Source organism: Nerophis lumbriciformis, linkage group LG08, assembly GCF_033978685.3.
Source record: "Nerophis lumbriciformis linkage group LG08, RoL_Nlum_v2.1, whole genome shotgun sequence".
In the NCBI taxonomy this organism is placed as follows: domain Eukaryota; kingdom Metazoa; phylum Chordata; class Actinopteri; order Syngnathiformes; family Syngnathidae; genus Nerophis; species Nerophis lumbriciformis.
Genome location: NC_084555.2, coordinates 32802643 through 32912377, shown reverse-complemented (window position 1 = coordinate 32912377; position 109735 = coordinate 32802643). Strand labels below are relative to the sequence as shown.

The following is a 109735-nucleotide window of genomic DNA, read 5'->3' as shown; positions in this document are numbered from 1 at the left end:
CATTTTCATTTTAATTTTGCTTTTATTTTCTTTCATTTCACTTTGTTGTCCCACATGTTGTGCTATGAAGCACTTTGAGTCTGCCTTGTATATGAAAAGTGCTCTACAAATAAAGTTGCCTTGCCTTGCCTTTTTTTAAGAATTATGAACTTGGTGGCCTCCCTTCGGTTAGTCCGGTTTCCTCCCACCTCCAAAGACATGCACCTGGGGATAGGTTGATTGGCAACACTAAATTGGCCCTAGTGTGTGAATGTGAGTGTGAATGTGGTCTGTCTATCTGCGTTGACCCTGAGATGAGGTGGCGCCTTGTCCAGGGTGTTTACCGCCTTCCGCCTAATGCAGCTGAGATGGGCTCAAGCACCCCCAGCAACCCCAAAAGGGACAAGCGGTAGAAAAAGGATGGCTGGAACTTGATTACACTTTACACACACACAATAGCCTGTGGCTCTGACTCGTTTTCATTGAGGGCCACATCTCAGTTAAGGTTGCCCTCAGAGGACTGCTTGTAACAATTAATAATACATCAATATATATGTGTATGTGTATACATATACAGTAGATATATACCTGTATATATATATATATATATATATATATATATATATATATATATATATATATATATATATATATATATATATATATATATATATATATATATATATATATATATGTATATATATATCTCTGTATATAAATATGTATATAAAACCCAAAACCAGGGAAGTTGGCATGTTGTGTAAATGGTAAATAAAAACAGAATACAATGATTTGCAAATCATTTTCAACTTATATTCAATTGAATAGACTGCAAAGACAAGATACTTAACATTGGAACTGGTAAACTTTGTTTTTTTTGCAAATATTAGCTCATTTGTAATTTGATGCCTGCAACATGTTTTTTTTTTTAAAAGCTGGCACAAGTGGCAAAAAAGACTGAGAAAGTTGAGGAATGCTCATCAGACACTTATTTGGAACATTTTACAGGTGAACAGGCTAATTGGGAACAGGTGGGTGCCATGATTGGGTATACAAGCAGCTTCCATGAAATGCTCAGTCATTCACAAACAAGGATGGGGCGAGGGTCACCACTTTGTGAACAAATGCATGAGCAAATTGTAGAACAGTTTAAGAACAACATTTCTCAACGAGCTAAGGAATTTAGGGATTTCACCATCTACGGTCTGTAATATCGTTCAGAGAATCTGGATAAGTAGTAGGGGTGCACAAAAAAAATAAATTCACATCTAAATCATGACTCTAAATACCCCGATTCTAAATCATTTCATAATTTATATTTATAATTTCTTTGTTTTTTATTTATATATGTATTGATTTAAAAAAATAAATTTTTAGACCATCTCCATGCAACCAGAAGGAGCTTTTTTAAACTGTAACCAGTTTTAAAAAATGTCAATTATAATTATTATACCAAATAATACAATGTAAAAATTAGTTTGAATCCAGAACTGATTCTGAATTGACCCATAACCCCAGGAATCAGAAATGGATCAAATTGTTAGGTACCCCTTAGATTCACACCCATGCATTTGATTATTACATATTTTTTACATATGCTGTAAAAAAGAAAAATCTTTAGATTTTACTGTGTAAAAAAAAAGGCAGCTCAGTTGCCAGAATTTTGCCGTAAAATTTGTAATGGTTTACTGCATAATACTACATGGAACGGAAAAATAGCTCCACTGTTTTTTTTACAGTAAAATTCACTCAACAGCATGTGCTGCCATTTTTTTACTGTAAAATCTAGTTGTTTTTATATTGTTTTACTGTAAATGTAAAAATGACACCAAAGTTGTGTTTACTGTTAAAAAAAACTGGCAGCTCAGTTGCCATAATTTTACTGTAAAGTCGATTGTAATTTTTACAGTGTACAATTTGATGGATCTCACATAGATCAAGCAGATATTTAGGTATTTATTTAAATGTTATTGTTTTGGAAATTTTGATAATGTTTTGTTACATTATTAGATAATGTTTAAGTTTAAAATATATGCAATTGCATGCATGGAATGTATGTTTTAATGTAAAAATGTAAAGGACATATAAATTTACCAGGAATAGATAGAGTAATGTATTTTATTAACATATATTATTCTCAGGCAATCGCCGCCCACTTAAAATGATGTGAGAGGGCCACGTAAAATGAGGTGGCAGGCCTTAAGTTTGACACCGGTTATATAAAGAATCCAAATGTTTATTTTATTTTACAGCTGTTTTAGTTGTTATTGCCAAAATAAATTGAAAAAAAAAATTATTGCAACATATCCAGCAAGCAGAAATGATCGGAATCAGCAAACATGTCATGACTGAGTTGCTGTTTGGCTAACAAATGGTCACATGGAAGAATGAAGTAGAATGTCTCTTTTTGGGTGTTGGCCTATTACTTTATGCACCTTGTGACATCATTTGTTATAACCTATCTTTACATGCTGTTTTCAGCACATGCATAACTATCATATGAGACGCACCTTTATTACCAGGATTAGAGTAATTTGGCTGGGATCATTGTTGTTGACCTAAGCTTCTCTGATGTGCATTTAGCTGTTCATCTTGCGGACTTTAATGCTTTAAGTACAGCCCTGAATGTACATAAGGCGGAACATTTGTGTCAGCTAAAGACTATTAAACTATTAATATTTGCAGATGTAAAACAATGAATGCACAGGCCTAAATTGCAGATATTCGGTGCTTTATGTGTGCTGTTATCTCATGGTGATAACAAATGGTCCTTGCAGGGGGCCTAGATATGGCCACAAAATATTATTTTACACAAAAGTATTTTTGCATTCTAAATTTGTATATTTAATACATTGAATTCATTAACAGGTTGTCCAATACCATACACTTCTAAAATTACATTTACACACATAATTGGACTTAATACTCCATCCCAGCGTGCTTATCTTTCCTGCTCTGAGGAAAAATGCATTCTGGGACATGTCGGTTATTTTGGTGGAGATGAGATCAGTCCAGACAAATACTGACTTGTCTCTCAGTTGGTCTTGTCATAACATTTCCAGGGGTGCATGTCCAAACTTTTTGCAGCAGGAAAAGTTGATACAGAAAAATGTAAAGCTTGGGTCCAGTTTGATACATTTTGTACATTCGAGATGCTGAAACATTCAATAATATCGCTCAATATATGCTAAGCCAGTGATTCTCAAACTGTAGTATGCACACCTCTATTGCCAACAAATCACTTGATTAAAGTAGTGTTTTATTTTCCTATAATCAAACACAGTGTTACTGTTCAAACTTTGTCTAATGTTACAGTGGCCAAAAATATTAAATATACTTGTTAAATAAAAACATTTGCCGTTTTTAATGAATATTTAGGGCTACTGGGCTACTGTATTTTAATTGTTTGACTTAGACTACTTTTTATTGTCATTCAAATTTGAATTTACAGTACAGACAAGAACGAAATGTCGTTGCATTAGCTTGTTGTAGTGCAGGATAAAAGACCAATAAGGTGCAGATATAAATAAATAGATTACTGTACAGATAAATATATTGCATTTTTGCATATGCATCCACGTTTATGTATGTATGTTATATTGTCTTTTTATCCAGCGAGTTAATCTGTTTTTGGGGGGGGATTATGATGCGTTCAAGAGTCTTATGGCCTGAGGGAAGAAGCTGTTACAGAACCTGAAGGTTCTGCTACAGAGGCTGCGGAACCTCTTTCTAGAGTCCAGCAGTGAAAACAGTACTTGGTGGGGGTGGGAGGAGTCTCTGCAGATTTTCTGAGCCCTGGTCAGGCAGCTGCTTTTTGCGATTTCCTGGATAGGAGGAAGAGGATTCCCGATGATCTTTTCCGCTGTCCTTACTACTCTCTGCAGAGACTTACAGTCTGAGGCCCTGCAGGCACCAGTCCAGACCGAGATGCAGTTGGTCAGTCGGCATAGTGCCTCTGTAGAATGTGGTGAGAATGAGGGGAAGGAGCTGTGCTCTTTTCATCCGACACAAAAAGTGCATGCGCTGCTGAGTTTTCTTTACAAGAGCTCCAGTGTGTAGGTACTTGGTGAAAAAATTTGAGAAACACTGTGCTAAGAAGCTATCTGACCAACACATTTGCATCTTACAGGTGACAACACATGTTAGAAATATCAAAAAAAAAAAGAAATAAAAAAAAAGGTTCTATTAATATTGAATCATATTTTCACTATTCGCAGAGGACCAAAAATACAGAGCTGCGGGCCAAAAAAGGCACCCGTGCTACATTTTGGACACCATTAATTCACACAGTTTCTAGGACAGCACAATGCTGATTGAAATGTATATTTTTATGCAATTTGACAAAACTACCGAGGATATGTAAACTATGAACAGGCTGTAAGACTTTGAGCTTGTGGGATGCAGACCAGGGAGGACAGCCCAAGCAACCACTGGCGGCGCCCAGCTTCAGAAACCGCAGGAAAATTTACGGCAGCAGGCGGGTTAGAGCAGGAAACTGTGAGAGTCCCTTCAGAATAAAATATAGTGAATTAAACAATTCAGTTCAATTTAAGAATAAAACGCTTAAGTAGTTAAACTGTTGCAGTTCTCTTATTGCTGACGAAGCTTTATCACGGCTACGTGCTAACTTAGCAACAACACATACTTGGCATTAGCAAAGCTAAGGACTGTATTTTCTTGTTGGTGCCATTTCACCCGACTTATCTTCGTCAAATTAATACCATGCTTTATGGCGTTTTTTTGAACTTTAATGACGAGAGACCAGTTCTTCCGTCGTCACTCGCGTTGCCGTTTTATTGTGGAGATCATGAGCGGATATTGTCGCAACGTGGTACCGCCACTTTGACGTTTTGCTTTGAAACAAGTGAGTGGAGCGCCTGTGGCGGTGACGATTTAATAGGCACACAAATACACACCCACTGGGCTCGACTTGCCTCGCAAATGCTTTAATTTTCAGGAGGTCCATGCATCATTTTAGGCGACGTCAGAGGCAGGCAGGATGCCATCCGGTGCCTCTCCCATCTGAAACACACACAAGGACGCGATTCTTCCAAGTGGACAGATAGAACAAAAGCAGGTAAGACATCTTCATCATCATCTATGGATGATATGCAACAGTGCATGCAGAATTGACATGCATCAACTGTATTATTCATTATGGACATATGTCATCGGTTGTATGCGAAGACGTATTTTTATAGTGAGGATTTGTGTTGCCTTGTTTGTGCTTTAAAAAAAAAAGAAGCTCGGTGATGCAGTGCGTAAGATTGACGAAGTGTTCTGTTTTGGTCTCCTCGGTGCCCATTCAGGGTGTTACACTCTTGAAACGGTCCCTCCTACTAGAGGAGAAAGGCTGCAAGGGGAAAAATGTGCCCAGTTGCCAAAATCCACTTTGGAGAGTTTTATTTAGATCATAGTTGTTGTTATATGTGTGCAGAGGTTATATCGGTTTGGACTTTGGTGAAGCCATCACTTAAAGTTAAAGTTAAAGTAAAGTACCACTGATAGTCACACACACACTAAGTGTGGTGAAATTAACCTCTGCATTTGACCCATCCCCTTGTTCCACCTGGGAGGTGAGGGGAGCAGTGAGCAGCAGTGGTTCCCGCGCTCAGGAATACTTTTTTGGTGATTTAACCCCCAATTCCAACCTTTGATGCTGAGTGCCAAGCAGGGAGGAAATGGGCCCCATTTTTATAGTCTTTGGTATGACTCAGCCGGGGTTCGATCTCACGACCTACCGATTAAGTTAAATATAGCACTCCAGTAAACTAAATTTGCCTATATTGCCCCCTAAATAGGCAGCACGGTGGAACAGGGGTTAGTGCATGTGCCTCACAGTACGAAGGTCCTGAGTTTAATCCCGGAGCTCGGGATCTTTCTGTGTGGAGTTTGCATGTTCTCCCCGTGACTGCGTGGGTTCCCTCCAGGTACTCCGACTTCCTCCCACCTCCAAAGACATGCACCTGGGGATAGGTTGATTGGCAACACTAAATTGGCCCTAGTGTGTGAATGTGAGTGCGAATGTTGTCTGTCTATCTGTGTTGGCCCTGTGATGAGGTGGCGACTTGTCCAGGGTGTACCCTGCATGCCTTCCGCCCGAATACAGCTGAGATAGGCTCCAGCCCCCCCCCCCCAGCGACCCCGAAAGGGACAAGCGGTAGATAATGGATGGATAGATGTCCCTAAATACGTGGGGATGAAGGAGGGTTAGTATCTTTTTAATGAACTCCAGATGTTTTAACCCAGCTGCAGACACTATGTGAGCTTCTGAAGATTTAAAAAGTGCTCCATTGTTGTTTATGTACATGTTTATTCTTGCTGAGATACACAAGATATGCAGTCTTATAGTCTTTGCATATGTTTGAGAAGAAGTAAATGAGTGGGTGAATGGCTGAGTGTTAATGTACAGTGGACGTGTGCTGTTGTGTGGGAGGCTCAAGCAAGAGGACACATGAGTGGGTTTGTCCTGTGGGCTGTGAATCAGCTGCTATTAGAGGTACATGTGGGAGCTTCTGGAAGCAGAAATGAAAATGGATTTGAATGAGTGACTGAAGTGGATGCATATGTGTTCAAACTTTTTGGATATGTGATGATTCATTTCAGTCTTTGTCCAGTCATGGTCTCAAATGGGAAATCATGTGAAAAAATGGGAACATAAGCCACAGCACCAGCATGTTTATCTGGTTTCCTGTGCAGGAAAGTCCATTTCCTTCCTTTTGAGAATTTCACAAATTCTTCATCCCACAATACACACACTTATTGTCTTCTCTGGAATTAAAAAAAAAGTTTGTTTCTTCACTTTTCTCTGATTACAATCGTTGAAATCTTTGCACCCTAAGGGTCAGGGTCCTATTCTCCCATGTCCTTAATTGGAAAAAGTTGCACAATTGCGCAGATTTCGACCACACAGCATTCTCCCACTTGACTTAAGCATGTCACTGTGGGCTTTTATCCAAGATGCACACTCTGGGTAGAGCAACCCTAAATGTGGACGACACCTGTCAAATCTGGTCTTGCGCATATTCTCTAATCGACTTAATATGCGTAACTTGCAGCACATTAAAAAAAAATAGCATCAAATTGATGCCAACTGGACTGTTCAGTTTGTCTTGGGAGACATTTTGCCTCTCATCCGAGCAGGCTTCATCAGTTCATGCTCCAAGACTATAGATATAACAGCTAGTCTGAGGGGATGGTGTAGGATCCAAGTATTTCCAGGTAAAGGAACCACACCCCAACCGTGAAGGGTTTTGTTTTTGCGATACAAAATGAAGATACAGTGGAGTGATCCCTTTGACGGTCAACAGCAGTCAGAATTATATTTAGTAACGACTGTCTTACTCCACTGTTTCTTACCCACTTTCATTTTGCATTCCAAAAGAAACAATTCTTAGTTAGAGGTTCGATATTTGCATCCAGCACCGTCCCCTCAGAGCTGTCCTAGCTAGTCTTTGAGCCTGAACTGATGAAGCCTGGATGAGAGGCAAAACATCTTCCGACAACATAAACAATCTAGTTCTGATCGATTCAATGCACAGAGAACACAATGACCTAAACCACAAGTGTCAAACTCAAGGTAGCCCGCCACATCATTTAATGTCTCACCATTTTATAAGGTCCGCCACGCCATTTTCTGTTCTGCCACATTATTTTTTGTGGACTGTCAAAATATTTTATGGCCTGTCACATCATTTTAGTGGCCTGTCACATCATTTAAATGCAGTGGCGGGCCGTGCGTTTCCCACCTAGGTCTTCAGTGATGTCCGACTTGAATGATTGAATGAGCGGGGTGGACCGCTCGCTTGTGCATCGGCTGGGAACATCTCTGCGCTGCTGACCCGTCTTCGCTCGGGATGGTGTCCTGCTGGCCCCACTATGGACTGGACTCTTACTATTATGTCGGATCCACTATGGACTGGACTCTCACAATATTATGTCAGACCCACTCGACATCCATTGCATTCGGTCTCCCCTAGAGGGGGGGGGGGGTTACCCACATATGCGGTCCTCTCCAAGGTTTCTCATAGTCATTCACATCGACGTCCCACTGGGGTGAGTTTTTCCTTGCCCTTGTGTGGGCTTTGTACCGAGGATGTCGTTGTGGCTTGTGCAGCCCTTTGAGACACTTGTGATTTAGGGCTATATAAATAAACATTGATTGACATTGATTGATTAGCTCTCAAAATACAATCATTGATGTCACCACATGACCATTGCTGGAGAAATACTATACAGAAACACATTTACAATACTGCGCATTGTACAAAACGGGTTATTTTCTGGCGCATTTAAAAATCAATAAACCCGCATCAGCAATTAAAACATATCTTATGTAGTACTGTCAAAATTAAAATTGCAAAAAACATTTTAAACATGAAAAAATAAAGAAATAAAATATCTGAACTCTCATTTCATCAACAGCTGAGCTCGCTTCCGGGGTTGGCCGACATGGTCTCACAACATGTAGTTTCTCTTAATATCCTTCTTGAAAATGTCCTTGCAAATATATGTGTTGTCTTGTCTAATCATAAAAGATGCAGACGAGGCGTGTTGGCTGACTTCTTAAAGTTTACTCCACACCGGCATGTCTACATTAAAAACCTAAGCGGGGCTACTGCGCATGTTCTCCAGTACTGTGGCATGCTGGGTAATGGAGTTCTTATGTTACCTGGCTCATACATCACTATTAGAGATGCGCGGATAGGCAATTATTTCATCCGCAACCGCATCAGAAAGTCGTCAACCATCCGCCATCCACCCGATGTAACATTTGATCAGAACTGCACCCGCCCGCCATCCGCCCGCACCCGCCCGTTGTTATATATCTAATATAGACGATGCAAGGCATTAGTGAGGCATACCTGCCAACTACTCCGGTTTTCCCGTAATTCGTACGGTTTTCATCAACCTATTCCGGGTTACGGTTGCAGTGATAAAAATACGGTTTTTCATTAATTTAAAAAAAAAAAGGGTGAAAACTACGCGAATTGCACCTTGTGCAGACAAGATTTTTCGATCGGACACGGAGGAATTAGCGATGTAAAAGACCATGTTGGGACAAAAAAACACAAGTCTAATGCCGTTGCTAGCGATACAAGTGGAAAACTTTCAACGTTTTTCGTCGCCCAAACAGATTCTTTGGATGTGATGAATGCCGAAGTTTTATTTACGGAGGCAATAATTGAGCATGGACTTCCAATCGCACTGGCTGATCACATGGGACAGTTAAATGTTTGTAATGCAACCTTTAAAAATCATTACGCGGTGATCGCGGTCCCAAAAATAAACTTTTCTTGCATGATAATGTCCAGAAAAACTCGCTTTATATCACTATAGAGTCCTTTTAACGAATGAGTTTGATGGTTTATCACAAACCTTAAATGAAAGAAGTCCTTTGTTTTCCTGCACCATGCATGCGCTTTGGCCTTGCTTCGTGTTTGGTGCGCAATCCTGTCGGCTGTATTTCACAGCACGTCTTTGACAACTTGAAGTGGCATAAAACATTTAAAACAAAGGGGTTATAGGAACAATCACTTTCAGTGTTTTATGCCACTTCAAGTTGTCAAAGACGGTATGCTGGTGCCCGACTGCCACAAGTGGAACAAACATTTGAAACAAAGGGGTTATAGGAACAATCACTTTCAGTGTTTTATGCCACTTCAAGTAAACTTATCATAAAGTTACCATATCATTTTTGCAGTATGATCAATCTGATAGAATAAATTTGGATTTTAGCCACAAAAAGGTAATGACACCAATGTTATCTATTGGAATTGTTTAGTACTGTTATACTGTTGAAAGTGTTTATACTATTTATGCTTTCAAGTCCAAGTTGAAGAAATCTTGTTAAATGTTGACAGCATAACTACCAAAATACAGAAGTATGTCCTTAATATTTTTGCAGTGCTATTTCTGTTGAAAAGTTAAAATGATTACATTAGAGATGTGATGTGCCACTTTTCAAGTGTCTGATGGCTTAAATTAATTTTCATTAATTTTTCATATTTTGAATTCTTTTGAAAGGCTTACAAAAAAACTACATTTGAATTGTAATTCCATGCTATTGACAGGACTATTAATTTTAATGAAGTTAGCTTACCATGTTTACAGTATGATAATTGTGATAGAAATGTGAATTTTAGGCACAGAATATTTTTTACAATTGAACAAGGCAGTAGATTATACAAGCCTGGACAGAAAGTTAATAATGACACCAATTTTTTTTTTAATGGAATTGTTTAGTACTGTTTTACCATTTGTTTACTGTAAAAAGTGTTTATACTGTTTATACTTTCAATTAACAAATTGAAGTCTTGTGAAAGGTTGACAGGATAACTGGCATTAACTGTCAAAATAATTTCAAACTATTGAAGTTAGCTTACAGAATAAACATGTCAATCAACCCATATGATTTTTGCTGTAATATTTTTGTTTTGAAAAGTCACTGTGACTGATAGAAAAGTGATGGTTTTAGCAACATTTTAACCTGTCTGAATGCTAATACCGTAATCATTTTGCGTCGGGGGGCGAAGCCCTGAACCCTCCACCAGGACTTTGTCCTGGACCTACCGGGGCCTGCGGCCCTTGGACCCTGGCTACCAGGTTTTTCTGATTTCAAAAGTTGGCAGGTATGGTGAGGTTATAAAGCTTTTGCCTGTTAAAGAAAGGAGACTGATCCAATGCAGCTCAAACATTCGCGTGCCACGCTGTCACGACCCAGACGCACACCAGTGCGCAATCATATGGGAGCCGCGCTGAGCGCACCTCCAAGCGCGTCTCGCTGCCGGCGACGGCCGGGTATGGGCCCGACGCTCCAGCGCCATCCATTTTCAGGGCTAGTTGATTCGGCAGGTGGGTTGTTACACACTCCTTAGCGGGTTCCGACTTCCATGGCCACAGTCCTGCTCTCTATATCAACCAGGGTGAGCCCCACCCCCTTCGTGAGCGCACTGCGCGCGGAGTGACCCCTGTTACGCGCCCCCGGCAACAGGGGTGGCGGGCAGGTAAGCTGCGCGGGCGGAGCGCGCAGAGCGACCCCTGTTACGAGCCCCCGGCCACGGGGTGGCGGGCAGGTAAGCTGCGCGGGCGGAGCGCGCGGAGTGACCCCTGTTACGAGCCCCCGGCCACGGGGGTGGCGGGCAGGTAAGCTGCTTACCTGCTGCGCGTGACGCCGGCCGCGGCGAAGGCGGACGAGGCGGGGTGTCGGTGCGGTGGGCGCGGTGGTGACCCTGGACGTGCGTCGGGCCCCTCTCGCGGATCGCCTCAGCTACGGCTCCCGGTGGGGCCCTCTCGGGGGAAGGGGCCTCGGTCCCGGACCCCGGCGAGGCGTCCATTCTCCGCTCCGTAAAAGTGTCCATCTCTTTTCTTTTTTTTTCTTCTGTTGTGGCATATGCAGCAGGTGCCTGCTCGTTTTTCGTATGTGGGTAACAACATTTAACTATGTATATATATTTCCGAATTGGTTTAACTGCCACCCGCCTGAATCTATTTAAAATCTAATTTTGTTTTATTTCAACTGCCCGACCAGATCCGACCCGACCCGCGGATAAAATCTAATTTTTTTTAATTTCATCCGCCCGATCCGCGGATAATCCGCGGACTCCGCGGTTGTGCCCGCAAACCGCGCATCTCTAATCACTATACATCTGCCTTAGGTCATCTAGAAGGCCTTACTGACCACAACTCGTGATCTAAATGGCTATCGCAACTGTCTGTCAAATGTTTGTGTCCGTTCGTTTACAGTGCACGGACGCCCGCGATGCTGAATCTGAAGGCTCGAGGCAGATTTGGTACAGCATGGCAACATAAGCTAGCTGAATTCTGATTGGATAAAAACTCTATAACCTAAAAACAACAGCGCTGGAAGGAGCATAATATGACATGAAGAGAATATGAATACTTATATTTAGGGAAAGTAAATAAAAAAATACTTTTATCTTTAGTTATGATCATGATTTCTGGTTATTTTTGGCAAGCAGAGAAGGCCTTGCTGGCCCTGACGGCACACCACTGTTTAAATGTGGCATGCACATTGTTTAATGTGTCCTGCGAAACGCTGAAATAATAAAGCACTTTATGGTTAAATGTATTTGTTCTTTCAATTTTGACAGAAAAACAGACTGCATGCACCTGCATGTGTACTACACTTATCTGATCATGCAACAAGATGTTCCAAGTTTTTTTGTTGTTGTTGTTGGTTATCAAATATAAATACTTAAAAATCTGTTTGCCACCTTCATCAAAGCAATTCATCTACACTAATAATCTGTAAAAAAAAATATCATTCAAAAACAGTTGCCTGTGCAAACTGTGTAACGAGGCAATTATACGTTTATATCAGTGGTTCTTAACCTTGTTGGAGGTACCGAAACCCACCAGTTTCATATGCGCATTCACCGAACCCTTCTTTAGTGAAAAATACAATGTTGTTTTTTTTCAAATTCAAGACAAAGTTATGTTTTTGGTAACACTTTAGTATGGAGAACATATTCTAAGTAACAAAGACTTAATTTAGAGTTGTTTGGACACTAGGGGAACATAATCTAAGGAACAAAGATTTAATTTAGAGCAGTGGTTCTTAACCTTGTTGGAGGTCCCGAACCCCACCAGTTTCCTATGCGCATTCACCGAACCCTTCTTTAGTGAAATTCAAGACAAAGTTATATGTTTTTGATAACACTTTGGTATGGGGAACATATTCTAAATAACAAAGACTTAATTTTGAGTTATTTGGTTAGGGTTCGGGTCAGGGTTAGAGGGTTAGGGTTATAATAAGGCCATGCCGAATAAGGCATTAATAAGTACTTAATAATGACTAGTTAAGAGCCAATATGTTACTAATTTGCATGTTAATAAGCAACTAATTAATGGTGAATATGTTCCCCATACTAAAGTTTTTATACTGGTGCACAAAATGAACCGTGCATGAACATCACCTTGTTCAAACAACAAAACCAACACAGTGCATAAACACAACAAATTACACACCTGCAAATCAGTCAAATGTTGCCGTTTCCGTAATACGCCATAGGGATCCGTTTGTATTTACACAATGAGTCGGGTGTGTTTTGACCTCCGCTGAACGCCTGAGGCCGACTCACCGAACCCCTAGGGTTCGATCGAACCCAGGTTAAGAACCACTGGTTTATATTCTTATATTATATACTGCCACAAGCAGTCCTCTTAAGGCAGCCATCATTTGCGATGTGGGCCTCAATAAACATGAGATTGACACCCCTGACCTAGATAAATGAAATTATTGAGATAAACTTTTTTTGCCTAGTTTATTACCATAACATTAGGTACACCTACGAATTAGACACCCCTGACCTAGATGAATGAAATTATTGAGAAACTTTTTTTGCCTAGTTTATTACCATAACATTAGGTACACCTACGAATTACTGCAAGATGGTAAGCTTAAATTCTGCCTGAGATTGACAACTAATAAGAGATAGGTAGACACTGGAGAAAGGAAGAATGGGAGAATTCCGCCCCAATTGTAAAAAAAACATTGTGTGTGTGTGCTGGCTGCCACGGTAACAGAACCCATCAGGATTCCTTTGCAAGACAATGTGACAAAAGCCAAGAGTCACTTTACCTTGACCCTGCAGACTGATTGGAATTTTTTTCTGCAGTGCATCTTATGGATACAGATGAAAAAGGCCGAGTCGATTAGCAAAGCACATACTGTACCAGTGTTCAAGTTAAATTTGTCAGGCAGGCAATAACAAGTAGAATCGTCCAATAGATAAGCGCTCAATCCTACCAAGCTTGCCAAAGTAGCAAAGTGTGAGTCAGTGCTAGTCATTGTTTGTACGTGCTTGCCACTCAGCCATGCCAAGTCTGAAATCCACAATAGACAAGAGACACAAGAATCTCTCACAAGGTTTTGTTTCTAGCTTCTTTTTTGACATACCAAACCAGAAAACATCCAATACAGAGAGGTATTTCCCCTATTTTGGACATAATGTGTATCTTATGGGAACATTTACGTAACTCTGCAGAGAGTCAGGTTTGTGAAAAGGGGAACTGTGCCATAAAAAGAATCATGTGTGGATTCATACTTTTGGGAAATGTTAACTCTGTAGCTGCCATGTGATAGTCTCTGCAAAACACATCCTTTGGATTGTAAACAGTGACATGTTCTGTCCTGGCAGTGACCAGTTGGTGTTTGCACAGAGTTTTAATTGTCTGACAGCGTTTTTCACGCAGGATTAAGTCAGAATGTTTGGCGTTGCTGCTGTTGACTGCACTGCTGACATTATCGTTTACACACCCACAGAGTGCAGCGCTGTCATTTCCTATTCTCTTTTCCTTTCTGATTAGGCTGCCAGCCTCTTTTCTGCTTAGCAATGCTCACAGTGTCCATCCATCCATCCATTTTCTACCGCTTATTCCCTTTTGGGGTCGCGGGGGGCGCTGGAGCCTATCTCAGCTACAATCGGGCGGAAGGCGGGGTACACCCTGGACAAGTCGCCACCTCATCGCAGTGCTCACAGTGTATTGTGGACAATATTTTTGAATTGCAAATAAGACACCATGTGTTTGATTTTTACCCCTTTCAAAGTCATGTTTTCATTGATGTCCACAGTTTTTATCCATCAAATTTAGTAATATACGGTTGGTTGGAATTCTTTCATTCACTTTTGATGGGAAACCACAAAAAGATGACATAAAACGGCATTCTACTAATTTGTTATGTACAGAAAAATATTAAGGAACATTTGATATGATATGTTTCACTTTTTTGTTTTAGTTACATTGTAAATTAAATTAAATATGCCATATGTCAAAATAAGCTGCGTAGATACATATTAAGGCTGCCATGATTAAATAGATTAATTCAATAAGAAAAAGCTTGCTGTTTAAGGAATGTTAATTGAGTCAATCTAAACCGAATGAACCTGGAAGTTTACATATGCAGACGTTCCCCACAGCCGCTGCAATAGAGCGCACATAAGAGTGTCTGGCAGCGAACAGCAGATACTAAAAAAAACACACCTTTTAAAAATGCTATTTCAATATAGATAAATTGCATTTGTTAGAAAAAAATAATCACCTAAAATATGCATTGGAGATATAAAGTGTCTGCGATGAGGTGGCGACTTGTCCAGGGTGTACCCCGCCTTCTGCCCTAATGCAGCTGAGATATGCTCCAGCGACCCCAAAAGGGACAAGCGGTAGAAAATGGATGGATGGGTGGATATAAAGTGTGTTTTATCCAATTTCTTGATTAATCGAACCAAATATTCGACGATTACAAAAATAATCAATAGCTGCAGCCCTATTAAACATATTCACGGATTAGGGCTGTCAAAATAATAAGTTAACTTACATGATTAATCACAAAAAATATTGCATTATTCATGTATATACACAGATTAATCACACTATTTATTTTGCTTGTACATACTCCTTTACCTTAACCATGGATGGTTACCTGAAAGATGGAGCGTGTTTTGCAGTGATCAGCTCTATGAGCAAATATGAGTGAGGATATTCAAACCGGTGTGCTCACTAGCAAACTTCACTTCAAAATAAACCCAGATGGTAATTAAGATAAAACTGTTACCGAGTTACTGTTTTACTTGAATACACATCATTTATTTGAGCAAATAAATGATGTGTATTCAAGTAAAACAGTAAAAAAAAAGTCCTGTACGACATTCTCACAATAACATGGGGGCGGCCGTGCCAACAACTTGAGGGTTCCAGCAGGGGCGCCGAAAAGGGGGGGTAACTCTAGGGGCCCATGATGGAGGGGGGCCCAGAGAGGCCCCTAATGATGATGAAATTATAATACAGAAAAAATAATGACACTGTGTTGGGGGCCCTGTAAAGACTCCGTTCATGGGGCCCAAAATCCCTAGCGGCGCCCCTGGGTTCCAGGTCCGATCCCAGCCTTCGCCATCCTAGTCACGTTCGTTGTGTCTTTGGGCAAGACACTTCACCCTTGCTCCTGATGGGTCGTGGTTACCGCCTTGCATGGCAGTTCCCGCCATCAGTGTGTGAATGTGTGTGTGAATGGGTGAATGTGGAAATAGTGTCAAAGTGCTTTGAGTACTTGAAGGTAGAAAAGCGCAATAAAAGTATAATCCATTTACCAACATTGCATTTGTGTCCAAATTTTGCTTGTATTTAAATAATGTAAGCGAGAAAAATAACCTGATTAAACATGAATAATCCAAATTCAAAAGTGTGCTTAATCTGATGACTTTTTGTGTTATCTATCAGATTAATAATTTGCCAGCAATTATAAGGATAAAAACAGCCTTCAACTCAGCCTTGTGAGCATGTATGAGGGTGTATTTGATAATGTATTTAAAATATACCAATAAAGAAATAGCCAAATACCCACTCTATGCCAAACTTTAGACACATCTGTCATAAAATATTGATATAAAAAATATATAGTTTTAATGGGCAAATATTTACAAAAAATATCTCAGTCAAATTGTATCAAATTAAGATGAAATTTGAAAAACATTGGATCTAGTTGACATAAAAATATGATAAATATATTGTAAATCACTGTTTTGTTTTTTTGGAGTTAATCTAGTTTGCGTTTATGGTGGAAATTATAATTTATATTGAGAAAAATGTATGTGAAATATTTATTTTGTTTAGTGTTTAATCAAGAAAATATAATTACGTGTAACTCAATGACATACTAATACAGTAATCCCTCCTTAATCGCTGTTAATTGGTTCCGGACATGACCGCGATAAATTAATTTCCACGAAGTGGGAATCATTCATTATAAATCAAATATTTTCCTAGCTAGAGCATAGAAACCCCGTTAACGACCTTTTAAATGTTTTTCAACATTTTGAGAGCTCTTTAGACCAGTGGTTCTCAAACGTTTTTCAGCAAGTACCACCTCAGAAAAAAAATCACTCTCCAAGTACCAACATAGACCAACTTTAAAATACAGTAACGTGGTAGCTCTGAGTATATTCATTAAAAACAAGGCCGAGGTTTTATCTAACAAATATTTGTAATATTTTGGCCACTGCAACAGTACACACAGTTTGAACAGTAACACTATTTAAATATGGTAAAATAAAACACTGTACTTTAATCAAGTGATTCTTTGGCATACCACTCGATGGAGTCTGCGTACCACTAGTGGTGCAAGTACCACAGTTTGAGATTCTCAAACTGTGGTATTTGCACCACTAGTGCTTTAGACATTAAATAACACCCTTTTGTCACTTTTACACTCTTTTAAACGAATATACGATACTAAAGAGCACGCTCTGGTTTGGTCTCCTGCAGTGGCCAGTACCACTGTGGTACAGGTATTGGTATTTTTAGTTTAAGTAGACATTTTTATGCTTGGAAATGCTTGATTTGGGACCAAAAACATTGTAGAATATGCTTGAAATGTTCTTTTAAATATCCTAAAATAAACCATAATGCGGTGAGGCCGCAATATTTGAAGCGTGATGTGGCGAGGGACGACTAATATCCAATTAAGTGAACATGTTGAGTGACTGAATCACAGTCAAAGCTTGCTTTTATATAGCTCCATAGTACTATATTATATTGTCTAGATCAGTGGTCCCCAAACTACGGCCCGTGGGCCAGATACGGCCCGCGAGCGTCCAAAATCCAGCCCGTGGGTAGTCCCGGGTAAAAAAATAAAAAATAAATGAAAAGAATATATATATTATTATTATTATTATTATTATTATTTTTAATCTGTCCTTTTTAGCCCATCCATCAATCTATTTTCTACCGCTTGTTACTCTCGGGGTCTCCTAGCCGCTCAGGCAAATCATTGTCAAAAAATGCATTTTCCCATCGATAACACAAACCGGCAAATGCGCGCTCTTTCAGTCAAATAGTGCAAGAGGTAAACAAATGGCGAAATCATTGGAGAAAAGTAAAATATGCTCTGAGTGAAGAGTTTTTAAACATCAGTGGACATATGACTTCTTTTTTTTATCAGTGTAAGGAAAAGGCAGTTTGTCTAATCTGCAATGAGACAGATTATATATATATATATATATATATATTTGTATAGCTTATCGAGAGAATGCCAAGAGTGTGCAAAGCAGTAATCAGAGCAAAGGGTGGCTATTTTGAAAAAACTAGAATACAAAACATGTTTTCAGTTATTTCACCTTTACATAACTCCACATGTGCTCATTCATAGTTTCGATGCCTTCAGTGAAAATCTACAATGTAAATAGTCATGTAAATAAAGAAAACGCATTGTATGAGAAGCTGTGTCCAAACTTTTGGCCTGTACTGATATATATATATATATATATATATATATATATATATATATATATATATATATATATATATATATATATATATATATATAATATATATGTCTTCAGTAATGCGGACGCTGTATCGATCCGTTGTGGTGAAGAAGGAGCTGAGCCGGAAGGCAAAGCTCTCAATTTACCGGTTGATCTACGTTCCCATCCTCACCTATGGTCATGAGCTTTGGGTTATGACCGAAAGGACAAGATCACGGGTACAAGCGGCCAAAATGAGTTTCCTCCGCCGGTTGGCGGGGCTCTCCCTTAGAGATAAGGTGAGAAGCTCTGCCATCCGGGTGGAGCTCAAAGTAAAGCCGCTGCTCCTCCACATCGAGAGGAGCCAGATGAGGTGGTTCGGGCATCTGGTCAGGTCCCTAGGGAGGTGTTTAGGGCACGTCCGACCGGTAGAAGGCCACGGGGAAGACCCAGGACACGTTGGGAAGACTATGTCTCCCGGCTGGCCTGGGAACGCCTCGGGATCCCCTTGGACGAAGTGGCTGGGGAGAGGGAAGTCTGGACTTCCCTGCTTAGGCTGCTGCCCCCGCGACCCAACCTCGGATAAGCGGAAGAAGATGGATGGATGGATGGATGGATGGATATATATATATATATGACTTATTTGTAACACTTTAATGACTGAGACCCTTTTGGGTCCCCGGTACCTTTAACGGTCACCAAAATTAAGGGGATCCCTAAAGGTTACAATAATTATTGTATTGTTTTGAAAATGAAAACTATCAAAATGGCCCCCGCATGCTTTGATTTTTCAGTGTGAGGCCCTCAGTGGAAAAAGTTTGGACACCCCTGGTGTAGATAAACTGGGAGGAGCTATAAATTCTCCAAATGCATCAGTGTATACACCATCCATGCATTTTCTACCGCTTATTCTTATTTTGTAAATGTTCAATGCTAAGTCCCACACTTTTTTTAAGTGGTCTCCAAATCAGCCAGACTGCATCTTTCCTCTTTCGCAGGTGCAGTAACAATGTTTACAGGGCTCTCAGACGTGAAGAAGAAGTGGGCAGCAGTTCGGGGTCGCCTGGGCTCCTCTCAGGACTCGGACTCCCAGCAGGAAGCCAACCTAGAGAGTGCAGATCCGGAGCTCTGCATCCGACTGCTCCAGGTCCCCACGGTGGTCAACTATTCCGGCCTGAAGCGTCGCCTGGACAGCAGCGACCAGTCATGGATGGTCCAGTTCCTGGAGCTCAGTGGCTTGGATCTTCTCCTGGAGGCCCTGGACAGGCTGTCTGGGAGGGGTTGCTCCCGCATCGCAGACGCCCTCCTGCAGCTCACCTGCGTCAACTGCGTCCGTGCAGTCATGAACTCATCAGCCGGGATTCACTTCATCATAGAGAATGAGGGATACATCCGGAAGCTCTCCCAAGGTCAGTCATTATGATACACATCTTGTATAATGTAGTGCACGCTCAAATCACATGCGACTGTAAATATGACTCATTTAGAAAGCTTACTCCGAAGTAAAGCTGCACGATTAATCAATTTTAAATCGTAATAGGATTATTTAAGAATGACAATGTTAAAAAAAAGTTAAATCATTTTCCTTTTTTAGGGTTGCGCAATATAGACGGAATATCATATAAATGATATACCTTTGACCGATTATAGAGTTTTTGATACCATCGTTATATCGTGAGAATGCTTGTTGATGACGAGCTGTGTCCTGCCAATTTGACAGCGACAAGCAAGCGAACGCGACCCAAACACACTGTAGTAGTATTTGTCAAGACGTGGACTTTGGCGTGGTTTGTTTTCCCATGGTGCAAAGGATTCGGACCAGACATGGCGTGAAGTTAAATACATGATTTAATAATAGATTATAAAAAGTATAAACAAAAGGTGCGCACAAGGCGGGGAACAAATTTGGCTAATAAAACAGAACTCGCACAAAGGCAGAACTATGGAAAAAAGGAACAAACAAAAGGCGCTCACAGTGGAGGTACAAAACAGTGGCTTGAATAAACAAAAAACTTACGTGGCAAGAAAAGAGCAGCATGAACTACGACCTGGACAGAGTAAGCAGCGTGTCAAGAGTGCAAACACCAAACAGAACATAGCCAAACTAAACATGATCTCCAAGACATGACAGTATTCCAGTTAGCGGATAATATTCCTCCACAGTGCAAAGCCACTTCGAAGTCAGCGATGCTTACTCTGTTTTTTACAAGTACCATTATCACTGGAGGATGAGAGCTAAACATGCTACACTACACATTGTAGGAGGGTATGCTAACCGCAAGCTGGATAGATCTCTTGAATGTAAAAAAAGGTGGGAAGATCAATGCAAATATCTACAGTAACAATACCAATAATAATATCAGTATATGGTCAATACTGCAGTGGTTAGATGGATATTTTTATGACATAAGTTGACATTATTCTTATTGTATACAAACGCAGGAAAAAATCCCTGTACACAGGAGGACTTTAAGGGCAAAAACCAAAGGATTTAAATCAGTCAATAGTAGAGATGTCCGATAATATCGGCCTGCCGATATTATCGGCCGATAAATGCGTTAAAATGTAATATTGGAAATTATTGGTATCGGTTTTTTTATTATCGGAATCCGGGTTTTTTTTTTAAAAATTTTTTTAATTAAATCAACATAAAAAACACAAGATACACTTACAATTAGTGCACCAACCCAAAAAACCTCCCTCCCCCATTTACACTCATTCACACTCATTCACACAAAAGGGTTGTTTCTTTCTGTTATTAATATTCTGGTTCCTACATTATATATCAATATATATCAATACAGTCTGCAAGGGATACATTCTGTAAGCACACATGATTGGTCCACTAATAGTACTAACCTTTAACAGTTAATTTTACAAATTTTCATTAATTACTAGTTTCAATGTAACTGTTTTTACATTGTTTTAATTTCTTTTTTATTCAAGAAAATGTTTTTAATTTATTTATCTTATTTTATTTTATGATTTTTTTTTAAAAGTACCTTATCTTCACCATACCTGGCTGTCCAAATTAGGCATAATAATGTGTTAATTCCACGACTGTATCGGTAACGGTTGATATCGGTATCGGTAATTAAAGAGTTGGACAATATCGGAATATCGGATATCGGCAAAAAGCCATTATCGGACATCCCTTGTCAATAGTAAGAAAATATGTAAATATTTAATGAATATTTCCACCCGGCCCTCCTGTGTTTTTGACTTGATGATAATTGTTATAAAAAATTGAATCATTCATTGATCTTGAAAAGTCAAAGTATTCCTATCAGCGTTGATGTGGCCGATACTGTCCCAAATTTGTAAAATAGACCAAAACTAATGTAAAGTATCCAAACAACAGAACAATGTGCTCATTACATTTCAACAGAAGTGTAGATGGAACCATGTCACAACAGAAAGTAACCAGATAGCAATGTATTAAGTTATAAGTCAATACAGTCATATTAAATTACAAAGTAGATCAAAAATAGTTTTGAGAAAATAATACAAACGCAAATATGTTACTGCAAATGTAAGCAGCAAAATTAGGAGCCTCTGTATCCTGTTTTGAAATGGTTCAATTATAATTTATATTTAAAGTAATTTACCGTGATATATATCATTATTGCAGGAGGCTTCCATACATTCTATCATGTCTGAGAATGCTCTTCATAGACATGTGGCGGCGTGGCTCTGTTGGTAGAGCGGCCGTGCCAGCAACTTGAGGGTTCCAGATTCGATTCCTGCTTCCGCCATCCTAGTCACTGCCGTTGTGTCTTTGGACAAGATACTTTACCTGCTCCCAGTGCCACCCACACTGGTTTAAATGTAACTTAGATCATTTCACTATGTAAAGCATGGATGTCAAACTCTGGCCCGCGTTCAGTCCAATGAGTGCTGGCTCAGTTACATAGTATGTGCGGCTTTGGCACGCACACAAAAGTGAATGCAACGCATACTTGATCTTCAGCGATACAGGTTACACTGAGGGTGGCCGTATAAACAACCTTAAACACTGTTACAAATATACGCCACACTGTGAATCCACACCAAACAAGAATAACAAACACATTTCGGGAGAACATCCGCACAGTAACACAACATAAACACAACAGAACAAATACCCAGAACCCTTTGCAGCACTAAATCTTCCGGGACGCTACAAGGTGTGTGTATGTGTGTGTGTGGTGGGGGTGGGGGGTGGGGTTGGAGGTAGCGGGGGGTGTATATTGTAGCGTCCCAGAAGAGTTAGTGCTGCAAAGGGTTCTGGGTATTTGTTCTGTTGTGTTTATGTTGTGTTACTGTGCGAATGTTCTCCCAAAATGTGTTTGTCATTCTCGTTTGGTGTGGATTCACAGTGTGGCGTATATTTCTAACAATGTTAAAGTTACTTATACGGTCACTCTCAGTGTAAACTGTATCGCTGTTGATGAAGTATGCTTTGCATTTCTTGCGTGTGCGTACAGGAGCTGCTCATATCTTGTGACTGGGCGGGCACATTGTTAGAAGGGATGAAAAGTGAACGTGACGTCAGCTCGTAGAGGACGTTAAAGGCAGTGCCTGTAAGGCACGCCCCCAAGACTGTGGAATACCTTCGTTCGATAATGAAGGTTGCCTCAGCTCAAAGCCTGAGCCCCGACATTAATAATGAACTAGCATCCAAGAAAAGATGGCAGGTATCTGGCTTGGGCACATCATATTAGATCAGTGTGTTGCAAACTGAGCAGAGTAAAGTCCTGAATGGTTGGTTTATGCATTATTTTATTTTCAAATTTATTAGCCTGTGGAAAAAGTTAATGTTGATATTTACCTCAGAAGGCTGCAAATAGAAAAGAGGCATTACATTTTTATTTAAATTGTATTTGATATGCCATTGATATTTTTTAATTATTATTATTATTTGAAACTCGATTTTGCATGTCACTCTAAAGTTATATAAGCTTTGCTTGTTCAATATTTAATGCAAAACTTGTTAGGGTCCCTATCAAAAAGGTTAATTTGTTCAACCTTGGCCCGCGGCTTTGTTCAGTTTTAAAATGTGGCCCACTCTGTATTTGAGTTTGACACCCCTGATGTAAAGCGATTTGAGTCACTAGAGAAAAGCGCTATATAAATATAATTCCCTTCACACGCCAATATTTCCCATATATGTATATTTTTGTGGCAACAAATGAAATTTGCCTCGTCACAAATGCAGATTTGGCTATTCCGGTTTGCCCCTGCTCAAAAACACATATTAGTACTGTGGCGTTACGTATTGTAACTCTGGTTGGCAACATACCTCAGACATACCTGCTATGCCTGAGAATATGATGTCACAGAAGAGGTTTGTGTTGCCAATTTTATGATATTGTCGCTACAAGTAGATAAAAGAGAAGAGTAAGTCTATTAAATTATTAAATACAAGCGGTCAAAAAAGGCAAAGTTTTCGGTACATAAGCAAAGATCCGCCTCCACAAGCCCAGAAAGTGTGCTTTCCTCTTTTGTCTATTTTAGCTTTCACCAAAAAATTTAATTGAAAATCGAGAAAAATATGGATTTTAGTTTTGGCCCAAATCGTATAGCTCTACTTCAGAGCATTGGGATTTTTGGATTAGCAACACAAACATGTTTATCTGCTGCCTCATCCTTAGAGGACAAAGTTCAGGTTGCACTGTCTAGAAAACACATGAGGCATGTTAGAGTCTACTGTTGGTTTGTGTTTCATCTGTATTGTCATGATGCCCCACAGCCTTGGACACCTCCAACACCATGGTGAAGATGCAGGTGTTTGAGCTACTTGCAGCTCTCAGCATGTTCTCTACAGATGGTCATCGCCTTGCTCTGGATGCACTAGACCACTACAAGGCAAGAGTGTTGATTGTTTGAGGAATTGTAAAAAAAAAAAACTGTTAACAATGCCCTCTGGTGGCTGTTGTTGTGCATTGAATGCACAAGCAATACATTAAATTAAAGAGGGTGACTAATTCCACTGTGATTTGTCCTCCAGGGAGTGAAGACACAGCAGTATCGCTTGAGCGTGATCCTGAACGAGCTACAGGAAACAGACAACGTTCCTTACATGGTCACGCTCCTCAGTGTCATCAACGCACTCATCTTTGGCTCCGATGACCTCATGCAGAGAGATAAGATGAGAAAGGAGTTTATCGGTAGGTCCAGGCTGCTACTGAACAATCAATCAGCACATAGCGAGTGACGCCACTTTGGCTATGAACGGTTTCAGGGCCATTCTACCAAATTGGTGCCATTTACTTGTTGTAACGCTCTCCAAAATAACATTTATTTTTGTCTTTTTTCAATTGTAAATCTGATAATACACATATTGAACTAAGCAAAATGTAATTTGGCCAATTTAATTGAATTTTTATACATGTTCTCTCAGCCAAATAAGCTTAATTTGAGTTAACAGGATTTAAAAGTAACAGTTTTGTAACATTTGCAAACGCTAATAACATTCTTCAGTGATTCAACAACAACTGTTTGAAAAATAAATAACATCAAACAATTACATAACAGGACTGAGCTGAGATTTTAACCTCCCAAGTTATAGTTAAAATATCATCCTGTGGACTATGTGATTTGTGGAATATTCCACATTTTACAGAAGGGGTACTGTGTTAGGGTAACAGGACTGAGTGAATACTCAGGTAGTTGTCTCTTGTTTATCACTGTTAATTGGTTCCGGTTATGACCTCGATAAATTAATGAGGAATCATTAATTATACTCTAAATCAAATAGTTTAACAGTTAGAGCATAAAACACTTTTTATGACCTACTTAATACGGTTTTCAACATCATTGGGGCACCTATAGACCGGAAATAACACTTGAGTCACCCTTACATGCTTTTAATTCAATATAGTAAGGCTGATGAAGCTGAGCCAATCAGTAGCCATGATACTGAACAGCACGCTCTGATTGGTTTGGTCTCCCCTTGTGGCCAATACTACCATAGTATTGATATTTTTACGTTTATTTTGCAATTTTATGCTTGAAAATGCTTAATTTCGGACCGACAAAATTGGTGAAGCCACAATATTGAAAGTGCGATGTGGCAAGGGATGACTACACAATCTTAGTGTGTGTTTTAATTATAATTTTTTTCTCTAAGAAAATAAGTATTCGGGATAAAGTGTAACACAACTATCTAAAAAGTAAAATACAATACTGAAGGACTTAATTTTTTATGCTTCATAGTAAAGTTTTAAAAAACAAAATGTTTCAATTCAAGGTAGTTTCAATTGATCTTTTAAATAGTATTAATTGATAAATATGCAATCAGATCAATGTGCAGGAGTACACTGCTTAGTGAAAACATTTTATAATTAATTTTAACTTAGAATTGTATATTTTCTTTTCTGGCGACACAAATAGCACTAATTTGATGGAACGGCCCTCCAGCATTTTTACCTTATCTTTTGTGGACCTTTTGTATCTGCACTGTAACCACATGATTTCCATATTGTGGGACGAATAAAGTTTATCCTATCCTATCCTATCTAATCATATCCTGTTTCCCTGTGCTAAGAGTAAATATAAAGCATAATACAGGAGCATCTTTGGAGCTGTAGTGCACTAAGAATAATTTGGATGTCCTCCTATCTTCTGACAAAATGCCCCAATGTACAACATTTTGAGGCATATTTGTGTATGTCATATCATAACAGCAACTTTAGTAACAATATGACCTTATTTGATTTAACTTGCTCTTGAAAACAAAGTCAAGAAAACTCACAATCTGTGCTGATATTTTTTTATATCAGTGAAGCTTCTTGGTGCACAAACATCTCATAAGGGGGGATTTTTTGAACCCTTCTATTTCTATTGATTGGCTCCTTGGACCAATCAACAGTTTGAATGGCCACGCCTCCCTTGTAATTGCTCACCTGCGACGTCTAGCTGCTATCCTAACTACTGTTGTTCTAGCATGTGTTTCCCCTCTGGTGATGTACAAAATTTAAGAAGAGAGTTGTGTCACCTGATGAATATTTTATTCTTCTGCAGGGCTTCAGCTTCTTGACATTCTGCCAAAATTAAGGTGAGCATGCATGCGCTCTATTGTTCACCTTTAATTAGGCAGCCTCTTCATTGTTTTGAGATGAAATGGCATTTAAATGTGAAGTGTGGTGCACCCGTACCTATTACATGTATGTGTGTGTGCGACATGCAGAGAACAGGAGGATGAAGACTTGATTATTCAATGTGAAGCGTTTGTAGAGGCAATGGCTGAAGATGAGGAGGAGCTGCTGCGAATGAACGGTGGCATCGACATGAGCAATCACCTGGAGGTCTTCACCACTCTCTTCAACAAGGTGACACTCCATGCTCCATGGATATAACACCATTTACTCGTGATTTTGTACAGGGGCATATCACCAAATGTTGGGGGGGGCCCCATACACCAGACACAAAGGGCACACTATCCCACCCTAAACACAATTTCCCCACCCCATACACACATACACACTTTGTATGTTTACATGCACTAAAAACTGATGAATGAATGAACCATGAATTTGGTTGAAACCAGCATTTTAGGTCTCATGTTAAAAAAACTTAAGTATTTGACTTTAAAAGATGAGTTTAACATATCAAGACTGGAAAATCTCTAGATAACTCGCCAAAAATCATTTTGTTTTGCTTTTTTTTTTTTTTTTAAGAAAATGTGCCAAAAAATTAAATATAAAGTGGCCAGATTATGAATATAAATAATATTCATAAATATGATTTTAAATCAAGTTCTTCCCTCCATAGTATAGATTATCTGATTCACGTATTATCATTAGATAATAAAAATCATAATACTGTACATCGTCTATTATTATTAGTGTTATCTCCTGAGGTTTAAGCCTCCCCTGTCTTTAAAACCTAGTGACGTGGCTGTTTCTAACTTTAAGCGAGGGTCATTGAATGCACCACAGTGAGTGCAGTGAGATGTGAACGTAAAACATTTTGTTTTGCTTTTTTTTTTTTAACAAAAAGTGCCAACAAATTCAATACAAAGTGGCCAGATTATGAATATAAATAAATAATATTCTTAAATATGATTTTAAATCAAGTTTTTCCCTCCATAGTGTAGATTATCTGATTCATGTATTATCATTAGATAATATGAATCATAATACTGTACATCGTCTATTATTATTATTATTATTATTATTAATGTTATCTCCTGAGGTTTAAGCCTCCCCTGTCTTTAAAACCTAGTGACGTGGCTGTTTATAACTTTAAGCGAGGGTCCTTGAACACACCACAGTTAGTGCAGTGAGATGTGAAAGTAAAACGTCTACATAACTTTCCCCTATGCTGCCACATATTTATTATATTTTTACCTTGTATCACGTCATCCTTGTAGCAAACTGCTGGTGCTGAGTGAACGCCTAAAGGTGAGCTTTTACGACGTTATTGAGTGAAGTGTTCCAAGTTATGTTTGCCGCACCAGGTGGAACGAAACATCTTTTGTTTTTGCAAAGTGTCTGTAGTGTTGGACATTTTCAAAAAAAATCTTCTAACTTTACAATTTGACCTGTGTTTTGGGACCCCGGTACAACATCCCCACTTTCCCTCCACTTGACGCCCCTGGTTTCATATATTGAAAGTGACACTTTGATGTGTTCCAGGTGAGCAGCTCCCCAGCTTCCCTCCAGCTGCTATCCATTCTGCAGACGCTTCTCCTGCTGGGGCCAAGCCGCTCTGATATCTGGCTTGCCCTGGAGGCCATCACAAACCGAGCCATTTTGTTGGCCCAAGACTGTAAGTCTGCATTATTGTGATGCATTTGCTTTTACTGTTTATTTATTGTATGCTTATGTTTTTTGTCTGGAATCCAGCTCAGATGGGGTGCTTTGAGAAGATCATGGAGCGCCTGACGTTCTGCAAGGGCAAGAGCTGTGAGAGACGCGACGAAGTGGACGGTCAGACAGTCAGGGTAGACAAGGCTGTGCAGACTGGTCATGAGGAACAAAACCAGGTGAATAAACGTTCAGTGTCATTTCGGACGTCACTAGTTGCTGCTCCACCTCTTCCAAGTTTGAACTGGCCCCGAGGTTCTATACAGTGTCCACCACCTGCACCACCCCCTCCTCCACTTCCTGGAGCACTTGGTGGGCCTCCACCACCCCCACCCTTACCTGGTATGGTGCCTCCACCACCACCTCCACCATTACATTGCGGTCCAGGCATGGCTGCCCCACCGCCTCCACCACCCCTGCCCGGCATGAGCAACGGACCACCGCCTCCACCACCCCTGCCCGCCATGAGCAACGGACCACCGCCTCCACCACCCCTGCCCGGCATGAGCAACGGACCACCGCCACCACCTCCCCTATTTGGCATGCCACCCCCTCCACCGCCACCCTCGGGTCTGATTGTGGCTCAGAGCAGCTATGCATTGGGCTGCAGCACCCCTGCAAAGGCGAGCCGATGTCCCACTCTGAGGATGAAAAAGCTCAATTGGCAAAAGCTCCGATCTGTTGCTGGTGAGTAAAGTGGGGTTTGGCGCAATGTTTATTGAAAAAGTGTAGTTTTTTGCCTTAATCATAGAAAATGATAACATTAAGTTCTTTACAATGCAGCACTAGTAGTGTAGTGTTTACATGTAGAGGAATTTAGTGCAACTTGATTGCTGTATGTAGTACACAAGGGATATTTAGACTTAGACTTAGACAAACTTTAATGATCCACAAGGGAAATTGTTCAACACAGTAGCTCAGTTACAATGATGGAAAGTGTAAGGATGGAAAGGACAATGCAGGTATAAATAGACTAATATAGCGATAAAAAATCCAACATATATACGAATATATACATATGTGTACAGAATAATATATATACAGATATATTATGTCTATAACATAGATACAATATATACAACACATGTACAATATTACAGTATATACAGTATATGTGACAGCAGCAGCATAAAATAGAGAGTAGATCCAGCAGGAAATAGAAAATAGACATTACAAACATTTTAAACAGAAGTAGCTAACATGTCAGGTGTCAGGTAATAGGCAGATGTCATCTATTGCTGTATGGCGAGGGATTATACAGCTGGATGGAGTGTGGAATGAAGGAGTTCTTGAATCGCACAGTGCGGGAAGGAAGTTGAAGGAGCCTGTTGGAGTATGAGCTCCGCTGTCCCTCAATTGTCAGGTGGAGTGGGTGGGCAGGATTGTCCATGATGGCCAGCAGTTTGTCCAGTGTCCTCATGTCCCTCACTGACACAAACGCCTCCAACTGCGTGCCAATAGTTTGGCTGGCTTTCCGGATCAGTTTATCTATCCGGTTTGAGTCCATTTTGCTGGTGCTGCTCCCCCAACAAACTGCTGCAAAGTACAGGGCACTGGCCACAACAGACTGATAAAATGTCTCCAACAGCTTGCTGCACACATTAAAGGACCTAAGCTTCCAGTAACTGGCATCCCAGGGGCCAAATCCGGCCCGAGAATGTCACCATAGCAGCCCGTGGGTTCAGTTCAAAACTTGGGCGACAAATATTCCTATCAAATTCCTAAAAACACTCGAGTGCTCCTGTTGTATGGAGGAACTTGGACCTCTGTAAACACATTGGCAGATCCTTGCATTGACTTTTTAACCTTGCTAGCAAACAAAAACATAACATTACATAACTGAGGAGTTCTCCAAGGCGCCCCTTTAAGCCCTCTCCTTTTTGGCAGTCAAAAAAGTTTGTGTTGCTGTAGCTTGTTGATTTAAAATGCAGTCCGTAGTCATTTGTTCAACTTCTTTAGTTCTCAAGGTTCCATTTTAGGTCCTCTTTTTCATCATTTGGGCTATTCAACTGGTAGCCTGTGAGTTCAGTTCAAAAAACTTGTGAGAGCAGATTCTTAAAACACTCCTAATTGCAGAAGTTCCATAAAAACAGCAACGCTTTAACGCTGACAAAATATTCCAAAATCAAATAGAGGACGCTGGTAGCTTTTTGGAAAAGTGGCCCACGAAGCAATTTAGTTGAATATTCCTGTGGTAAACATTTTTCCCTAAGTTTCCTGGGATAGGCTACAGCTCAGACATGACCTTCCCTAACAATGAATGGATAGACATGTCTGCCATATTTGTGGAAGTTCTTTGAACCTTGCACAACGGTCTTTCATGCTGCTGGTTAAAACAATGCAGTACAGTATTTTTTGCACCTAATTATTGTAATGCGTTGCACTTGAAACACTGCTAAATTCAACAGAAGAATGTCTCGGGTTCAGAAAGGAGAGCACAATATTTCATACACAATTTTGGCGCTTGTGATGGGTCCTGCTCTCTCTGTACACACATACACACAGATGGTCACTCCATGTGGGCTTCAGTTCAGAAAGAGCCTTCTCCTCACGAGCCGGACTATAGCAGTATCGAGCAGCTGTTCTGTCTCCCGGTGACCGAGCACAAAGACAAGGGGGCAGCTGCTCCTGTCAAGAAGGAGCCTAAAGAGGTGCGCATGGTCAACACTCGACACTGAAGCACTGAAAATAAAAACGCCCGTTTTTCTAAGCCAAATGTACAAATCTGTCTATGTCTAGATATCTTTCATTGATCCCAAGAAAAACTTGAATCTCAACATATTCCTGAAGCAGTTCAAATGGTAAGATACTACACTTTGTTTTAATTTGTGAGCTACATGAACTTCATTAGGTACATCTGCACAGGTTGATGAAATCCAGTAAAATGGCGGCATTGCAATTTTGTCTAGTTGTACAAATGTACACCTTTGCAAACTACAACATTCAGTTCTGGATAGGCATGCAGCAATTACACAGCTCCATTTATACATGCATAATCCATACATACAATATGAGATGTTCCAGGTATTTTCATGTTGATATGAGGGTTGTCGTCTGCTGCAAGTTCTTGCCACAGAACCAGATGATCAACCGTCACGTCTCCAGAGAAATCTTGCAAAATTTGGTTTGTTCAGAAAAGGCGAGAGTTGTGGCTCACAAAGTTGGTCAAGTTGACAGTCGTAGCTACACCATTTAGTTGTGATGTTAGTATTCCATGTTAGCTTTGCGTGTCTGCGTTGTCATTCCATATCGATCACGCCAAAGCTGTGTTATTGATGGCGAAGGTGAAGGGAATCAAGAGTTACTTTGGCCGCACAGCTGCTGATGGTTTATAGGAGTCCTGAAGTGCTACGCCAAGCCAACTCTGATGCTATTTCCAGCTGTTGTCCTTCGATATCGCTTGTGTCAAAGGCTCACCGATGTGGAGATGTGTTTTTGATGAGGCAGGTGTTAAAGATCAAGTCCATCAAAAATGTCCATCCATCCATCCATCTTCTTCCGCTTATCCGAGGTCGGGTCGCGGGGGCAGCAGCCTAAGCAGGGAAGCCCAGACTTCCCTCTCCCCAGCCACTTCGTCCAGCTCCTCCCGGGGGATCCCGAGGCGTTCCCAGGCCAGCCGGGAGACATAGTCTTCACAGCGTGCCCTGGGTCTTCCCCGTGGCCTCCTACCGGTCGGACGTTGTTCTGCCAAAAGTTAAATTGAGATTGTCGCCGTGAAGATATTAGAGCCCTAGTGTTAGCATTGTAATCCTTTTAATGGGGTCTTTTTTTCCTACAGTTGAAGCACTTTGTGGTCTACATAACATGTGATGGTAGTCCTTTGGTCAAAATTTTGCATATTATGTTTTACAGACCGTTTTCAAGCCGCTTTCTGACCATCTCTTCAGGATGCGCCGTTTTGTGGGCGCTCTTATTTACGTGCCTCCACTTCGACATGTCTTCCAGCCATCTATGATGTAGTTTTTAGTGCTTCCAAATGGAGTCTACTGATAGATTAAGTACAAACTATACGCTACTTTGTATTAGAAATAGCAACAGCGGAAGATGCTGCCCCACAACAAGAGGATATGTCAAGTGAATTATATTTCTATAGCACTTTTCTCTAGTGACTCAAAGCGCTTTACTTAGCGAAACCGATTATCTAAGCTACATTTCAACCTGTGTGGGTGGCACTGGGAGCAGGTGGGTGAAGTATCTTGCCCAAGGACACAACAGCAGTGACTAGGATGGGGGAAGTGGGGCTCGAACCTGGAACCCTCAAGTTGCTGGCACGGCCGCTCTATCAACCGAGCCACGTCACCCGTAGCGAAAAAGGATCTTTTTGACTGTAACTACAATGGCGAACTCGCACAAAGCCCTTAAGTAAATCCATATCCATATATGGATATGGATAATCCGCCACGTCACAAATGGCAAAAACATTGCCAATGGGGCAAGTGTTTCCTGGAAGTATAAAAGAATGCAAGATTGTTTTATAAATATGTCCACCGTGTCTCCACGGTTTATTTCAAATTTTCGGGACTTATGCAGATCCAAAATACACAGCAGGTACCAATAGGGAAGAAAAGGTGGTTTTGCATAATATGGCCTTTTTAACCCAAAAACGGAATTGTGCTTGGTGAATATTTTCACATTGCCACAAGATTATAGAAAATGAGACACATACTGCATTGCAACACATAATATACAAATAATACTTAAAATAACACTTAATTTAGAATAAAAACATGTAGAATGTGTTGTCTAGATGAAGCGTGATGTAGCGAGGGACGACTATATATCCTTTTGTGACACCAGTCCTGACTTCTTCTGACACACTAATGATGATCTAAACCTCAGTCCCTTGAGTTAGATCAACAAAATGTCTGACTGTACCTAATGTTCTGGCTGTCAAATCCCCCATCATAATATTCCAAATGTTGTGTCCAGCTCAAATGAGGACTTTGTGGCGATGATTCAGAAGGGTGACAGAAGCAGGTTCGATGTGGAGGTGCTAAAGCAGCTCCTGAAGCTCCTGCCAGAGAAACATGAGGTTTGTTAAGACCTACGCATTATTCTTAAAGCTGTCATTTAAAAGCCCACACGAAGATTCAAACCTGCCCCTGTGTCGTGATGTTGTCTAGATTGAAAATTTGAAGTCTTTCCAAGGAGAGAAGGAGAAGCTTGCGAATGTCGATCGTTTCTTCACATCACTCCTTACTGTCCAGTGGTAACTTCCTTCCCCAGCCATGGATGAACCATCTTAACATTTTGTCTGATTAGTTTCCTATTGGCTAGAGAACAAGTGTAAGCAGGCACTGGTTACATATTTCACTTCCCTACACTCTTCTTGTTTGCAGTTATCATCTAAGGATTGAGTGCATGTTGTTGTGTGAGGAGACCGTGTCAGTTTTGGACATGCTCCAACCTAAAGCCAAGCTGGTGGAGGAAGCCTGTCACTGTAAGTAAATAGTCTCTACTTGGGTTTTGTGCGGAAATGACCTGATTTTATCTTTGCTTGACGTATCCGAACTCATTTGCAATCCATGTTGTCAGCTCTCAGGACGAGCACGCTCGTGCCCACTTTCTGCAGGCTCATTCTTGACGTGGGCAATTTTCTCAACTATGTAAGAGCTCCAAATATCTGTTTTATTGCCATTGACATTTGGACAAGGTCGACATTTTTTAAAGAATGATCTCCTTCTAGGGAAGTCACACAGGGAACGCCGAGGGGTTTAAGATCAGCTCGCTTCTCAAGCTTACAGAGACCAAGGCCAACAAGAGCCGCATTACATTACTTCATCACATTCTAGAGGTAGCTTACAGCTGCAGACATTTTTCCACCTTAAAACATACAATTTAAATCTTTCATGTGCATTGCTTTGCAAAGGAAGCAGAAGTGAGCCATCCAGAGCTGTTGGAATTACCTGGGGACATTGAGAGCTGTGAAAAGGCTGCGGGGTAATGCAATAGTCTTGCTTTCGCACCGCAAAATGTTTGTCAAATGCTTGTACTTTTTTTGTAGGGTCAATCTGGAATCTATCCAGTCTGAAGCAAACGCCTTACTGAAACGACTGAATGAGACAGCCAAGAAAGTCTCCAACTCTGTGGAGGAGTTGAAGGAGCAATATGCAAAAGTTCTCGAGGTGAGATGCTGGGATCCAACTAGGAACTGTCATCCCCTTGAGCTGTAATATTAAATACAAAAAATACCATCTGTCAACCCTCCCAATTTTCTGTCAACTCCCGTATTGTACCTCTCTTTTTTTAGACAACCTCCCGTTTAGTTTCCTGTATCTTAACTTTCATAAAATAAAACCTCCCCAGAGCAGCACAAGACCATTTCACTTATTTCCCTGCCTCTGTCAGCAATTGTACAGAAATGTACCAAAGCAATATCGAATTGGGGACTATAATGCCAGTTTAATACATACAGAATGTCAAGACAAAATCTCCAGATCCCATTTAATGTAAGTAAATATGCCTCCCAAGGGCTGTGATTGTCATTAGGATGACCTCAGATCAATATGCTATTCTTTAGTAACTACTTAAAGCAGTGTTGTCCAAAGTGGGGCCCGTGGGAAAAACTTGAGTGGCCGAGTTGATTCGTTTGGCCCACGAAATGGTGGCTTCCCAAATGTAATACATATTCATATTGACTTATTTCAAGCTCAAATAATCATTGATGGCATGTCCCCAAGGCTAATTAGTGACCATCTATCAAACATGACAATTTTTACTACTTTATACAGTGTGACCTTTATATACGAACCTAATTGGTTCCTGAACAGGGTTCCTAAATGGAAAGTTTGTATTTTGAAGCAAATTTCTCTTTAGGAAACTATGTAAATATGAATGAGTTCCAGCCTGGACCAAAGTTCATATTGTAGTTTTTACCCTTTGAACTAGGGATGCAGTGATAAACTGTATTAATGATAACCGCTGTAAAACTCAAACCTTTTACATTACCATTTCAAATTAGAATCATCGAAAAAATGCTTGATAACTGCATGTTGATAAACTCACAGACTGACTGGCGTTAGCTCGCCAGCTTAAATGCTAACATGAATACAAGAGACATTAACGTCTCGCCCCGTTAGCAACATAACCCCAATCTAAACGTATGTAAACATATTGCTGTCTAACTAAGCTATTCACTGTTGTACATTGAACCAACAGGCTGTGTTCTATTAGCACAGTGATAGATCTATACTCAGAGAAATCTGAGACTTAGATGTCATTAAAGTGCGTTCAAGCACCGCTGAACAGAGTAGGACTTAGTAGTTTTTAGTAGAGATGTCCCGATAATATCGGCCCAATAAATGCGTTAAAATGTAATTTTGGAAATTATCGGTATGTTTTTTTATCGGTATCGGTTTTATTTATTTATTTATTTTATTTTATTTTATTTTTTTATTAAATCAACATAAACACAAGATACACTTACAATTAGTGCACCAACCCAAAACACCTTCCTCCCCTATTTACACTCATTCACACAAAAGGGTTGTTTCTTTCTGTTATTAATTATCTGGTTCCTACATTATATATCAATATATATCAATACAGTCTGCAAGGGATACAGTCCGTAAGCACACATGATTGTGCGTGCTGCTGGTCCACTAATAGTACTAACCTTTAACAGTTAATTTTACTAATTTTCATTCATTACTAGTTTCTATGTAACTGTTTTTATATTGTTTTACTTTCTTTTTTATTCAAGAAAATGTTTTTAATTTATTTATCTTATTTTATAAAAAAAAATTAAAAGTACCTTATCTTCACCATACCTGGTTATCCAAATTAGGCATAATGTGTTACTTCCACGACTGTATATATCGATTGATATCGGTATCGGTTGATATCGGTAATTAAAGAGTTGGACAATATCGGATATCGGCAAAAAGCCATTATCGGACATCCCTAGTTTTTAGTTTTTTTATTTTTATTTTTATTTTTAAATGTCACTAGCCCTGTAGTGCAAAGTTAAGGAGTTCTGAAATGACAAAACTCTTTAATTTTAACAACCAGATTGCCACAATAAAGTATCGCGGTACTAATTATTTGAAATCGGTACCATACAACCTTTTGAAAAATACCGGTACCATTCTTTCATCTGAATGTCGCTGTGTGGCGGTGACTACAGAGCCGAGGCGCATGTTGCTGAGTGTGTCAAAACGCACACACAAAGTGCATACAAGTAATAACATCGTGGTGGGGAAGAATTGCAAAAAATGGTAATTCTACTGGTTAATAAAGAGGATGTGTGAAGCGCAATATGGAGGTATTTGGGCTTCAAAACTAACAATAAAGGTGACGCTTTAAACAGGGAGGCACCGCGCTGCAAGTCCTGTTTTACACCTTTCCTGCGGCTCCCAGACCGTGGTCGAGGAGTGCAGAGGAGACTTTCCCTCCAGGGCCGATGCTTTGTCGTGGGTGACACCCTTCACTTCCGTAAAACTCCGCTCTTTGGTTGGAATGACAAGGCCGTCGATTAGTTACAACTTGGTCACTTTATTCATAATTTCCACAGGGCACATTCGTACATCCACCATGCTATTAACACTCCTGCACATGCTACTGCTACTTCTCCTTACTTGCCCACTCACTTACTCATGTCGCTCACCCCGCATTCTTAAAGGAGCACACACACACATACGCTACTCTCCCAACAGCTGCTTTAAAACACGCCTTACCAAATGTGGCGATTAGTATTACCACCTTTGCTTCAAACTTAGGTAAACATTTAAATAGTAGGCATTCAGATTTGCACAATGAGTTATAAAGAGTGAGAGGTAATAATGTTGTTGTTACACTTTTCCAGCAGTCTCGGCTCCGGTGCAGACCATAGTAGAGGAGCACAGGACAGACGTTCCTTCCAGAGCGGATGTTTTTGTCAGGGTAATGGGTCTGCTAAGCTCGGCTTTCCGGTCAGAATGACAAGGCCGCCGATTCAATCGCTTTATTATTAGTTTTGCAGGACACAACCGGACCTGTTCATCCTTCTATTGCGCAGTGCACATGCTCTCCCTCTCTCTACTCGCCCACTCACTCACTGACGTCACTCAGCCAACAACATTGCCATTCTCGCAAACACACATACGCTACTCTCATAACTTAAGTAGCTCCCCTGTTGTGCTCATGTAAATACGTAGACGCGCACACAGCTGCTTGACTTGATGCCAAATATTAGCGGAGTTATTAACGTCAACTAATGCAAGTGAAATGACAACATTTTGTAACAAATTCCTACAATTTGTGTTTTGTCTTTAATAAATGTGTTTTACATGCTACATGGCTTATCTGTGTGCATGTATCCATAGTTTTGTTTTTAGTACTTAATAATTGTATATTTCATTAAGCACAGACCAGGAGTGGCAACCATAAAGCATTTAATGTCAGTAAAACTTTCTGTTCTATTCTAACCTAATCCTTGATAAGGGCAGACTATATGTAATATGGAAAATTGTAAATTGCTCTGTGAGTGCAACAAGAAAAGCCAAAACAATGTCTTTAATGCCTTTTAAATTGTATTCTAACCTTGTAAAATTGTTCTTTGTGTTTAATGCAGTGTAAGATTTTCTGTTAAAATAAAGCCAATATTGACATTTTTTGTAGTTCCCTCTTATTTGGAAAAGTATCTAAGTATTGATATACATTTTGGTATCGGTACCAAATTATTGGTATCCGGACAACCCTAGTACAATGATTAAGAATCAAATCTGAAATCCACTTTAATCTTCTTTGTGTGCAAAACACTAATGAGGGAGAGGAGGTATGACAGTGTCCACAACTTTGTGGATACTTCCTGATCGTTTCAAACCACACATCACTTGGCTATTGCTTTCTTTGAACTCATTGAGCTAGCAAAACTCAAAAATTTTTGTAAAGGCTAAAAAATTTAGAATAAAATGTATCAAAAAAGATCGATCAGCCCACCCACAACGGATGTGCTGCAGGCACACAATGTATGGATGAAATGTTTGTACACTGAAATAAGGTTCGTACACCGATGCATTATTTTATACGGTCTGTCCGTACAATGAGGGGTTCGAAAATTGAGGAGACTTGGCTATGACATCGTTGACCTTGTGAATAGACTTGCAGGAGAGGTCGGAAGTATTGAAATATTCGGAAAACATCCAAAAGATAATTTGATGTACTCATAAGAATCAAGAAATACACGTCAAAATCAAAAACCTTGTCCTTCCTGTGCTGCAGGAAAATCTGGAGTCTTGTCGAGCTTTGAGTGAAAGGTTCGCTAACATCGACAAGACGAAGAGTGAACTCGCTGTCTACTTGTGCGAAGATGCAAATCAGCTGTCGCTAGAAGAACTTTTTGGAACGATCAAGACTTTCCGAGGACTTTTCATCAAGGCGCTGAAGGTCGGGGAGAATGTTGGTGCCTGTAGTGTGAAGAACTGCATGTTTTGATGTTGGAAATTTGTTACTGTGCGTACAATTTGTACTTTGCAGAGAGAGTGATGCCTTTTTCTTTCCTTAAAAAACAGGACAATAAGACCAGAAAAGAGCTGGCAGCCAAGGCTGAGAAGAGAAAGCAACAACTGGCAGAGGAAGAATCCAAGAGACAGAGAGGAGGGGATGGAAAAATAAGTAAGTTGTGGCTACACACCTGAGAATCCCTGATATAATTTGAATTTCAGATTACCTTTTGTTTATTTTTTATGTTTTTATCCCTCGCCAGTCAAAAAAGGCTTTGTGCCACAGGACGACGGCTGCATAATAGACCACTTGCTGGCGGACATCAGGAAAGGTTTCAGCCTAAGAAAGACTAGGCCAAGGTGCGATTCGGAAAGCCCCCACTCTAGTGAAATGCGTAGGGATACCCGCGCACCTGGTAAGGACAAGAAACTGTGGCCACCCCCATCTGCAGTTCCTAGTGCCGCTCCTGAGCTACTTAACGTCCACAGCCTTGCTGCTTTTGTGTGCGCTTCTATTGTCCTTCGGCTTGTATACCGTATCTCACAAGTCAGTATGCCCGTCACATTTCAGCAACTGTTCTAGAGTATCTGAAAGGACAAAACAAACATTTAACCTGGGTATAATTTAGAGTAGTCTGTGTACAGCTTGTGTAAGAGTATATACCGTATTTTTCGGAGTATAAGTCGCACCGGAGTATAAGTCGCACCTGCCGAAAATGCATAATAAAGAAGGAAAAAAACATATATAAGTCGCACTGGAGCCCGGCCAAACTATGAAAAAAAACTGCGAATTATAGTCCGAAAAATACGGTATGTATTCCATTATTGTCCAAATAGCTTGGTGTGAATATTTAGTGTGAGCACCATCGTTGTCTAGCCCTACTTCAATCCTCTTGGGCATTGAATCCACCATAATGGAATTTTACTCCATGATGGAGCTGGTGGACATTGGACACCACCTCCCTTTTAAAGGGGAACTGCACTTTTTTTGGAACTTTTCCTATCATTCATAATCCTTATGAGAGACAAAAACCCATATGTATTTTTTATTTTACAGGTTTTGCATGTTCTAGGTGGCTAGCAATGCAGCGAATGGTAGTAATCCATCCAGAAAACGCCAACAATACTCCATTTACTCCTTGTGACCTGAATATGAACCAAGTATTAGCAATAATGTCATTACCGTTTACGCAGACAAACTATTTTTAGCTGCACCGTGGTCACAGAGAGGTAGCCAGCTTGTGCAGCTAGTGAGCTTCAGTGTTGATGTACTGACTTGCTGCCTCATGATCGCCTCTAAATTGGTAAAAGTTAATTCTAGATTATTAATTATGCCTGTTCAACTGGATAATAGAAGGATGTAGTCATGAGCCAAGAAGTCGTTCATCGGTGACATTCAACTTATACCCGGAAATGTTTTAACACTTAGTGAGGGTTATTAAGTCTTCATCTAAACAGGAAGGTAGGAACATCCCATCAGTCAGCACCCCACTGAGAGCAGACATTGTACAGTAAGGCATTGTTTTATGTTGGAAGTTTGTATTTTTTGTTTAGCACTTAGCAATACTGCTACAAGGTGCTTAGTGTTTCACTAAAGCCGGATCTGTTTAGCACACAGCTTTTAAAATGTGTTGCTGATTCTACTTACAAACCCCGTTTCCATATGAGTTGGGAATTGTGTTGGATGTAAATATAAATGGAATACAATGATTTGCAAATCATTTTCAACCCATATTCAATTGAATGCACTACAAAGACAACATATTTGATGTTCAAACTCATAAACTTTATTTTTTTTTGCAAATAATTAACTTAGAATTTCATGGCTGCAACACATGCCAAAGTAGTTGGGAAAGGGCATGTTCACCACTGTGTTACATGGCCTTTCCTTTTCACAACACTCAGTAAACGTTTGGGAACTGAGGAGACACATTTTTTAAGCTTCTCAGGTGGAATTATTTCCCATTCTTGCTTGATGTACAGCTTAAGTTGTTCAACAGTCCGGGGGTCTCCATTGTGGTATTTTAGGCTTCATAATGCGCCACACATTTTTAAGGGGAGACAGGTCTGGACTACAGGCAGGCCAGTCTAGTACCCGCACTCTTTTACTATGAAGCCACGTTGATGTAACACGTGGCTTGGCATTGTCTTGCTGAAATAAGCAGGGGCGTCCATGGTAACGTTGCTTGGATGGCAACATATGTTGCTCCAAAACCTGTATGTACCTTTCAGCATTATGGCGCCTTTACAGGGCACTAATAAATCCCCATACCATCACAGATGCTGGCTTTTCAACTTTGCACCTATAACAATCTGGACGGTTCTTTTCCTCTTTGGTCCGGAGGACACGACGTCCACAGTTTCCAAAAACAATTTGAAATGTGGACTCGTCAGACCACAGAACACTTTTCCACTTTGTATCAGTCCATCTTAGATGAGCTCAGGCCCAGCGAAGCCGACAGCGTTTCTGGGTGTTGTTGATAAACGGTTTTCGCCTTGCATAGGAGAGTTATAACTTGCACTTACAGATGTAGCGACCAACTGTAGTTACTGACAGTGGGTTTCTGAAGTGTTCCTGAGCCCATGTGGTGATATCCTTTACACACTGATGTCGCTTGTTGATGCAGTACAGCCTGAGGAAACGAAGGTCACGGGCTTAGCTGCTTACGTGCAGTGATTTCTCCAGATTCTCTGAACCCTTTGATGATATTGCGGACCGTAGATGGTGAAATCCCTAAATTCCTTGCAATAGCTGGTTGAGAGGTTTTTCTTAAACTGTTCAACAACTTGCTCACGCATTTGTTGACAAAGTGGTGACCCTCGCCCCATCATTGTTTGTGAATGACTGAGCATTTCATGGAATCTACTTTTATACCCAATCATGGCACCCACCTGTTCCCAATTTGCCTGTTCACCTGTGGGATGTTCCAAATAAGTGTTTGATGAGCATTCCTCAACTTTATCAGTATTTATTGCCACCTTTCCCAACTTCTTTGTCACATGTTGCTGGCATCAAATTCTAAAGTTAATGATTATTTGCAACAACAAAAAAAAGTTTATCAGTTTGAACATGAAATATGTTGTCTTTGTAGCATATTCAACAGAATATGGGTTGAAAATGATTTGCAAATCATTGTATTCCGTTTATATTTACATCTAACACAATTTCCCAACTCATATGGAAACGGGGTTTGTATTTTCAGCCTAAAAATATCTGGATCATCAAAGTAGTTGTTGTTGTCTCAACAAGTGTCATAAATGCTAAAAAAAAATGTTTTAGATAGAATGCATACAAAAAGAAAAAACCTGTTTTGTCTTACATAAGGATTGTGAATGATAAGCAACATTTTCAAAAAAAGTGCAGTTCCCCTTTAAGGGAATACTTGTTTTGGAGGTGTGTTTGGGTCCATGTTTTGCTTCACAATGACACAGTACATGGTCGAATCCATGTTTTTTTCCCCAATGAACTACCGGCAGCACTGTGCAGTCACAGAACATGCTTCATACTTGTGATGCCAACTACTTAAAATAGTGTGATTTTCAGTGGACAGTAAATCCATTCTATGATACAAGCTCTACACTATGTGTACCTTCAGTTGTGTAGTATTATCCTTTGAAGATATACTGTTATAAAAAGTAGTTGCTGATATTTGAAAGGTGCAGCTGCTTCTTTTGTGAGATACTGTATTGTATGCATGCTTTAATCCAGAGGTCGGCAATATTTGCTGTCAAAAGACTATTTTGCCTCGTCTGGAACCGCAAAATATAACAGCTTATTAACTTTTTTAATATTTTATTTTACAGGAAAAAGAATCTGATTTTTTCTTTTTTGAGATGTATTTATGGTTTGCTTAGCGCAGGGGTCGCACACTTGCCATCCAATTACCAGTCAGGACTTAACCTGTAAACATGGCCTCGCAGTCAGAAATAATAGAACTTTTGCACATTTCCCTCACAATGGTATAAAAAAAAAATTAAAAAAAACACGGGTTGCCAGCCTCTGCTTTAGTTGGGCGTGCATCTCCCTCATGTGCCAAGTGTGAAAGCAAACTATTGTTTTGTTAATCACTGTCTGTTAGACGCAAGAACTACAACTTATTTTAATTTTGTGTAGGGTTACCAAAAGTACCAAAGAAGAAACGATTATATTTTGCGTAAATCAAAAAGCACATCCGACTGTCTTTTGACATCCTAAGACTGCTACCGTTTTTAAACCAAATGTTCAACCTTGTTGGAGGTCTGTTCTAGTTTTGTATCCTTCAGAACTGTCCCAATCAGTGTTGTTGGCGTCTCCTCCCTTCAGGGTCAAGTGTGAAGCCTGCAGGCGAAGAAGTCGTAGACATAGCCAGCATTTCCGCCTCCACCACACCTCCAACAGGGGATCACCAAGAGAGGCCAGGCGAGGTGAACGGCTTCATCAATCAGCCAGGAGAGACTCCTTCGCCGTCTCAGGTTGCTACACTCGACCAAACCCCAGGACAAGCAGCCAAGACAACGCCGGCACCCCCGGAAAGGCCGACGTCGCTACAGGAGGGTCTCAGCTCGACGACGCCTACAATAACACAAACTAACCCTCGGGCGGATCATCAGCCGCTTCTTCTCACGGATGGTTTTTCAGTAGATTCAACTGAAACCAGTGTCTTCAGCCCATCCTCCATGTCAGACACTGACCTAACAGAGGCTGTATTAGATGAAACTTGCAGTTTGGCACCTGAGAAATTACCACCTGAGGAGCCAGCAGATACTACTGTGAATGTTGACCTCACAGGAAGCAGACAAGCCAATGAAAGAAAGGACAGTGAAACGAGTGGAGGACAAAAGTTGGGTCATGAGTCGACCGTTGCAAAAACCCCCATGCAGGATGAAGTGGTGGGCAGAACGCGCTCCAAAAGCAAGGAGAAGACTCTTAATGAGAGCATCTTGGGGTGTGATTTCAAGGTAGTTGAAACCGAAGAGGTGCCAGTGGCGTCTGAGGACGTGACATCTTCACGTAAGGCCAACCCAAAGAAACTGCCAAGCGTCTGTAAACGCAACAAAAAGAAGAGTCCAGGTAATCTACCCGTTAACTTAAATAAAGGTCTTTGGAATGCTAGTGTCTTGACATGTCTTAAAGGAAGCTCTGTTTTGGCTTTATTTGTGATTGCACTCTATATTTTATACTATACATGCGTTATTTTAGTACATGAGGCATTTTCAAGATGTACTTTTTTAATTCAAGAGGATCGCTGCGGATTATTTTAAATGCAAATATGTTTATCAATGATGCCAATGGACCATTTTATTTGAATGCTCTTTTTTTCGTTCTGACTCTCCTAAAACACAAGGTAACAGTGGGAAAGGACACATTAAACCTAAAAAAGGCTGTGTGTTGCAGTGAGGTAGGTGATGCACTGGGATGGCTAACTGTAAGCAGGCACATCATCCTAATAAACCCACTTGTCCAAACGTTGTGGCAAATAACACCATTTGTGGGTCTAACTGAGATCTGGGTTTCATTTGTCTTGTGTTGTCCAGCTTTTAACACTGTTTCAAAAATGCTATGTGACTCCAAACTTGGCATTTAGTATGCAACAAAATGATATAAGGAGCAATTGATAGTCTTCATCAATCTGGCAGTTTGTGCAGTCATTATGAATGGAGATCTCATGACCGCTGTCACTCTTGTCTCTTCCATATTTCCCCGTCCATCACTTAATTCTGCTCCTGGGACTGCTTTTACTCTACTAACCGCAGTCTCATATGTGCTTCCTGTAAACTGATACTAAATGAAATCCTATCAATGCATTGAAAGAATTCCTAAATCTGTCATTTTAATAATAAAGTATGTATTTTTATTCTATTGACTGAAGGTTGTTTCCCCCTCCCATCCAGGTGAGCCCAGAAAAAGAAGCTCCAGAGGAAAAAGAAGAAATTGATGTAACAGAGTATATATTTTATTTTGTGAAGCCTCCTGAAGATTGTTTCTAAACTAAATTAATCCAAAACTGGTATTTTAGACAGCATTTTGGACGTCAATGTAAATTAACTTCCAAAAGACTTGGACAATGTGCTTTAAATGTTTATTTTGTATAAATGTGTTGCTTTAAATGATATCAGCTACTGAATAGAAAATATTGGATATCACCTTTTGAAACAGTTGGATCTTAATATATAATCACATTATCTAATAAGAGTATACTGGATTGTAACTTTTAATGTTTAAGCTATTTTAATAAAAGTCAACGTGAATATGAAGCGTTTTTAATGCACACACTCACATAATTAGTGTGTAAAATTGTCAGACCACCAGACTGGATTGTAAACAATTTAATAAAAGTTGCCTTCAAAATAAAGTGTTTTAATGCACTTAATTAGTATGGAAAAAGATGTGTAAAAAATGCACTCTTAACAGTGTAATCTAACAGTGTATAAAAAAAATTGTATAAAACACTTAACCGAATATGCACATAACGTGCGAAAAGAAATAGGAAGATATTTTATTTAATCCCATGGCTGCCCCTCCATTAACGCAACACACGTGATGTGTTTAGGGCCACGCAAATGGTGGTGGATCCTGTTTTGCATGAAGAAGTGCATGTAAAATGTTTATTTATGAATGACGGCGCGCCATGTGAAATTATTACAACAAAGAGTATTCCCAGCTTTTCCCTGCTCCTTTACTGATTAGAATATGACATAATTCCCATAGTTGACATGTTGGCTCCCATGGTGCACGCTGTTAAAAAACAGTACTGAGGTCAACTCCAGGTTGAAGAGTTGGGAAGAATTAAAAATGTATGCTATTTTCCACAAAAATAAGTATTGTTGAACATGTTTTTCCCTTTAAAATCGTTTCAGTACGGAACATGGATCAAATTAAATTCAAGTTACCGTTAGATTTTTAAGTATGAAAATTGTTTCACATAAAGTTTGGGGGGGGGGGGATTTAATCTTGATAAAAACATTGATATCAATGATAAAACACCATTGAACCACTGCCTAAGATTCATCCTTGGGATCTTCCGGCCAAACACAATTAAAATCAACATACGGAAACGCACCAATAAGAAGTACAGAAGAAAAGGAGAAAGTGGATCTGGATTGGTCACACACTGAGAAGAAACAACAGCAATAACCAAACAGGCACTGACATGGAACCCACGGGGCAAACGGTAAGAGGTCGTCCCAAGAACACCTGGAGGAGAAGCACAGAGCAACAAGGAGGGGCTGACGTGACAACAGCTGGAGAAGATGGCCCAAGACAAACAAGGGTGGAGGTGATTCATCAAAGGCCTATGTCTCGAAATAAATACAAAAAGCTTTATAGTTAACATATACAGTAAATATAATAAACACCATTACAGTCGTCCCTTGCCACCTGCAGGTTTCACCAAATCACAGTTTATTTGTTTTTAGGCATATTCTACAACATTTTGTCATAATTCAAACATTTGCATACATAAAAATGGCTAAATGAACTAAAAATGTCAATATACTATAGTATTGACCGCTAGATGAGTGAAGTGAAGTGAATTATATTTATATAGCGCTTTTTCTCTAGTGACTCAAAGCACTTTACATAGTGAAACCCAATATCTAAGTTACATTTAAACCAGTGTGGGTGGCACTAGGAGAAGGTGGGTAAAGTGTCTTGCCCAAGGACACAACGGCAGTGACTAGGATGGCGGAAGCGGGGATCGAACCTGCTACCCTCAAAATGCTGACACGGCCACTCTACCAACCGAGCTATACTGCCCAACCAATCAGATCACGCTGTTCAGTATCGTGGCCACCGGTTGACTTAGCCTTAGGTAGCAGGACAGAGTAAAACAACTTGCACTGAGCCTAGTCTATAAAATCCGCTACACCTCCCTGATACCGAAGTACATGTCAAACTACTTCCTTAACGTAAATGACCGCCATAACCACAACACCAGAGGGAGCTCCACTAACCACGTTAAACCCAGATTCCAAACTAACAAAGGTCTTAACTCATTCTCTTTCTATGCCACATCAATGTGGAATGCGCTCCCAACAGGTATAAAAGAAAGTGCATCTCTATCCTCCTTCAAAACCGCAATAAAAGTACACCTCCAGGCAACTTCAACCCTAAACTAACACTCTCCCCGGATTGTTAATAATCAAATGTAAACAATCAAATGCAGATACTTTTTCTTATGCCTTCTGATCTCTCTCTCTCTCTCTCTCTCTCTCTCTCTCTCTCTCTCTCTCTCTCTCTCTCTCCCTCCCCACTACTTGCTGTCCATATCCTACCAAGTCAGACCTACACTGTCTGTTCTCAATTGTTGATGACTGATGATAACAACCAAACCGAATCCCCCCCCACACCCCCCTCCACACCCCGGATTGTAAATAATGTAAATAATTAAATGTGATGATCTTGTGTGATGACTGTATTATGATGACTGTATTATGATGATAGTATATATCTGATAGTATATATCTGTATCCATCCATCCATCCATTTTCTACCGCTTATTCCCTTTGGGGTCGCGGGGGACGCTGGAGCCTATCTCAGCTACAATCGGGCGGAAGGCGGGGTACACCCTGGACAAGTCGCCACCTCAATGCAGGGCCAACACAGATAGACAGACAACATTCACACTCACATTCACACACTAGGGCCAATTTAGTGTTGCCAATCAACCTATCCCCAGGTGCATGTCTTTGGAGGTGGGAGGAAGCCGGAGTACCCGGAGGGAACCCACGCAGTCACAGGGAGAACATGCAAACTCCACACAGAAAGATCCCAAGGCCGGGATTGTACTCACGACTACTCAGGACCTTCGTATCGTGAGGCAGACGCACTAACCCCTCTGTCACCGTGCTGCCCTATATCTGTATCATGAATCAATTTAAGTGGACCCCGACTTAAACAAGTTGAAAAACTTATTCGGGTGTTACCATTTAGTGGTCAATTGTACGGAATATGTATTAAGCGGTAGAAAATGGATGGATGGATGTATTTCACTGTGCAACCTACTAATAAAAGTTTCAATCAAAAGCATTTCTACATTGGATTTAAAGAGTATAAACGTGACTAAATGCTGTCATATGTCTAGAGGGCTTTCATAATGTTGTAAAATGTATTTGGAAGGTAGTAAACAAGTCTTTATGCTCTAAACCTACAACCTCAAACTGTGGTACGTCTACCACTAGTGGTATGTGGGTTCAATATAGTGGGAAGCCAAATAATCACATAAATAAAGTACAATGTTTTACTTTCCTATATTAAAACACAGTGTTACTTTTCAAACTGTGTAATGTTACAAAGGCCAAAAATACTAAATAAAACCTCTGCCTTGTTTCTAATGAATACTAAGGCCTACTAGGCTACTGTATATTAATATTGGTCATTATGGTGGAAGTTGGAGAGCCAAGTGTTTCTTGAGGTGTTGCTTGGTGAAAAAAGTTTGAGAACTACTGCTTTAAACATTGAAAATATTGGCTTTGTAATAATGACTCATGAGACTTCCGGTTGAGCATGGACTATGTAGGGCGTGCTTAGTGGGGGCTCTGTGGAAATGAGACCTTTTATATGTTTTATTGGCACTTTTGCCAACTCTGGCCGTCAACTCTCTAATACTTTTACTGACCTGTCGTGCGCAGCTTTTTTTTTTTTTGTCATTGCGCCTGTGAATTCCGCAATGTCTGGCCGAGAGAAATCCGGCGTCTCCGGATCCAGATATCATGGAGGAGTCAGTCGTCGACTTGGTCCTTTTTAAGAGCATTAGTTGGAAGATGGACGAAACGCGAGCCGACATCCTCAACAATCTTAAATTTGTTGTCAGAGGAGAGATAGCGGCTGTTATGGAGCCATTTGAAAACAATTGAAGTGAATTATATTTATATAGCGCTTTTCTCTAGTGACTCAAAGCGCTTTTACATAGTGAAACCCAATATCTAAGTTACATTTAAACTAGTGTGGGTGGCACTGGGAGCAGGTGGGTAAAGTGTCTTGCCCAAGGACACAACGGCAGTGACAAGGATGGCGTAAGCGGCGATCGAACCTGGAACCCTAGCCATCGCTAGCCTGGAGCTCGCTGCTAATGTTAATGCTAACGGACTTCCGCACTAGTGTCAACAAGCTAACTGTCACTGTGGATCTCCTCTCTAAAAAATGCCATGATCTGGAGGGCCGCTCGAAGGGGAATAATATCCGAGTGGTGGGCCTCCTTGAGGGCCTTGAGGGCCCCCGTCGGACTGAATTCACTGCTCAGTTCTTGCAGAATGTGCTGAAGCTCGACGACAAGCCCATGTTGGATCGTGCTCCTGCGCGCTAGGCCGAAAGATGGCGGACCTCCTCGGCCGCTCGTTGTAGGAGGGAATTTATTTTAAGTCCGGAACCAGGTGAGGCTTCTCTGCTATCCTATATGGGCAAGAAGATTTGGATTTTTCCTGACTTTACTCCGGCCTCAGAACGGAAACAAGCCGCCTTTGCTTCGTTAAAGAAAAAGCTACATTCATGTCTCAACATGAAGATTGGACTTCTCTTCCCGGCGACGTTGTGGATCACTTTATCCAACAACCAAACTCACAGATTTGAGGACCCAGTACAGGCGGGAGTTGCGCCGGACACCGTCTAAGAGCCATGCTAACATGCTTGCTGATCGCTGCTGTCAAGGCCTTAAAGACTGCAAATCTCGGATGAGCGTAAAATAGCATATATGGATACTTGTTGGACTTGTTCTTCCTCACTCGGGTAGTGTTGCTACTGGGTTTGCTCTGGGCTCGTTTTTGTTAACATGACTACTATTCCGACTTGGATGTGATCTGGACTGTACATGGGTGCTTAATTTGAAAATGTATTTTTGTTTGTGGATTGTATGCAACCTGTTGTGTTCCCTGGTTTTCAGTGTACATGGGTGAAGGTGGGTGTTGCTGAGCCCGATCTGGACGTAACCTGAACTGGACCTGGTTTTAAGAACCCTTTTGAACAATCTGATTTCATTGACAACCCGGTCTGGTGAAGATAAGGTCCTTTTGTTTTGTTTTTGTTTTTTTTATTTTTTTATTTATTTATTTTAAGTGGAATAAAATAAGATAAATAAATAAATAAAATAAAAAAATAAAAAAATAAAAAAAAATAAAAAAATACTTTTTCTTGGATAGAAAAGAAAGTAAAACAATATAAAAACAATTACATTAAAAAAAGTAATTAATGAAAATGTTAGTGGACCAGCAGCACACACAATCATGTGTGCTTTAAAGACTGTATCCCTTGCAGACTGTATTATTCTATATTGTAGGAACCAGAAGTTTTTAATAACAGAAAGAGACAGACCCTTTTGGTGTAAATGAGTGTGGATGAGTGTGGATGGGGGAGGGAGGGTTTTCTTGGGTTGATGCACTAATGGTAAGTGTATCTTGTGTTTTTTTTATGTTGTTTAAAATAAAATTAAAAATTAAAAAAAAAAAGAAAATAAAAAAACATGACTACTATTTGAGTTTGTGAAAGTCTTGCCTTGCTTATTGATTTTGTTCTGCCTCACTCAGACAGTGTTGTTGCAATGGTTACTCCTTGTCCGTTTTGTCAAAATGACTACTATTCGAGTGTGTATATTAGAGTTCTCTGCTGATAATAAGCTATAACTATATGGCCGCTTTTCTTTTTTTTTTTGTTTAAACATTTACCTAAGTCCACTGCACTTGTTAACTACGTACATGTCATATTTCCAATGCCCACTGTACAGTTTGTCTTCTCACAGCTACTTAGTGTAGTTTTTCTTGTGGGGAGGAGAGGATGTGCACACCCTGTTTGGAGGAATGCTTCTGCGGGTGTTTTCTGTGTTCTGAATATTTGATGCTGGCATTTTCCTATGACATTACCTGGTTATAACCCTAAGGGAATTAATAATCCTATATAGTGAAGTAAGTTGCAAGTTGCTCATGTCATCTTTATGCAGGAGACTCATCATTAACCTGCTGACCACTTGAAGACGAGATGAGGATGCGTAGGCTTTCATTCTTCATTTTTGAGTACATCGAGGGGTGCTGCTCTTCTGCTGCATAAATCGTCTCCTTTCGTACTCTCAAACAACATTTCTGACCCCAATGGGAGATGTGTTATCGTCACTCGTCAGATTTCAAACACTTCAGTAGCCCTTGAAAATGTTTATGCCCCCAACTATGATGATGACACCTTTTTCAAACGCCTTTTTCTGAACTTTCCCTGATTTGTCAATGTAGTATTTAATATTAGGAGGAGACTTTAACTGTTGGCTTGATCCCCAGCTTGATCACTCATCCCCCAAAACCTGTCCACCTTCAAGATCTGCTCAGGTAATCCAGTCTTTTATGGAGGAATTGTCTGTCTCATATGTGTGATGCTTTATGAATCCTATTAGCAGGCAATATTCACAGTTTTCACCCGTAGTGACTACTTTTAGTTGACAACAAATTACTTTCATCTATATACCTACATGCAAATACGATGCAATTCTTATCGCGGATCATGCTCCAATTTTAATGGATATACGCTTTAAAAACCTACCAACCACACATGCGTTGTGGCATCTCAATACACAATTACTTTTAAATGAAAACTTTAGGGAATTTGTTTCTCGTCAAAAAGATTTTTTATACTCTCGAACAAGATGCTTGGAGAGTCAGTGTCTGTGCTCTGGGAGACGCTGAAAGCGTATATTAGGGGAAAGATAATCTCTTATATAAGTAATGAGAAAATATTCAGGAATAATAAATTGACCAAGCTGTATAATAATATTAAATATACTTGTTAAATAAAACCCCTGTCTTGTTTTTAATGAATACTAAGGCCTACTACACTACTGTGTTTTAATGTTGGTCATTATTGTGGTACTTTATTTTTTCTGAGGTGGTACTTGGTGAAAAAAGTTTAAGAACCACTGCTATACATGATTATGTCTCATTTATCAATAGAGGTAAGATGTACAGTATATCAGGATTCTTCTTCTTTGTGCTTAATAAACACATGGAGTTTGAACAGTTTCTTAAACTGGATCAAAATAAAGCCTTTTAAATGCACTCACATACAATGGCACGCACTAGCATAATCATATGTGGGTGGTTGATGAGTTTGTGAGCTTGTTGGTTGTTATAACTCTCTAAGGTAATTTAGGAATGCAGCTGTCTGTGGTTTTATGTTGGCATCTGTCTGTGGTTCCTTTTTTTAAATTTACCGTTATTACCATTATTTTTTTTATTTTTTTCGTATCATTATTAGTTTAATTATATATATATATATATATATATATATATATATATATATATATATATATATATATATATATTTATATATATATATATACATATATATACACAGTATATATATATACATGTATATACAGTATATATTATAATTATATATATATATATGTATATATATAATTATAGTATATATATATATATATATATATATATATATATATATATGTATATAAGGGTTGGTATAACTCGGTTGGTAGAGCGGCCGTGTCAGCAACTTGAGGGTTGCAGGTTCGATCCCCGCTTACGCCATCCTAGTCACTGCCGTTGTGTCCTTGGGCAAGACACTTTACTGCTCCCAGTGCCACCCACGCTGTTTTAAATGTAACTTAGATATTGGGTTTCACTATGTAAAGCGCTTTGAGTCACTTGAGAAAAAGCGCTATATAAATGTAATTCACTTGAGTTGTTTTTTATTTTATCATACTTGTGGGGGGGAAACAGCATTTGATGTATTTGTGTTTACTTTTATCAGTTATATGTATGTAAAAAACCCAAAAATAAATGTTATATGTCTGTAAAAACCAAAAAAAACAAATGTTTGAGAAAAAAAATAAATAATGATTTATATTTAGTGTGTGAATGTGAGTGTGAATGTTGTTGTCTATCTGTGTTGGCCCTGTGATGAGGTGGCGACTTGTCCAGGGTGTACCCCGCCTTCCGCCCGATTGTAGCTGAGATAGGCTCCAGTGCCCCCCGCGACCCCGAAGGGAATGAGCGGTAGAAAATGGATGGATTTTGCGAAAATTAATTTTTTTGTGGCCATGTCCGGAACCATCTAACAATAACAAACAAGGGATTACTTTATTAAAATTCTACTTAGACCCCTGTTTATTGTTACTTACCAATCGCTAAAACAAACAACTGATAAGTAAATAAATCAATCAAAATTAACATAGATAAATAAAGTTTACATGAATACTATTGAGTTCTAATTCACATAATTCCCTGATTATGTTATAAATCAGTGATGTGGTACGCGGGCTCCTTTGAGTGGTTCGCCAAAGATTTGATTCATTATTTAATTACAGTGTTTTTTTCCTATTTTAAAACACAGTGTTACTGTTCAAACTGTGTGTAATGTTACTTTGTTACACGGGCCAAAAATATTAAATATACTTGTTAAATAAAACCTCTGCCTTGTTTTTAATGAATACTAAGGCCTACACTACTGTGTTTTAATGTTGGTCACTATGGTGGTACTTTATTTTTTCTGAGGTGGTACTTGGTGAAAAAAGTTTATGTCTCATTTATCAATAGAGTTAAGATGTATATCAGGATTAGTCTTCTTTGCATTTAATAAACACATGGAATTTGAACAGTTTCTTAAACTGGATCAAACTGCACTCACATACAATAAGTGTGTAAAATGCACAGTTAACATAATAAGTGTGTAAAGGAGTGTTACGGACGACCAGACCGGGTTGTAACTTTTCATGTTTAATCTATCGACGTCCAAATGTAGCCTTTTTACTGCACGCACTAACATAATTAGTGCGTAAAAAGAGTATCAGAGGCGACCATTACGCACACGCCGCTGTGACGTCACCGTCTGCAGCCTTCCAGATATGGCAGTGCCGCCTCGTGGAGACAGCCAGTCCTCTTGAGACGGCCAGCACGAAGCCTCCGCTGTCATGTCGCTCAGTTGGTCGGCCAAAGAGCACAAAAACACCAACCAGCCCGCCGCGACGGGACCCAAGCGACCGCGCAACGACGTAGGGAACAACGTGACGGTGGTGCTCGGCGCGCAATGGGGCGACGAGGGCAAAGGGAAAGTGGTCGACCTGCTGGCCACCGAAGCGGACGTTGTGTGCAGATGTCAGGTAAATGTTTGCAGTTCGAGTCGTCGCCTACTATAAAGGGCCTTACTGTTGCTATGCAGAATAGTTGCCACGCCAGGGGTGACTTTTATTATGCAGCAAGCTTGACTGTGCAAAATGGAATGAAGCTGATCTGATTGACTACCAAAATAAAAACGCCATCCAGACAGTTACATAAGATGCATAACTGCTCCAAAATCAGAGGTCACTCAAGTTCTGGACAAGCAGCCAACAGTTGCTGAGTGTTGAGCTTTCTCCACTGACAAGCAGCAAATGGACCAGAGCAACAGGTCACATTCTCAGGGTGGTTGGATATGTGAGAAGGCCAGCTTTGAAGCACACAGTCAGGGGTGGACTGGACCTTCTCAGCCGAGGGTGCTAAAATAGGTCAAACGGGCTGTGTGTGAAGTAGATAAGACCATGGATCGACATGGACGGAGAAGAGTGGTCTTTTTGATTGGGGTTTTCAGATGAGACGATGTAGGGCTGGGCGATATGGCCTTTTATTAATATGTCAATATTTTTAAGCCATGTCACGATACACGATATATATCTCGATATTTTGCCTTAGCCTTGAATGAACACTTGATGCATATAATCACAGCAGTATGATGATTCTATGTGTCTACATTAAAACATTCTTCTTCATACTGCATTAATATATGCTACTTTTAAACTTTCATGCAGAGAGGGAAATCACAACTAAGTCAATTGACCAAAACTGTATTTATTAAACAGTTATTAAAGGCCTACTGAAATTATTTTTTTTTTATTTAAACGGGGATAGCAGATCCATTCTATGTGTCATACTTGATCATTTCGCGATATTGCCATATTTTTGCTGAAAGGTTTTAGTAGAGAACATCGAAGATAAAGTTCGCAACTTTTGGTCGCTGATAAAAAAAGCCTTGCCTGTACCAGAAGTAGCGTGACGTCACAAGTTGAAAGTCTCCTCACATTTCCCCATTGTTTACACCAGCAGCGAGAGCGATTCGGACCGAGAAAGCGACGATTACCCCATTAATTTGAGCCAGGATGAAAGATTCGTGGATGAAAAACGTGAGAGTGAAGGACTAAAGTGCAGTGCAGTACGCATCTTTTTTCGCTCTGACCGTAACTTAGGTACAAGGGCTCATTGGATTCCACACTCTCTCCTTTTTCTATTGTGGATCACGGATTTGTATTTTAAACGACCTCGGATACTATATCCTCTTGAAAATGAGAGTCGAGAACGCGAAATGGACATTCACAGTGACTTTTATCTCCACGACAATACATCAGCGAAGCACTTTAGCTACGGAGCTAACGTGATAGCATCGTGCTTAACTGCAGATAGAAACAAAATAAATAAGCCCCTGACTGGAAGAATAGACAGAATATCAACAATACTACCAAACTCTGGACCTGTAACCACACGGTTAATGCTGTACCGCCTGACGAAGCCTAGCAATGCTGTTGCTAACGACGCCATTGAAGCTAACTTAGCTACGGGACCTCGATAGAGCTATGCTAATAACATTAGCTCTCCACCTACGCCAGCTCTCATCTGCTCATCAACACCAGTGCTCACCTGCGTTCCAGCGATCGACGGTGCGACGAAGGACTTCACCCGATCATCGATGCGGTCGGCAGCTAGCGTCGGATAGCGCGTCTGCTATCCAAGTCAAAGTCCTCCTGGTTGTGTTGCTGTAGCCAGACGCTAATACACCGATCGCACCTACAGGTATCTTCTTTGCAGTCTCCATTGTTCATTAAACAAATTGCAAAAGATTCACCAACACAGATGTCCAGAATACTGTGGAATTTAGCGATGAAAAAAGACGATTTAAGCTGGCGACTGACCTATTCCAAAATGTCTGATTCAACTACTGACGTCATGCGCATACGTCATACCCAGACATTTTCAACCGGAAGTTTCCTGGGAAATTTAAAATTGCACTTTATAAGTTAAACCCGGCCGTATTGGCATGTGTTGCAATGTTAAGATTTCATCATTGATATATAAACTATCAGACGGCGTGGTCGGTAGTAGTGGGTTTCAGTAGGCCTTTAAGCAGTGACGCAAACATTCATGTCATTTCCAAAACAGAACGTGCAAGATTGTCAGACATTTTAAAACAAGCTATTAGTGCACTTTTGTGCATGATGTCACTAAGACGACATATCAAAACAACACTAAAATAAAGTGCACTTTTTGTACAGAACGCAACTACAATAGTTTAAAACAAATAAAGTGCACTTTTGTGCATGATGTCACACAAGATATTTCAATAACTGTCAAATAAAAATGAGCTGCATAATAGGAAATTAAATAGTGTATGTCCTTCGCTATGTGGTAGGTTACTGCGGACGTTATCTCCTTCAGTTTTTCGACTAGTTTTTTCATACAGTGTTGATCTGGAAATGGAAGAAGCCAGGCCGGAGATGTTGACATGCGGAGTTTCAAGCACTCTTCATTCTCTAGCGGGTGACTTTTCAAATGATGTTACAAATTAGTAGGGCTGCTGCTTTTTGTAGCAACGCTTTTGCCGCATACTTGACATGTTACGGTTGTCTGTTCAACATCTTTCCGCTTGAAGCCAAACCACCGCCAGACAATGGACCCCATGCTGTTTTGCTTGGGAATGAATTCTTCTTCCTCCATTTCTTACCAGATTCGCACCTTCTCTCTCTCGTATTACCACTCGCACCGCTCCGCTTGCACCTGCCACAGAAGTTAGCTGCCACAGCTAACTTTACCTATGGTACATTCCTCTCTGCTACCTCTCTGCTCCGCGAGAGCGTATGATATTGCATGCACGACAGTATGTGACGTATGTAAGAAGGTGCGCTTGTTTTAACTCTGTGAGAAGGAGAGACAAGAAAGAGTGAGAAAATCCTGAAGTGTAATGCCCGCAGCTAAAAGCAACTGCGTGAGAACGTATACTCGAATACTCACGATATAGTCATTGTCTACATCGCACAGAGACAAACCCGCGATATATCAAGTATATTCGATATATCGCCCAGCCCTAAGACGATGTATGTAATTTACTTTTTAGGAGATACCAGCAGTTGAAGCACGTTTTGCTTTAATCCTAACTTCCAGTCAGTTTGAGAAGGAAAGAAGTTAGCTTGGGTCATGTTGATTACATTTGTCACAAAAGTGCTCCGTTATGTTTCAGATTGTGAAGATAGAGTTGGCTTTTCTTTACATATTATCGAAGGTGTGTAGTAACGTGCTTCATTTACTCCGTTACATTCACTTAAAGGGGACTTATGATGATTTTAATCTATGTAAAACACTTCCTTGTGCTTTAGATCAGATCTTAACGTTTTCGACTTCAGGGCCCAACCTTTTCATTACAGGGGGGCCCAGGGCCCACTCAAATATTAACCCCGAATTAGTAATCTTACTCTTGATTTTAATCGTATTCAATAATTATATCTAACTTACTTACAGTTTAACAGGACAAACATTGTCAAATAATATGAAACCATGTGTTAATCACAAAGATTATTATCAAGGTTTAGGTTCGGCTGATTACCAAAATAACAACAAATGAAATATGATGCAAAAGAAGGAACTCTGAAAACTGATTAAAAATACCTTTACATACAATTACACAGTGCTAAAATAAATACATTCTAACTAAATTAATAATGAATTATAATAATATATATGTTTCTAAAATAAACTGTCAATAAATGAAAATACCGTTTCACCACTTTAGTCATAATGTTTGCGCTTGAGAAACTTCTCTATGACTTAAGCTCCAGACTTCTTCTGTTTGTTTGATATTGTCATTACTGCCACAAGTGGTGGAAAAGTGTATTACACCTGAGTACCGCTACCGCCCATGCGGACCACAGCTGAGAAACATATATTTTTTGGAGGACCTCTAAGGGCATGCTCGCAGCCCAACAATGGCCCATATGATTGGGAAACACCATCCATCCATCCATTTTCTACCGCTTATTCCCTTCGGGGTCGCGGGGGGCGCTGGAGCTTATCTCAGCTACGATCGGGACAAGTCGCCACCTCATCGCAGATTGGGAAACACTGGTCTAGATAATATGTATTGAATATGATTAGGTGTAAATTTTGCATACATTTTGCCCCACGGTCACTTTTTAACAAGTTTTTTGAGTCTGTCTGTAAAATGTTCGATTCTGGAGGCGTTCCCAGATTTAAACCACCCCCTCCCTTTTCAAAACTATCATAATATAATTTTAAAGTGTACACTGTTTAAATATATATCTTGAAGTCGTCACCGCTAATTCTTTCAGACACTGTGGAAAATAAACTTAATAAACATTATATAGATTCACAACATTAGATACATCTGCACATTCGCCTATCGATTCAGAGTCTGCATAAAAAAAGCTGCTTTTCCCAGCATTTATGTCACTGCATGTTGCGTGTCGGTGTTATTATGCAAATGCCAAGACTATTTGAAAATAATACCTTACCCTTCATTTTTTTGTGTTACTTTGCCTCATCCCAGGTAACACGTGAACGTTATGTGAACGTTAGGAGAACGTAGTGGCATTGTTATGGGAACGTTAGTTTGTAACGTTCAAAGAACGTGAGGTTGTGGAGTTCTTGCTTGGTTAGCAGAACGTTAGCCATGAACGTTTGGCAAGAACGTTTAGGGAACTGTTTAGGAACATGCTATTTTCGTCTGTTTTTGTGCTATATTGTCAGGACTAACACTCAAACAGAAAATTCAACAATAATTATTTATTAGTGATAATTATAATACAATAGAAATGGAATGCTGTGGTATTTACGTCTGTTTTTGTGCTATATTGTCAGGACTATAACACTCAAACAGAAAATTCAACAATAATTCTTTATTAGTGATAATTATAATACAATAGAAATGGAATGCAGTGGTATTTACGTCTGTTTTTGTGCTATATTGTCAGGACTGACACTCAAAACAGAAAATTAAACAATAATTCTTTATTAGTGATAATTATAATACAATAGAAATGGAAGTTCTGCCATCCGGGAGGAGCTCAAAGTAAAGCCGCTGCTCCTCCACATCGAGAGGAGCCAGATGAGGTGGTTCGGGCATCTGGTCAGGATGCCACCAGAACGCCTCCCTAGGGAGGTGTTTAGGGCACGTCCGACCGGTAGGAGGCCGCGGGGAAGACCCAGGACACGTTGGGAAGACTATGTCTCCCGGCTGGCCTGGGAACGCCTCGGGGTCCCACAGGAAGAGCTGGACGAAGTGGCTGGGGAGAGGGAAGTCTGGGCTTCCCTGCTTAGGCTGCTGCCCCCGCGACCCGACCTCGGATAAGCTGAAGAAGATGGATGGAATAGAAATGGAATGCAGTGGTCTTGGTCGTGCGCGTCAGTGTACTCCTGCCCCTTCTTGTTGGTTCTCTTCCTGGAAGTAAATAATTATAGATATTCACAAATACAACAAAGACAGCACTGGAATGTAGATGAATTGAATTAAATTAAAACATGGCATAATTTGCTCCTTGTTTACCTGCTCAATGCTCACTGGTCTCACTAGCGTTTGCTTGGTTCTTTTCCCTTTCCCTGTTTTCTTCTTCTTCACTTCCTGCAAGTATTTATAATTGCAAATTCAACACAGAACTGGGATCTTTATGAATTGAATTAAAACATTGGCATAATTACTTTATCATTTACCTGGTCACTCATCTCACTGTCCCTTTTCTTTGTACAATTCCCTTTGCCCTTCTTCGCCGTCGCTTCCTGCAAGTGTTTATAATTGCAAATTCAACACAGAACTGGGATCTTTATGAATTGAAATAAAACATTGGCATAATTACTTTATCATTTACCTGGTCACTCATCTCACTGTCCATTTCCTTTTTACACTTCCCTTTGCCCTTCTTCGCCGTCGCTTCCTCTTAATTCATCCTCTTCTCCTGCAAGTAGTTATAATTGCAAATTCAAAAGACATGCAGTGGAACTTCAATAAAATGGAATTCAAAATTGGGATATCTTATCATAATTCTCCGTACCTCAAACTTTGAACCTCCCTTTCGAAAAGTGGCCAGTTTCAGGACCTCTCCAAGCTCACAATCTACTTCAGCTGTGGTCGTCTGTTTGTAAACACCCCTGCATGCCTCTGGAATCACCAGCACAATTTAGAATTCCCTTTAGAATAAATACCGTAATAATAACAGCTAGATCGACCTTGTGAGCATACATGCAACATGTTCAAAGATGCAAACCTATTATTAACACGTACTTATTATTATTCTGTAAAAGGGCAAGTCCTCAAATGCCACTTTGCCTGTCTTTCCACGGAGACCAAGCTGCTCCAGGACTTTGTTTGTGGCAATTTTCCTCAGCATTGTCCTCACCGTGTCTGCCAAATTCTGCCCACCAAGAGCAGTAAGAGCTTTCACCTATACAAATAAATAAACAACAATATTGTACTTGATTAGAACATGTTTTTTGATAACTGAGCAAGATAATTTTGCAGTGGGGAATTAAAACTAATTACCAGCTGCTTTCTGAGCAGAAGATCAGTGTCGAGCTGTTCACAGAAGGTCTTAAGCTGCTCAAGAGTCTCGAAAGGCTTCTCAATGAGATCTTGAACATCCATAGCTTCTGGCCCCACAGACTGTGCTGCCAGCCCTCTCAGCATGCGCATAATTTCTCCCTGGTTCTCAACTATTTTTTTAACTTTCATGTTTAACTGGAAAACTGCAAAGACAACAAAAGTCAAAGAGGTAATTCGTATTACTGCCCATTGTAACAGCCTGTTTAACACCACCTATCAACAGTTAAATAGCCAACTAACGTTCACTTTCAAGGGCATTCCTGCTGCTTCTTGGAGTGGTCTGGTACTGACTTGTACTGGTTGGAGTGGTTTGGTACTGGCTTGAGCTGGATGCATGATTCCTGTCTGGACTGAGCCTGTAAGTGCTGCTTCTCGCTGGGCTGTGAGGTCGGCCTGGATGCCTTGGAGTGGTGTAGTATTGGCTGGTACTGGCTGAAGTGGTCTGGTACTCGCTGGAGTTTGGAAAGTTCAATGGTGGGAGCACTGGCAGTGGGGGTGCCTGGATGAGGATCTGTAATTTCTCTTTTCTGCACTTCTTTTTTGGCCGAATTTCCTCTTCGCCTAAACCAACGAAGACAATAACATTTATGCACCACTAAGTAGTGTTTGAGTATTGTAAGTAAACAGTCTTTGAAAAGTGACTAACCGTCAGCATCAAACACATCTTCCTCATCGTTTCTATAACGTTCAGGGGTGATGTGGCTCCATTTGGTTGACATTTCTTCTTCCTCTGGGCTCGAAAACATTTCAGCTTGTTTTTCATATTGAAGGGCCTTGTCAAAGTCTTTTGCAAAATGTCAAAGTATGCTGATGACTCAAGATGAATTATGTTGTTTAAGATATACATGATATGACTTTGACAATATTCCCTTACCAGTCAATGTTTTCCTGAAAACCCGAATTGGCAGCCTATCCCAGACTTCTTTGTCAGGAATCTCAGCTCTCCGGATTCTGGAGTGGGTAGGTTTTGGCTTTGGCCAATAGCAGAAGCTATTCTGAAGATAAAATAATCCAGACCTCAAAATATCTTCAAAGCAGTCACTATCACTCTCATTTTCTGAATCAGATGACAAGGTGACATGATGGTTGATTAGTCTCCAATCAGAATCATTTTCATCAGGCTCATCACTATCAGGGCCACTGTAGGTGGCATTGTCAGTACCCGCGGCAGTGCAGGAAGCAGTCTCCGCAGCATCCATGTACTGAAGGGTTGTCACTGTTTCTGGAGTTGTAAAGATTGTCGTGTCATTCTCTTGCTCGCTATCATCACTCTCTAATTCTAAAGTTGACTGTCGGCATTGCTTCTTCAAATGCCTAGTTGTGGCAGCCCATCTACGCTTATAAGCCCTCTGTTGAAACTTCTTCATTGTGTTGTTTATTCTATAAAAAAAAAAGAACAAGGAAAATGGGTTGCCCTATTATCGCCCACATTTTTACTATATTTTGCTAAAAACATCAAAATTAATTGTATTTTTATTTGTATTTTTTTGTGACTCCTTATTACATCCAGCCATATAATTATACATTAAAATAAACATATTTGAAATAATTGATTTTAAATTATCATAATAATTCATTTAAAATGACCATATTTAATTATCAAAATAATAGCTTGTTTATCAACAACTTTAGCATTTTATTCATTACATTTTGAAACTCTCAGAAGCCAAGTTATGTTATATTCCTTAATATTTATTTATGCAAGTTTGAAGTGTCAATTATCTAAACACAGTTTTGTTTGCATATTTTCAGGATGTAGATATATATATATATATAATATGTATGAAATACTTGACTTGGTGAATTATAGCTGTCAATATACTCCTCTCTTAACCACGCCCCGCCCCACCCGCCCCCACCCCCCACCTTCCGAAATCGGAGGTCTCAAGGTTGTTAATGCTCAATAGCTTCAGTTTCTTCTTCAATTTCGTTTTCGCTACCTGCCTCCACACTACAACCATCAGTTTCAATACATGCGTAATCTGTTGAATCGCGTAAGCCCCTGAAATCCGAGTCTGAATCCGAGCTAATGTCGCTATATCTTGCTGTTCTATCCGCCATGTTTGTTTGTATTGTGACGTCACAGGAAAATGGACGTGTGTATATAACATTTTTTTAGGGATATTGCGTAATGGGTACAATTTTGAAAAAAACTTCGAAAAATAAAATAAGCCACTGGGAACTGATTTTTAATGGTTTTAACCCTTCTGAAATTGTGATAATGTTTAACAGAACGTTCAGGCAACATTCGTGCCATATGGACCTCAAAATATGACACTGACGGGGCAAATTATTGTTTAACTAGGCTACAGATAGATCCACCCTTCTTCAGAAGTCATTCGTTGGTATTTGGAAACTATATAACAGCCAATATGCACGAGAAATGCATGCTAGTTTATATGGTGCCGGCAGTTGAGCATGGTGCGCATTTGACACAACGCTAAAACCGTAAAATGGTCTGAAATTAATCATGTAGGGTAGAAATTGTTACACAAAAACGTGCTTCATATTTCACTCTTTCTATCTACTTACATGTGATCAATGGATGGCGCACCGTATTGCCTGATTATCGGGGTTCTGGAATTTGCAGCGTTGTCGAGCTTCGTCTTTGTCTCACGGAAGCTTCTACGCGCATGCGTGCAGCCTTGACTCAGCTCAGCTGACGTCAGATTGTTCGAAAAACACAACACGTTCGCGGAACGTTAGGGAAACGTTACTACATAATGTATATAAAGTAAATTTGCGAAAAAAAACATTTTGAAAAGCCTAACGGTCGCTGTTTCCATTGCAGGCAAATATTTTGTGTGTCAGATAGGTTTTGATATGTTCTGAGAATGTTCTTAGAATGTTCTCATCTTGCATAACCAAACGAGAACCATACAGTAACGTTACGCTAACGTTAGGTGTTACCTGGGATGTTACCACTCATGTGTTACTTTTTGTATCGTAAAATCTTTTTTAAAAAAAACAATGTTTTAATTTTTTTTATTTTATTTATTTATTTTCTACATGTGACAGGACACCACAAGTAAATTAATATATGTGAAACACTGTTGTGTATTCATCAAACAAAATTAACTTAACAATTGGCTTCTGTTAAAATGTTAAATTGTAGAATTCCAGGTTTCACGAATACATGAAATGCAATGAAAGCTTGTGTGAGTGTGATTAGGAAGTAGTTACTAATACAGTACAGAAAATAGTCCTAAATACTCCTTTTTTTCCGGTCCAAAATGACTACCGTTTACATTTGCCAAAGTGCACAGTCTCCTTCATGTCCCCCCACACATTTTGAGTCCCTTTCAATGCAAAATTGACTCCTCGTGGACATAACACTGTCTGAGTCATGCACCTCGCTAGATGAGCTTGGTTTGTGTACTACTTCACGGAAGACAGCTTTGCCAAAAAAAAAAAAAAAACGCTTCCCTACACATTTTAAAATAAAGCCTGTTGCTATGCTACTGTAACTATCTGTCAGTCAGCTATTGACGTGGGAGCTACAAATTGTATCATTTTGGAGTTTTTTTTTAAGCAAATGTGCCTTCCGGCTGGAAAATGTTGAGTGAATTGACTTGAGAGACGGTGCCCTCTGTGGATTCATAACTGCAACACCTGCAGATAGAAAACATTACCCAGACAGCAAAAAGTGATTGAATCAACATTGCGATATGGTCAGGCTGAAAGTTGAGACCAACACTGAAGTCAGACATTGAAAAGAACATTGAAAGTGCTTGCTATGATCGACATTGAAATAGCGTTGAATTTTCAACCAATTCTGACACTTATTTAACCCTCATTTATAGAACTAAAATGAAAATAACCTTGACTTTCTGACCAATTTTGACAATGAGTCAACATTGATTATACCAGGGGATTTCCACTACCAAAGAGCCCGGGTCACACTCAAATACAAACGCTGAATTCATCTTACTCTTGATTTTAATCACATTCAATAATTATATCCAACCTACCTATAGTTTACAACCTTGTCAAATGATATGAAACCATGTGTTAATCACAAAGATTATTATTTATTTAACATACAGTATAAACCTTGAGGCACCATGGTGAAACAGGGGTTTGTGCTGTTGCCTCACAATAAGAAGGTCCTGGGTTTGATTCCCAGGCTCGGGGTTTTTCTGTGTGGAGTTTGCATGTTCTCCCCGTGACTACGTGGGTTCCCTCCGGGTACTCCGACTTCCTCCCACCTCCAAAGACATGCACCTGGGGATAGGTTGATTGGCAACACTAAATTGGCCCTAGTGTGTGAATGTGAGTGTGAATGTTGTCTGTCTGTCTGTGTTGGCCCTGGGATGAGGTGGCGACTTGTCCAGGGTGTACCCCGCCTTCCGCCGATTGCAGATGAGGTCCCGAAAGGGACACGCGGTAGAAAATGGATGGATGGACAGGCTGATTAGAACCAATTCGAAATAAAATCAAACTCAAATATACTACATAAGAAGGGATTCATAAATAACTGACAAAAAATGTATTTACATACAATTATGTTGTGCTAAAATTACAAAACTGAACAAAAGTATTACTGAACTTTCAACAAAATTAAAGTGCAAATGAAAATACAGCTTCACCACTTTAGCCATCATTTTTGCGCTCATGACTTTAGTTTCAGACTTCTTCTGTTTTTTTTGCACCGCTGCAGCCCATACGGACCACAGCTGAGAAACAGATCATTTTGGCAACCCTCTACAGTGGTTCTTAACCTTGTTGGAGGTACCGAACCCCACCAGTTTCAAATGCGCATTCACCGAACCCTTCTTTAGTGAAAAATATTATTATATATATATTTTTTTAATTCAAGGCAAAGTTATGTTTTTTTACTGGTGCACAAAATTAACTGTGCATGAACATCACCTTGTTCCAAGAACAAAACCAACACAGTGCATGAACTCACATCAAATTGCTGTCAGGTTCAAACACCGAACTATCTATTACACAAGACAAGAAGAAGGAATCAAGTAGGGACAGAGTTGAATTTTACTCATGAGGAGAGACGTATTGGGCTGCACACTCAGTTACAGTTTCCCCCTACGCTCTAAGGTACAGTCCCACGTGCTCCTCTATTTATTCGGGAGTTACCTAGTTAACATCACTGAGGCTGCTTCTGCAGGGAGGGGTAATGCAAGCAGTCCCAGTAGACACAATATGTGATTATTCAGAATGGAAATGTGCTGACACTCGTGATTTCACCCGGTCTCTGTTTTGTCTGCGTTGAGGTACTCGATGTCCGTCCTTGGCTGTCAGCAGGCAGGGTCTGGAAACAAACTGCTGACACGAGACATCTCGCAAAGCAAGATTACAAGTTGTGCCTTTGCACAGATAGAAAAGTACAACTTCAGCACAATTGATAACAACTATAGCAACGGCCTTTCAGCATAAGAGTTGTGTGATAACTTATACATAATTATTCTAACATTTACACACCTGCAAATCAGATGGAAAATTAAAGGGAACATTGTTTGGGGGTATCCATAACACAGCGATAGGGAGAAGTTTTTATTTATACAATGAGTCGGGTGTGTCTTGACCTTCGCCGAACCCCTGAGACCGACTCACCGAACTCCTAGGGTTCGATCGAACCCAGGTTAAGAACCACTGCTCTAGGGGCAGACAATGGCCCTATGGTTAAAAAACACTGGATTATACAATATAATATATTGGCTTTGCAATGTACATTAAACGTTATTATTAAAAGGGCCGTTTAAATACTTCAACCTTCATCTGTATGTTTTTGATATGCCTCATTCAAAATACAAACTCTTTATTAGTCTATTTAATCTATATTTCAACATGCAAGTAGTCAGTCTGTAGGCAAGTAGTCTACTTGTCAGTGACATCACCGTCATATGCTTGAATGGCAGTGATGTCATTGATAGACAAGTTTGGAGCTACCCCTGCAGAATTTTAAAACACCAAATAGAGTACTTTTTTTTTTTTTTTTTAAATGAGGCATTTTAAAAGCATACATTGGTTAAAATGCTAAAAGGGTCAATTTTGCTACAGAAGTTCTCAACCTATTAATAAAAAAGACCCCACTTTACAAATACATTTTGGGGGGCCGGATACATGATTATAATGATGTCATAGGTGAATATTTGAAAAATGTGCTGAGCTTCTAGATTGGCCATTTCCAGTTACTTAACTGGATGTGCCATCAAAAACAGACCATTAATCATTTAGTCATGTATTCATTTTAAAAATAAATGCTGTGAAAATCCAGGGAGCTTTATTATAATTAGTAACATTTTTTTTTTTAAACATATGGGAACTTGTACAATTGTACAAGTAAAAAGGGGATAAAGTGCACGATAGGGCTTCTGGAAGTCACACGCTCTGTATAAACACAGCTCATTAGCATTAAAGCTACAGATACACAAAACGACATCTTACTACAATAGCTTTTTAACTGTCTAAATTCCAGCCTCAAGGCTAGATTTTGGATGACGCACTTCCAATACACTACTGTGGGACCTCTAAAATGTCTTTATACTTAATAAAATAAACTATTTAAAACATATTTAAAGTAATATAACCCAGTCTGTCAGATTGCAAGAACATCTCTTATACACAGTGCAGATTGTGTTGTTTTTGCACCACCAAGCTGCATTTCAAAGGTTCAACTTTGGTTTCATGAGACCATAACACATTTTTCATCTTTGGAACAAAACCAACAGTGCCCCAGGAGACGATGGTGGTGGGGGCTAACGTTAATAATAGCATTTTTTTTTACATATTATGCTTTTCCTTCTTAGGGTGGCAACAACGCAGGACATACTGTGGTAGTGGATGGTAAAGAGTATGACTTCCACCTTCTCCCCAGTGGAATCATCAACCCAAAAAGCATCTCTCTCATCGGTAAAGAAATAAAATAAATGAATATTATAATAGCACAAAAGTGGTACAGTTCATTTCTTTGATCATTTTCTTTTCTGCTCTTGCAGGTAATGGCGTGGTCATACATTTACCCGGCCTGTTTGAGGAGGGAGACAAGAACGAGAAGAAAGGTATTTTGCGCAACGTTATTACACAAACTTTACAAAAATAAACCAGTTGTCCGTGGTGTATGTATTAAACAATATGAGACCTCACTATTATTATCCCTGACAACTGAGCATCGCTATCTTTGTAATGGCAGATTTTTTTGGATCAGGTGGTGTACCTAATAAAGTGCCCGGTAAGTGTAAAGCATAAATAATTGACATTTGTTCTCTCATCAGGTCTGAAAGGCTGGGAAAAGAGACTAATTGTGTCAGATAGAGCTCACATCGGTGCGTAAGGTCTTGCATGTGTTAACATTTTATTGCGTTCATAATTCTTGTGAAACTTGTTTCTCTTCTTTCCTCAGTGTTTGATTTCCATCAGGTTGTCGATGGCTTACAGGAAACGGAAAGACAGGCACAGGAAGGAAAGAAGTAAGCTTTATCACTTTAAAGACCGGTATCAGAATCAGAATCAGCTTTATTGTCATTACGCAAGGTAACGAGATTGAGGCCATTCCATACAGTGCGATGTGTGCATGCTAGAAAAACAATGTGCAAATATATAAAAATATAAAAAATGTAGAAGTGCAATGAATATGGTGTGAAATGAATATATACATGAAAAAAAAACAAAAACAAAAAAAAAACAGGGTGGTTGGTGGAATGGGTTATTGCACCGAAGAGAAGGCAGTTATGAGGGACAATGGGGCAGTCCGTTCAGGATGGTTATGGCCCTGGGGAAGAAGCTGTTCTTTAGCCTGTTTGTTTTGGTTTTAATGCACCTGTAGCGCTTCCCAGAGGGCAGCAGGTGGAACAGGTCAGAGCCAGGGTGGGTGCTGTCCTTGATGATGGCACTGGCTCTGTTGAGGCAGCGGGAGGTGTAGATGTCCGTCAGAGAGGGGAGAGGGCGGCCGATGATCTTCTGAGCCGTCTTGACCACTCTTTGCAGCCTCTTCCTGTCTGCTGCAGTGCAGCTGCCGTACCATACCGTAATACAGTAGGTCAGCAGGCTCTCGATGGACGAGCGGTAGAAGGTCAGCAGCAGGTCAGGCTTCAGGATGTACTTCCCGAGGACTCTAAGGAAGTGTAGCCGCTGCTGAGCCTTCTTGATGATTGATGTGGTGTTGACTGACCAGGAGAAGTCATTAGAGATGTGGACTCCAAGGTACCTGAAGGTGTGGACCGCAGCCACATTGGATCACGTCGGGGTCACCAGTATGGCTGTTACTAATGTGGCGGTTTGAGGACACACTCAGTGCCTAAACATATATTTGACTACGCCCCCACCTGAGGTCTACTGGGTGTGAGACCTGGGTCCTAGTGTCCGCCACAATATATCAGTTTTCCTTACTTTCCCTAAATCGGTGGCGTTTTTTTTAGAGATTTTCTAAAACAGCCATCCTGTCGATGAAGGTTGCAATTGAATTGTTTCTAAACCAAAATTAAAGTCGTAATTTGAAAAATGCACATTGATTACCAAAATGGAATTTTGATAATTTTGTACAAATATTTCAACAAAATCAGGAAACTCCATGCATGTTTCTATGCAAAAACAGACATAATCCTACAGTGTATAGCAGACCTGGGCATTCTGCGGCCCTTTGTGCGTCCCTGTCCGGCCCGCGGGAGGCCAATCATAAATTACAAAATAAATTTTAAAAAGTATCTATGTCGAGTGTGCAATACAACGGTGCTGCTTTTGTTTTGAAAAGCATTATTTGTATTACTTCCGTGTGGACGTATGCGCGTGAGTGAATGTGAACAGCGGCAATCACAAATTACAAAATAAAGTTTAAAAAACATCTATGTCGTGCGCGCAATACAACTGTGCTGCTTTTATTTTGAAAAGTGTTATTTATGGGCGTATGTCCGGGTGTAACCTGTGAGTGAAGGTGCAAAGCGACAATTGATGAGACGCTAAAAAAAGAAAAGTTGATGACGAATGGCGTGTTTTCAACAAGACATGGACTGCCAAGTATTTCTTTACAGATATTAAAGGTAAAGCCGTGTGCTTAATGTGTGGTACACAGCTTGCTGTGCTTAAAGAATATAATTTGAATCGCCACTACATGACGAAGCACAAGGAAAAATACCGGAATCTGTCCGATGAAGCGTGCGCAAGGGAGGCTGATGCGTTGATGGTAAAACTGCAAACCCAACAAGGACGTTTTGCCATATTTCACACCGCCAGAATGCAGCCGTCAGGACAAGTTTTGTCATTTCTCACAAAATCGCCAGAAAAAGTAAGGCGTTTTCTGACAGAGAGTTTATTAAGGAGTGCTTATTGGACTCTGTTGCACTGATATAACAGGTGCTGTGCCGGATAATGCACCCCCGGCGTAGAATGCACCCCCTAACGGGAGTGTTATATCAACTAAAGCCCACACTTAAAGTTTCCACGTGCAAGATTGAATCTATTTAAAAAAGTTATTTAATAAGAAGCCAAAAGTGCAAAAACAATAATGTTCGTGTTGGAGTTGTGAATGAATGAAATATGAAATCCGTGCTTCAGTCGCTGCTGGGCTACAACATTAGGTACACCTGCAGACTGCAGGTTGCTCATGCGGCCCCCGGTAAAAATTAATTGCCCACCCCTGGTGTATGGTGCCATCCTGGCCCCTAAAAAGCAGTGAAAACAGATCTGTGGTGTAACAATTGATCGATTTATAGTCCTACATTTTAAGTATAAGTAAGTTGGCTTTCCGGTAGATAGGTATCGATTCCAACATTGTTTTAAAAGGCAATATATCGATATTATCGATACTACAAAAAAAGAAAACATTGGATTTAAGAACTCTATATGAAGTTCAGCACTTTTTATGATAAGGACGTTAAAAGCAGCCCTTTGAGACACTTGTGATTTAGGGCTATATAAATAAACATTGATTGATTGATTGATTGATTGATTGATTGATTGATTGATTGAAATCTGTCTGCCCCGCCGTGGCGTAATCCAAATAAGGATTATACGTAATGCAAAAGCCACAAAACAATATAATTAATAACAACATAACAACTTTAAGCTACAGCACAAATAAAAACGACACAACACAATAATATAAAGCCACAACTTAACTTTAAACCACAAAGGATGCGACGGACACAACGGAAGTGACAGCTGAGCAGGTTCGCTGACGCACTAGGTTGAGACAGAAGGTTGAAAACAATGTAATTAACATACTATATTAGTAATATTGAAAATGTTTTTAAAAAAAAGTTATTTATAACTGAAAAAGAGGTCAAACTTTGCTCACGTTTTCAACTTCATTCATGATACCCTCGGCCATTTGGTCCGTGTGTCGCCGAAACCTATAATGAGAGTAGTAGCAGGTCAAAAAAAGGTTCCACTTATTTTTATCAGGTGCATCTATGGCGAATTCAACCTGAAGAGATGTTGGTTGCACTTTATTTTTGTTATCAATATTGTATTATTTTATGTTGAAAAACAAAAACAGAAGGAGCAGGTAAATCTATCTTTCCTCTTTTGAATTCAACCTAAAGTGTTGGTTGCACTTTATTCAGATAAGATGTTAATGCATTGGGCATTAATTGTTGTTTACTTGCTTCTTTGTATCCATAATTCATTTATCTATAATTCCATTACAAAAAATAAGAGGAATATATGAAACTTCATCTACAGTGTCCAGTATCCAGTATTTATTTCACAGTCACACTTTTTTGTTGAAAACAGTAATTTTTTTTTGTTAAAAAGTTACTGAATCGATTTTAAGTCGGATCGTATCGTTCTAAAAAAAATAATGTCGTCCCAGAATCATATCGACAGCCACACATTCTAAATTTAATCGAATTGTTGTGAAAACGAATCGTTATGAAAACGAATCGTTACAGCCCCAGTTTTTTCAGAGGAATGCTTATTCCATCACTGTAGTGAATTCATTTAATCCAAACCAACGCCTTTCTTTGGTAATCCTTGAACAGGGGTTTACATTGACCGCATTATGACATCGTTACATTGACAGCTGCATCACAAGACAACAACCGCAGAGTACACACGATTCAATTTGTTTTTCGATAGAGTAATGGCTACACATGTATTCAGTGTATTATTATATACACAGGCATTAGATGGGGTTTTCCCACAGCACTGTGTCGACCTTTCTTGCTCAAGGACCACTCAGGGCATTGTCTCTTTTTGCGGCCGGTAGCCCAGGGCACCACATACTCATTAATTTCAATCAATCAATCAATCAATCAATCAATCAAACTTTACTTACAGGGTGACACAAAAAAAAACGTTCATCAATAAAAATCGAATAACTTCCAAAATGTTATTTAGATTAACACAAAAATTCAGCTACATTAGGTTAAGTCTATGTAGCAGACATCTCTAAGTGAGCTCCCCGTTGCTGCAAGCATATTTGGATCCGGCAGGCAAAGTTCTCGATGACCCTCCCACATCCTTCCCTTGGGATCTGTCTTATTGCTGCTGTGATTGCTGCCTTCAGATCAGGGATAGTCTGGGGGTTGTTGCCATACACCCTGTCCTTAAGGTATCCCCACAGATAAAAAATCTGGGGCGTTCAAGTCCGGTGAATGTGGCGACCAGTCCGTGTCACACCTGCGGCTGATCAGTCGGTCAGGGAAGCGATGCTGTAGCCATGCCAATGATTCGTTTGAGGTGTGGGGGGGTCGCACCATCCTGCTAGAACCACTGGAGGTCCCTGACGACCCCTCTTCGTCGACCAAGTGCTGTCCAGAATTTGCCAAGCACCTACATATCGCTCGGTGTTGATTGTCACAAACCGCTCGTTGTCCTCGAACCAGAATGGTCCAATGATGCCATGTTTGGAGATGGTGACCCATGCAGTGCACTTGACAGAGTGTAATGGCCTTTGCAGACAGTACTCAGGGGGTGTGCTACCCCAGAAGATGTTGTTCATGACCTGACAGCAGAAAATGTGCCTCATCCGAAAACCAGACATTGTCAAGGAAGTCTGGCGCAGCGTCAATCTTATCGCAAAACCATTGGCACATGATCACTTGTTTCCTCATGTTGGCAGGTGTAAGCTTTTGTTTAATCTGTATCCTGTAAGGATAGAGGTCGAGATCAGCGATCAAAAACCTCCGCACAGACTCCTGGTTCATTCCAAGCTCCTGACTTTGTCGACGCACAGACTTGCGTGGGCTGCGAACAACAGAGTCTCTGACTGCATCAACGTTCTGTGGTGTCCTTGATGATTTCAGTCGTGCAGAGTGTGATTGTCTGTTAGTATCTTTACGATTGAGATTATTAACAGTCCCATGGGTTCGGAACTTGTTGACCCATCTGTAGATCATTGTGTGGGCAGGAAATTCACGACATCCAAACCGTGCTTTGAATTGCAATTGAGCCGCGTGGATAGAATTCAGCCGAAAATAGGCCTCAACTATAAATGTCTTTTGTTCAGTAGTCCATAGCATGTCGAATTTGACATTTTCTAAACTTTTAGAACATTAATTATTCTTGGTAAATCTGGAAAATAAAAAGTTATTCAAGTTTAGGTGATGAACGCTTTTTGTGTGTCTCAAAGGGCTGCACAAACCACAACGACATCATTAGTTCAGATCCCACATTAGGGCAAGAAAAAAGTCAACCCAATGGGAACAACAAGAAACTGGCAGGGATCGCAGAAAAATATATGAAAGGGGTAAAATGAAAACAAATCATTTATTGCAGTGGTTCTCAAACCTTTGTCACCTAGTACCACCTTAGAAAAAACGTGTCTCTCCAAGTACCACCATAATGACCAACATTAAAATACAGTAGTGTAGTAGGCCCAAGTATTCATTAAAAACAACTCACTGTTACATTACACACCATTTGAACAGTAACACTTTGTTTGATTATTTAATTAAGTGATTGTTTGGTGTACCACTAGATGGAGCCTGCATACCCCTAGTGGTATACATACCACAGTTTCAGAATCACCAATTTATTCAAAAGAATTAGCAAAGTGAATCATAATTATATTCACATGTGCACTTATTTTTATTTTGAATAAACTGATGTATTTTTTTTTATTCAACATAATTTTTTTTTCTTTTGGTGGGTTTCAAATTTACTAATCATTTTACCCTAATTTAGCTTCAAACCTGCAACTTGTGGAGAAAATAATGTTTTTCTCACTTTTAATGGTCACAAACAGGCTGTAGGACATAGATCAATCACTGTTGGAACATCGCTTTTGCATAATAGTGGGACCTTTCAATATCTGCCTGTATGAGTAACAGTTGAATGCTTTGTGATGGCAGCATTGGAACAACCAAGAAGGGGATTGGACCTGCATACTCCAGCAAGGCATCTCGCACGGGCCTTCGTGTATGCGACCTTTTGGGTGACTTTAAGGACTTCTCTGGCCGGTAAGAGAAAGTCATATGAACAACACGACACCGTTACTGTCCTAGTTATGTGATATTGTACATTAATTTTTATGAATTCAGATTCAAAAACCTTGTCCACCAGTATCAATCCATGTATCCAACCTTGGTCGTAGATGCTGATGACCAACTGAAACAACTTAAGGTAAGGAAATACGAAATTGTCTCTGCTCCTGACATGAAAACACAAGTTCTGCTCTGCAGGAGTATGGAGAAAGGTTGCGGCCCATGGTGAGGGATGGAGTCTATTACATGTATGAAGCCATTCATGGATCCCCAAAGAAAATTCTGGTTGAAGGGGCTAATGCTGCTCTCCTCGATATTGACTTTGGTAGGATTTATGTTTACAGAAGGGGTGTCAAACTTGTTTTTAATAAAGGCCACATCGCAATTATTGCAGCCCTCAGAGGCCGCTTGTAAGAGTAACTCCATGTGAATGTAAAATAGCCTTGTCACACGATTTGCTGAGGCAACAGTTTTGATTATTATATGTTTCACTAACATATTGATAGATACATCGCTTTGAAATTCTAAGTCTAGGTGACAGCCAGTATTTATTTTTGATAACTCTCCCAAAAAATGTTTGGAACATCTTGTTACATATGAAAGTGTAAAACACATGAAGTATATATTTCTGTCAAAAAGCAAAAATTCATTAATATTAATTCCAGCCTTCGCAGGCCATATAAATGAAGGGGCAGATCACATTATATATATATATATGTATATATATATATATATATATATATATACACACACATACATACATACATACATACATATATACAGTCGTGGTCAAAAGTTTAAAGAACATAATGTCATGACTGTCTCGAGTTTCCAATAATTGCTACAACTCTTATTTTTTAGTGATATAGTGATTGGAGCACGTACTTGTTGGTCACAAAAAACATTCATAAAGTTTGGTTCTTTTATGAATTTATTATGCGTCTGCTGAAAATGTGACCAAATCTGCTGGGTCAAAGGTATACATACAGCAATGTTAATATTTGGTTACATGTCCCTTGGCAAGTTTCACTGCAATAAGGCACTTTTGTAGCCTTATTGCTTGATACAGCGCGCTACATAAAAGGACGTCCAAGACCACATGAAATGATACGGCGGACAACATTAAAAATGTGACATATAATGTTAAATGATGTGACTGGCCACATGAAATTACTTGCCAGATCACATTTAAATGATGCGGCTGACTACATTAAATGATGCGGCTAACCACGTTAAATGACGCAGCAGGCCACATAAAAAGACGTCCCAGACCACATTAAATGACGCAGCGGGCCACACAAAATCGCGTTCCGGACCACATTAAATAATACGACGGGCTACTTTGAATGACGCTGGGGACCATATTAAATTTCGTTCTGGACCACATTAAAGATGCGGCAGACCACATAAAATGATGTCCCAGACCACATGAAATGATGCGGCGTACCATATTAAATGATGTAGCGGGCCACATAAAATGACATCACAGTCCACATTAAATGATGCGGAGTGCCACACGAAATTTCGTTCTGGACCTTAATAAATAATGCTGCGTACCACAACAAATGACGCGGCGGGCCAGGGCCACTTAAAAGACACCGCGGACCACATTAAATGACGCTGCAAACCACATTAAATGATGCAGCAGGCCGTATTAAGTGACGTCCCAGACCAGATTAAATGATGAGGCGGGCCACATGAACTTACTTTCCGGACCATATTAAATGATGCTGTGGACCACAACAAATGATGCGGCGGGCCACATGAAATCGCGTTCCGGACCACATTAAATAATACGACGGGCTACTTTGAATGACACTGGAGACCATATTAAATGACGACTTGGACCACATAAAATGATGCAGCGGGCAACGTTAAATGACGTCCCAGACCACATTAAATGATGCGGCAGGCCACATGAAATCGCGTTACGGACCTCATTAAATAATACGACGGGCTACTTTGAATGACGCTGGGCACCATATTAAATGACGCCTTGGACCACATTAAATGATGCGGCAGGCCACTTCAAATTACATTCCGGACCATATTAAATGATGCGGCAGGCCAATTTAAATGACGCTGTGGACCACATTGAATGATGCTGCGGATGACATTAAAGGAGGTGGCAGACCACTTTAAATGATGCAGTGGGCCACATAAAACGAGGTCCCAGACCACATTAAATGATGTGGCGGGCTGCTTCAAATTACATTCCGGACCACGTTAAATGATGTGGCAGGCCAGATCTGCCCCTTGGGCCTCGGGTTTGACCCCTATGGTCTACAGTATTTGGATATGAGGATTTTTGGGATAGGCTCCGGCCCTCTCTGTGACCCCGAAAGAGAAAAGCGGTAGATAGATGGATTTTTTTTGTCCTGCAGTGATTCAATCAATTCTCTCCTAAGGTACCTATCCCTTTGTGACATCATCAAACTGCACCGTGGGCGGGGCTTGCACTGGACTTGGGATTCCGCCGTCGAATATTGGTGATGTATTCGGTGTAGCAAAGGCCTACACCACCCGAGTGGGAATTGGAGCCTTCCCAACTGAGCAACTCAATGTAAGTGTCTTATTGCATAGAAACATATACTTATGTAACACACTTACAGTAAACTTGATACATATATTTTGGATCATGTGACTGTTACTCAGACAGCTGGCCCAAGGAGCATGCAAGGCGTTTACTGACTGACTGACACGTCTGCTCGCATGCAGGTCACATGTTGACAAAGATACATTTAGGGCCAGAGTTCATCTTGAGAATACAGTGACAAGCACAGGTTATGTTACTTAGGAAAGTGACCACAATGTTGAACCCTCTGGGGAAGACATAATTTAATACTGTAGCAGTTACGTTGCGCCAGGACGGAAAAGTTTATAAAAAGTGTATACTAATTTATGATTGATATTTTTTTCTACTTGTTTTGCTTAAATCTCTAAATCTACTTACCGGTAAGTCCTAAATAAAAATAGCTAACATTTAATGTATATTTACTGTATTTTTATTTAAACTTTTTAAATGCCCATTTGATCTAATTGTGTCAGTTTTCTTATTTTGAAAAAAAAAATCATATTATGAGTTAACCCTAACTTAAAAAATGTAATAATGCATGAAATGTTTTTCTGTTAATAATAATAATCTTCTGTATAGTCAGGCCTGCTCTTTACCCCAGCACTTCAGCTTTTTAACATTTACTGTATGGATGATAACTCATTTAATGCATTTTTTTTTTTAACTGACATAATTAGGACAAATTGGCATTGAAATGGTTTAAAAACCGTAACATGTTTGCTGTTTTGATTTAGGACTGAAGTTAAGGTATTTTAGCAAAAAAAATTGTAAAACATAAATCTAAAGTCTTTCTTCTGCACTCTTAAAAGGTGCTGTTTGCAACTTCCCCATAGCAAAAAATATAACAAGAATACCACCTTAAGCTTATGTTACCCTTAGTGGTTTAACAATTGTTTACATTTTTCACAATTACAAAGTTACAAAGTATTGAAAATTTTTGCAAGCCCAAATTAAATGATTGGTGTTTACAGCGTTCACTACCCGGTCTCGTCAACACGTACGCGCGTGCACACCATACTTGCCAACCCTCCCAAATCTTTCCAGGAGACTCCCGAATTTCAGTGCCCCTCCCGAAAATCTCCCGGGGCAACCATTCTCCCGATTTTCACCCGGACAACAATATCAAGGGCGTGCCGTGATGGCACTGCCTTTAGCGTCCAATACAACCTGTCGTCGCGTCCACTTTTTCACCATACGTACAGCGTGCCGGCCCAGTCACATGTTGTATGCGGTTTCTGCAGACATGTAAGTGACTGCAAGACATGCTTGATCAACAGCCATACAGGTCACACTGAGGGTGGCCGTATAAACAACTTTAACACTGTTATAAATATGCGCCACACTGTGAACCCACACCAAACAAGAATTACAATTACATTTCGGGAGAACATCTGCACCGTAACACAACATAAACACAACAGAACAAATACCCAGAATCCCTTGTAGCCCTAAATATAATTAATATCAATTAATTTTTGAATAATGGGTAAATAACTAACTGGACAAACTCGATATGCCGCCCTCGCCATTTACAGAAGTGGAGCCCATTTCCCCGCATAGGCAGTGTGGATAAAGGCATGTAGACCAATTATTTTGATCAATTAATTGCATATTTTTGTCATCCTTGTCCATGATTACTTCAAAACTGCATTGTTTTTTTTATGAACAAAAACAAAATAAAAAAGAGTCGCCATTTTTGGACTTCCCTACTCTTCAATCTCCTCTTCCAAAGACATAATAGCCTGTGTATTCTCTTGTTCTTTCAGCATTTCCTCAAGCATCTGGAGCAAAATATCAGTAGAAGAGGACGTAAAATAGAACACCAGCGGCTTCCCTTTTTTTCCCCTTGTTTTTCTCCCTTTAATTTGATCCGATCGCATGTATTTCAAAAGTTTGAATTTTTAGTTGCTTTTAGATTGTGTGTAAATGTCATTCCCATGGTTAAAGAGCCACTCTAATGCAGACAACATTGGCACTTTTTTCCGTAGTTGTGAACCTAAGAATTATGTTGACAGTTAAAATGCAGTATTGATTTTAGGCTTGTTTTCTAACAAGTTTCAGCACACTTTGGAAAGCCCACTTTTAACTGTAAATGCTGACATCACCTGCAGGAGACCATTTCATATTGCGCAGTACAGTGGAACCTCGATTCACAAACTTAATTGGTTCTTGTAATTGAATAGTTATTGAATCACATTTCTTCATAAGAAACAATGAAATGTGAATAATGGGTTACAGGCTCGACAAAAGTACACTTTGAACATAATATACAGTGCTGAATATCAAAGTAAAACGCAAAAAGGGGGTGATTGATCAACTTTCTCTTTAATAACAATCCAAAACAATGACATGCTGCTGTCTTTTGGATGCGCTGCTTTGCCAACACTCGCATCCTAAACATTAAAAAAAATAAAGTCCACTTACATTAACAACGGCAAAGGAGGAGCTAACAAGAAAGGAGCAGACAGAGGGAGAGAAGGGAGGGGCTGTATTTGTGTTCTTGGAAGAGGTGCCACTTAACAAGTAGTTTTCTCCGCTGTGATATAAGACTGCTTTGGCATCTTTTTTGAGAAAAGTCTGGTCTCATCACAGTTCAAACTTGCTGTGGTATGAAGCCTGCTTCATCCATTCTTCCATACATAAAAGTGCCATTATTGCACTCCTCACAAATAATTTGAGCACCACAGCAATTCCCTCCTTTCCACGCTGGTCTGTTGTCTTTTTGGGACTCATTAAGTTAAAATGTACAAAACTTGTCAGAAGGTGAACAAAAGGTACACAGACTGAAGCACTGAGTAGTGCACTGCAGCAAGCACAAAATGGATGACTGAACGGAGCATTCATACACAGGCATATTAGGCTCAATCGAAAAGTTCGTAAATCGAAAAGTTTGTAAATAGAGGGGTTCATACACAGGTTTTGGTAGCATCTTAATACCAAGTCATGTTATTTTTGCACAGAATGTGAAGAAATTTTAAAAATACCATCAAGGCTAGAAAAACTGAGTCAAAACGTGGAAAAATATATGCATGACTTTTTGCGGCAATCTTTGCGTGTCCTTGGAGTTGAACTTCACGCAGGTAACACCAGTGTTGTGTGTAATGGAGCTTTTTCGCCGCTGTGCTTGCTGTGGTTTCACCGAGATTTTGCAGCTTCTCTTTGGCTTGGAACACACACACACACACACACACACACACACACACACACACACACACACACACACACACACACACACCAGTAGCTACATTATGGAGTTTATTGTATTCATATCGTAAACACGGAAGTGTAGCTCAGCTTTGCGCTCACTGCAGCACAAGCTCCATAAAGAAGAGAAGAAGAAGAAAAAAAAGCGTAAAAGAAAAGCGATAAGCCGCTAGTAGGGGTGTAACGGTCGTAGATACCGCGGTATTTCGGTTTCAAATTCTTCATAATACCATGACGGTATCAAACAAAAACTTGTTTTTTTTCTGGCACTTTAGCGTTGACCAGGTCTGAAAACACTACATCTCCTAGAATCTTCTGCGAAGCGTGGTACTGGCAAGGTGGGGGCGTGGAACGCCATAAGCAGGAAGTGAAATGTGTTCACAGGTAGATGAGAAGAAATTTTGTTTGACATTTCATCAAAATCTATTCAAAATTTATTGGGTTTTGTTGCTAACAAACAGACAAACAAACCTTTTTGGCAGAGGTATGAAAGTATGCTTTCTGCAAAGCAAAACACACTAATTTTGTCTCAAACGTTTCCAATGTGACAGCCAGCTGGTCACTTCAGAGCACGGACGGAAATAAAAAAACAAACAAAAAAAAACTGTACATCGCGGGAAATACAAGTAAAATAAAACTTCTTGATGAATCCTTAATCCATCCATCCACTTTTCACCGCTTGTCTCTCGATGTACTGGAGCCTATCCAGATGCACTCGGGCGAGAGACAGCACGGTGGACAAGTTGCCTCCTCAAATCGCCACCCATAAGAAATTTGAAGCCAGTAAAGCCAAACCTCAGTTTGTGAGGTATTTAAGTTATTAAAAGTTATATTGTTAACTTTTCTGAGAAACATCATATTCCAAACTGATAAACATGACCACTGTGGAGGACACCGTTTCTCAAAAAGTAAAAGTTGAAACATAGTTTTACACTGGATGTTTACATTGTCACTTTAAAGACACTCAACTGTAAGTTATTTTTTAATATTTGCTTCAAACAGTGAATGTTCCTGCACAATTCTTTGCACTTACAAAAACATGTTTGTAGTAGGGCTGCAACAACTAATCGATTAAATCGATTAAAATCGATTATAAAAATAGTTGGCGATTAATTTAGTCATCGATTCGTTGGATCTATGCTATGTGCAGAGGCTACGTTTTTTTTTTTTTTTTTTTTTTAACCTTTACTTATAAACTGCAACATTTACAAACAGCTGAGAAACAATAATCAAAATAATAGAGGTGTAACGGTACGTGTATTTGTATCGAACCGTTTCGGTATGGGGGTTTCATTTCGGTGCGGAGGTGTGCCGAACAAGTTTCCACACGGACATATTAAGTAGCGTACTGCACGTTGTGTAAACAATACTCAAAATGCCGGACATTTGAGGCATTTATGAAACTCCGCCCTGACAGCTCCGCAAAAGAGGACATGTCCGGTGAAAAGAGGACGTATGGTCAGTCTATCCTAGCCCGTTAGCTGCTAGCATGCTAGCAAAAGAGGACTAGCAGCGATCGGTTTCACCGGACGTGAAACCGATCGACCGATCTAGGATAGACTGACCATACGTCCTCTTTTCACCGGACATGTCCTCTTTTGCGGGGCTGTCGGGCGGTGTTTCTTAAATGCCTCAAATGTCCGGCATTTTGAGTTATGGTTGCGTGTATTTTCAATGTACGTTCAGGGTTAAGAAGGTTAAAAACACAACAAATTGTGCGTGCAGCAGCATTGGTGAGGGAGGAGGAGAGACAGACAGAGCGAGAGAATTGTGATAAACGCGCATGCGTCGTCAGGCTCTGCTTTTTATCGATGCATTTATCAGATTTAATTTTTTATTATCTATAGCAGGGGTGTCAAAAGTGTGCATTTTTGTAACATTTTCCTTGTTTTATTTGGCAAGTTGAAAGAACATGGCGCCAGTATGCTGTTTTTTTCAATAAAATACTGGAAAGGATAGAAATGTAGTTTGTCTCTTTTATCCGATTATTAATCGAGTAATCGAAGTAATAATCGACAGATTAATCGATTATCAAATTAATCGTTAGTTGCAGCCCTAGTTTGTAGTAATAAATATGATTAGAACACTTTAGAATTATGATTGTGTTCAATTACAGTAAGTGTGTTTATCGCAAACATTACTGCCACTTCATTTTACACACTATGGCATTTTTAAGTCTTTTTTGGACATACCACAATATCGTACCTTGGCCATAATACCGTGATAATATCATATCGTGAGATTTTGATACTGTTACATTCCTAGCCACTAGTATTCTATTTTGTGACTCTTTTCTACTGATGTTTTATTACTGGACGTGTACCTCAAATTGGGCTTGATAAAATGCTGAAAGAACCTGGCCATTTTTTCCTCACGAGACATTCAGATTTCCAGCAGCCTTACAAGAATGGGAACACATGGGCATGCAAGGTTTAAAAGAAAATAATAAAAAGTATTAAAAATGTCATACGCTTAAGACAATACCCATGACAGGCACAAGCCATGTGTCATTAAATTATTCTATGTATTTTTTTCCATATGTTAATCATTAAATTTGAAGTACTAATCCTGGCCCTGGGCGACAAAAACACGCAATTAAATGATGAAATAATAGTTTTACAAACCTTTATCCACACTGTCTAAGCAGGGAAATGGGCTCTACTTCTGTAGATGATATCACACCAAGAGAGGCGGCATATGGAATCTGAGGTTAGAAAGGGGACATTCCAAGTACAGTTAGTTATCTAACTGTAACATGTAGTTGAAGTGCATCCCAAGGAGGCAGAGATGTATTACTTATGGACAAGAGTTATTCCTTTTATTTAGGAGGAAGCACAAAGTAGCAAAACAAAGGTGATGGTGGTAAACACAAAAAACACACCATGCAAAAAAATACTAAGAAAAAAAATACAAAACCAAACACACTACACAAGGCTAGGAAAAATACTTAATGAAAGAACTAAAACAGAAAAACAAAGTGCAAAATAAGGACACTAGGCAAAGCTAGGAATAATACTTCATGGGAAAAGTAAAACCGAAAAACTAAGTACAAAATAAGGACGGTGGGCAAGGCTTGAAATAATACAGGCAAACCTGAGAGGATGGGCACAAAAAAAAAGAATTAGGGAGTTCTCTGGCAAGACCAAAGACACATACGACTGGAAACAGTAAGCAAAATTCCGATGGTCACGTGTGGTGAGCATCCAGGTTAAATAGGCTGAGACCTAATTGGCATCAGGTGTGTGCTGCTGCCTCGCGCCAGCTGCACGTCACACTGAGGACGAGAGAGAGAGAGTGAAACAGGTGCGCAGACAGACAAGATTACACAAGGAATTTCACATTACCACACTAACTATTACTCAAAAACTAATGGATATTGTGGAAAATTACTACCAGACTCATTTTCAGGAGCAACAAATGCATAAATAGAATGTGTTAATGAAATTGTCCGACTTCGAATATTAGCAGATAAATTTACCATTACCAGAAAGTTGAAAAAAACTACCTGGAAATGTTCCACCCTTTTGCAACCCTAATTAACTATGACCATGAACGTATTTGTGGTAGTCGATTTCTGCTACAGCTCTTTATTGGTTGTCATCAAAGTGTCCAGTAGTACTTAGTGTACACAGTAATGTTGTGATTAGTACAATATTAGGGAATGGACAATAAGGTATTGTTTGCTTATGTTCTTTGTAGGCTGTAGGGGAGCTGCTGCAGACAAAGGGTCATGAAGTGGGTGTGACCACAGGGAGGAAGCGACGCTGCGGCTGGTTGGATCTTGTCATCGTGAGATACGCGCACATGATCAATGGTTTCACTGCGTAAGTAGTTAAAGCAGTTATTGCAAACATGAAGTGCTTGTGTCGTTTCATACTTTTTCTGCACAATAATAACTACATTTCAGTGTGTTATTCCTTGCTCACCTGTAACTCCTGCTGCAGCATCGCTTTGACAAAACTTGACATTTTGGATATGTTGGAGGAAATTAAAGTTGGCATTGCTTACAAACTCAACGGCAAAAGAATTCCACATTTCCCAGGTATTAAAAAACAACAAAAAAACAGGTGATATTTATGTGTGCTTTGCTAATGTTCATTTTTGCCCTGAACCCTAGCAAACATGGATGTTTTGCACAAAGTGGAGGTTGAATATGAGACCTTCCCTGGCTGGAAGACAGACACATCTGCTGCTCGCAGGTGGAGTGACCTGCCAGTCAAAGCACAAAACTACATCCGCTTCATTGAGAACCACATTGGAGTTCCCAGTAGGTTGACGTTTTATCTTGTCTAAACGTGCATGAATATAATTATATACTTTCTTGAGAGTAACTTTTCTTTCTCTCTCACTCCCGGCAGTCAAGTGGGTTGGCGTTGGAAAGTCCAGAGAGTGTATGATCCAGATGTTTTAGAGGAAAACATCCAAAGTTGCACAGATCATGTGTCATTTTTCTCCGGAAAAAAGATCTGCTTCCCTCCACTTAGTAATAAACATTACACCCATGAAATCTTCTTGTTATTGTTCTGCATGTTATTTGATTCATATAATTAGATAATAAAAGGCGGAATCAATTAGCTAACCTATTCTAATAAATTTGCTCATCTTTTCCACCTTTTAATCGACCCAAATGGCTGTTTGTAGTATACCATGTAATACAGTTTTACCTTTAAATAAACTAACGGCAATGTTGGTAAACAGCTGCCGCTGGCAGGACAGCGCTACCACTTGGCAGTAAAGATGCTCGTGAGACAATGCACAGCATCAGGCACAGTGCATGTATGATGTATGGAGGGCCAAATCGGACAAAATGAAATACATATATCTCTAAATAATTGCTTAAAAGTGTCATTAATTAAATCATTAAAGAGTAAATTAATGATTAAATGTAATTTTACATTAAATGACACATTTATGTATTTAATTCCAATTATGATTAATAAATGACACATAATACATTTTTAAATATTTCTTTTTAAATTTGGCCCTCCACAACGATGCATATCTCAGGACTGTCAAACTTGTTTTCATTGAAAGTTACATCACAGATATGGATGCGCTCCTAGTGAATAATATGAATTTTAAAGTGTAATCGCGTCATTGTATTATTTACACATATTTACATAAGCCTATACATTTGTATATTACATTTTGTTTTGTACAAATTGATGGATAAGTCATAAGTCAGGGTGACAAGCACATATTTAAGTTTTTATTTTAATTTGAACAAAAATATTTTTGAAAATGTTCATATAATATTTTTGCCAGGTCTGATATTATTAGAGTTTAAAAGACATGCAATTGTTTCCAATTCATGCACATTTTCTGTAGAAATTGAAAGAACAAAAAAAATATGTCCAGGCTTCCGCGGGCCATAAAAAACTGGAGGGCCAGATGTGGCCTCAGGGACTTGAGTTTGATGCTTGTGATTTATATTGTTTGTGTTTGTTAACATCCATGTATTGAATGGGTCAAATTAATATACATTACGGTATTTTTTTTAAATAAATCAGACACAATGTGAAACCATCGTTCAAATTTGACAATTATTGTACGTTTTTTTTGTTTTTTTATTCTTATTTTATAAACCCATCCATCCATCCATCCATTTTCTACCGCTTATTCCCTTTGGGGTCGCGGGGGGCGCTGGAGCCTATCTCAGCTACAATTGGGCGGAAGGCGGTGTACACCCTGGACAAGTTGCCACCTCATCGCAGGGCCAACACAGATAGACAGACAACATTCACACTCACATTCACACACTAGGGCCAATTTAGTGTTGCCAATCAACCTATCCCCAGGTGCATGTCTTTATTTATAATATGAACATTTACATACAATCAAGAAATAATAAACAAATCAAGTACAGAAACAGTACAAAACAGCGCCAGGGGGTTGTAAACTCAATAAAGTAACTAAAATATAATGCAAAATATATATATGTAACAAAATTTAAAGCCATAGGCTCACACAAATTCCGTAAATAATCCAAATTTGGCACACAGAAACATAGTTTTCACAGCTTTTTGGTTGTTAGAGGTAGGGAGTGTTTTAGAGTAGACAATTATTATACGTCTCTTGGCAGCACAACTCCACCAATCGACTTTTTAAGGTTAACGCACTAAATTACAACACTTTTGGAGTCGTGAAGGCAGCATAGTTCAACAGCGACCCAGAATCACGTGACAACAAAAGCAACTATCTGATTGGCGTTTGCAAAGCCACGTGACAATAAATCCTGTGCTTCATTGGCTGTGGTTCTCCACCGAAAGGCGTTTTCCCGCAACTTAGAAGTGCGGTACCATAAGAGGCTCATTTGGCTTTTTCTCTTTCCCAAAATGCCGAAGCGGTCGTGTCCTTTCACGGAGACCTTCTCGTCTCAGTATAAAATACATGTCGGGCAACGTGAGCTTAATAACTCTAGCGTTTTGGGGAATAAATACAGGAAAGAAATCTATGGTAAGTACGTGTTGTGTGGCAGATAACTCCACGTTAGCTAATTAGCTTCGTTGTTTACCGAAACGTTATGTAGACGTCGCCTGTACTCAACAATGGCAGCATTCGTTAACGCTAACAACATAATTGTTGACCACATGCAGACGCGACACAGGTCAAACACAATATGGCATCTTTTCGCCGACATATCTCATGGGCAGTTGTAGCAGTTAGCAAACACCTTGTGGTGTAAAAAGGTACTGCGAGTAAGCCGCCAAAGTTCAGTATGTTTTTTTTCCTCACGTCGAGTATTGTCCAATAAGCTTGACGTTAATGCGCATGTGCGCGCACGCGCAATAGTGTTGTGCTGTGACTTTCCGTCAGAAAGTGTAGGACGTGTTTAATTAGGGATGTCCGATAATGGCTTTTTGCCGATATTCCGATATTGTCCAACTCTTTAATTACCGATACCGATATCAACCAATATATACAGTCGTGGAATTAACACATTATGCCTAATTTGGACAACCAGGTATGGTGAAGATAAGGTACTTTAAAAAAAAAAAAAAAGATAAATGAATTCAAAACATTTGAATAAAAAATAAAGTAAAATAATATAAAAACAGTTACATTGAAACTAGTAATTAATGAAAATTAGTAAAATTAACTGTTAAAGGTTCGTACTATTAGTGGACCAGCAGCACGCACAATCATATGTGCTTACGGACTGTATCCCTTGCAGACTGTATTGATATATAATGTAAGAACCAGAATATTAATAACAGAAAGAAACAACCCTTTTGTGTGAATGGGGGAGGAAGGTTTTTCGGATTGGTGCACTAACTGTAAGTGTATCTTGTGTTTTTTATGTTGATTTAATAAAAATAAAAACGATACCGATAATTAAAAAAACGATACCGATCATTTCCGATATTACATTTTAACGCATTTATCGGCCGATATCGTCAGGCCGATATCGGACATCTATAGTTTTAAAACATTGTAGGAAATACAATAGAGAAAGGGAAATACTGGGAAATAAGTTAGCGAAAGAGAAGATTAGGTTAGCAGTAGAAAATATTTTAGGATTGCACTTAGAACACGTAGGTAACAAAGCATTGTATACATATTTAAAAAAGACTGGGTTAAATAAAAGAATATAGAGTAGGGTTCCACCTCGGTCCACACTCCATTTCAGTAGGTGGCGGAAATGCACACCAGAAGGTTGCTTGCCAACCGCCATTAAACAAACAAAAAAAGAAGCTCAGTAGTGTTGGGTAGCGTATTTTGACAGAACACCTGTTTATTCTCTTCACAGAAAAGACGAAAAATATACTTTTTAATGGTGCCAAAGCTGTGGTGGACAAAATATGGACTGGTGAGGATAAGGTGACCGACCCTCGGCCAACAGGACAAGAGTTAACAGTTAAAAGCAGCCAGACTCTGTTAAGAGGGCAGACATTGATTGGAAGTGATGGGAGGTTGACCAAAGCAACCAAACGAGAAGGTGAGTGCCTGCAGGTTTTGCTACACATATAACTGTGTACGTTTTTACTCTTAACACAAAGTTGGTCAGCACTATCTATAAAATAAACTTATATTTTTGTTTTTGCAAATTGTGTATAATAAGCTTCCACTTTTACCAGGATCATCGGCTGGTATTGGCTGCTGCGTGTGTCAGAAGAGTGGATCACGGCAGACATCTTGTTTCCAGTGTGAGCGACTTGCCTGCTCGTCTTGCAGCCGGCAGTGCTCCAGCTGCTTCAACCAGTGCTGTTCTGTCTGCACCATCATTGAGTGGGTACCATTTTGGTTCTTAATGAAATCCCTCTGACAAATGGTCCTCTAAGCGTAACTCAGAGTCCCAATAAACCAGAATCACAATTCTATTTGTGAACATGATCCATCAAATGTACATGCACAATATAGACATAATACAATACAGAACATTTTGATAATCTATGCTTTTCACAGGTGTGTCAGTAATGATCAGCAAACTAAAAAGATGTAACGTACATTGAAACTAGTAAAATCTAACAAAGGAGGTACTTGTCATAAGAACTGCTGTTTGTTCTTTTATTCTTCACTTTTAATAAAGAATAGTTGCTCTCAACATCCATACTTAGCTAACACTTGGACTATTAACAATGTGAAACTGTTGCTTAACTACATTTTATGGTATTGAACGTTTGACCCCTGAATCAAGTTTGTTTGTATATTTTTTTTAAAGGGCAAATACATTCAAAATCCTAACCAATCAAAAGTCAATATCCCATAGCTGATTGTTGGACTTGCATCTTTCACTAATTGGTGTTACCGGTCAAATTTTGACACTTTCATTTATATCATTATGTATGTACATCACACATTTCTTGGTATGTTGAAGAAAATACTTTTGGACTTTGCTGTAGCTATTCGACAAACTATAATGGAAAGTGAGTTTCAGGGGTCATTTGTATAATTTTCCATAGTTTATACACAACACTTGATGTTAGTGTACCCTGTTGTTCATAGGGATGCGCAATATTACGATATTAATATCAATTTGGCCGACGAGAGAGCTATACTATTGTCATGCCGTGATACTGCATGTTAATTCTGGCTGTGTCCCGCAAATTTGACAGAGACAGGCGATCAAAGAGGTCAACGTAATGTAGCATACTAACCCGCAAGCTATTGGCTAATGTCCCTCAACAGTGCAGCTTCTAAATGACTAATCTTCACATTCATAGCTGCTAATAAATTAAGTTTCTTACACGTACCATGATCACTGAGAATGATACATGCTACATTACACACTGTAAGGCTATAAGGCTATTAAAAAAAAAAGCATAGCCAACCGCTAAGTTAGAGGGTGGGCAGATCGATATAGACCGTAACGATACTAAGGACAGTATCAGTATAGGCCTGATACTATAATGATTAGATTTATACTTTTTTGTTATCACAAAAAATGTTTTTGTTAACAAATGTAGGATATAAACCCCAATATAAGTTTTTGCTTTTTATTTATTTTACTCTATTGACTTTATTAGAAATTATGTAAGTAATAAAGAGAATAAAGAAATAACTTTAAATATTGATATTGTTACATTACCATCCTTAGTTTTTGTCATTCCAATTGTGATAATAATAATGTGTATGATAATGATAATAATTTAATGATCCTGAAAAGTTAAGATAGAAACATTGATATGAACAATACTGACCCTAACTACCTGGTATTGGATCAATACCCAAAATTTGTAGAATCGCCAATAACTAATGTAACGTATCCAAACAGAAGAATAAGTGATTATTACATTTTAACAGAAGTGTAGATAGGACCATATTACAACAGAAAGTAGACAGATGTTAACACTAAATTAACAAGTAGATTGATTAAAATTTCACAAAATGATGCAATATGATACCGCATACATCAGCGACCAAATTAGGAGTCTTTGTAACCTGTTTGGAAATGGTTCTAGTGTCATTTATATATCAACCATATCGTTATCACAGTTCTTCACCAAATGTGTGTGTGTACAAAGTTTGTAAAAACTTACAATATAAATCAGTTATCCTAAACTTTTTTTTTTTTTTTTGCTGTTGTATTGTTTTAATTTTCCAATTTAGATGTCTTGAAAAAGGTATTTAAATGAGTCTGTTTTCGGGCACCCAATTGTAGTTGTACAGGTCACAAAATTAAAAGCAATTACATAATTTGATCGACAGCAAAGTATTAATATTTGTTATGTTTACAGCACCAGTCAAATGTTTGGACGACAGACTGCTTTAAAGGAGAACTTTGTAGCCCCTTTTTAAGGACGTTAAAGTGATTTAGTGACATCTAGCGGTTCATGTTTACAATTACGATGCATATTCAGGCACACGCACACTTAAATGGTATATAAAGGTTAAATACATTTGAGATGACCAAACAAATGCTAAGAGAGCAGTGTGGGTCATGTCATACATGAATGACCTGTCGGCGTCACTGATCAGCTGATCACTGGTGTAGCTGCAACACATATGTCATCACTGTTAATGGGAGCTTATATCTCATATATTTACCAATAATGAAAGGTTTGTATATTGTCAAGACTCGCTTACAGATAGATAGATAGTACTTTATTGATTCCTTCAGGAGTTCCCTCAGGGGTTAAAAAAAGACTGGCCAGTTCATTATTTTAGCATACCACCTAATGACTATTTTGATACTCAATGAGTCATCCACTATCTTAAAGGGGAACATTATCACAATTTCAGAAGGGTTAAAACCATTAAAAATCAGTTCCCAGTGGCTTATTTTATTTTTCGAAGTTTTTTTCAAAATTTTACCCATCACGCAATATCCCTAAAAAAAAAAAAGCTTCAAAGTGCCTGATTTTAACCATCGTTATATACACCCGTCCATTTTCCTGTGACGTCACATAGTGAAGCCAACTCAAACAAACATGGCGCATAGAACAGCAAGCTATAGCGGCATTAGCTCGGATTCAGACTCGGATTTCAGCGGCTTAAGCGATTCAACAGATTACGCATGTATTGAAACGGATGGTTGTAGTGTGGAGGCAGGTAGTGAAAACGAAATTGAAGAAGAAACTGAAGCTATTGAGCCATATCGGTTTGAACCGTATGCTAGCGAAACCGACGAAAACGACACGACAGCGAGTGACACGGGAGAAAGCGAGGACGAATTCGGCGATCGCCTTCTAACCGATTGGTATGTGTTTGTTTGGCATTAAAGGAAACTAACAACTATGAACTAGGTTTACAGCATATGAAATACATTTGGCAACAACTTGCACTTTGAGAGTGCAGACAGCCCAGTTTTCATCAATTAATATATTCTGTAGACATACCCTCATCCGCTCTCTTTTCCTGGGGGTCTGGCGGCAGATTTCTTTGACTTTATCGTTGGAAATGCATCTGCTTTGAGTGTCGCAGGATATCCACACATTCTTGCCAGCTCTGTCGTAGCATAGCTTTCGTCGGTAAAGTGTGCGGAACAAACGTCCAATTTCTTGCCACTTTTGCATCTTTGGGCCCTGTTCGTGTTGTTACACCCTCCGACAACACACCGACGAGGCATGATGTCTCCAAGGTACGGAAAACAGTCGAAAAAACGGAAAATAACAGAGCTGATTTGACTCGGTGTTTGTAATGTGTTTGAGAAAATGGCGGATTGCTTCCCGATGTGACGTCACGTTGTGACGTTATTTCTCCGAGAGAGAATAATAGAAAGGCGTTTGATTCACCAAAATTCACCCATTTAGAGTTCGGAAATCGGTTAAAAAAATATATGGTCTTTTTTCTGCAACATCAAGGTATATATTGACGCTTACATAGGTCTGGTGATAATGTTCCCCTTTAACGATTAGTGGACTAATCAGACTATAAAGTGTACTCATGTTCAGTGGCTCTAATTTAGCCATTGACTTTTAAATTCATCCATCCATCTTCTTCTGCTTATCTGAGGTCGGGTTGCGGGGGCAGCAGCCTAAGCAGGGAAGCCCAGACTTCCCTCTCCCCAGCCACTTCGTCCAGCTCCTCCCGGGGGATCCCGAGGCGTTCCCCGGCCAGCCGGGAGACATAGTCTTCCCAACGTGTCCTGGGTCTTCCACGTGGCCTCCTACCGGTCGGACGTGCCCTAAACACCTCCCTCTCAATGTGGAGGAGCAGCGGCTTTACTTTGAGCTCCTCCCGGATGACAGAGCTTCTCACCCTATCTCTAAGGGAGAGCCCCGCCACTAGGCGGAGGAAACTCATTTTAAATTCTTAAGATATTTTTAGGCTTGTGCTTACAAACACATTTTAAGTTGACTAATTTAATTAATCAATATTTATTTGTACTGTAACAACGCTGCTCATTCAGCTGTTACAAAAATAAAAATAACGATTAAAGTATTTAAAAGCAAGGACATGAGTAGTCTGGGGTTCAATCCCGGGCTCGGGATCTTTCTGTGTGGAGTTTGCATGTTCTCCCCGTGACTGCGTGGGTTCCCTATGGGTACTCAGGCTTCCTCCCACCTCCAAAGACATGCACCTAGGGATAGGTTGATTGGCAACACTAAAATTGGCCCTAGTGTGTGAATGTGAGTGTGAATGTTGTCTGTCTATCTGTGTTGGCCCTGCAATGAGATGGCGACTTGTCCAGGGTGTACCATGCCTTCCGCCCGATTGTAGCTGAGATAGGCTCCAGCGACCCCGAAGGGAATAAGCGGTAGAAAATGGATGGATGGATGGACATGCAAAATGGTAAAAAAAAAAAAGTAAAACTGATTCAATGTTAAAAAAAAAAAACAGTTAAAATAGCAGCAATAACAATACAACACCAAAACGGTCTTAACTTGCTCAAAAAGAAACAAGCATTTTGTCACGTGTTTAAGAAGCTGCACCCTGGTATGATAATAATGGTTGATTAACTCCTGGCATTAATATCAATCTAATAGACTAAGGGTGTTGCAATTGATTGATTTATATTCCTAAAATTGATCTGTCCTCAGCTAGTTGGCCTTCCAGAAGATTTAAATCGATTTAAAAGGTAATTAATCGATTTTATCCAATTAGAAAAGTAAACATTGGCTTTAAGAACAGCAGACTTTATTAAAAGTCTGTCCAGTTTAGTATTTTTTACATAAGTAGTAAACCCTTAAAGTTGCATCTTAAGTGCACAGGAAGCCAGTGCAAGTGAGCCAGTATAGGCGTAATATGATCAAACTTTCTTATCCTTGTCAAAAGTCTAGCAGCCGCTTGTGTCCTTGGTGTGAATATTTAGTGGGACATACCACTGCCTTGATCTTCTTTGCCCTGCAGCCCAGTTTCCCAAAGAAAGTGCTCATGCTCTTCTTCAGAATGTCACAGGAGATCAGTGGTTCTTAACCTTGTTGGAGGTACCGAACCCCACCAGTTTCAAATGCGCATTCACCAAACCCTTCTTTAGTGAAAAATATTATTATATGTATTTTTTTTTAATTCAAGACAGTTATGTTTTTTTTTATTGGAGCACAAAATGAACTGTGCATGAACATCACCTTTTTCCAAGAACAAAACCAACACACACAATCACATCACATTACTGTCAGGTTCAAACACCGAACTATCTATTACACAAGACAAGAAGAAGGAATCAAGCAGAGACTTAGAGTTGAATTTTACTCATGAGGAGAGACGTATTGGGCTGCACACTCAGTTACAGTTTCCCCCTACGCTCTAAGGTACAGTCCAACGTGCTAGTTAACATCACTGAGGCTGCTTCTGCAGGGAGGGGTAATGCAAGCAGCCCCAGTAGACACAATATGTGATTATTCAGAATGGAAATCTCCTGACACTCGTGATTTCACCCGGTCTCTGTTTTGTTTGCGTTGAGGTACTCTATGTCCGTCCTTGGCTGTCAGCAGGCAGGGTCTGGAAACAAACTGCTGACACGAGACAACTCGCAAAGCAAGATTACAAGTTGTGCCTTTGAACAGATAGAAAAGTACAACTTCAGCACAATTGATAACAACTATAGCAACGGCCTTTCAGCATAAGAGTTGTGTGATAACTTACACATAATTATTCTAACATTTACACACCTGCAAATCAGATGGAAAATTAAAGGGAACATTGTTTGGGGGTATCCATAACACGGCGATAGGGAGAACTTTTTATTTACACGATGAGTCGGGTGTGTCTTGACCTTCGCCGAACCCCTGAGACCGACTCACCGAACCCTTAGGGTTCGATCGAACCCAGTTTAAGAACCACTGCAGTAGATGTTGGAATTCATGTTTGCCTTAAAGAACCGCAGCTCCCTCGTGTCGATAGCACTCATGCTGCCCCCAGTCCATGACGCCATAACCACCATGCTTGACTGTCGACAAGACACAATTAACTTGTTACCCACTTGTGTTGCCAGCTACTTTTATGATTATTGGTTGTCATTTTCTGTGGATAGTAAATCTGTACACTGACTATTCCAATGTATATCCAAGATTCCTATACCGTGTATATAGTATGGTCTGTTGAGAAGATGTCCTGTTATAAGATTGTAGCTGAAATGTGTGGGGTGTGCTCACTTCTGTGAGATGCTGTAAATACAAAATGCAGTAGAAATAATAAAAATGTTCATGTTCTTTCTCGTTTCACAGTTACAGCGGACGTTATGATGAAGTTCTCTGCTGCAGTTGCTCGACGTAATAAAAATTTGGCACACGGATCCAATGAGTTTATGCTTGAATATGTACCTAGTATCCATGTTATGAATTACTCTTGACTGCCTTTTATAAATATCATGATTGTCTTATGTTTCTCCTGATGACCCCAATGTTTGCATGTATAGCTATAGAATGAAATAAACTTGAACATTTTTATACAATTTGATAGCATTTGTCATTCATTCGCATGTTTGATTATTCCATGTCTAGTAGGTACAGTTTATTGGCCAGCAGGTGGCAGCACATGACCATGACTGGCAAATCAGGTGTTATTGACAAGATGTGCGGACCCTCACTACGCATGCGTATAATATAACCGAGAAAGAGTTAATCAACTAATTGTTGGGAAACCTGTAGTAAATGTTCTAACCAGGAAGAAGCCCTTGTGTGAGTAGAATCATTGGGTGTATTTTGTCATTTAAATGTTTTACACAACATGCAACCTATTAAACTGAAGACTTATAAAGTTGCTAGGATTTCCATCTGAAGACTCCAAAAATCAACTTATAGCGTTATTTACGTAGACGTGTGTTTGTTTCCGTGGTTTGCGAATGCGGGGTAGCGAGGGAATGCGCACCAACCTATTAAACGATTAAATGTACGGTTTATTAAGTTATGGTTTTCATTGGAAGACGCCAAAGATCAACTTGTATAGCGTTATCTGCTTAGATGATGGTTGGCTAAAGTACATACTCAGGTGAAATCCACACTTGAGAACGTTTCAAAACAGGTTTCCGTGTTTCACGCACGCGCAGTAGCGAGGCGAGGGAACGCATAACTACTCAAACGATTAGGTTACAAGCTTAATCTGAAAATGCAAAAAAATCAATTTATACTTCGTTTGTTAGCTAAAGTACACATCCAGGTTAAATCCACACTTGAAGAACATTTAAACAGTTTTCCGTGCTGGACGCATGCGCAGTACCGCGGGCCGGGTTTTGGCTTTTTGTGGCTTTAAGCAAGATTTGTTTGTGGCCTCATTTCGGTAATTTTTATTGCTATTGTTTAAGTTCACAAACAAATCGAACCCTTTGAGGCTCTTAATGTCATTGATGATTAAAAAAATATATATATAAACCATGCACATGTAAATTGTATTGAACATATATACTCAGAGCTTTTCTGATCATGTGGCCCTAAAGAGTGTTTATTGCCAGGTGCTGGCCTGTGGCCTTTTGAAATGTACTCATTATCCATCCATCCATTTTCTACCGCTTGTCCCTTTCGGGGTCACTGGAGCCTATCTCAGCTGCATTCAGGCGGTAGGCGGCGTACACCCTGGACAAGTGGCCACCTCATCGCAGGGCCAACACAGATAGACAGACAACATTCACACTCACATTCACACACTAGGGCCAATTTAGTGTTGCCAATCAACCTATCCCCGGGTGCATATTTTTTGGAGGTGGGAGAAAGCCGGAGTACCCGGAGGGTTGGAGGGTCACGGGGAGAACATATATTGTCAGAGCTTTTCTGATCATTGCCAGGTGCTGGCCTGTGGCCTTTTGAAATGTACTCATTATTTAAAGAAAAAAAGGTTTCAATAAAGGTTTGTCTTTGCTCAGTAGTGATAATGGAATACTAATCCAGCTTACTCTGACCTTGAGTGTCTGCTATCAAATGTATTGAATACAACAAGCAGAGGCAGAGGTTTAACAAACATGGCTGCTTGTGCAGAGACTATTATCCCTCCTGGACATGACTTTGTGATGCAGTCATCACATTGTCTTTGACTGTGACCCGAGCGACACTGGCCACGGCTGCTCTTAGGGTCACACATATACGCTGAGTAATTGTTCTTGGTTAGCAGGAGTCCTCGGCCCTGCTTTATGGGAACTGGTCACATGACTTGGGGTAAATGGATGTCAGCTCGGATGAGTGCACTTCCTGGAGCTTATTGCAAATGTGCATATGATCGTTTGAGTCACATCTCCCGCTCAGTGGGCATGCTGTGGGCTCAGGTCTTTTTGGGGTGCTCTGCGGTCGGTCCGCTTGAGTTCCGGCTGGGCAGAGAGAAGGATGCTGGCGAGGTGACAAGTCGTCTGCACTTAAGTGAAACCAGAACTGCATTGTCTTCTTTTAGAAGAAGCCTAAATTGATTAAATACAATGTGTTTTGTGTGGTAATGATCGATTTCTGTAGACTTTAAATGTTTTCATGAGGTTACAATTCAACAATACTGTTGAATTGTAATGACCTAGTTGAAGATGTATTAATGAGGATAAAATACAAAAACCTTTAAAAATAGCATTATCAGTACTATGAGCAGATAAACCCTGGTTACAGTTAAATTAGCGAAGGGATCATCCATCCATCCATCCATTTTGTACCGGTTATCCCTTTCGAGGTCGCGGGGGGTGCTGCATTTGGGCGGAAGGCGGGGTACACCCTGGACAAGTCGTCACCTCATCACAGGGCCAACACAGATAGACAGACAACATTCACACTCACATTCACACACTAGGGACCATTTAGTGTTGCAAATCAACCTATCCCCAGGTGCATGTCTTTGGAGGTGGGAGGAAGCTGGAGTACCCGGAGGGAACCCACGCAGTCACATCAGTTCAAATTCCTTAGTGGTAGAATGGTGCATGCTGCTGCATGTTACACCGACATTATTCAATTATACCTTCACATGGCCAATAAATATTATCTCTATCTTTGATGACAATTTTATCCAATAAGCTTTGACTGTTTTGAATAACTTTAACGGTACGTACTGTATGCATACTTTTATAAGGATGCGTGATTGGGGTCATCTACAAACCTTGTTTCCATATGAGTTGGGAAATTGTGTTAGATGTAAATATAAACGGAATACAATGATTTGCAAATCTTTTTCAACCCATATTCAATTGAATGCACTACAAAGACAAGATATTTGATGTTGAAACTCATAAACTTTATTTATTTTTTGCAAATATTAATTAACTTAGAATTTCATGGCTGCAACACGTGCCAAAGTAGTTGGGAAAGGGCATGTTCACCACTGTGTTACATGGCCTTTCCTTTTAACAACACTCAGTAAACATTTGGGAACTGAGGAGACACATTTTTTAAGCTTCTCAGGTGGAATTCTTTCCCATTCTTGCTAGATGTACAGCTTAAGTTGTTCAACAGTCCGGGGTCTCCGTTGTGGTATTTTAGGCTTCATAATGCGCCACACATTTTCAGTGGGAGACAGATCTGGACTACAGGCAGGGAAGTCTAATACCCGCACTCTTTTACTATGAAGCCATGTTGATGTAACACGTGGCTTGGCAATGTCTTGCTGAAATAAGCAGGGGCGTCCATGGTAACATTGCTTGGATGGCAACATATGTTGCTCCAAAACCTGTATGTACCTTTCAGCATTAATGGCGCCTTCACAGATGTGTAAGTTACCCATGTCTTGGGCACTAATACACCCCCATACCATCACAGATGCTGGCTTTTCAACTTTGCGCCTATAACAATCCGGATGGTTCTTTTCCTCTTTGGTCCGGAGGACACGACGTCCACAGTTTCCAAAAACAATTTGAAATGTGGACTCGTCAGACCACAGAACACTTTTCCACTTTGTATCAGTCCATCTTAGATGAGCTCAGGCCCAGCAAAGCCGACGGTGTTTCTGGGTGTTGTTGATAAACGGTTTTCGCCTTGCATAGGAGAGTTTTAACTTGCACTTACAGATGTAGCGACCAACTGTAGTTACTGACAGTGGGTTTCTGAAGTGTTCCTGAGCCCATGTGGTGATATCCTTTACACACTGGTGTCGCTTGTTGATGCAGTACAGCCTGAGGGATCGAAGGTCACGGGCTTAGCTGCTTATGTGCAGTGATTTCTCCAGATTCCTTGAACCCTTTGATGATATTACGGACCGTAGATGGTGAAATCCCTAAATTCCTTGCAATAGCTGGTTGAGAAAGGTTTTTCTTAAACTGTTCAACAATTTGCTCACGCATTTGTTGACAAAGTGGTGACCCTCGCCCCATCCTTGTTTGTGAATGACTGAGCATTTCATGGAATCTACTTTTATACCCAATCATGGCACCCACCTGTTCCCAATTTGCCTGTTCACCTGTGGGATGTTCCAAATAAGTGTTTGATGAGCATTCCTCAACTTTATCAGTATTTATTGCTACCTTTCCCAACTTCTTTGTCACGTGTTGCTGGCATCAAATTATAAAGTTAATGATTATTTGCAAAAAAAAAAAAGTTTATCAGTTTGAACATCAAATATGTTGTCTTTGTAGCATATTCAACTGAATATGTGTTGAAAATGATTTGCAAATCATTGTATTCCGTTTATATTTACATCTAACACAATTTCCCAACTCATATGGAAATGGGGTTTGTACAACTGTGTATTTCCAGTTATAAGTGCAGGTTTCTCTAGAACATGAATTGACACAGTGGTACCTGAACTGAGAAGCCTACTTGGTTCTGTTACGGCGCTCTTAGCTCAAGTCAACGTCACCCATTGAAATAAATTGAAATCAATTTAATCAGTGCTTTGCACCCTCAAAAGAGTTCAGTTTTAATATGTAACATGCCTTTTTGGAAGAAAAACAAACTTGTGAAGAATAAATATTTTAAGTAATGTAATAATAATGTACAGCAATTACTTTGGAGAGTGGATTCTACAGTATCTCTTTCCAGCTGCTTCTCTGTCAAACACACCATCAGCAGCTTTTCCACATTTTTATGATTAAATGTCCGCCGTTTAGATATCATTTCAACGTTCTAAGCTGGTGTTATTAACTCATTCTGGTTTTAGTATGATGCAGACCAGCAGCGATACGCTTGAATTGCTTTGCCAAGTTGGCGAAAATCTTTGTCGTGTTATTGGTGATTTATTTCCTTAAGTCAATGAATATCATCCACTTCTTCTCAGCACTGCCCTTCAGTTCACACCCACTCTCTTCATTACAATGGTTGAAAAAGCAAAGTTAGGTCCATCCATAGTTATAAGCTAATGCTTGCTAGTAAGATCAGGGGCCTCATGTATTAAGTTTGCATGCACACAAACACCTGCTGTACCCCTTTTTCACAGTAAAAATGAGTTGTATCAAGAGTGAACTTGATGTGTAAATGTGCTTCACGCCAACTTCATGTTCTACGTACGCACATTTCTACTTGCTGTGGATACGTTGGTGACACACAGAGCTGGCCACTCGGGCTTTGCCAACATTTGATTTCAACACTGTAAAAAGATTGAGGCAATGACACCAATTTCACATGTTTGCCAATGCATGTAATGCTTTATATTTATCTTAATATTTGTGAAGATATCTATTAATTTAAGTAGTCGATCGTTTTGTCACCCATTGCTGTCACACTGCGTTCCTGCAACTCCTGCACAGCTTGACCAGTTGGGCGGACAGCAGCCGCCAGTGGTTGCGGCACATTAATGACACCGGAGACAATGGCCCTATGTTGTGTCACGTACGGCTGCTACCGCAAGTAGCTCTTCTATGTTATAATAATAAATTGAGTAATCAAACAAATGTCAAAGTCGTTCTGATTTTGTTGGATATGCTGGCATGTTTAAATTTAAAAGATCGCAAACCAAATACTACATAAATTGCACATGAAACTAATCTGGCTATTGTATGAACACATTTTGTTGTACGTTACAGAAATTATATTTATATTGTGTGTAATCAGAGTCACCTACCTCTTATAAATTTTTAGATATCATTGCAGTGACTTTTTTGAAACAGTACAAGCACTACTTTATCTCTGGTACCCTTATCTGGCCATGCACATCCATCTTCTTCTTCACCTTCTTTCCTGATGTAGTGCATCTTATGTCTTCCTGTGTGCTGTACTCTGACTCATTGACAAACTCACACACTCTATTTCACTCAACCCTCTTTCGTTTGCTCGAAACTCGACAAAGAAGCACCTCGTACTGACTCCTACTGAATTCTGCTTGGCCAGAGCGTGCAGATCTCAGGCACATGACTAATTTCAATACGATTTTTGTCTTTTGTAAGAAGGTGTGCCATGTGTGCCTGGCCAAGCACAATAATAATAATAATAATGGATTAGATTAGATTTGGCCCTGCGATGACGTGGCGACTTGTCCAGGGTGTACCCCGCCTTCCGCCCGATTGTAGCTGAGATAGGCTCCAGGGCCCCCCGCGACCCTGAAGGGAATAAGCGGTAGAAAATGGATGGATGGATGGATAGATAATGGATTAGATTTTATATCGTGCTTTTCTATTGTTAGATACTCAAAGCGCTCACAGAGAAGTGAGAACCCATCATTCATTCACACCTGGTGGTGGTAAGCTACATTTGTAGCCACAGCTGGCCTGGGGTAGACTGACGGAAGCGAGGCTGCCAGTTTGCGCCTACGGCCCCTCCGACCACCACCTATCATTCATTCACCAGTGTGAGCGGCACCGGGGGCAAGGGTGAAGTGTCCTGCCCAAGGACACAACGGCAGCGATTTGGATGTCAAGAGGCGGGGAGCGAACCTGCAACCCTCAGGTTTCTGGTACGGCCGCTCTACCCACTACGCCAGTGGTTCTCAAATGGGGTTACGCGTACCCCTGGGGGTACTTGAAGGTATGCCAAGGGGTACGTGAGATTTTTTTGAAATATTCTAAAAATAGCAACACTTCAAAAATCCTTTATAAATATATTTATTGAATAATACTTCAACAAAATATGAATATAAGTTCATAAACTGAACATCAAATCAAGTAGGCTATTCCATTCATTACAATGCAACATTCAGTGTTGACATCTGTGGACATGTTCCATAAATATTGATGTTAAAGATTTCTTTTTTTGTGAAGAAATGTTTAGAATTAAGTTCATGAATCCAGATGCATCTCTATTACAATCCACAAAGAGGGCACTTTAAGTTGATGATTACCGTATGTTTCGGAGTATAAGTCGCACCGGAGTATAAGTCGCACCTGGCGAAAATGCATAATAAAAAAGAAAAAAAAACATATATAAGTCGCACTGGAGCCCCGCCAAACTATGAAAAAAACTGCGACTTATAGTCCGAAAAATACGGTACTTCAATGTGTAGAAATCTTTATTGATTAATTGAATCACTTGTTTATTTTTCAACAAGTTTTTACTTATTTTTATATCTTTTTTTTCCAAATAGTTCAAGAAAGATCACTACAAATTAGCAATATTTTGCACTGTTATACAATTTAATAAATCAGAAACTGATGACATAGTGCTGTATTTTACTCTTTTATCTCTTTTTTTCAACCAAAAATGCTTTGCTCTGATTAGGGGGTATTTGAATTAAAAAAATGTTCACAGGGGGTACGTCACTGAAAAAAGATTGAGAACCACTGCACTACGCCATGCACACATGTGCGATCAATTCTACATTGACTGGGATGTAACAAAGAAATGTGCTTGGATTAGTGCGTGCAAACACTTTTTTAATACATTTGAAGGGGTTAATGCATGTGCCTCACAATACGAAAGTCCTGGGTTTGATCCCCGGGTTCGTGGTCTTTCTTTGTGGGGTTTGCATGCTTTCCCTGTGGGTTCCGTCCGGGTACTCCGGCTTCCTCCCACCTCCCAAGACATGCACCTGGGGATAGGTTGATTGGCAACACTAAATTGTCCCTAGTGTGTGAATGTGAGTGTGAATGTTGTCTGTCTATCTGTGTTGGCCCTGTGATGAGGTGGCGACTTGTCCAGGGTGTGCCCCGCGTACCGCCTGAATGCAGCTGAGATAGGCTCCTGCAACCCCCGCGACCCCAAAAGGGACAAGCGGTAGAAAATGGATGGATGGATGAATTTTTTCTAGCTTAAGCTGTTTTCTGGATTTAAATGTATACTAACTTTGAGTAGGAAATCCACGCAACTTTTAATACATGAGGCCCCAGATGTTTTGAGAGGATCTTACGGGGTTCTCTGTGACATTTGTTACGGCAACTAATGGTGGGGAGGCTTGTAACTCAAATTTTCACTTCTAACTTAAAGCATAACAATTAGCTGGGAGACAGCTCTTATCTCAAAACACTCTTAAATTGGGGCACTCTTAATTTGAAGTACCACTGTATACCAAAGCTGATGCTTCCCTATTAGGTCCATCACGATGTGACAATGCAGCTGTCAAGTTTTCAGCGTGCTTATCCCCACTATGTGTGTGGCTGAGAGTCTGCACAAAGAAGCCGTTGGGGGGGGCACACATAAACGCCCACAACCCACCAGACCGGACCGACTGCAGGCGGCCAGCGGGAGCACGTGGCTTTGTCTTTCACTCATTCTTTTTGGGGAGGGGGGACCAGCTGTGGTCTGAGGCCAGCGTCAAGTCGAATGATGCGGCCGCTATAAATATGAGTCAACGAGTGCTTGTAAGTGACAGCTGTACAGTGGACCAAGGGCACACTGTCTTGGCGAGCCGCTCCAAAAATGGAAAAGTAAGAACACTTGTTCGTACAGATTCATGGACTTGAATATAACACACACACTGTGCTTGTTAGACATGGGCTGCACATAGCATGACACTCTGGACTTGTTTAAATGTTACTGTGCGTCCAAAAAAAAAAAGATGATCAGCATCCACATTAATGATATTGCGTGTCAAAAATAGTGTGTCAATGCTGGGAGACGAGTATTAGTGCATCACATATCGTCATTCATACCAGAGATGTCCGATATTATCGGACTGCCTATATTATCGGCCGATAAATGCTTTAAAATGTAATATCGGAAATTATCGGTATCAGTTTCAAAAAGTAAAATTTAAGACTTTTTAAAGCGCCGCTGTACGGAGTGGTACACGGACGTAGGGAGAAGTACAGAGAGCCAATAAACCTTAAAGGCACTGCCTTTGCGTGCCGGCCCAATCACACACTATCTACAGCTTTTCAAACACACAAGTGAATGCCATGCATACTTGGTCAATAGCCATACAGGTCACGCTGAGGGTGGCCGTATAAACAACTTTAACACTGTTACAAATATGCGCCACACTGTGAACCCACACAAAACAAGAATGACAAACACATTTCGGGAGAACATCCGCACCGTAACACAACATAAACACAACAGAACAAATACCGAGAACCCCTTGCAACCCTAACTCTTCCAGGACGCTACAATATACACCCCTCCCCCCCCCCCCCACCTCATCCCCGCCCCCCTAACCCCGCCCACCTCAACCTCCTCATGCTCTCTCAGGGAGAGCATGTCCCAAATTCCAAAAAAATAATGCACTTTGTGACTTCAATAATAAATATGGCAGTGCCCTGTTGGCATTTTTTTCCATAACTTGAGTTGATTTATTTTGGAAAACCTTGTTACATTGTTTAATGCATCCAGCGGGGCATCAGAACAAAATTAGGCATAATAATGTGTTAATTCCACGACTGTATATATCGGTATCGGTTGATATCGGAATCGGTAATTAAGAGTTGGACAAAATTAGGATATCGGCAAAAAAGCCATTATCGGACATCTCTAATTCATACTATAATACTCTGCATCAAAAATATTATCATTACTTATAGTCAAATGTTCAACTAGTGTGAATGGTATTGTGCATCAAAAATAAGGTCAATACTCGGAGATAAACATTCACATCAATGTAAATGCTAAAGGCCATATTGTCAATGCTGAGAGACAACCATTTATACTAACCCTGTGATTGTACATATACGTTATCGTCAAAGCTAAGGGATTTAATTATCATTGTTACTGCTATTGGGTGTAAAAATATATTTTTTAAATGTCAAAACCTGTGTACAGTATATACAGTGCATCCAGAAAGTGTTCACAGCGCTTCACTTTTCCCACATTTTGTTGTGTTACAGCCTTATTCCAAAATGGAATAAATTTGTTTTTGTTCTCAAAATTCTACAGACAGTACCCCATAATAACATTGTTAAAATGTGTTTTTGATATCTATTGCAAATTTATTAAAGTTAAAAAAAATCACATGTTCATAAGCAGTCACAGCCTTTGCTCAATGCTTTGTTTTTGCACCGTTGGCAGCAATTATAGCTTCAAGTCTTTTTTAATTTGATGCCACAAGCTTGGCACACCTATCTTTGGCCAGTTTCACCCATTCCTCTTCTCCCATTCTCCCAATTCCTGCCGCTGAAAACCCTCCCCACAGCATGATGCTGCCACCACCATGCTTCACTGTAGGGATGGTATTGGCCTGGTGATGAGCGGTGCCTGGTCTCCTCCAAACATGATGCCTGGCATTCATGCCAAAGAGTAACATTTTTGTCTCATCAGACCAGAGAATTTTGTTTCTCATGGTCTGAGAGTATTTCAGGTGCATTTTGGCAACATTGTTACTAAGAAATGGCTTCCGTCTGACCACTATACCAAACAGGCCTGACTGGTGGATTGTTACAAAGATGGTTGTCCTTCTGGAAGGTTCTCCTCTCTCCACAAAGGAATGTTGTAGCTCTGACAGAGTGACCATCTGGTTTTTTGTCACCTCCCTGACTAGACTAAGATGAATGCAGCAATGTACAGAGACATCCTGGATGAAAATCAACGCTTCCCATCCAACCTGATGCAGCTTGAGAGGTGCTGCAAAGAGGAATGGGTGAAACTGTCCAAAGATATGTGTGCCAAGCTTGTGGCATCGTATTCAAAAAGACTTGAGGCTGTGATTGCTGCTAAAGGTGCATCAACAAAGTATTGAGCATAGGCTGTGAATACTTATGTACATGTGATTTGTTTTGTTATAATAAATTACAAAAATTCAAATAACAAATGTTTTTCACATTGATTTTATGGGGTATTGCGTGTAGAATATTGAGGAGATAAATACATGTATTTCATTTTGGAATAAGTCTGTTACAACAAAATGTGGAAAAGGTGACGCACTGGGAATACATTTCTGGATAGGCCCTGCGATGAGGTGACAACTTGTCCAAGGTGTACCCCGGCCTCCGCCTGAGTGCAGCTGGGATAGGCTCCAGCATCCCCCCCTCCATCCCAAGAGGGAGACAAAAAACACTTTAAAATCTTTAGAAAAGCGTGGTCATGTGGTTGTGGCCCAAAACAGTTGCATAGAGTGTTTATGTCACGTGCCGGCCTTCTTTCTACAACCATGCACAGCCACGGTGTCCCGAAAGTGCAAAACAATATCACCAAAAGCAGACTTTCAAACTAAAATAAAATAAGGAACACTTTAACAAACAAAATAACAGCTGTTTGCTGTAGAAGGACAAGCTTGTGTGTTTATTTTATTTTTTTAAATATGAAATTAAGAAGTAATTGAAAACAAAATGTTGACTTCTTGTTAACCTCGTAATGAGCAAATCATATGATTAGAACACAAGAAGTTTAAAAATGTGTCAGTGCCTAAGCAGGTATGAACTTCATCATACATCACTGCTGCAAACATTAATATTGGTTGGACACGTGCAGGCAAACAGAAACAAATGAAGCATTGTGCAGTTAGAAGGTAGCAACCTCATCTTAGGTTTCTGCCCTCTATTTGATCAGGAAATGTGCAAAATTAGTAATTTCTACCTAAGAAAATGTTTGCTTAAAGGGAAGCTGCACTTTTTGGGGAATTTTGGCTATCGTTCACGATCATTATGAAAGACATGTTGACGGATGTATTTTTTCTAATGCATTCTAACTCGTAAATAAACGTAAATAAAAGTCTGCTTACAGCGGAGCCACTGGGGCGTCCTCTATTCCGCCCATAAAACCCAATAAATAACCATCCAAAAACCGCCAATAATAATACATTTACATTTTGTGACTTGAATATTAACCAAGTATTAGTAATATTATTATAAGCGCTAACAGAGACAAACTATTTAGAGCGGCGCCGTGATCACAAGCTTGTGTGCCAATGTTGACATGATTGACTGATGAGCTGCTTCCTCGTTTCCTTGCTCGTTGAACTTTATTCTAGATCATAAATCATGCCTTTCACCTGGATAGCAGAAGGACGAGGACATATTCTGACAAGTTGGTACAATTAAACAGCCAATTTAGACCCTGCAATGGCGATAATGACAGAAAAAGACGCTTGGTTCCATCCCCCTTTTCCTTGCAAGGATTATGAGTCATTTTTCATCTAAAATGGGAATATAACAAGATTCTATCAGTCGGCAATGACAGCAGACATTGTACACTAAGTGATGTTTTATTATGTTTGTTGGCTCCCATTAAGTATTAATCAGGGATGTTGTTAAAAAAAAACTCAACGAAAGTCGTGATGCGTTTTTGAAATTTGGGTTCGTACGGGTGCTTAAAAACCTTAAAAATGCTTGGATTCTAATGTTGTGTTCTGAAGGTTTGAAAAATGCTTGAATTTTGGGTGAAGTGCTTGGAAATGTTCATCATATTTCTCGGCAGTCTGACTCAATAGGCTAATTATAAAATCGAAAAAAATAAAACAGGTTTCCTTAAAAATGAAAGCTATCGGTTGATCTGTTGGCTTTGCACGAGCCCTAACATTAGGTTGTTGTCATGCCATACTCTGTGTCGCCCCCAAAAGGACAGTGGTGCATCGGGTCCATCATGCCGGGAGGTTGTCGTTTTAATGAACATGATGTATGCATGAATTATGATACAAACAAACAAGTAAACAATAATTTTATTTCTTGTAAGGAATGATGTCTACATGAATTATGATACAAACAAACAAGTAAACAATAATAATTAATGTTGTTTATTATAAAGAATGATGTATACATGAGTAATGATACAAACAAACAAGTAAACATTAATTAATGTTATTTCTTGTAAGGAATGATGATGATACAAACAAACAAGTAAAGAACCAATGACATTGAATAGTCTACATAACACTGCTTCATTTTCTATGCCCCATTCAGTTAACGATAACTGCTGGTTCAATGTTAGGCTTAGGTTTTAGCAGTTTTTCCGTATTTTTCCTACAGACAGCATTTCGTGACCACAAACAACAAGGCTATGGATTGATTCAGACTGGTTTTCGCCTTTTGAAAGGTACTGGACAAAACAGGAAAATTGATCTTGAAAGTCCATGGAAAAGGTGTACGAACCCTGGAAATTAATGCGCCTTGTATGTTTAAAATGATCAAAATACGTAAATACTAAATGTTTTTATAAATGTGCCCGTCACTACACTACATATATACTAACATCATGTATATAACACCTCAATGGAGGTGTTTGGATGTTTTTTTAAGGGCTTTATAGGCAGAATTGAGTGGCTCACATAGGCTCCATTGTAAGTGGACTTTTGATCGAATGTATTTAATATTTAGAATGCATTAAAAAAAAAAAAAAAAGATTATGAACGATAGGCAAAATTCCAAAAAAAGTGCAATTCCCCTTTACACAAACGATCGGCGTTATACACAAAAATGTATTTACAACACAGTTAAATGGACAAATGCTAATATTTATTTTTTGTTATCATTGATAAATTGATTTCTCTGAAAATCCCAAATGATTTCTGAAAGAGATCCATGATGCATGTGTGATAATTTGAAGTGAGGTATAAATGTGTGTGTGGTGTGTGTGTGTGTGTGTGTGTGTGTATGCGCGCCAACACACACACACATGCGCTCATATGTGAATGTGTTTGTGTGCCCTTTTCAAGTGTGACCACCTGTCTTTTGTTCCCAAATAAATAAATAAACACGGACCACACCAGCTGTCCCTGGCAGCCCGTCCCCTTAGAGGTCAAGGGCTCCCACCGCTGGCGTTGTTGAGGCGGTGGACACTTAGTACTTTCCTCTCAACTTCTCCCAAGTACATCTGCACACACACACGGCCTCACACAGTCAAATGAGCCAGGCTTTGGCGAGGAATGTTTTATTACACCGTGGCGTTAGACTGCACATATCTCAGCTCGTCACCCTGCAGCTAAGCTCTATCACATGGCCTCTTGCTTTCCATATGAAGTGTTTTGCTCCAGAAGAAATGCGCACACCATGCGGTCACTCTAAGCTCTCCCATCAGGCAGATGTGAGCTGCAGTGGTTGAAGCGTTCCATCAGGAACTCATTGACTGTTTATGAATGATCATGGAGGACATTGTTTTCTTTATGTGGGAGCTGGCTGGCTAGCGCCGCCATGTCGTCTGTTTGTGCACAAAGTACGTGCCGGGGAGCACGGCCAGACAATAGCCTGGCTGAGCTACTACCCACGCACACAATAGAGCGGAGGGATGAGGCCGAGGGCTGGGGCCACAATTTCGGGCGCCGTTGGAGAGATGGGGGCAGGGGTAGTTGGTCGGATGCAACCCCCTTGTCTGTATGCCGTTCCCAGAATGGATGCACTGGGATGGGAAGGGGGGAGGGTGGTGGGAATGGAAGGCTATCCCCATTGGGATCACGTAGCAGAGCAGCTGGATTCCTTTCATCGTGCACATGAGAAATGATTACAAAGTTGGCAATAAGTTGATTTCCAAACACACGAGTGTCTGCATAATGTAAGAAAGGATTGCATACAACTATTGCATTGGCCTTGAAAACATTCTGGTGTTGAACTTGACAGTTTTTAATGGACCAGCAGTGTTCTGTTGTCTCTATACACATGGCAGGACAGGTGCAAAACGTGCACTTACTGCTGCTTGTGTCTCACATGAGCGCTCTCATAGTTGTGCCCCTCAGAAAGTATTATAATACACTGCATTATTGTCTTTAATTGTCATCTAACACTTTTGTTTGGACCACAATATATTGACTCATGCAGTGGTTCTCAAACTTGGCTCTTCAAGTGCCACCATAATGTCCCACATTTAATTAAAGTAGCATAGTAGGCCTAAGTATTCAATAAAAAGACAAGGCAGAGGTTTTATCTACCAAGTATATTTAATATTGGTGGCCACTGTAGCATTACACACAGTTTGAACAGTAACCCTGTGTTTGAATATAGGAAAATAAAACAATGTATTTTAATCAAGTGATTCTTTGGCTTACCACTAGAAGGAGCCTGTGTATTACTACAGTCAGAGTCATGTACAAACCCCGTTTCCATATGAGTTGGGAAATTGTGTTAGATGTAAATATAAACAGAATACAATGATTTGCAAATCCTTTTCAACCCATATTCTATTGAATGCACTACAAAGACAAGATATTTGATGTTCAAACTCATAAACTTCATTTTTTTTTGCAAATAATCATTAACTTAGAATTTCATGGCTGCAACACGTGCCAAAGTAGTTGGGAAAGGGCATGTTCACCACTGTGTTACATGGCCTTTCCTTTTAACAACACTCAGTAAATGTTTGGGAACTGAGGAGACACATTTTTTAAGCTTCTCAGGTGGAATTCTTTCCCATTCTTGCTTGATGTACAGCTTAAGTTGTTCAACAGTCCGGGGGTCTCCGTTGTGGTATTTTAGGCTTCATAATGCGCCACACATTTTCAATGGGAGACAGGTCTGGACTACAGGCAGGCCAGTCTAGTACCCGCACTCTTTTACTATGAAGCCACGTTGATGTAACACGTGGCTTGGCATTGTCTTGCTGAAATAAGCAGGGGCGTCCATGGTAACGTTGCTTGGATGGCAACATATGTTGCTCCAAAACCTGTATGTACCTTTCAGCATTAATGGCGCCTTCACAGATGTGTAAGTTACCCATGTCTTGGGCACTAATACACCCCCATACCATCACAGATGCTGGCTTTTCAACTTTGCGCCTATAACAATCCGGAAGGTTCTTTTCCTCTTTGGTCCGGAGGACACGACGTCCACAGTTTCCAAAAACAATTTGAAATGTGGACTCGTCAGACCACAGAACACTTTTCCACTTTGTATCAGTCCATCTTAGATGAGCTCAGGCCCAGTGAAGCCGACGGCGTTTCTGGGTGTTGTTGATAAACGGTTTTCGCCTTGCATAAGATAATTTTAACATGCACTTACAGATGAAGCGACCAACTGTAGTTACTGACAGTGGTTTTCTGAAGTGTTCCCGAGCCCACGTGGTGATATCCTTTACACACTGATGTCGC

The 109735-nt window shown here is 39.9% G+C and overlaps 4 protein-coding genes and 2 long non-coding RNA genes across 6 annotated transcripts; 4 read left to right on the top strand and 2 right to left on the bottom strand.

Moving 5' to 3' along the window:
* Positions 1-4843: 4843 nt before the first annotated feature.
* On the top strand, positions 4844-26284 carry inf2 (inverted formin 2). The gene is made up of 5 exons (XM_061968711.1): positions 4844-5056; positions 19241-19651; positions 23974-24089; positions 24232-24391; positions 26247-26284. Exons 2-5 carry the CDS (start codon positions 19252-19254, stop codon positions 26282-26284), a joined length of 714 nt encoding a protein of 237 aa, XP_061824695.1. The 5' UTR covers positions 4844-5056; positions 19241-19251.
* Positions 26091-44307, top strand: LOC133611684 (inverted formin-2-like). Its single transcript, XM_061968710.2, has 17 exons — positions 26091-26280; positions 26413-26554; positions 27863-27995; positions 28073-28720; positions 30539-30684; positions 30773-30834; positions 32963-33065; positions 33157-33242; positions 33373-33473; positions 33569-33639; positions 33720-33827; positions 33903-33973; positions 34038-34158; positions 38234-38398; positions 38524-38626; positions 38718-38870; positions 42758-44307. The coding sequence occupies exons 2-17, from the start codon at positions 26465-26467 to the stop codon at positions 43693-43695; spliced, it is 3099 nt and encodes a 1032-aa protein (XP_061824694.1). The 5' UTR covers positions 26091-26280; positions 26413-26464; the 3' UTR covers positions 43696-44307.
* Positions 44308-53243: 8936 nt separating this feature from the next.
* Positions 53244-83724, top strand: adss1 (adenylosuccinate synthase 1). The gene is made up of 13 exons (XM_061967992.2): positions 53244-53522; positions 66823-66925; positions 67012-67074; positions 67288-67338; positions 67416-67482; positions 73303-73410; positions 73492-73573; positions 73633-73759; positions 75843-75997; positions 82913-83037; positions 83158-83255; positions 83331-83480; positions 83572-83724. The coding sequence occupies exons 1-13, from the start codon at positions 53334-53336 to the stop codon at positions 83622-83624; spliced, it is 1371 nt and encodes a 456-aa protein (XP_061823976.1). The 5' UTR covers positions 53244-53333; the 3' UTR covers positions 83625-83724.
* Positions 58715-59228, bottom strand: LOC140678975 (uncharacterized). The gene is made up of 3 exons (XR_012050561.1): positions 59167-59228; positions 59003-59077; positions 58715-58897 (listed from the first exon to the last, which is right to left on the bottom strand). It is a non-coding gene; the product is annotated as an uncharacterized lncRNA (long non-coding RNA).
* Positions 59507-60093, bottom strand: LOC133612010 (uncharacterized). The gene is made up of 3 exons (XR_012050560.1): positions 59993-60093; positions 59735-59894; positions 59507-59611 (listed from the first exon to the last, which is right to left on the bottom strand). It is a non-coding gene; the product is annotated as an uncharacterized lncRNA (long non-coding RNA).
* A 1740-nt stretch (positions 83725-85464) lies between the features above and the next one.
* Positions 85465-93994, top strand: siva1 (SIVA1, apoptosis-inducing factor). Its single transcript, XM_061968718.2, has 4 exons — positions 85465-85669; positions 86964-87152; positions 87292-87442; positions 93763-93994. The coding sequence occupies exons 1-4, from the start codon at positions 85549-85551 to the stop codon at positions 93809-93811; spliced, it is 510 nt and encodes a 169-aa protein (XP_061824702.1). The 5' UTR covers positions 85465-85548; the 3' UTR covers positions 93812-93994.
* The last annotated feature ends 15741 nt before the right edge of the window (positions 93995-109735 follow it).

Bases quoted from the DNA above. Each gene is read 5' to 3' on its own strand.
- LOC133611684 (XM_061968710.2), top strand. From the start codon at position 26,465: ATGGCTGAAGATGAGGAGGAGCTGCTGCGAATGAACGGTGGCATCGAC. The intron at 33,640-33,719 runs GTAAGAGCTCCA...ATCTCCTTCTAG, and splicing joins TGGGCAATTTTCTCAACTAT to GGAAGTCACACAGGGAACGC. The intron at 38,627-38,717 runs GTAAGTTGTGGC...ATCCCTCGCCAG, and splicing joins AGGAGGGGATGGAAAAATAA to TCAAAAAAGGCTTTGTGCCA.
- inf2 (XM_061968711.1), top strand. From the start codon at position 19,252: ATGTTTACAGGGCTCTCAGACGTGAAGAAGAAGTGGGCAGCAGTTCGG. The intron at 19,652-23,973 runs GTCAGTCATTAT...GATGCCCCACAG, and splicing joins CATCCGGAAGCTCTCCCAAG to CCTTGGACACCTCCAACACC. The intron at 24,392-26,246 runs GTAGGTCCAGGC...ATTCTTCTGCAG, and splicing joins GATGAGAAAGGAGTTTATCG to GGCTTCAGCTTCTTGACATT.
- siva1 (XM_061968718.2), top strand. From the start codon at position 85,549: ATGCCGAAGCGGTCGTGTCCTTTCACGGAGACCTTCTCGTCTCAGTAT. The intron at 85,670-86,963 runs GTAAGTACGTGT...TTCTCTTCACAG, and splicing joins ATACAGGAAAGAAATCTATG to AAAAGACGAAAAATATACTT. The intron at 87,153-87,291 runs GTGAGTGCCTGC...CACTTTTACCAG, and splicing joins CAAAGCAACCAAACGAGAAG to GATCATCGGCTGGTATTGGC.
- adss1 (XM_061967992.2), top strand. From the start codon at position 53,334: ATGTCGCTCAGTTGGTCGGCCAAAGAGCACAAAAACACCAACCAGCCC. The intron at 67,483-73,302 runs GTAAGCTTTATC...TTGTGATGGCAG, and splicing joins CAGGCACAGGAAGGAAAGAA to CATTGGAACAACCAAGAAGG. The intron at 73,411-73,491 runs GTAAGAGAAAGT...TTATGAATTCAG, and splicing joins TTTAAGGACTTCTCTGGCCG to ATTCAAAAACCTTGTCCACC.